Source organism: Macaca nemestrina, chromosome 11 (genome assembly GCF_043159975.1).
Source record: "Macaca nemestrina isolate mMacNem1 chromosome 11, mMacNem.hap1, whole genome shotgun sequence".
Lineage (NCBI taxonomy): Eukaryota > Metazoa > Chordata > Mammalia > Primates > Cercopithecidae > Macaca > Macaca nemestrina.
In genome coordinates this window covers 2,095,889-2,240,067 of record NC_092135.1, presented here as the reverse complement: position 1 = coordinate 2,240,067, position 144,179 = coordinate 2,095,889, and the positions used below count along the sequence as shown (strand labels likewise).

The following is a 144,179-nucleotide window of genomic DNA, read 5'->3' as shown; positions in this document are numbered from 1 at the left end:
TTTCACGTTCTCATTTGATTATTTCCTGTAATTTTCATATCTCTCTTGAAGCTCTCCCTCAGATCATGCATACCATCTAACTTTTCCACTTGAGATTTTAACATGTTAATTATATTTATTTGAAATATTTCATGTAATAGCTTCAACATTTGTGTCATATCAAAATCTGGTCTTGTTGATACTGTTTTTTCCTCTGTGTTTCTTTGTGTGTCTTACATTTTTGTATAAGAGCCAGATATCTTTAACAGAACAACAGAGACTTATGTAACTAGTGTTAATGCTTGGAAATGGATATTCCTCTGTTTTGTTTTTGGCTAAGACTTTAGTGTAATAATTTGAGTAAATCTGGTCATAAGTTAAGCTGTGGTTAGGTTTTGTTATTGTTGTGTTCATGCTTAGTGCAATATGAGTTTCAAACTCTTCTCTGTTATCTTGTTTTTAGGGTAGGGTTCTCACATTAGTGAACACTCAATCTTTAGAAATTCATTAAAATTTGTAAATAACCTCTTCTTTTACAGTGTCCATTGTCTGTGGCTGCTCCTTTCCTTGGAGGTGCCTATTTTCCTTAGATTTTGGATTATTTTTCCTGCAGTCTCAGCTCTCTGATTTATTCAAGAAAGATTGTGATTTTTGCAAATTATCCAAATTTTTTTGGTTGTAAGATGAGAGCAATGCTCCTTCCAGTTTTTTAATATCTGAATCAGAAGATTTAATTTCCATAAAGCCCATTGTAAGTCTTTGGTCATTTATGGCCTGGCCAATCTCATCCAAATTATGTAGCCTCTATGAGACAGTTTTCTGATCTATTAAAGGTAAACAGAAATACTTATCTCAAAAGGTTGTTAGTTAAGATTAAATTAAGGATAAAAAAATATGCATAGCCATAGTGCCTGCCATGAAAGAGCACATTTTAATGCTCCTCTGCTTTCTGTCACCTGAGGAAGTGGATTAAGGATGTTTTACCAATGAGATTTCTTTTAAATGATTTGTGTCAACCAGTCATTATAAACCATGTGACCTCATTTGTCTGTCATTATCAGAGAATGGACATCATCCTCATAGAGTCAGAGATAATTTTTCAGAAAACTGAAGTCTGTTACTAGAGTTGAAAGTCTGCATCTGATGACCTCTGCAGTGTCTCCTTAGCTGTTTGTCCTTAGCTGGAGAGTGTACTGTCTACTGAGTTTGTCCTTAGCTGGAGAGTGTACTGTCTACTGAGACGGCCCTTTCGCACAGCTCTAGGGGGTACTGGGATTTCTGTCTTTGGGCTGAAGGCTGTCTTCTCTGGCTCCTGCTGTGTGGTCCCAATGTTAGTTCTTGTAACAGGACTTGCTCATCTGAATCCTCATGGCCACGGCTTCCTTTATTTATGTGAGGATAGCTCTTACCTACCCTCTGCGTAAGAGGGCGTCTTGTTGTCTGCAGGTGAAATCCATTTGTGGACTTTTCTTCATGCGGCAGGATATCCTGGCCCACAGTCACATCCCACTAGGTCTCCTCTGCTCAAGCCGCTCTAAGGATGCAAGTCCATGGACTGAGTCCAGCGCTCCAGGTAAGGACAATCAGTGTTGTGTCTGCCAAGACTGCACCTCCACTGCGCCAGATGCTGACCTTCCAGAAGCCAGTCCAAGTTTGTGCTAACCTTTTGGGAGTCAGCATTTCTGCTGACTCTTCGAATAAAACCCCTAAGCGTCAAACGTGTTGCTGCTAAACTGTACGTTCTTAATGCAGTCGGGTTTTAGCCCCAAGGACCACAGATGATGCTCGTTTTTATTGAGTGTGATCCTAGCTGGATTTGGCCTTTTTCTCTAGCGTGACAGAGTCATTTTGTGGTGCTGATTCTTCCCTCCGCCATATGCTTCCTACACCGTCTTTACATCCGTGGAGCTGATGAGCTTTGCTGACTCATCTATCCTGTAGCAAAGGTCAGATTTGGAGGAGCCTGGAGGGGGCAGCTCAGGTTCTTTAGGTTGCTTACTCGCCCACCTTGAGGGTTCCCTGTCTGACGGAGGCTGCCCCTGTCCCCAGCTTCTTGCTGGCCTCCCAGGCTCATGGACACAACCGGCATTTTTGGTTTACATTCCTGCCATTTTATTCGCCTGAGGTTTTCCTATCAATATTAGCTTTCCTGGTGTTTCCCCGGTTTGCCTCCACTTCCAAAATGGTGGAGGGACTGTCAAAAAGGAGCTGCCACTAAAATCCTTCTGAGTTGTCTTCATGGACCTCCAGTGACTTTTAGTCCTTTGAGTTCACCCATCCCCCAGACTGCCAGCTTTGAGTGTTAGAACTCCCCTCTCCTTATGCACAGCTGCCACCCTCTTCCCTTAGACCTTACGGAACACGAAGTCTAGCCCCAAATCACGTCCAACTTCATCTCCACGTATTTCTTGAAAGCAGGCTCTGCATGACTTTGTACAACTTGTTGATGTGTCAAAAGCCAATAGGATGAGGTAAAGGGTCAAAGACAGCGCCTGGTGGAGCTCACCGGAAACCCCCAAGGCCAACTTCATGAGGCGTCCATTTCAGCCTGGCTGCTCAGAGCACATCACAGCGCTCCAAGGTCTCCAGACTGGCTTTAGGCTTCCTTTCCACTCCTTCACTCCTGCAAACCATTTTCCTTGAATGATGAAAGTAAAATAGAAATTGGGGAATTCATTTTCTTCATTGCACCCATCAGTGTTATCAGTGTTATGTCATTAGCCCCAGATTTCAGCTCTGACTTCCTGAATGCATGCTGTGAATGTCACTCCCCCAATACCCGCCCATGAGGTTTAGACATTTGAACTTGTTTTGTGCTTTCCCGGCTTGGAATTCTCTTTTTCCCTCTTTCTGGTCTCAGGATTTTTCCTCATTTCTGAGTAAGAGAGAACAAAACTGGAAGTAGTATAAATTAATGTAAGAATTTTCTAGAGACAGTGAGAGGATGGAGATCAGTTTTTTATAGGAAAGGCTAAAGCGTATTAATTTATTTTACAACCAGGGAAGGAAGTCGGGGTTCTGAGGTAAGCTGGGGGCTAGAGAGGGTAGGGAAGAGAGGGTGGAAGAAGAAAGCCTCTTGGGTGGGACTCCTCGTCTGCCGTCCACACTCCTGATTGAAGTTGCTTCTTCCTGGCTCCCACTTGGCTCCTTTCTTTAAATTGTGCATGTGTCTGCAAAGAGCACCATATTTAGGAGATCCACGCCAGTGGGCTCTGCAATAGTAGCTTTAAAGCAATTCAGAAAGTATTCATTGAGCGCCAACTGTGTGCTAGGCCCTTGCAAATTTCTTCAGGTTGAGGAGATAGTAACGCAGCCCCTGTTTCAAGCAGCTCAGAGTCTTGTGTGGGAAAACAGTTCAATAAACACCTGGCAATCATTCTCTGTGTAAGCGCCTTGCTGGGTGTGTGGGCACTGTGCAGTGGGAGCAGGAGGGGTCAGCTGGGGAGCGGGCAGTGAGGCCGCCGTGCACTACGGGCAAGTCTGGGATCCATCATCTCAGCAAGTGCAGAGAGGAAGGTCCCAATTGGCTCCTCGCATTGACTGGTAGAGAGTTCTGTATATGGGGGCATATGTCTGCCGGGGAGTCCTTCTCTGGCTGCCATCTCCCCATCCCCTACCCCAGCATGCACTTCTAGATCCTCTGTATTTAATTTCTCTCTCAACAGAAACCTTTCTGTGGGTGATTGTACAGTCCCACATCTCCCCATTGGAAATCTAGCAATACCCGGAAGGGGCAAGGGCAGAGGAATTTGCCTGCAGTGCTGCAAGAGTGTACGCTGGTATGATGTCTGGTGAGTCTCCATAAAGGCAAAGGTGCTCATGGCCCAATCAGCTCACCTGCAGCCTCTGCCCTGGAGAAAGCCAGCGCACAGGCATGGGGTGGCCGACCCAGGAGTGTTGTTTGCACCACGACTGCACGAGCAGAACGCTGCCCATCAGCAGTAGATCAGGACTGGATGGAGAGGATACCAGTGACATAGAGTGCTCTAGAGATTCCCATTTATCCGCCTTGACAGAGCTTGTAAAGTGTAATGTGAAGAAAAGGAGCACGTCCTGGGACAATATGAACGGTATCACATCATTTACAGAAAGGTTAAAAACCAATAAAATGAGGCCTTAAAACGTTTCTGGACAAATCAATACGCAGTAAAAATACAAAACATGCGCGACAGTGACAGTGAGTTCCTGAGAGCAGTTACCTTTGGGGAGAGAGGAAGGGGAGTGGGATGGAGGAGAGGCAGGCCGGAGACTTCGATGATCTCTGTAATGTCTGATTCCTGCAATGAGAAGAAAACCTGTCCTCCACTATGGACACATCACTGGCTACTGACCCTCTCTCTCCTATTTTATAGTCAAATTTCTCCAAACCACAGTCTAGACATCTAGTCTCCATGTTCTCAAATCTCAGGCGTTCCTCAGCCTGCTCTCCTCTGGCGTCTGGTCCCCTCAAGACATGGAAACAGCTGTCACCAAGACCCTGATGATCTCCAGGTCACTGAATCCCACAGGCAGCACAAATGTGGTGCAGTGGTGTGCATGCGTGAACACTCACATTGTTTCCAGCATAGAAAATGCGAGTGGATGTGTCACCCAGTTTTAGCAAGTCTTAGCATTGTTCGTTACTTGCTTTGGATTTCCTTTGCAATGCCCCACTCCCTCCCTCGGTCCGTCTAAACCATTTCCCTCTGAGAGCTTCTCTGGTCTGCCGCTTCTCTCTCCCACACTGCCAGCGCGGCCTGGTCACACTGAGGTGTGGTTCATTCCAGGCCCCAGCATGTACCAGCCCTATGACCTGGACAGGTCCCTGGCCGCCTGTGCCTCAGTTTCCTTACTGCAAGATTTTTGGGAATTGAATGACCTACCACCTATAAAACTCTCAGGACAGAGCAGACTGCAGAGGTGAGTGTCCACCCACTCTGTCTTGGGCTCCTGTGATGGACACTGGGGGGTTCACCATGCATATGCCCTCCTCCAGCATTTCCTACACTGAAGACAAAAGGGCTTTGGAAACGGAAACTGTAGGTTTCTCTCTACAGTCTCCAGAACAAAGAATCAGCTGGCCAGGTCCCCAAGGCCTGTGTGGCCTGGCCCTGCTCACCTCATCAAAACCACCCTCTACTCATGCACTGCTCTTCCCTCTTCACAGGGTCTTGGGATGTGCTGCTCCGTCCTCCTGGCCTGGTAGCCTTTCTTGCTATCTTGTCAGCGTTCACCTGTCACTCAGACTGGATCCCTTTCAGACTCACCAGGTGTGGATCTGCTTGTGTAACGAGCTCTCATTGTGTGATGTGTCTTTCTTCAGAGTGCATGTAATGATATAGTTGTTTATTTACTCAACAGTGGTTTCTTGGGCACCTACTATGTGCTGGAAATTGTACTTGATGCTGGGATGTATCAGGGAACACACAGACGTTGTTCCCAGGCTAAGGAGCCTCCAAGCCCTCAGGAAGCTCCATTAAGCAGCAGTTCCGAGCACAGTGAGGCCACAGAGGAGTGAGACAGGTGCATTCCAGGTGGCATGCAGACGGGGTCTGACCTAACAGGCAGCCTCTGGCAGGCTTCTCCAAAAATACCCGAGGCAAAAAAGGGGAAGGGAAGTCCAGGCAGCACATTGGAAGGTTCTAAAAGAGGAATGCTCATGGCACTTTTGAAAAATCAGTCATGTAAAGAGCAAATCAGGGAGAGGAGAGACTGGGGGAGAATGAGGAGGCAGTCAGGATGCTGGGAGGAAAGAGCGTCATGGAGGAAAGGGGCCCTGAGGCTCTCCAGCGAGGCAGCGAGGCCAGAGAAGCATGCTAGCAACGCCCGTGTCAGACTCCACATTTCGGGAAAGCCCGAAGAGTGGTTGGCCTGGCGACGGTCTTACCCGTCTCAGACATTAAGAAATCTGATGGCAGGCAATCCTCGGCTGGGTGGGATGCTCAACTATGCGAGAGGGGGCAGGTGCTCCCCTCGCTTTGCTGTTTGCCCTCTGCACGTGGCCTCTGATCTCAGGCATGCTGTCTCATGGTCACCAGATGGCTGCTGCTGCTCCAGCTTGTACCTCTTAGTTTCAGCAAGGAAGAGCAGGCAGGCAGAAGGGGTAAAGGGCTTCTCCTCGGAAGGTTTTGCTCTTGTTGCACTGTTGCTGTTTCATTGAGGAAGTCTTCTGCCTGCTTCTTACTGGCTGACCTGATACGGCACCATCCCGAGAGGCTGTGTTAGTAGTTTTGGTCAGGCACGCTGATATCTTTAAAAAGAAATGTGCTTGTTTTAGAAAAAGTGCCTGCCCCAGAAGATGGGAGCTGAGAATAGGTGTGGGCCCCACAGTTAAAGTTCCAGGTGGCCTTTGAGAGAAGGGCTTCAGCGCCAGTCCTCAGAATGAGAGTCTCTGAGCTGGGCCTGTTGAAAAAGCAGGTTTCGTCACCTGTCATGAGGACTCCAACTAGCAGGAAAACCCATGACATCTCCTATCCTCCCTCGCTTTGCTGCCCAGGAGTTTTGGGGCCAGTCATATACTTGAGGGGTTCAAGTTAAAGCTTTTTTATTTAAAAAAACAACTTTTAAATTTAATTTTATTTTAAACATCAAACCAACTCGACCAAATTATGTTGGGCAAAAAGTGGATCACTGCTGGGGGCAGGTGGGCCATTCATCTCCAACAAGGAGCACCTGGTGAGGGGAGGGCCACCCCCTCCTCTCCCCTCCCTTCCCTTCCCCTCTCCTCCTCTCCCCTCCTCTCCCTTCCCATTCCCTCCCTTCCCCTTTCCTCGTCTCCCCTCCTCTCCCTTCCCATTCCCTCCCTTCCCCTCTCCTCCTCTCCCCTCCTCTCCCCTCCTCTCTCCTCCCATCTTGTCCCTCCTTTTGCCTTCTGCACATGACCTCTGATCTCAGGCATGCTGTCTCATGGTCACGAGACAGCTGCTGCTGCTCTAGGCTGAAGCCACTTGCTCTTTAGAAGGGCAGGGCTGGGGAAAGCTTCCTGCAAGGTTGCAAGGTCCCAGCTCTTGTTGACTGGGGCCGGCCCAGGGCCTGGCATCTGGGGTAGCAGTGGGAGGAGGGAGAAACACCTTCCCCTCCCCAGACCAAGGAGTGCACACAGGCGGGCAGTGAGGAGGCTGGGCTGCTGTTCCCCAAGGTCCTCTCCTCTGTTCCCACTCACCCACAGGAGGGAAGTAACGGGAGAGCTTGCAGGGAACACAGCCAGACTTCAACTAAAGAATGCAGTACAGGCAAGGCGGTGCCCTGGACTGCCCTCTCTGCCCCCCAACCCATCCCCAACCACTGTGCCATACTTCCTCATCACAGCTAAAGTGCCGCCTCTGTCAGGAAGCCCTCTTGGCCTGCTCTCGTCCACACCATTCTCTTTTTCTCCAGCCATGTCCTGGACCTCTCAGGTCCTTCCTTTCTTACTGCTTTTTCCCTCAGGACGATGTCTTTACTTTAACAGAACTGACAAGAAACAGTGAACAACCCTCATTCTTCCTTCTCTCAGGCGGAACCACTGGGAGGGCACCGGCCGGCTGGGCGAAGGCTGCCTCTACTTGGGATGCCAGAAGAGAGGCCTTGGGCAGGCCATCTGGGAGGACCCTCTTCCTTTCTCCTGTAGGACGTTTACAAAAGGTGGTCCTGGGGATGCTGACGGGGGGGCTTGGTCCCTAACAAGTCACTTACCTCTCTAATGGACAGTCGGGGCAGTGGAGGCTGCAAGCCTGTTGGAGAGGGGGAGTGTGTCCAGAGGCGGTGCTGGGGAGGAGGGAGACCAACTGGCTCCTGTGAGCCTGAGCCCTGCCCTTTCTCCCCTAGCCTGTCCCTGCCCTTCCTGGGTCAGGGTCTGGATCTGTTGCTGGCAATCAGGATCCCTGGGAGCCTGGCAGAGACACTGGCAGATGTGCAGGCCCTACCGCAGAGCTTCAGGTGCAGCTGGTCGGGTGGAGCCTGACATTGATATTTTTAATTAATTAATTAATTAATTAATTAACTAATTTTTGAAATGGAGTCTTACTCTGTTGCCAGGCCAGATTGCAGTGGTGTGATCTGGGCTCACTGCAACCTCCACCTCCTGGGTTCAAGCGATTCTCCTGCCTCAGCCTCCTGAGTAGCTGAGACCACAGGCACGTGCCACCACACCTGGCTAATTTTTGTGTTTTTAGTAGAGGTGGGGTTTCACCATGTCGGCCAGGATAGTTCTCGATCTGTTGACCTTGTTATCCACCCGCCTTGGCCTCCCAAAGTGCTGGGATTACAGGCGTGAGCTACCGTGCCTGGCCTTATTTTTATTTTTATTGACACATAGTATTAATAATTGTACAGATTTATGGGATACAGTGTGATGTCTTGAATCATGTATATATTATGCAAATCAGGATAATTAGCAAATCTATCATCTCAAATGTGTATTATCTCCTTGGTAGTTTTTACAGGCACTCCAGGAGGGTCCAGCCTTCAGCCAGCCTTGACAACCATCTCCTAAAGGCCTGTCCTGTTGTCACCCAGAGTGCGGCTCTTTGCAGCATCCATGTCTGGTTTAGATGGCTGCTGGATGACAATGGCGATGGTCGTTCTTCCTCCTCCTCCTCTTTCTCCTCTTCCTCCTTGTCTTCCCCCTTCTCCTCCTGCACTTCTTACTCCTCTTTTTCTCTTCCTCCATCCTCTTCCATCTATTTATTGTGCAAATTATGAAGGACCTTCTGTGTGGCAGATGCCGACAAAGACCCTAGGGATGGCGTTGGGAATAGAACAGATGCGGTTCCTGACCCCATGGAGATTCTGCTGGTGGAGCAAGATGCTGGTGGAGTCAGACTGGCACACACAGATAAATGTGAAATATGGCAGGTGAGGATGGAGGTCATAAAAAGTGACGCAGATACTCGGGAGGCTGAGGCAGGAGAATCGCTTAAACCAGGGAGGCGGAGGTTGCAGTGAGCCGAGATCGTGCCATTGCACTCCAGCCTGGGCAACAAGAGCAAAACTCTGTCTCAATTAAAAAAAAAAAAAAAAGTGAAGCAGAGAAGGTTATGCAGCAAGGAGGATGGTGCTGTTTTGAATTGGTTGAGGCACTGAGTAGAGGCCTGGGGAAGCAGAGGAGGAATTCACATGGCTGGGGAGTTGGGGAGCACTCTGGCACATGCCGAGGGAACAGCGTGTGTGAAAGTCCTGAGGCTGGAGCGTGCCCGGCATGGGCGATTGTTACTCCTTTTGAACTCTGCTTCTTTTTCCATGGTTTCTCCTTCACTTGCATCTTCTTTAACTTTTCCCTCCCTTTCATCTTCTGCTGCCATCACCCTCCTCACCATTGTCTTCATGGAAACTCTTTTCTGAGCCCACAGAGTCCCCCCAGATCTCTGTATGAGGCGAGTGTGTGTCTTAGTGAGCTTCCTCCTGGCGGAGGTCAGTGAATGTCCACCCGGCATTGCTTCATGCCTCTGTGCTTTGTTCTGGATCTTCCCTATGTCCTGGAGGGTCTTCCTACCCCTGGTCCATCCAGAAAACTCCTCTTCACTCTTCAAAACCTTGCCTCCACATCTCATCTGTGGCTAGACTGTGCATCAGAGGCAGGGCCAGAGGCTGCCCCCTATTAATAGCCAAAGTGTGCACTTACTGTGTACCATGATGCTGGGCTTCCTGTACTTATCTGTACCTCTGTTATTTCATTTACTTCTCATAAGATCCCCACGAGATGGGCTCTGTTGGTAGCCGCGGTTTACAGTGAGGCCATGGAACTTGCCCAGGGCCATGCGGCATCTGAACCTGGGCAGATGGCTCTGTTGCCGGGACACTCGGTGTTGCCTGTGGTGGGTTCCACATTGCCGTGCCAAGGCTGGACTTTCTCCGAGGGCCCGTGGAACTGCTGACCTGTTCCAAGCAGGGCATGAGCAAGGACGGGTGTTAGTCTTGCTGGGTCACCCTGCTGCAGTGTGGGGAATGGATTCTGGGGGCAGTAAAGGGATCCCGGGAGAGACAGCCGGGGTGCGGCTGGTGGGCAGTGGAGAGATGCTGATTTGGAGATGTGCTTTCATGAGGCAGAGAAGACAGGTGACTCTGGGTTTGTGAGGAGGCTTGCTGAGGGGTTCCTGGCAGCATGCACAGAGATCAGGACTCATGTGGTGTAGAATGCCCAGATGGAGCAGCCAGGGAGGTGAACGGAGGTTCGAGACTGGAGACCAGAGGGGTCTGTGCTGGAGGAGCCGACGAAGGAGGCTAGGAGTCACTCTGAAAATGACTGAGGCCATGGGGCACGATGTGGGTGTGATTGCTTGGACTGAATACAGTGGGCAAGCTCAGGGAGAGACCCGCCTCATGTCGTAAGGAATGTTTTTTAATAAAACCTTTTAGTTAGTTCATTAATGAATGAATTCATCCATCCATCCACCCCCAGTTTCTTTAAGTTAAGCATTCAAAATTGCTTGTGTATCTCGAGGAATACACACAGATATTAAATGTGTGTGTGTGTATTTTTTTCTTTCTTTCTTTCTATTTTTTTTTTTTTTTTTTTTTGAGACAGAGTCTTGCTCTGTCACCCAGGCTGGAGTGCAATGGTACAATCTCGGCTCATTGCAACCTCTACCTCTTGGGGTCAAGCAGTTCTCCTGCTTCAGCCTCCCCGAGCAGCTGAGGTTACAGGCGCCCACCACCATGCCAGGCTAATTTTTGTATTTTTAGCAGAGATAGGGTTTCACCGTACTGGCCAGGCTGATCTTGAACTCCTGGCCTCATGATCTGCCCACCTCAGCCTCCCAAAGTGCTGGGACGACAGGTGTGAGCTACCACGCCCGGCCGTATTTTTTTCTTAATCCTAATTTTTAAATCTAAACGTACCAGTTTAGATCATGAATTTATATGAGTGGTCTTTCAAGCTGTGTAATAAAACTTGTACGCTATGGAAAGTTTTGCAGTAATAAAGTTGTACATTTTAGAGAATCTCCATTTGGAATGGTCAGGACTTGGAGTAGATATTAAGCATCATGTGAAATTTTAGGAAGAAAACTGTAGGGTTTAATGATGAATTCGGAGAGAGAGATGCAGGGAAGAAAACAAGGGAAAGTGTTCATGGATGTAATAGGTGAGACCGGATGAGAAGGTTGGGGGATTTCACAGTGTTGTTGGGACAAACTTCACATAGGCATGAATATATTACTTCTAGCAGTTCTCACAGTTATAATTAAAGTAATAATGACAACATTTACAATATTGTAAATGTGCCTTAGATTTATATAGTCTCGTTAACAAAGTGGTTTCTTATTTTCTCAGTTACTTCTGTCCACTCAGAGTGTATGTATCTCTTCCTTACAATAATCACCTCTGAAGGGGTTAGGGGAGTTCTGTTGATACATGGGATTGGGAAGCAGCATTGATGGGATTATCAGGTTCCAAACCACATAATTTTTGCCAAATTACTCACCCTCTCTTCCCTCTGTGTTTGGTGGACAGAACATGCTGTGGCAGTGTGAGGTTTTTGGACTCAGTGGAGGCAGGATGTGGCTTGTTAATTCATTCAGCAGCTGTTTCCTGGGCACCTGCGCCGTGCTGTGGCACTGCACGGGGCTCTGGGGTGCTCACTAGCACGCAGTGAATCCCATCTCACCTGTGGCATGCAATCTTGTCCTTCACACTCAGGCGACCTCTGAGATCTGGGTCTCTTGAGTCACCTGGGGAATGCCGGTTAAAAAGCAAAGATATGGCCGGGCGTGGTGGCTCACGCCTGTAATCCCAGCACTTTGGGAGGTCGAGGTGGGCAGATCACGAGGTCAGGAGATCGAGACCATCCTGGCTAACACGGTGAAACCCCGTCTCTACTAAAAATACAAAAAATTAGCCAGGCGTGGTGGCGGGCGCCTGTAGTCCCAGCTACTCGGGAGGCTGAGGCGGGAGAATGGCGTGAACCTGGGAGGTGGAGCCTGCAGTGAACCAAGATCACACCACTGCACTCCAACCTGGGTGACAGAGCGAGACTCTGTCAAAAAAAACAAAACAAAAAAAAAACAAAAAAAAAAACAAAGATAGAGAAGAAGAACCTGTCAGGGTGGGCTAAGGAATTCCCATCAAAAATGAGTTCTCTGAGTATTGAGCTTCTTCACAATCAGCCACTGAACAAAGGTCAGAGCCAAGGACCATTTCCTGCCTGGGACGCCCTCTAATCCGTAAAGAGATGGAGGATAGAGTTTTTATAAAGAAAGATGGTGAACGAAAATGCTGTGACCCAGTTCTGTTAATTCATCCCTGGGCCCTGTAGAAATGAAGATGAAAACGACATTGATCTTGTTCTGAAGGGACCCGCAGTCCATGGGATCGGCTGCAGAGAGGCAGCCGGGGGGCCAGGCCGGATAAGTGGGAGCCGAAGCAGGCAGATCAGGCAGAGGAGCAGCTCAGCTGGGCTTAGGGTGTGTCATCCACAGACGGCATCTTTCAAAATAAAGGCCGTGACATTGCTGGTTCTGGAACAATGAGGCATTTTTCTCCTTATTTCCCTTGCTAAGAACAGCTAAAAATACGCAGCATTATATATAAAGTAAACGTAAGCAGACTCTGAGAGCTTGAGAGAAGGAGGAAAACTGGCAAAGGATCTTGAAGAACAACATGGTAGGGAGTTCTCTGGGTTTTCTTTTGTTTTCATGTTTTGGACTGGGTGCTGGAGAAGCCAGTAACCCAGGAATGCCAATGCGCACAATGAAAAAACAGCTCTAAGAAAAACCTCTTTCCAGCTAAAAGACCAGAAAGGGACATACTAGTGTGAAAAAAAAAAAACTTTTGGACAATAAACTTTTACTCTAGTCAAATACCACAGAAAAAATGTACCTCCTACCTCGCAGCAAAGACCATGAGCTCAGCGACAGTTACAAGATACCTCTTCTGTCCCATCCCTGGGGTGTCAGTGGAGGCAGTGGGGATCTGCACTTCAACCTCCACTGGGTGGTAGTGAGGTAGCATTCCCATTTCACCACAGGCACAGTGTCAGGGAGAACCTGTTAAAACAGAATGTAGAGTCTCACAGAAAATACCAGGCCGGGTGTAGCGGCTCATGCCTCTAATCCCAGCACTTTGGGAGGCCAAGGTGGATGGATCACGATGTCAAGAGATCGAGACCATCTTGGCCAACGTGAAGAAACCTCGTCTCTACTAAAATACAAAAAATTAGCTGGGTTTGGTGGCATGTGCCTGTAATCCCAGCTACTTGGGAGGCTGAGGCAGGGGAATCTCTTGAACCCGAGAGGCAGAGGTTGCCATGAGCTGACGTGACGCCACTGCACTCCAGCCTGGCAACAGAGCAAGACTCCATCTCAAAAAAAAGCAAAAAACAAACAAAAAAAAAACCCCAAATGTCCAGGATACAATACGAAAACCCTCTTCACACTAAGAATCAGAAAAATCTCAATTTGAGTGAGAAAAGGCAGTCAACAGATGCCAATGCTGAAATGGCAAAGATGTTGGAATTATTAGACAACATTTTTTAAAGCAGCCATTGTAAAATGCTTTGACAAGTGATTACAAATGTGATTGAAACAAATGAAAGAAATAGAAAGTCTCAGAAAAAAATGGTAGACTTAAAGACCCAAATGGAAATTTTAGAACTAAAGAGTATAATATCTGAAAATTTTTGAAAAGCTGAGTAGATGGACTGAACAGCAGAAATGTAATATATGGAAGAAAGCATCAGTTAACTTAAAGATAGAACAATAGAAATTACCCAGCCTGAAACGCAGAAAAATAGACTGAAAAGGAAAATGAATAGACAATCAGGGACATGTTGGGTTTTAACAAGTGATATCACATTTGTGTCATTCAGAGTTCCAAAGGAAAGAAGAAAGACAGCAGGCCCGAAAGAGCACTCCAAGAAATAATGGCCGAAAAGTTCCCAAATTTGTCAGAAGACATAGCCTAGAGATTCAAGATGTTAAACCAGTCTCTCAAAGAGGATGATCCCCAAAAATGGATTCCAAGACACATTCTAATCAAACTCCTGAAAACTAGAGACAGAGAAAAGAATCTTTAAAAGAGCAAGGAAAAAATGACACCTTATTTATAGGAGGAAAACAATTAGAATGACAGTGGGTTTCTCATCAGGAACCATAGAGGCTAGAAGGAATCAGCACAACATCTTTTAAGGACTTTCAACAAAAAATTCTGTATCCAGTGAAAATGACTTCAGAAGTGAGGGAAGATCAAGACGTTGTCAGATGAAGGAAAACTAAGAAAATTTGTCACCAGCAAATCTACCCTAACAGGATGACTAAGGGGAGCTATTGAAACAGAAATAAAATGATACAAGAAGGAATCTAGAACATCAGGAAAGAAAGAAGGACAACAGAAAGAGCAAAAATATAGGTAAATACAGTAGACTTTTCATTTTTCAGTTTCTAAATGATGTTTGATGGTTGAAACAAAATTATAACACTATCTGATGGAACTCTCAAAGTGTGTAGAGAAAATATTTAAGATAATTATATTGCGAATGGGAGAAGTTAAAGGGATTTAAATAGAGGTAAAGTTTTTACACTTCCCTCAAACTGGTAACTTATCAACACTAGTAGATGGTGACAGTTATGTATGTATAATTAATACCTCAAGCAACCACTAAAACATCTATTCAGATATACATATTCAAAACACTAGATGGAATTCTAAAAAAAATAAAAAATACAAGGACCCCCACAGGAAAGCAGGATAAAGGAAACAGAAAAATGAAGTAAAAAAGAAAGAAACAGAAAACAAAAATTAAAAATGTCATACTTAAGCCCTGACATAAAACAACCACATTAAATATAAGTGGTTTAAATATATTGGTTAAGAGACAGAAATTGGCAGGCAGATTTTAAAAGCATCCAATATATTGCTATCTACAAGAAACTCACTTTAAGTATAATATTACAGGTAGGTTGAAAATAAAAGAACAGAAAAAGATATAATATGCAAACATTAATTAAAAGAAAGCATGAATACCTATATTAACATCAAAGTCAACCTAAGAGCAAAGAGTCACCAGAGGCAGAAAAGAACATTGCATAATGATAAAGGGTCAATCCATCAAGAAGACATAGCAATTCTAAGTGTGTGGGCATTAAACAACAAAGCTAAAATATGTGAAGAAATAATGCTTGAACTGAGAGATAAATAGGCAAATTCTCAATTATAATAGAAAACTTCAACATCTATGTCTCAACAATTGATAGAATATTTAGACAGAAAATCAGTAAGAAGATTTTAGCAACGAACAGGATCTAATTGATATTTATAGAACATTTCATTCAATAGCAGCAGAATACACATTCTCTTCAAGTTTTCATGGAACATGTACAAGACAGACCATATCCTAGGACATAAAGCAAACCTTAATACATTTCGAAATATTGCAATCTTATAGAGTATATTATCAGACCACATGGGAGTCAATCTAGAAATAGATAATAAAAAGATAATGGAAAAAATCTCTAAACATTTGGAAACTAAATAAACATCAGACTTCTAAGCAAACCGTGGATCAAAGGAAAATAAAAACAACAAACACTGAATTAAATGAAAAAAATACAACATATACAAATTCATGGGACAAAGCTAAAACAGTGTTAAGGGAAACATATAGCATTAAATATTTACATTAGAAAAGAGAAAATATATTAATATTCTACATTTCCACCTTAAGAAACTAGAAAAACAAGAGCAAACTAAACCCAAATCAAGCATAAAAAAGAGAATAATAAAGACATGAGAAAAAAATAAAATTGAAAGCAAAAAAAAAAATAAGGCAAATCAAAGGAACACAGAGCTAGTTCTTTGGAAATTCCATAAAATTGACAAACATCTAGCAAGATTAACAAAGAAAAAAAAGAGAATACACAAATTATCCATATCATGAATGAAATGGGGTATCTCTAATAATCATGGATGTATCAAAATCATAAGGAAATACTACAAACAGCTCTACAGACATAAGTTTGTCAACTTAGAAGACGTGGACTAAATCCTCAAAGCACAAATTCTGGCAGCTCATCCCATGTAAAGTGAATAATTTACCTAGCTCTACAGCTATTCAATAAGTACATTTTATTTTATTTTATGTATTATTTATTAATTTATGTATTATTTATTATTTTTTTGAGAGAGCCTCTCACTCTGCTGCCCAGGCTGGAGTGCAGTGGAGTGATCTTGGCTCACTGCAACCTCTACCTCCCGAGTTCAAGCTATTCTCCTGCCCCAGCCTCTCCAATAACTGGGACTACAGGCGTGCACCACCATGCCCAACTAATTTTTGCATTTTTAGTAAAGATGGGGTTTCGCCATGTTTTCCAGGCTGGTCTTGACGTCCTAACTTCAGGTGATCTGTCTTCCTCGGCCTCTCAAAGTGTTGGGATTACAGGTATGAGCCACCACATCCGGCCAAAGAAATACAATTAAAAAAAAAAAAATCCCCTCAGAAAACCTCCAGGTCTAGATGATTTCACTGAAGAAGTCTACCAAACATCTCAAGAATCATTAATATGAATTCTACATAATATTTTTCAGAAATTAAAAGAGGAGGAAACACTTCCCAAAGCACTTTTGAGGCTGGTTTATTCTGATGTTAAAACTAGACAAAGACTAAGGCCAAATATCCCTTGCAGGTAAATGCAAACATTTTAATCATGTGTTAACAAATACAATTTGGCAATATATACAAAGAATTATAGATCGTAACTAAATCTGCTCTATTCCAGGGATGCAAAGCCAGTTCAATAGTTAGAATGTAATCCATCATATTAGCAGACTACAGAAAAATCATAGGGTCATATCAATTGATGCGCAAAAGACAGTTGACAAGATTCAAGTCCCATTAATCATAAAAACTCTCATGAAACTAGGAATAGAGGCCAGGTGCGGCGGCTCATGTCTGTAATCCCAGCACTTTGGGGGGCCAAGGCGGGTAGATCACCTGAGGTCAGAAGTTTGAGACCAGCCTGGCCAAGATGGTGAAACCTGTCTCTACTAAAAATTAGCATGGTGGCGATTGCCTGTAATCCCAGCTACTCAGGAGGCTGAGGCAGGAGAATCACTTGAACCCAGGAGACAGATGTTGCAGTGAGCTGAGATGGTGCCACTGCACTCCAGCCTCGGTGACAGTGAGACTCCTCAAAAAAACCAAACCAAAATGAAAAACCACAGAACTAGGAATAGAGATTTCTTAAATTTGATAAAGACCATCTACAAATAACCTACAGCTAACATTATGGTTAATAGTAAAAGATTAGATGCTTTTCTCCTAAGATTGGGATCAAGGCAAGGATGTTCACTCTCATCCCTCTTCTTCAACAAAATATTGAATTTTTTTGCCAGTGCAATATGGCAAGAAGGTAAATAAAAAGCATGCAGATCAGAAAGGAAGAAATTAAATTATTTCTATATGTAGATGACATGACAGTCTATGTAGAAAGTCCCCTAGACCTAATAAGTGCATGTGGCAAGGTTCCAGGATATGAATCCGACATACAAAAATGAATATATTTCTGGCTGGGCACAGTGGTTCACGACTGTAATCCCAGCACTTTGGGAGGCCAAGGCAGGCGGATCACAGGTCAGAAGTTCAAGACCAGCCTGGCTAACATACTGAAACCCTGTCTCTACTAAAAATACAAAAATCAGCTGGGTATGGTGGCACACGCCTGTGATCCCAGCTACTAAGGAGGCTGAGGCGGGAGAATCGCTTGAACCCGGGAGGCGGAGGTTGCAATGGGCTGAGACCACACCATTGCACTCCAACCTGGGTGACAGAGTAAGACAATGTATCTCACACACACACACAAAGAACATATTTCCACAAGCTCGAAATGTATATGCAGAAATTAAAATAAAAATATAATACTATTTTACAACTGCTCAAGAAAAATGAAATACTTGGGTATAACCAAACATGCATGGGTTTTGTATGCTGAAAACTATAAAACTGAAGAAAGAAATCAAGAAGATATAAATAAACAGAGAGATATATCATTTTCAAGGATTTAAAAATTCAACATTGTTAAGATGTCAATTCCATGCAAAATGATAGATAGGTTTAACACTATACATATTGAAATTCTAGGGAGTTTTTTGTAAATATAGAAAAGATTATTCTAAAATTTATATAGAAAAGTAAAGGATTTAGAATAGGTAACTACTGGCAAAAAGAAGAATAAAATGGGAGGATTCCCTCTGATTTTAGGACTTAGTATGCTGTGGTAATCAAGAGAATGTGGCTTTGGTGGAGGGATAAACACATCAATGAAACAAAACAGAGAACCCCTACATTTCTCCACACAAGTACAGCCAATTGATCTTTTCTGGGGAGGTGGTATCAGCTTTATTTAGGTATAATTTATGTGCAACAAAAATATACCATTTTAAGTGTTTAATTTGATGAGTTTTATATTATGTATATAGTTGTATAACCATCATGAAAATAAAAATATTGAACATTTAATCACCCCTTAAAATTTCCTCATGCCCCTTTGCAGTCATTCCCCTCTCCTACTCCTGGCTCTGGTAACCAGTGGTCTGCTTTCTATTGCCATAATTCTGCTGTTTGTGGAATTTCATAGCATGGAAATACAGTGTTACAATCTTTACGTCTACTTTTTGTTGTTGTTTGAGACGGAGTCTCGCTCTGTCACCAGGCTGGAGTGCAGTGGCATGATCTCGGCTCACTGCAACCTCCGCTTCCTGGGTTCAAGCGATTCTCCTGCCTCAGCCTCCCGAGTAGCTGGGTCTACAGGGCCCGCCACCACGCCCGGCTAATTTTTTGTATTTTTAGTAGAGACAGGGTTTCACTGTGTTAGCCAGGATGGTCGCGATCTCCTGACCTCATGATCTGCCCTCCTCGGCCTCCCAAAGTGCTGGGATTACAGGCGTGAGCCACCGTGCCCGGCCATGTCTACTTTCTTTTCAGTTTGCATAATGCTTTGAAATCCACTCATGTTGTTTCTATTACGCTATTCAGTGAAGCAAGGATAGGTGCTGGAGAAATTGGGCATCTACAGGGGAAAAAACGACCATTAATCAAAATTAGCTCAAAATGGACCATGGAATTAAAAGTAAAATGTAAAACTCTAAAACGTGCAGAAGAAGATAACAGAGGAGAAAATCTTTGGGACCTTGGAGTTGGTGAAGAGTTGTTAGACATGACACCTAAAGTGTTTTCATGAAATAAAAAGATTGATCCTTGGACTGCATAAAAATTAAAAACGTTTGCTCTGTTGCAAGTCTTGTTAAGGAGGATGAAAAGACAAGTTACAGTCTGAGAAAAGATGTTTGCACGTCACATACCTGACAAAGGACTCATCTCTAGGATACCTGAAGAATTTTCAAACCCAACATCAAAAAAGCACAATTCAACTACAATATAGGCAAAAAATATGACAAAACATCTTACCAAAGAGGATGCATAGATGGCCAATAAGTGCATGAAAAGATGTTCAGCATTATTAGCTACTAGGAAATGCAATTTAAGATCATGATGAGATCTTATTTTTCATCTGTTTAATTTCTTATTTACATTTTGCTATTGGAACAGCTAAATTAAAAACATAATGACAATACCAAGTGGTGATGGGGAAGCAAAGACATTGGGTCTCTTACAATTGCTGGTTGGAATGGAAAATGGCACAGTCATTCTGGAAAATAGTTTGGCGGTTTCTTAAAAAAAAAAAAACTACATAGAATTTACCCAGCAATAATTTTGGACATCTATTCCAGATAAATTAAAAAATTATGCTCACACAAAAATCTGTACAGAATGTTCAAACCAGCTTTACTTGTGATGGCCAAAAACTGGAAACAACCAACAGGTCCCTCAACAGGTGAAGAGTTAAGCAAACTGTGGTACATCCACGCCACGCAATATGATTCGGCAACGCTAAGGGACTGACTGCTGAGACACTCCACAACTCTGATGGATCTTAAGGATATTGGGCTCAGTGAATCGAGCCAGTCTCAAAAGGTTACATACTGTGTGACTCCATGTATTAAAATATTCCCAAAATTATAAAGTTATAGAGTTTTTCTTTTTTTGGGACGGAGTTACGCTCTTGTTGCCCAGGCTGGAGTGCAGTGGTATGATCTCGGCTCACTTCAATCTCCACCTCCTGGGTTCGAGGGGTTCTCCTGCCTCAGCCTCCCGAGTAGCCGGGATTACAGGCATGCATCACCACACCTGGCTCGTTTTTGTGTTTTTTGTGGAGATGGGGGTTTACCATGTTGGCCAGGCTGGTCTTGAACTCCTGACCTCAGGAGATCTGCCAGCCTTGGCCTCCCAAAGTGCTGGGATTACAGGCGTGAGCCACCGCGCCCAGCCCAAGTTATAGAGATTGAAATGAAATTCTCACTCCCAGGGTTTTTAGGGATATTGGGGCGGGAGTGAGTGTGACTGTTTCACAAGGGAGATCTTTGTGGGGACGGAGCGGTTCTGTGTCTCGAGTGTGGTGGTTGATGCCTAAACACATACATGTGATAAAAGGGCACAGAGCTATACACACTCTTTATAGTAACATCAGTTTCCTGGTTTTGATATTGCACTATCCTATGAAAAATGTTACTTTTATAGGAAACTGAGTGAAGGGTACAGGGGACCTCTTTGTACTATTTTTGACACTTCCTGTGAATTTGTAATTTTTTTGAACATAAAAAGTTTAATAATGGAAAAAGAAAACAAAGGCTCTGAGTAAAACAGCTGGCGTCTCTCCCAATACAGTGCTAACTGAGACAGGAGAAAGCCAGAGGAAGAGAAAGCTCACAATGTCCAACGGTTTTCTCTTCCCTGCCTTCCCTTCCCTCCCTCCCGTCCCTCTCCTCCCTCTCCTCCCTCCCTCCCTCCTGCCCTCTCTCCCCATCTCGCTCCCTCTCTCCTCCCTCCCCTCTCTCCCTCTCTCCCTCTCTCCCCCTCTCTCTCTTTCTCTCTCTCTCTCTCCTCCCTCCCCTCTCTCCCTCTCTCCCTCTCTCCCCCTCTCTCTCTTTCTCTCTCTCTCTCTCTCTCTCTTTCTCTCTTTCTTTCTGACGGAGTCTTGCTCTGTCACCCAGGCTGGAGTGCATTGGCACAATCTCAGCTCACTGCAAACTCCGCCTCCCAGGCTCAAACAATTCTCCTCTCTCAGCCTCCTGAGTAGCTGGGATTACCGGTGCCCGCCACTGCACCCAGCTAATTTTTGTATTTTTAGTAGAGACGGGGTTTCACCTTGTTAGCCAGGCTGGTCTCGAACTCCTGACCTTGTGATCCACCTGCCTCGGCCTCCCAAAGTGCAGGGATGACAGGCGGGAGCCACCGAGCCCAGCTGGGGTTTTCTTTTAATTGGAAGCGTTGTGAAAATCGACAAAGGATGATTGTAAAAAGTAGAATTAAGCCCTTGATTTAGCAGTTCTCTGCCTGGGGATATAGCCTGAGGAAAGGATTAGGGATGAAGACGCAGACGTACATTAAAAATATAGGACTCTGCAGCCTACTTGTGGAAAAGGTTGTGTCAGTTAGAATTCTTGCACTGGGACAAGGCTCAGTGGCTCATGCCTGTAATCCCAGCACTTTGGGAGGCCGAGGCGGGCAGATCACTTGAGGTCAGGAGTTTGAGACCAGCCTGGCCAACATGGTGAAACCCTGTCTCTACCAAAAACACAAAAATTAGCCGGGCATGGTGGCACGTGCCTGTAACCCCAGCTACTCAGGAGGCTGAGACAGGAGAATCACGTGTACCTGGGAGGCGGAGGTTGCAGTGAGCTAAGATTGTGCCACTGCACTCCAGCCTGGGTGACAGAGTGAAACTCCATCTCAATTAAAAGAAAAGAAAATTCATGCATTTGGTGGAAAGCCTAACCTAATTCGTTTAAGCAAAAAAACTCACCTGCCTGTGCCTCCTGGGGTAGGTGGGACTCCTACGAAGTTACCAGGCTCTGTTGTTAGGTTTACACTTCTCAGGGCCCCTTTCTATCTGTTGATTCTGATGTTAGGCAAGATTTCTTCTCATGGGGGAGAGCAGTCCTAGGGTTCATGAAGAGTGAGAACCTCTGTCCCAGCATCCTAAGAAACGGGCCCAGGGCCCCTTCTGATGGGACAGACCGAGTCACTTCACCCCCTGGACCAAGCCCCAGGCCAGAAGTGCTCTACGCTGGCTCAGGCCAGGCCTGGGGGACCCCCACCAGGGAGGGGTACAACTCTTAATGAAACTGGGCTGTTGGAGAAAGGGACAATGAATTATACGGGTCAAATTAAACTGTAAAAAGACAGGGAGAAAACACACTTCGGTGTTTGCAATAGAAAGCTCTTACGTGAGGTTGATTGACCTTTATTTTCCACTTTATATTTTTTGTGTAATCAGAAAATTTTCCTTTAAAAATCTTGCACAGTCAGGGAAGGCGGTGGCATGGTGGACATGGTGGTTGCCCCTGTATCTTACCTGTCTCCACTGGGCCGAAGGGCAGAGACTGGTTCAGGCCACCTGTGTCCCTCTCTCCTAGGCCTGAGCCAATTCCCGCATGGCGCTCCCTTGTCCACAGGGCGTGACCAGGCAGCATCAAGATCAGGAGTTGAGTTTGGTGGCTAAGCGAGGGGCTCCCCTGTGGCCCTGTGTGCTGGTGGCCCTCTTGCGACTGGGAAGGAAGCCGGTCTGAGGAAACAGCCAGCACTGGGACGGGTGTAGTGGGGAAGATAGAAATCTGATTTAATGATGCTGAACCCATGCTTCCCACAGACCTTTCCAGTATGAGAGACAAGAGATCTTTTATTACTTGAGCCAGCTTGAATTGCACTTCCTGTTAATTGAAACTGATGTAAATACCCATTAAGTTTGGGTCTACAATCACCGCTAATGAATTTGAGAATAAGATTGGCCTGAGATGTGAAGAGAGAGAAAGGAGTCTTCTGCTGGCCTGCTGACTTGTCTGAGGATGTGAAGCGGGAGGAAGGGCTGACCTCTCCAGGAGGGCCTTCCTCTCTCAACCAGGGGCCCTTGGGAAGAGGCAGCCCCACCCGAGACAGAAGGGAGCCATGACTGCCGTCAAACACGACACTGGCTAGTTCTGGGACCTGCAGCAAGGATCTCACCCTCTCCTTGCCTGAGTGTCCTAATTTCTAAAATGAAGAGATTGAAAAAAGAATTTGAGCTGGATATAATGTGAAATATAACAAAGTTATCTTTGGTAAAAACCAAAGCAAAATAGCCCGGTAGGGTTTGAAAGCAAGCCTCGGTGGACCTGCCTCTGTGCCGTGGACAGGCCTAGCTGGGCTTTCTCTGACTTCATTTCCAAAGGCCAACCCCGCCTTGCGGCAGGGTCACGTTTGGTCCTGAAAGACTGAGTTAGGAAGAACGTTGAAGGCTTGTCTCGCAAAGTACTCTCTAAGAAGAGAGCTACCCCCGAAGTAGCAGCTGCAGAGAAGAGTGACCGTGCACATGTGGGCAGTGCTGAGATGGGCCAGCCCCTGATGGCCTAAGGCTCTGTGGACCTTCCCACCAGCTGCAGCCCCCAAACATACTTTTATACTTGCTGGCTCGCTTTGCTGTCGCCTGGATCAGACTAGACCCATGGAGGGCGTATTCACCACTGTAACCCCAGACCTTGCAGGGTGCCTGGGCCAGAAAGTCTGCTAAATGACAGGCAGAACTGAGTTGAGCTGTGCCAACCCCATCCTGGGGCTCCTTCCCCTGCCGTGAGGAGGGACAGGCAGGTGGGTGCCCAGGTAGGACACAGACTTGTCACTGCAGCCTGGGTGCTATGACGCCCTCATTGATGGGGCCCCTCTGAGCCAAACCCTCCCTGAATCCAGAGAGTGCTCCTGGGTGGACTGGGTTTAAATTTCAACCTGACCATAAAACCACACATTAGGAAAGGTATCCAATCAATTAGTTCTAATTAATCACAAACAAAATGTGTCTCTAGCTGTGGGATGTGGTTTCTTTCCCATTGGCTATAATTAGAAAAGTTTGGTGACTGTACAGAAATAAAATGTCTGTGGGAAAGGGAGGGGGGAAGACAGAAGAAACACAAGTGGTTAGAAGTCATGTTAAATGGTAACTAGAAAGCCGTAACCACTTCCCCTAGACGTGGGGAAGCTTCCTTGAAGCTGAGTGCAACTGTGCTGGGCAAGCAGAGATGTTTCTGCCCCCACCCGCATGTCCTGACCCATTAATTTCTTTCTTTCTTTTCCTTTTTTTTTTTTGAGATGGAGTCTCGCTTCGTTGCCCAGGCTGTAGTGCAGTGATGCGATCTCGGCTCACTGCAACCTCCGCCTCCTGGGTTCAAGCGATTCTCCTGTCTCAGTCTCCCGAGTAGCTGAGATTACAGGTGCACACCACCATGCCCCGCTAATTTTTTTGTATTTTCACTAGAGACGGGGTTTCACAATGTTGGCCAGGCTGGTCTTCAACTTCTGACCTTCAGTGATCCACCCGCCTCGGCCTCCCAAAGTGCTGTTATTGTGGGCATGAGCCATCACACCCGGCTTCCCATCCATTCGTTTCTACCGGGATTTCTCTGTGGGCCTCACAGGCAAAGCTAGCCAGCAACAATCCTCCCCATCCAGGGTGGGACTGAGTGGTTATAACAGGACCTTGTGCCTGGACAGCTCTGGCCACAGGGCTGCTGCCCTGTGGAGTACAGAGCTCAAGTGCTGGATTAGAGCCCTGCCCAGGACAGGGAGGCTGATCCCAGCCAGGGGAGGCTTGGGAGGGTCTCCGAGGGTGTCATGCATCAAGGCAATTGGTTGGCGCCTCCATGGCCTCCTTGACGGTGTGTTGTAGAAAAGTAACGTCTTCACTGCTAGGCTTTGCCACAGATAAATTAAACCTGACCCACCCCCGTCTAGCGTCTGTGAGGCTTAGGGCACTGTGCTGGGATAAGTGTCCAGCATGGGGCACCAGAGGCCACTGGGGAAAATGCCAGTCAAGGCTAGCAGATGTGAAGCGTGTGGGTGGTATGAAGTGGGCCAGGGCAGGGGAAACTGAGTCAGAGCTGATATTCCCTACTTTCCAGCCGTGTGAGCTCGACCCTCCACACTCACACTGCACATCTGTTCAGGGAAGCTGTGGGTCCTGATGTTGCAGGGAGGGTGGATGCTGTCAGGGCACGGCTCTCCAGCGGCTCCACGAGCAGGTGCTGATAGCATGACTGTGATTCTACAGCATGTGTGCCAAGGGATCTCCCTTTATACCCTCAGCAGGGAATTGGATCTCAGCCTGGACAGTTTCTTGATGTTTTTTCTTCATGAAAAGAGTGTCGGGAACCATGCTGCCTGGGCCACCGTGTTGCTGGGTGCAGCAGGCGGCTGCCTTGCTCTGTGGGGTGGGATGGTGCAGCCTGCTCAGCAAGGGAGCCAGTGAAAGCTCCATGAGTGGAGGGACGCTTGAGCAGTTGCGCAGCAGACTGAAGGCTCTGCACAAGGACCTCAAGGGCCAGCTCAGCCTTAGCAATAAAAACAGCAAAACCCTGACTGGTGAACAATATTGAGCCAACCATGGATACCCAGAAGAAATCTCGGTGAGTTGTGGATATGATTCCTTTTATACGGTGTTGGATTTGTTTTGCTAATATTTTCTCAGATATATTTGTGCTTCTGCTCAAATAAATCAGATACGTTGGTTTGCAGTTATCTTTTTTTTTTTTTTTTTGAGGTGAGTTTCGCTCTTGTCACCCAGGCTAGAGTGCAGTGGCGCGATCTCAGCTCACTGCAACCCTCTGCCTTCTGGGTTCAAGCGATTCTCCTGCCTCAGCCTTCTGAGTAGCTGGGATTACAGGCATGCACCATCACACCTGGCTAATTTTTGTATTTTTAGTAGAGACTAGGTTTCACCTTGTCGGTCAGGCTGGTCTCGAACTCTTGATCTCAGGTTATCCACCTACCTCAGCCTCCCCAAGTGCTGGGATTACAGGCGTGAGCCACTATGCCCGGCCCTGCAGTTACCTTTTTTTGTAATGTCACATCTCATTTTGTTATTAGGGCAATGCCGGCCTCATAGATGACTTGGAAAGTGCTCCCTCTGCTTCTATTATCTGGAAGAGATTGTGATTAATGATAATCAAAAATTTTTTTACATAAATGTTGGTAGAATTTACCGGTAAGGGCACGTGGCCTTGGTACTATTTTAGGAGGTTATTAATAATTGACTCAAATTATTTACTAGATATGGGGTTATTCAGGTCATGACATTCTCCTTGGGCGAGTTGGTCTTTGAAGGAGTTGGTATACAGTTTGCCTTTTTCTCCTCTGCACCCTACACATTTCACTGGCTGCGATATTTCCAATCGACATCCCAGAAGCTATGGCTCTCATGGACCAATGTTTTCTCCCTTTCCGGTGATCCAGGAAGCCTAGGGGAGATTGACGGGGAGGAATTCCCATCCCCGACATAGATAAGGTCGTGGCAAAGTCCTTTCTCCTGAAGAGCAGATCTTTATTATGGGGGAGGCCCTGGGCGGATGTCACAATAATTGCTCTTCCCATCCCCCTGTCAGGGCCAGGAGGGGAATCCTTCTAGAATCTTCACCATGAGAACATTGGCCTTTATATCTGTATAAAGGCCACACATTTTAGGGACTCTTAACTCGGTGGCCCCAATAGTTTCTCCTCTTGTGCTAGTCCACACTCAGCCTCCAGCAATTTGTCAAAACTACCATTGAAGTGTTCCTCCCTGTTAATGACCTCGCAGCTTCTGTTCCAGATAAGCAGGTCTCAGCTCTGACTCTGGAGGCACCTGTCTCTTTGGATTTTGAGGTATCTAATTTGTTTTGCAACCTCATTTTTATGGTGGATCCTAGGAAAGTTGCTGATTTTCAGTTTTCCAGTTTTCTGTTGCTATAAGGACAAGAGTGATGACTGCCAAGCTCTTCACATGGTGGAACTGAAACCAGAAGTCCCTAGTCCTTTTGCTTTGAAATGAACCTCTGGGGTCTTGCAGAAGGGCTTGGTGGGCCCATGTTGGAGGCTGCACTGGGAATCCAGGGGACTGGAACTCTGAGCCTGCAGACCCGCTCTGCTCACCTCAATGTGCCAGGCCATGAGCTGCCTTTGAACACCTAACTCTCAGGCTTTAATTTCTGATGCATTTATCACATGACTGGAGATATCTGGGCCCTCTCGTCCTCAAAATTAATGTGTAAATCAGCTCAGGAATTACAAAAGAGATTCAGAGTATGGCAGACACACCTGACAGCAGTAACGGAAACATACTCCAAGAATGATTCTGTGGTCTAAGAAGAATATGTATTCAGAGTTCCTAGCCAAGGAATCAAGAGTGGCCAACCCAAGGATTCACTCCTTTTCCACAAAGCATATCTGCACCCCTGGCCCTTTCCTTGAAACACAGAACATGCAAGAAATAGAGGCCCTTTGCTTTGGGTTAAATGGAGGTTGCTAGGTGGAGGGTGCTGAGTGGAAATGCTACATAAACTGCATGCTTCTTACAATTGCTAGTGGTTGTCCTGCCCAGCCCACCACCACTGGATTGCCCCTGTATGTAAGTCCTCAATAAAACTTATGTCTCCTCCACTGGGAGAGAAGTGAGGAGGTCAGAGGGGTCAGCCCAGCCCTGGCACCTGGGCCCGTTAGCCTCGCCAGTGACTTAGAGGCTTTCTTCTAAAGTGAAACCAAGGCTTCTGAAGAGGCAGAGTGAAGGAGTGGTGTGCTCAGATGTATGTTTTGGAAGGGGCACGGCAGTGTGGGGAGTGCAAGGTACGAGCCTGGGAGGCCAGCTAGGCTCCAGATGTGGTCCAGGCTGGTGGTGAGGTGAAGATTACTTATCTGCACCTGGAGCTGGGGGCAAGAGAGGGCTGGATGCATGGAGCACTCCCCTCCTACTTCCGGTGGCTCACCGATGCCAGAGAGCCTCTGCCTGGCTTTCCGCCCCCTCAGTGCGACCACACTGCGTGCTGTCACGGGCTTTGGGTAGAGTCACAGCACTAACCACCCCTTGACACTGTATTCCCTCAGTCATCTCACATCACAGCATGTTTTCAGCAGCTCTGATTTGCTCAGGGGACCCCATGTGCCAGGTTATGACCAGGGAAGAGCCCTGGATGTCACAGAGTGAATGGAACCGCACCCCGTTCCCCACCTGTCCATGGGCCGGCCAGGCAGTGCGCGTGCCTATGGCCTCTCCCTTGCTCTGACTCCTCCTCGCCCATCCCCTTCTTGCTCCTTCGTGGCTGGGGCCCGGGAGAGGGATCAGAAGGTGACAGGCGCTTCTTGCTGGGCTGGCTCTCTGGGCAATTTCTGTCTTGTCAAAGCTCTTGGTCATGGAAAGTGTCCCAGCTCCTCTATGGGACTCAGGGATGGAAACTCCTGGGAGGCGCTTCTGCATGACCCCGGGCCCTAGAATAGAACCCCCACCTCAGGGTCTTCTCACCTGAGGATGCAGCCCTCTTGGGAAGTGGGGCGTTGACGTGATGGAGCCCAGACCATTCAGGGCTCCACAAACCTTATCATGAACCACCCTGCCAGGAAAACACCCGAATTCTTGCCCCACCAGACTCCAGCAGTGCCAGCTCCTCCCTCATTCTGCTACATTGTTCCTGCCTTGCCCTCCCCCACATCCAGGGGACAGTTGTCCTACCCTCTCAAGGACTGTTGGGGGCTCTTCTCCTAAGACAGCACGGGGTCCAGAAGTCTCAAAACAGCCCTAACCCAACCGAGATGCAGTGGCCCTGAGAGCAGACAATCCAAACTCTTCACTACGATTCTCTGGGGGCCTCTCATTTGGCCAGGCTTGAGGTTCTGAGGAGGCCACAAAACTCTTTCTGTAATCGCTAAAGAAATTATTGCTTGTAAGGAACCGCTAGGCTTGTCTCACGTGGGTTGGAGGTGGGATGCAACTGTCTACAGCTGTGCAAGATGGAAATACTTGGCACCCGTTGGCCTCGGTATGAAATGCTTGCCAACATTCTGAGAAAGAGCGATGCAGGCCATTGCAAATCAATTTAATTTTTAAATTTCCCACTAGAATTATTAGTCTAGTAAGGGCAGGGGATTGACTTGTTCACCTCTATGTTTCTTGTGACTAGAACAGTGTCCAGCACACCAAAGGTAGTTGTATTTTTAAAGGACTAAATGCATATGTCTCAACTTGGTAACTCTGAATAGAGGGAGAGCAAAAATGATTGGCATGCTGCTCACACTGATTTCTGGCTCCTGCTGCTCACCACATTGTTTGGTAAACATCCATTTAGGAAGTGGCTTAGCTCTAGGGCATAGATGAGCAGCGGGCTGATGTCAGGCATGTAGTTAAAGGGCCAATTTAGTTCTAGGTGTGAGTGAGCAGAGGACTCAGGCTTTGAGCAACAGTGAAGGGGAGATGTGAATCTAAGATAAGTTGGGGATTCAGACTCAGGTCTGGGTGTGGGTGAACAGCAGACTCAATTCCTGTGTGTCAGGAAAGAGCAGACTCAGACTTGCTTGGCTATTGCACATAGCTAAGCAGTGCACCGTCGTATGAACTGAGAAGGGAGCCTCACTCAGGTCTGCAATTCCTGTGTGTCAGGAAAGAGCAGACTCAGACTTGCTTAGCTGTTGCACGTAGCTAAGCAGTGCACTGTCATATGAACTGAGAAGGGAGCCTCACTCAGATCTGCAATTCCTGTGTGTCAGGGAAGAGCAGACTCAGACTTGCTTAGCTGTTGCACGTAGCTAAGCAGTGCACTGTCGTATGAACTGAGAGGGGAGCCTCACTCAGGTCTGCAATTCCAGTGGGAAGCTGCAGATCTCCCTCCAATCTGGGGCTCAGCAGAGGCTACTTTTAACCTAGTGGGCAGTGTTTTAATTGCTTTTGTTTGTGTTATGCAGGTACAACCTTATTGGGCTAATGGATCTGCACTGGTCCTTACGTCCCACAATTAATTAACCAGAAGCAGAGCCTCGTGATGTCCCCACAAATCCAGTTGCTCGCTGTGGTCTTTGTGCCTTCCCTGCTTCTGACAGAGCAGTGCCAGGGCTTGGCTTTTGCCATTTGCCTGTTGGTACCTCCATTTAAATTGGGGACCTCATTCTCCCTACAGCTCCCCCCACCTGCACCCTGTCCTCCAGAAAACAGCTTCTACTGTGCTTCTGACAGATTCCAATATTCTTCCTCCCATTTGCCTTGGTGTTAGGAACATCTTCTGGCCTCTTTACAAAGATGGAGTTAGGATATAATTGAGAGGTCAATGTCAAGACTGGTGAGGTCTGAGTCCGAGATTTCATTCGACTCAAATATTGCTAACAAGTTAGTGTCATGAATGCTGTCAGAGAAAAACCACCTCCTGGACTGAAGATGAAAGATTATATTTCTCATAGGAAGAGTAGCAGCCGGAGCATCCGCATAGTTTTTTGGATTCCTTGTCTCCAAGTCCCATGGAGGCGGTGCAATGGGCCCACATGTATGTCATGCAGGCAGTGGGTTTGTGCTGCAGCCGAGGAACCCAGGCCAAGAGCCATCACTTTTGCTTTGCTTTTTTGAGACGGGGTCTTGCTCTGCCATCCAGGCTAGAGTGCAGTGGCGTGATCTCGGCTCACTACAACCTCTGCATTCCAGGTTCAAGCAATTATTTTGTCTCAGCTTCCCGAGTAGCTGGGACTACAGCTACTACAGCCTGCCACCATGCGTGGCGGAATGTTTGTATTTTTAGTAGAGACGGGGTTTCAGCATATTGGTCAGGCTGGTCTTGAACTCCTGACCTCAGGTGATCCACTCACCTTGGCTTCCCAAAGTGCTGGGATTACAGGCATGAGCCACTGTGCCTGACCTGGGCCGTCACTTTTTGATTAAGTAGCAAACTTAGCAGCAGGCAGTGGTCATGTGGTAGCTGGTGGTCATGCTGTGGTCGCCCTGACCTACTTAGATGCCATGGAGACTGCTCGGCCTCTGGAGACTGCTCGGCCTCTGGAGACGGATTGGCCGTGCAGTCCGGCACACCAGCAAGACTGTGGGGGAACATCAGACCCATGGCAGACTGGCATTCCCAAGGGGCTCAAATTATCAATCCGCTCCACCATTCCTGGCTTCAAAAATCTCCTAAGGACACTGCTGGCTTCTCAGCCTCATTTCACGTCCAGCACTGCGCTGAATTCCAGCGGCCGTCCTCTCTCACAGGTATAGGCGCTTCCTACTGCCGGCTGGCGCTGGTGCAGTCTGCGGGTGCGGGCCCCTGGGAAGAACCTGCCCAGCTAAGGCAGGTCTTTCCCCCGGTGATCCTGCACCCCTTCCACGCCAGTCCATATTCCCTCCATTTCCATGCCTGGAAGTTAGTGGCCTGCGATGGTTTTGCTGTGTTGGCTTCCCAGTTTTGCCCTTTTAAGGAAACCTAGGAGATTCTGGACTCTCTTCCAGGAGTTGCTAGGCTGGGGCATGAGAAGAATGGGGTTCTCTGTCAGAGTAACTCCCTGGCAAGGTTGTTAAAGAACAGCCCGGAAAGGCAGGAACAGGTGGGAAGATGCTCCGCGGGTCCAAAAATTCCTAGTGAGTGAAGGGGCTGCAGAGGCTCGACCCTGGGGCTCACTGGAGCCTATTTCCTGGCAGAGCCAGCATGACCCTAGAAAAGCAGGCTGCAGGCCGTCTACGCCCACCCCTTGTGTCCCCTCACAGTCGGAGGAAGATGCCAGGCCTGGCCTGTGACGCACGAGGCTCACCACGATGCGGCCAGCCCAGCTCTGGCTTCTTTCTCTGCCTCGCTTGCTCTACTCTGGCCACTTGAAACTTCCTTGGGCTTCTGACCTGGCAGGCTGACCCCTGGAGTGCCTCTCTCTGCCAGCGTCCCCTTCTGAGAGAGGATGTCCTGCCGCCCGGCTCACACGCCTGCCTGCAAGGAGTTTTCCAGCAGCTAACTCTGTTTTTCCTCACGGCACCAAGTGCACGTGAAATGTCCTTGTGGATTCCTTGTTCATTGTCGCTTCCCCCTAGAATGTCAGGCTGTGCGAGCAGAGGCCTGTGCCCTGGGATCCCCGTTGGATGAAGCTGACCTTTGTGTGTGGACAGGCTGAGTGGGTCATGCTATTTACTTCCTTTTTTTTTTTTTTTTTTTTCTGAGACGGAGTTTTGCTTTGTTACCCAGGCTGGAGTGCAATGGTGCAATCTCGGCTCCCTGCAACATCCACCTCCTGGATTCAAGAGATTCTCCTGCCTCAGCCTCCAGAGTATAGGTGGGATTACAGGCACCTGCTACCATGCCCGGCTAATTTTTGTATTTTTAGTAGAGACAGGGTTTTGCCATGTTGGCCAGGCTGGTCTCGAACTCCTGACCTCAGGTGATCCACCTGCTTCAGCCTCCCAAAGTGCTGGGATTACAGGCATGAGCCACCGTATCCAGCGCTGTTTACTTTTCAAGGGTAGTCGAGGCTCCTCCTGACCCGGTGTGTGTTGGCCTCGGGCCTTCCCTGGGGTGATGCTGCCCCGCAGTGTTGCTGTCCGGTCTCTGGTGAGCACTTTAGCCCTGACACTGCGGTGCTGTGACATGCAGCATTCAGTGGCTGTCGGGCAGCGGGTGGGTCTCGCAGGGGTTGCCTCGTTCATGCATTCAGAAGTGACTGTCCTGCACGTGGCATGCTGGAGTGAAGGAGACAGACGGCCCTGCCCTCCCAGAGCTTCAGCTGTGGAGAGTGGAAAGTACTATAGAGTTAACTTGACAAGTCATTCTTTATGTCTCCTTTTTTTCTTCCGCTTGGACCTCTCCCCAGGCATCTAGAAAGTTCCTCGCACGTTCCTTCTGTGGGGCTGCCTGCTCTCAGTAGAACTCCATGCCACAGGCTTTTAGCTTTCACACCTGCTGACCACCGACGCGGCCCAAACCCAGTGCCCCATGCACAGAGCATAGGGCCTGAAAGCTGACCTGACTCCTGGATATGTTCTGAGATGCTACGGGCTGGTCAGGGCTTGATTACTTACTCCTCCTAAATAACATCTGTGTCCTATGCATGTGGAAAGGACGTTGAAATAGAAGTTGGCAAATCAAAATCCAACTCCTAAATCTACTCTCTACCAACTGTGTATCTGTGCGTAAGTCTCTCTGAGCCTCACCTTTCTTGCCTGAAAAATGGAGCCACTAACATCTCCTCCAAATCCCTTTCCTAGGAACTCTAAGTAGAGAATAAGAGTGTGCATATAAAGTCACTTTTTCGAAAAGCAAATGGTGGCGATTCCTAATCCTTTGGCAGATGGATAGCCGTGCTTCGGGGTTTACCAGTCTCGCCACCTGTTATGAGTGTAGATTGACAGAAACTCTTGGTTAGAATCCTGGCTTGTTCATAAGGTGAGATACTTAATCTTGTCAAGTCCTGGTTTTCTCATTGGCAGAAGAAAGGTAATTCCAGCAGAACAGATTCACAGTGAAGACAGCTCCTGCACTGTCCATGGTACATGGACTCTCTGGCTAAAGGTTAGCTCTGCAAATGCACAGGGCTCTTCCCTTATTGCAGTCTCTTTAGGGTTTCATTAAAGATTCCATGTCTTCTTATCCAGGCTTTTGCTGAGGAGGTATCCTCTGTCCCTTTCCACCTGGAGGTGACTTGAGAGCTGGATGGGGGAGAAGACCCAAGCAAATGGCACAGAGGAGAGGCTGCCTGGCCACCCTTGGCTCTGTGGCACCCACTCGCTTCCCAACATGGCTCCGACCTTGGGGAAGAGTCTGCATGACGAGTGGGGCAAGGAACAGTCACATTGGTAAACAGACGACTGAGCAGTGAAAGATGTTTCCAGCAAAGCATTCTGAATACAGTATTTATGGACTCGAGTTGTTCCTGGGATATTTATAGATGGGATGCAAATGGAAAGCATATGGTGTGCTCTTCCAGAAATACCCTTCCAATTAGGCTGTGCATGGTGCTCAGCCACGCTGCTCTTTCCTCTGAAGATGCTCTTCAGCACATTGGTAGGGAATGTTACTCAAAGTTGCAGAAAACGGGGTGAACGCGTGTCTCTCGGGACGCCGTCTCTGACGAAAGGCTGTTTCCCTCTGATAAACATTTTTCTGCCCCAGCTCCAGGGTCCATTCAGGGGTGCTCTGTGGTGAAGCACGTGGTTGATTTTTTCCTTCTGTGCCTGTTACTTGACATGTGGAGATCATTTTGGAGGCCGTGGCAGGAAACTCCAAGAACAGATTTTAGAATGATCTGGAAGAAGGGCCCTTTTGTCCCTTACCTTCAGTTTGTATGTGCTGTTCTGGGAGGAGCCAATACCAGGATATGCTTGGCATGCTGCCTGAAGCTACCCATGCCACTGGGAAAATGCATTCCTTGTTTAGAGCATAGCACTGGAAGCAGGTGTCCAAAACCAGCCACCGTAGAAGGCACATCACATCCTAGGAGTGACCGTCTCTTCAGAAGCCGTGCAGTGTGGCGTGTGGTCAATGTGAGCAGCAGAAGGGTGGACTCTGCCCTGAGCAGAGACAGGGTGGAAAGAGGCAAACCATCTGCTGGTTACATACAGTGTAACGCAGTGGTGCAGGTCTCTCTTGTAGGTTTCTTTAGACCAGCTAATTTACTTGTCTTTAAGAATATACGTGTATTTTCATTTTAAAAGGGTAATATTCAAAGCACTCAAGATTTGGGGGAAATGGAGGATTTGGGGGAAATGGGGGAATTAATGCAAGCCTTTTGGAAGGTAAGTTGTGTTAAGCATTGAGAAAAATTCATATTTTAGCATCAGCATTTTCATTTCTAGTAATCTTTCTAGAGAAATAAAATAAACATAGACATAGTTCCACGACAAGAGCGTTATTGCCATTGTTGGCATATGTGTATGTGTGTGTGTGTAAGAAAAGACTATAAAATGCTTAGTATTAGAGAAATAATTCGGTAATCTGTTATATAATCATGAAAAGGCAGTTACATAGCAGTTAAAATTAAGCTTATTTGAGATCACATACAAATTGGTGTTATGATCAACTGTTGTTTTTAAAATCAAGATGCAAAATTAAATATATAGGAGCACTACTACAAAGAAGCTTTAAACAAATCTATGACTATATAATTTCAAATAGGAAAAAGACATTTAAATAACTTACTAACAGATACTTGGAAAAAATGTTCTAGCTCAAAAGCATAAAAGTTTTTTTCAAAAGTATTTTTCACCTATTAAGCTGGCATAGGTTTAAAAAACAACAATGAGGCCAGGCGCAGTGGCTCATGCCTGTAATCCCAGCACTTCGGGAGGCCAAGGCGGGCGATCACGAGGTCAGGAGATCGAGACCATCCTGGAGAACATGGTGAAATCCAGTCTCTACTGAAAATACAAAAAAATTAGCCGGGCGTGGTGGCAGCGCCTGTAGTCCCAGCTTCTAGGGAGGCTGAGGCAAGAGAATGGCATGAACCCGGGAGGTGGAGCTTGCAGTGAGCTGAGATCTGGCCACTGCACTCCAGCCTGGGCCACTGAGCGAGACTCCATCTCAAAAATAAATAAATAAATAAATAATTTTAAAAAACCCCAATAATGTAAAAAAGTAGATGGTACTGGTGAGATGTGAGATAAGTGATTATTGTCATTGATGTTTATTTTATTCTATTCTTTTTTTAAAAATAATTTCAGCTTTTATTTTAGATTCAGGAGGTACATATGCAGGTTGTTACATGGGCATATTGCATGATGCTGAGGTTTGAAATATGATTGATCCTATCACCCAGGTACTGAGCATAGTATTGTGTCTGGAATTTATTCCTTCCAGTGGGTTCTTGGTCTCTCTGACTTCAAGAATGAAGCCGTGGACCTTTGTGGTGAGTGTTACAGCTCTTAAAGATGGTGCGTCTGGAGTTTGCTCCTTCCAATGTTCAGATGTGTCCAGAGTTTATTCCTTCTGATGGGTTCATGGTCTCGCTGACTTCAGGAGTGAAGCTGTGGTCCTCGGCAGACCTTCGCTGCGAGTGTTACGGAGTGCTGATTGGTGCGTTCACAATCCTTTAGCTAGACACAGAGCGCTGATTGGTGTGCTTTTACAGAGTGCTGATTGGTGCATTCACAATCCTTTAGCTAGACAGAAAAGTTCTCCAAGTCCGCATTCGACCCAGGAAGTCCAGCTGGCTTCACCTCTCAGTATCCAGTAGGTAGTTTTTCAACCCTTACTCCCTTCCCTCCCTCTCTGCCGTAGTAGTTCTCAGTGGCTGTTGTTGCTATCTTTACTTCCATAAGTACCCAATGTTTAGCTCCCATGTGTAAGCCAGAACATGAGGTATTTGGTTTTCTGTTTATGTGTTAATTTGCTTAGAATAGTAACCTCTAGCTGCATCCATGTTGCTGCAAAGGACGTAAATTCATTTTTTTTCCCCTTTACGATGGAGTCTCGCTCTGTTACCAGGCTTCACTGCAACCTCCACCTCCCAGTTCAAGCAACTCTCCACCTCCACCTCCCAGCTAGCTGGGACTACAGGCACATGCCACCATGCCTGGCTAAGTTTTTGTATTTTTTTTTTAGTAGAGACGGGGTTTCACCATGTTGGCCAGGCTGGTCTCGAACTCCTGAGCTCAAGCAATCTGCCTGCCTGGGCCTCCCAAAGTGCTGGGATTACAGTCGTGAGCCACCGCACCTGGCTGATGAAACAATTTAACTCTGTTACAAATATATGAAATTACCTCTCTGTTTTGCTTTAGATTATCTGTAATATATAAATTTTTCACTTTCAGAGCTTAACCGTTATTTTTATACACATTGTATCTGAATAATTTCAAACATATTAAGACAGATTAGTTCATTGATATACTGTAAACAGAGCAATTTTGCATAATAGTAAAAAATTTGTCCCATATGTGAATGGGCCAAAAATTGAACAGATAGCCTCTGTATGTGTGTCTCATTTAAAAAAGCTTCCAGCATTTTTGAGATATAATTTGCATACTTATATAACGGGATGAAAACTGGAAAATTCATAAATACATGGAAATTAAACAATATACTCCTGAAAAACTAAAGGGTCAAAGAAGAAATCAAAAGGTAAATTGAAAAATACCTTGAGACAAAGTTAGCAGAAAGAAACAAATAATAAAGATTAGAGCAGAAGTAAATTAAAAATAGACTAAAAAGACAATGAAAAAGATCAATAAAATTAAAAGTTGATCATTTGACAGGATAAATAAAATTTACAAATGTGTAGCTAGACTAATAAATAAAAAGAAAGAATAGACTCAAATAAATAAAATTGTAAATGAAAGAAGAGACATTACAACCAATACCACAGAAATCATAGTCTCATGAGAATACTATGAATAATTATGTGCCAACAAATTAGATAGCCTAGAAAAAGTTCCCAGAAACGTACAATCTACCAAGATTGAATCATGAAAATATAAAAATCTGAACAAATAGAAAATCTCCCAGCAAAGAAAATCCCAGGATGAGATAGCTTCATGGTTGAATTCTACACACATTTAAAGAAGAATTCATGCCAATCATTTTCAAAGTCTTGCACAAAGTTGAAGAGCAGACAACACTTACACACTCATTTTATGAGGCCAGCATTATCCTCATACTAAAGCCAGAAAAGGATGCTAAAAGAAAAGAAATTACAGGACAATATCCCTGGTGATCCTAGATACAAAATTCTCAACAAAGTATTAGTAACCCAAATTCAACAGCACATTAAAAAGATCATACACAATGATCAAGTGGGATTTATCTCTAAGTTGTTAGGGTGATTTAACATATGCAAATCAATAAACACCATATGCCACATTAACAGAATGAGGAATAAAAACCATATGATCATTTCAATAGATGCAGAAAAATCATTTGAGAAAATGTAACATTCTTTTATAATAAAAACTCTTGATAAATTGGCTATAGAAGGAATACTCCTTATTGTAATAAAGGCCATATATAACAAGCTTACAGCTAACGTCATATTTAACCATAAAAAGGTGAAAGCTATTTCTCTAAGATCAGGAACAAGACAAGGATGCCCACTTTCACCACTTCCATTCAACACGGTACTGTAAGTCTTAGCCACAACAATCAGGAAAGAAAATGAAACAGGTTACCTCCAAATTGGAAAGGAAGAAGTAAAACTGTTTGTTTGTGGAAAATGTGATCTTATGTACAGAACACCATAAGAATCTACCAAATAAGTGTTTAAAATAATAAATGCATTCAGTGAAGGTGTGAGACGCAAAATCAACATACAAAAATCAGTTGCATTTTCATATACTAATAGCAAATTATCTGAAAAATAAATTAAGAAAACAATCCCATTTACAATTGCATCAAAATAATAAAATACTTTGAAATAAATTTAACCAAGGAGGTGAACAAATCTATACACTAAAATTATAACACATTGATGAAGAAATTGAAGACATAAATGGAAAGATATCCTGTGTTCATACATTGGAAGAAACAGTGTTCTTAAAGTGTTCATACGTTCCAAAGTTATCCACAGATTCAATGCAATCCCTATCAAAATTTCAATGTCATTTCTACAGAAATAGAAAAAACCATCCTAAAATTTGTATGGAGCCTCTAGAAGACCCCAAATAGCCAAAGCAATCTTGAGTAAGAAGAACAAAGTTGAAAGCATCACTTTTTCCAATTTCAAATAATATTACAACGGTGTAGTAATGAAAACAGTACAGTATGATACTGGCATAAAAACAGATATGTAGACATATGAAATGTAATAGACAGCCCAGAAATAAAGCAACACATTATCTAATCTTTGACATCTAATCTTTGATGACTTTTTAAAAGTCATCTAATCTTTGACAAGAGCATCAAAGGTACACAATAGGGAAAGTACGCTGTCTTCAGTGGTGCTGAGAAAACTGGATATCCACATGCAAAAGAGCAAAATCGAACCCTTATCCTACACAATACAGATAAATTAACTCAGAATAGATTAAAGACTCAAAAGTAAGACCTGAAACCATAAAACTACTAGAAGAAAACATAGGGAAAGAGCTGTTTGATGTTGATCTTGGCAATGATTTTAAAAAATGACTGCAAAGCACAGGCAACAAAAACAAAAATAAGTAAGTGGTACTACAGGATAAATAAAATTTACAAATGTGTAGCTAGACTAATAAATAAAAAGAAAGAATAGACTCAAATAAATAAAACGGTAAATGAAAGAAGAGACATTACAACTGATACCACAGAAATCGTAGTCTTATGAGAGCACTATGAACAGCTTCTGTACAGCAAACAGTAAAAACATGTAAAGGCAACCTACAGAATGGGGGAAAATATTTGTAAATCATATGTCTGATGAGGGGTTGATATCCAAAATATATAAAGAACTCATACAAATCAGTAGCAAACACAAAACCTCCCGAAACAGGCAAAGGACTTGAATAGACATTTTTCAAAGACATACAAATGACCAAAAGGCATATGTAAAAGTGTTCATTATTACTATCATCAGGGAAATGCAAATCAAAACCATAATGAGATATTTCCCCACATCTGTTAGGATGGCTATTATAAAAAAATAAGAGATAAGAAGTGTTGATGTGAGTGTGGAGAAAAGAGAACCCTTGTACATTGTTGGTGTGAGTGTAAATTTGGTATTGCCATTATGGAAAACAGTATGCAGGTTCTTGCAAAAATTAAAAATTGAACTACCATAAAATCCAGCTATCCTACTTCTCGGTGTATATCCAAAGGAAATGAAATATACCCAGGAGTGGAATTTCTGGGTAAATATTGTAACTCTATGTTTAACAGTTTTGGGAACTTCCAAGCTGTTTTTCAAAGTGGCTTCACCATTTTAGATTCTCATCGGCATGCATGAAAATTCCAGTTTCTTGATATCCCTGTTGATAATTGTTTTTTTTTTTTAAATTAAAGCCTTTCTAGTGGGAGTGAAGTGTAATTTTGATTTTATTTCTCTGATGGCTAATAATGCTGAGCATGCTTTTATGTGCTTACTCACTATTTGCATGTCTTCTTTGAAGAAATGTCTGTTCAGATCTTTTTCCTAGATTTTTGATTGGGATATTTGTGTTATATTATTGAATAATAGGAGTCCTTTATGTATTCTAGATACAGGTTCCTCATCAGATACATGATTTACAAAAAATTTTTCCTATTATGTAGTTGTCCTTTCACTTCATTCACGGTGTCCTTTGAAGCATGAAAGTTAAATTTTGATGAAGTTCAGTTTGTCTATTTTTTCCTTCGTTACTTGTGCTTCTGGTGTCATATCTAAGAAGGCTTTTCCTAACCAAAGTTTGTGAAGGTTTACTCCTATATTTTTCCCAGACGTTTTTATAATTTTAGCTCTTACTTTTAAGTCTGTGATCCAGTTGACTTAGTTTTACTGTATGCTGTGAAAAATAACACTAAATTCATTCTTTTGCATGTGGATATCCAGCTGACCCAGCACCATTATTTGAAAAGTTTATTCTTTTTTCATTAAGTTATCTTGGCAACATTGTAAAAAATTAATTGATTATAAATGTAAAGGTTTATTTTTGGACTTTGAATTCTATTCCATTTATCTATATTTCTATCCTTATGCCAATATCATACTGTCTTCATTAGCTTTATAGTAAGTTTTGAAATAATAATATGGGAGTCTACAATGTTCTTTTTTCTCCACAGATTGTTCTGAAAATTCTGGCTTTCTTGAATTTCTTTTTGAATTTTAGGATCAGATTGTCAACTCTGTAAAAAACCTAACTTGTTGCTTTGAATTTAGATCAATTTGGGAAGTATTGACATCTTAACAGTATTAGGTCTTCTGATTCATGAATGTGGGAAATCTTTCAATTTATTTAGGTCTTCTTCAACCTCTTTCAACAATGTTTCATAGTTTTGTGTTCACTCATTAAATTTATTCCTTAGTATTTTTGTCACTTTGATGCTATTATAAATGGAATATAATTTTAATTTCATTTCTGAATTGTTCATTGCTAGTACATAGAATTACAAATGATTTTTGTATATTGATCTTGTACTCTGCAACATTTGCCAAAATAATTTTATGGTTCTGTAGATCTGGAGAGAGGGTTCCTTAGGATTGTCTATATTCAAGGATGTGTCATTCAAAACCATAAATAGTTTCACTTCTGCCTTTATAATAGGGATGACTTTTCTTTTTTCTTGTTTCTTTTTTTGGCTAATTGCCTTGCTGGACCTCTAGTACAATCTTGAATAGAAGAGGTGACAGCAGACATTTCTGTCTTGTTTCTGTCTTGTAGGAAAAATATTTAGTCTTTTACCATTAAGCATGATGTTAGCTTTGGAGTTTTAAAATACCCATTATCAGATTGAGGATGTTTTCTTCTATTCCTAGGTGGTAAGTGGTTTTATCATGAAAGCGTATGGGATTTTTGCCAAATTCTTTTTTTTCTTCATCTATGCAAATGATCAGATGATCATGAGTTTTTGTCGTTTAGTCTATTGACATCATGTATTACATTAACTAATTTTCACATGTTAAAACAACCTTACCTTCCTAGGATAAATTCCACTTAGTTATGGTGTATGATATTTTATAAATATGTCTGGATTTAGGTTCCCAGTTTTGGTTAAGGATTCTTGTATCTAAACTCAAAAAAGAAATTGGTCTGTTATTTTCTTTCCTTGTGATGACTTTATATAGTTGGGATACTATGGCAATACTGTCTCATACAATGAGTTGGAAAACATTCTTTTTATTTTTTGGGAAAGATTTTGTAAATAGTTGGTATTAATCTTTCTTTAAATGTTTGGTAGAATTTCCCAATAAAGCCTTGTAGGCTCAGGTTTTCCTTTGTGGAAATTTTTTCAATAACTAATTTTATGTGTTTATGTATATCTACTCAGAACTTCTATTTTTTCTTTTTAGCTTCAGTAGTTTGTGTTTTTCTAGACTCGTTCATTTCACCTAAGTTATATGATTTGTTGGTATACCATTGTTCACAATATTCCCTTACAGTCCTTTTTATTTCTGTAAGGTCAATAGTAATGCTGTCTTTTTTTTTTTTTTTTTTGAGACAGAGTCTCGCTTTGTTGCCCAGGCTGGAGTGCAGTGGTCGGATCTCAGCTCACTGCAAGCTCCGCCTCTGGGTTTACGCCATTCTCCTGCCTCAGCCTCCAAGTAGCTGGGACTACAGGAGCCCACCACCACGCCCGGCTAGTTTTTTTTATTTTTTAGTAGAGACGGGGTTTCACCGTGTTAGCCAGGATGGTCTCGATCTCCTGACCTCGTGATCCGCCTGCCTCAGCCTCCCACAGTGCTGGGATTACAGGCGTGAGCCACTGCGCCCGGCCAATGCTGTCGTTTTATTATTTATTTATTTATTTATTTATTATTTATTTTTTTTTAAATTTATTTATTATTATTATACTTTAAGTTGTAGGGTACATGTGCATAACGTGCAGGTTTGTTACATATGTATACTTGTGCCATGTTGCTGTGCTGCACCCATCAACTCGTCATTTACATCAGGTATAACTCCCAATGCAATCCCTCCCCCCTCCCCCCTCCCCATGATAGGCCCCGGTGTGTGATGTTCCCCTTCCTGAGTCCAAGTGATCTCATTGTTCAGTTCCCACCTATGAGTGAGAACATGCGGTGTTTGGTTTTCTGTTCTTGTGATAGTTTGCTAAGAATGATGGTTTCCAGCTGCATCCATGTCCCTACAAAGGACACAAACTCATCCTTTTTTATGGCTGCATAGTATTCCATGGTGTATATGTGCCACATTTTCTTAATCCAATCTGTCACTGATGGACATTTGGGTTGATTCCAAGTCTTTGCTATTGTGAATAGTGCTGCAGTAAACATACGTGTGCATGTGTCTTTATAGCAGCATAATTTATAATCCTTTGGGTATATACCCAGTAATGGGATGGCTGGGTCATATGGTACATCTAGTTCTAGATCCTTGAGGAATCGCCATACTGTTTTCCATAATGGTTGAACTAGTTTACAATCCCACCAACAGTGTAAAAGCATTCCTATTTCTCCACATCCTCTCCAGCACCTGTTGTTTCCTGACTTTTTAATGCTTGCCATTCTAACTGGTGTGAGATGGTATCTCATTGTGGTTTTGATTTGCATTTCTCTGATGGCCAGTGATGATGAGCATTTTTTCATGTGTCTGTTGGCTGTATGAATGTCTTCTTTTGAGAAATGTCTGTTCATATCCTTTGCCCACTTTTTGATGGGGTTGTTTGTTTTTTTCTTGTAAATTTGTTTGAGTTCTTTGTAGGTTCTGGATATTAGCCCTTTGTCAGATGAGTAGATTGCAAAAATTTTCTCCCATTCTGTAGGTTGCCTGTTCACTCTGATGGTAGTTTCTTTTGCTGTGCAGAAGCTCTTTAGTTTAATGAGATCCCATTTGTCAATTTTGGCTTTTGCTGCTGTTGCTTTTGGTGTTTTAGACATGAAGTCTTTGCCCATGCCTATGTCCTGAATGGTACTACCTAGGTTTTCCTCTAGGATTTTTATGGTATTAGGTCTAACATTTAAGTCTCTAATCCATCTTGAATTAATTTTCGTATAAGGAGTAAGGAAAGGATCCAGTTTCAGCTTTCTACTTATGGCTAGCCAATTTTCCCAGCACCATTTATTAAATAGGGAATCCTTTCCCCATTTCTTGTTTTTGTCAGGTTTGTCAAAGATCAGATGGCTGTAGATGTGTGGTATTATTTCTGAGGACTCTGTTCTGTTCCATTGGTCTATATCTCTGTTTTGGTACCAGTACCATGCTGTTTTGGTTACTGTAGCCTTGTAGTATAGTTTGAAGTCAGGTAGCGTGATGCCTCCAGCTTTGTTCTTTTGACTTAGGATTGTCTTGGAGATGCGGGCTCTTTTTTGGTTCCATATGAACTTTAAAGCAGTTTTTTCCAATTCTGCGAAGAAACTCATTGGTAGCTTGATGGGGATGGCATTGAATCTATAAATTACCTTGGGCAGTATGGCCATTTTCACGATATTGATTCTTCCTATCCATGAGCATGGTATGTTCTTCCATTTGTTTGTGTCCTCTTTTATTTCACTGAGCAGTGGTTTGTAGTTCTCCTTGAAGATGTCCTTTACATCCCTTGTAAGTTGGATTCCTAGGTATTTTATTCTCTTTGAAGCAATTGTGAATGGAAGTTCATTCCTGATTTGGCTCTCTGTTTGTCTGTTACTGGTGTATATGAATGCTTGTGATTTTTGCACATTAATTTTGTATCCTGAGACTTTGCTGAAGTTGCTTATCAGCTTAAGGAGATTTTGGGCTGAGACAATGGGGTTTTCTAAATATACAATCATGTCATCTGCAAACAGGGACAATTTGACTTCTTCTTTTCCTAACTGAATACCCTTGATTTCTTTCTCTTGCCTGATTGCCCTAGCCAGAACTTCCAACACTATGTTGAATAGGAGTGGTGAGAGAGGGCATCCCTGTCTTGTGCCAGTTTTCAAAGGGAATTTTTCCAGTTTTTGCCCATTCAGTATGATATTGGCTGTGGGTTTGTCATAAATAGCTGTTATTATTTTGAGGTACGTTCCATCAATACCGAATTTATTGAGCGTTTTTAGCATGAAGGGCTGTTGAATTTTGTCAAAAGCCTTTTCTGCATCTATTGAGATAATCATGTGGTTCTTGTCTTTGGTTCTGTTTATATGCTGGATTATGTTTATTGATTTGCGAATGTTGAACCAGCCTTGCATCCCAGGGATGAAGCCCACTTGATCATGGTGGATAAGCTTTTTGATGTGTTGCTGAATCCGGTTTGCCAGTATTTTATTGAGGATTTTTGCATCGATGTTCATCAGGGATATTGTTCTAAAATTCTCTTTTTTTGTTGTGTCTCTGCCAGGCTTTGGTATCAGGATGATGTTGGCCTCATAAAATGAGTTAGGGAGGATTCCCTCTTTTTCTATTGATTGGAATAGTTTCAGAAGGAATGGTACCAACTCCTCCTCGTACCTCTGGTAGAATTCAGCTGTGAATCCATCTGGTCCTGGACTTTTTTTGGTTGGTAGGCTATTAATTATTGCCTCAATTTCAGAGCCTGCTATTGGTCTATTCAGGGATTCAACTTCTTCCTGGTTTAGTCTTGGAAGCGTGTAAGTGTCCAGGAAATTATCCATTTCTTCTAGATTTTCCAGTTTATTTGCGTAGAGGTGTTTATAGTATTCTCTGATGGTAGTTTGTATTTCTGTGGGGTTGGTGGTGATATCCCCTTTATCATTTTTAATTGCGTCGATTTGATTCTTCTCTCTTTTCTTCTTTATTAGTCTTGCTAGTGGTCTGTCAATTTTGTTGAGCTTTTCAAAAAACCAACTCCTGGATTCATTGATTTTTTGGAGGGTTTTTTGTGTCTCTATCTCCTTCAGTTCTGCTCTGATCTTAGTTATTTCTTGCCTTCTGCTAGCTTTCGAATGTGTTTGCTCTTGCTTCTCTAGTTCTTTTAATTGTGATGTTAGGGTGTCAATTTTAGATCTTTCCTGCTTTCTCTTGTGGGCATTTAGTGCTATAAATTTCCCTCTACACACTGCTTTAAATGTGTCCCAGAGATTCTGGTATGTTGTATCTTTGTTCTCATTGGTTTCAAAGAACATCTTTATTTCTGCCTTCATTTCGTTATGTACCCAGTAGTCATTCAGGAGCAGGTTGTTCAGTTTCCATGTAGTTGAGCGGTTTTGATTGAGTTTCTTAGTCCTGAGTTCTAGTTTGATTGCACTGTGGTCTGAGAGACAGTTTGTTATAATTTCTGTTCTTGTACATTTGCTGAGGAGTGATTTACTTCCAATTACGTGGTCAATTTTGGAGTAAGTATGATGTGGTGCTGAGAAGAATGTATATTCTGTTGACTTGGGGTGGAGAGTTCTATAGATGTCTATTAGGTCTGCTTGCTGTGGAGATGAGTTCAATTCCTGGATATCCTTGTTAACTTTCTGTCTCGTTGATCTGTCTAATGTTGACAGTGGAGTGTTGAAGTCTCCCATTATTATTGTATGGGAGTCTAAGTCTCTTTGTAAGTCTCTAAGGACTTGCTTGATGAATCTGGGTGCTCCTGTATTGGGTGCATATATATTTAGGATAGTTAGCTCTTCCTGTTGAATTGATCCCTTTACCATTATGTAATGGCCTTCTTTGTCTCTTTTGATCTTTGATGGTTTAAAGTCTGTTTTATCAGAGACTAGTATTGCAACCGCCACTTTTTTTTGTTCTCCATTTGCTTGGTAAATCTTCCTCCATCCCTTTATTTTGAGCCTATGTATGTCTCTGCGTGTGAGATGGGTCTCCTGAATACAGCAGACTGATGGGTCTTGACTCTTTATCCAGTTTGCCAGTCTTGTCTTTTAATTGGAGCATTTAGTCCATTTACATTTAAGGTTAAGATTGTTATGTGTGAACTTGATCCTGCCATTATGATATTAACTGGTTATTTTGCTCGTTAGTTGATGCAGTTTCTTCCTAGCCTCGATGGTCTTTACATTTTGGCATGTTTTTGCAATGGCTGGTACCGGTTGTTCCTTTCCATGTTTAGTGCTTCCTTCAGGGTCTCTTGTAAGGCAGGCCTAGTGGTGACAAAATCTCTAAGCATTTGCTTATCTGTAAAGGATTTTATTTCTCCTTCATTTATGAAACTTAGTTTGGCTGGATATGAAATTCTGGGTTTAAAATTCTTTTCTTTAAGAATGTTGAATATTGGCCCCCACTCTCTTCTGGCTTGGAGAGTTTCTGCCGAGAGATCTGCTGTTAGTCTGATGGGTAACCCGACCTTTCTCTCTGGCTGCCCTTAAGATTTTTTCCTTCATTTCAACTTTGGTGAATCTGGCAATTATGTGTCTTGGAGTTGCTCTTCTCGAGGAGTATCTTTGTGGCGTTCTCTGTATTTCCTGGATTTGAATGTTGGCCTGCCCTACTAGGTTGGGGAAGTTCTCCTGGATGATATCCTGAAGAGTGTTTTCCAACTTGGTTCCATCTTCCCCCTCACTTTCAGGCACCCCAATCAGACGTAGATTTGGTCTTTTTACATAATCCCATACTTCTTGCAGGCTTTGTTCATTTCTTTTTCTTCTTTTTTCTTTTGGTTTCTCTTCTCGCTTCATTTCATTCATTTGATCCTCAATCGCTGATACTCTTTCTTCCAGTTGATCGAGTCGGTTACTGAAGCTTGTGCATTTGTCACGTATTTCTCGTGTCATGGTTTTCATCTCTTTCATTTCGTTTATGACCTTCTCTGCATTAATTACTCTAGCCATCAATTCTTCCACTTTTTTTCAAGATTTTTAGTTTCTTTACGCTGGGTACGTAATTCCTCCTTTAGCTCTGAGAAATTTGATGGACTGAAGCCTTCTTCTCTCATCTCATCAAAGTCATTCTCCGTCCAGCTTTGATCCGTTGCTGGCGATGAGCTGCGCTCCTTTGCCGGGGGAGATGCACTCTTATTTTTTGAATTTCCAGCTTTTCTGCCCTGCCTTTTCCCCATCTTTGTGGTTTTATCTGCCTCTGGTCTTTGATGATGGTGATGTACTGATGGGGTTTTGGTGTAGGTGTCCTTCCTGTTTGATAGTTTTCCTTCTAACAGTCAGGACCCTCAGCTGTAGGTCTGTTGGAGATTACTTGAGGTCCACCCCAGACCCTGTTTGCCTGGGTATCAGCAGCAGAGGCTGCAGAAGATAGAATATTTCTGAACAGCGAGTGTACCTGTCTGATTCTTGCTTTGGAAGCTTCCTCTCAGGGGTGTACTCCACCCTGTGAGGTGTGGGGTGTCAGACTGCCCCTAGTGGGGGATGTCTCCCAGTTAGGCTACTCAGGGGTCAGGGACCCACTTGAGCAGGGAGTCTGTCCCTTCTCAGATCTCAACCTCCGTGTTGGGAGATCCACTGCTCTCTTCAAAGCTGTCAGACAGAGTCGTTTGCGTCTGCGGAGGCTTCTGCTGTGTTTGTTTTTGTTTACTGTGCCCTGTCCCCAGAGGTGGAGTCTACAGAGACAGGCAGGTTTCCTTGAGCTGCTGTGAGCTCCACCCAGTTCGAGCTTCCCAGCAGCTTTGTTTACCTACTTAAGCCTCAGCAATGGCAGGCGCCCCTCCCCCAGCCTCGCTGCTGCCTTGCCGGTAGATCACAGACTGCCGTGCTAGCAATGAGGGAGGCTCCGTGGGCGTGGGACCCTCCCGGCCAGGTGTGGGATGTGATCTCCTGGTGTGCCTGTTTGCTTAAAGCGCAGTATTGGGGTGGGAGTTACCCGATTTTCCAGGTGTTGTGTGTCTCAGTTCCCCTGGCTAGGAAAAGGGATTCCCTTCCCCGTTGCGCTTCCCAGGTGAGGCAATGCCTCGCCCTGCTTCAGCTCTGGCTGGTCGGGCTGCAGCAGCTGACCAGCACTGATCGTCTGGCACTCCCCAGTGAGATGAACCCAGTACCTCAGTTGAAAATGCAGAAATCACCGGTCTTCTGTGTCGCTCACGCTGGGAGTTGGAGACTGGAGCTGTTCCTATTCGGCCATCTTGCTCTGCCCCAATGCTGTCGTTTTAATTCTTGACTTTTGCAATTTGAATCTTCTCTTTCTTCTTTTGATCACTTTAGCTAAATATTTGTCAATTTTGTTAATTTTTTTCAAAGAATAAACTTTTGATTTTGCTGATTTTCCCTGTTGTTTTTTATTCTGTATTTCAATATTTTCTACTATAATCTTTATGCTTCCTTCCTTCTGCTAGGTTTAGGTTTAGACTACCTTTCATTTTCAAATATCTTAAAGGTTAAGGTTTGGTTGTTGATTTGAAGATCTTTATTTTTAATTGGGACATTTACACTTGCAACTTTCCAACTGAGCACTGCTTTAGTGTCATCTCAGACATTTTTGGTAAATTATATCTTCATTTTCCTCTATGTCAAAGCATTTTCTCATTTACTTTATGATTGCTTTTTTGACACACTGGTAATTTAGGAGTATGCTGTTTAATTTCCACATATTTGTAAATTTCCCAAATTTCTTTCTGTTTTTTATTTGAAATTTCATTTCATTGTAGTGAGCAAGAATAATTTATATGATTTCAATTCTTATAAATTGATTGAGGCTTTTATTCTAACCTAGCACTTGGTCTGTCCTGAAGAATGTTTCATTCTGAAAGTAATGTTTATTTATTTTTGGGTGGAGTATTATATAGATATCTGTTAATTGGTTCATAGTGTTGTTCAATTATTTTGTTTCTTAATCTGCCTAGTTGTTCTACTTATTATCAAAAGTTTGGTACTGGATTCTCCAACTACTATTGTAACTTGTCAATATTTTATGTAATTCTGTGAGTGCTTGCTTTGTGTATTTTGGGGTTTTGTTGGTAGGTACACATATGTTTGTAATTATTATGCATGTGTGTATGTGTGTGTGTCTGTGTATTTAGTGTGGTAAAGAACTTGGCTTTGTCTGATAACATATCTAGCCTTTGCCCTAAGCTTCGGGGAGATACTCTACGTAAAACTTGAAAGAACTGTCTTGGGAGATAATTACTCCAAGCCTTATAATAGGGCTGGCCTCATCCATCAGTGTTAGGGTTGTGGCTGTCCAAAACAGAAAGACCAATCATTTGGCTTAGGTTAGGGGCTGACCATGCTAGAAAGACCAACCATGTTATTTAGAGTGAGGGAACATTTGGGTCATTTGGGCTATCTGTTGACCTGGAGACTGAATTTAACCTTACGGGCAAACAATCAACCAATTATATCTACAAAATGAAGCCCCTATAAAAACTCTGAACACTGAAGCTCAGGTAAGATTCCCTGGTTGGCAATACTTTGTGCACTGGTGTCATCAAAATAACATGTTATGACACCACAAGGAGAGGACAGCAGAAAGTTTGCATTTGAAACAGTCCCAGACCCTGCCCTATGTGTCTCTTCTTTTGGCTGATTTTAATCTGTATCTTTTCTATGTAATAAACCATGACTGGAATATAATAGCTTTCAGCGAGTTTTCTGATTCGTTATTGTGAGTTATTGAAGCTGAGGGTGATTTTAGGAACCTTGCAAATTTGTAGTAGGTGTCAAAAGTGAGGGCAATCTTGTGGAGAACTGCTCTGCTTTATTTTGTAGTTTGGTTAACTCTAGGTATATATACCCAGTTTGAAAATCTTTGCCTTTTGATTGAACTGTTTAATTTATTCTCATTCAATATTATTATTAACATAGATTTATATCTATCTTTTTTCTATATGTCTCGTGTGTTTTGGTTTCCATATTTCTCCTTTAGTGTTGTCTTTGATATTAAATGAAAATGTTTGAGTATAGTATTTTCATTTCTTTAATGACTTTTTAATAATGTAGTAGGTTTTAGGGCTAACCACATACATCTTAACTTACCAGAATCCACTTCAGATTTATACTAACATACACAGTTATGATATAAAAATGTTACTTCTATATAAATCTAGCCTCTCTTCTTCCCTTTTGTTATATTATTGTTATATATTACATTAATATATGTTAGGAATCCAAAAATCCTGTTTATAATTTTAAATAATCTTATCTTTTGAAAAAAGCTGAGGAAAGTAGGAGAGAGAACATTTACTTGCAGAGTTTTTTTTTTATTAAACTGCTTAGCTACCATTTGTGGTTCTTTTCATTTATTTCTGTGGATTTGAGTGACATATGGTGTTATTTTTTTACTTCAGTACAGCCCTGCTCACCTCCTTTGTGCTATTATTTTCAAACATAATTACAGTTTTACATGTTATAGGCTCAACAATCTAATTATACACAATTTTTATACAATAGTATTTTGAATTATTTAGGAGAAGAACTATGCATTTCTACTGCATTTTATAATTACAAAATTTAACAGTGCTTTTTTTTGTGGGTGTGCATTTGAATTACCATCTGGGGTCACTTGCTTTCAATCCAAAATATCTGGGAATGTCTTTATTTCAACTTCAATGTTGAGGAAGAGTTTTATCAGACATATGATTCTTGCTTGACAGTTTTTCTTGTTTTCTTTCATTACGCCAGATGTTATTTGACTTTCTTCTGGCCTCTGTTGTTTTTGATGATAAGTCAGTTATTGATATAATTGTGGTTCCCTTGTTAACTGATGAGTAATTTTTCTGTTGCTACTTTGTCTTTCAACATTTTGACTATGGTGTGCCTGGGTGTATTAGGCCATCTTTGCATTGCTATAAAGAAATACCTGAGGCTGGGCAATTTATAAAGACAAGAGGTTTAATCGGCTCCCAGTTCTGCAGGCTGTACAAGAAGCATGGCGCCAACATCTACTCAGCTTCTGGTAAGGGCCTCAGGAAGCTTATAATCATGGCAGAAGACAAAGGGGGAGCAGCCCCCACCCACCACTTTGTCACCACATGGTCACAGCAGGGGTAAGAGAATGAGCAGGGAAGTGTCACATGCTTTTAAACAACCAGGTCTCACAAGAACTCAGTATCATGAGGATAGCACCAAGCTATTCATTAGTGATCTGCCACCATGATCCACTTCCCATCGGGCCCCACCTCCAATATGGAGGGTTACATTTTAACAAGAGATTTGGAGGGGACAAATATCCAAACCATATCAATTTTTCTCTGGCCCCCCAAGTCTCATGCCCTTCTAACACTGCAAAATATAGTAATCTCTTCCCAATAGTCCCCAAAGTTTTAACTGATTTAAGTATCAAGTCCAAAGTCCTAAGTCTCATCTGAGACTCATCTCCTTCTACCTAGGAGCCTGTTACATCAAAATAAATGATTTACTTCCAATATACAATGGGAGTATAGGCTTTGGGTAAACATCTCAGTTCCAAAAGGGAGAAATTGGCCAAAAGAAGGGAGCTATAGGACCCATGTGAGTATGAAACCCAGTAGGAATGTCATTAAATCTTGAAGCTCCAAAATAATCTCCTTTGACCCCATGTCCTGCATCCTGGTGCAATGACTAGGCTCCCAAGGCCTTGGGCAGCACTGCTTCTGTGGCTTCCCTGGGTGCAGCCCATGGAGTTGAGTGACTGTGACTTTTCTACACTGAGGTTGCAAACTGCTGGTAGCTCTACCATTTTTGGGTCTGGAGGGTGATGACCCCCTTACCCCAGCTCCACTAGGCAGTGACCTGGTGAGCACTCTATGTGGAGTCCCCTATCCCACATTTTGCCTCTGTACTTCCCTAGTAGAGGTTCTCTGTGGGGGTTCTGCCCCTGCATCAATCTTCTGCCTGGAGACCCAGGTTTTCTCATACATTTTCTGAAATCTAAGAGGAAGCTGTCAAGCCTTCTTCACTCATGCATTCTGTGTGCCTGTAGGCCACATGGAAGCTGCCAAGGCTTGTGACTTATACCCTCTGAAGTGGTGCCCCAAGGTGTACCTAGAGTTCTTTGTGCCAAGGATGGAGCTGGAGCAGCCTGTTTGCAGTGAGCAGTGTCCCAAGGCTGGGTAGGGCATGGGGCCCTGGACCTTATCCACAAATCTATTCTTTCTTGCTAGACCTCTGGGCTTGTGATGGGAGAGACTGCCTAGAAGATCTCTAAAATGTCTTCAGGACATATCTCTCATTATCTTGGATGTTAGCACTTGGTTTTTTTTAGTTGTGCTAATATCTCTGGTTGCTCCATAGTCTGCTTGGATTCTTCCCCTGAAAATGGGATTTTCTTTCCTACCACATGGATAGGATGCATATTTTCCAAACTTTTACACTCTGTTTCTCTTTTAAATGTAAGTTCCAGCTTTAAGTCATTTCTTTGCTCCTGAATCTGAGCATATGTTGTTAGAAGCACCCAGGCAACATTTGATCACTTTGCTTCTTAGAAATTTCTTAGGAAATTAAGCTCAACCTTCTGTAGATCTCTGGGGCATAAACACAATGCATCCAAGTTCTTTGCTAAGGTATAACAAGGGTGACCTTTGCTCCCATTCCCAATAAATTCGTTATTTTCATTTGAGACCTGTCTGCCTGGACTTTACTGCTCATACCATTATCAACATTTTGATCACAACCATTTAACCAGTCTCTAAGAAGTTCCAGTCTTTCCATCATCTTCCTATCTTCTTTCAACACCTCTAAACTCTTCCAATCTCTGCTAGTTCCAAAGTTGCTTCCACATTTTCAGGTATCTTTTTTAGCAATACCCCACTCCTGATACCAATTTTCTGTATTAGGCTGTTTTTGTATTGCTCTAAAGAAACACATGAGGCTGGGTAAGTTATAAAGAGAAGAAGTTTAACTGGCTCACGTTTCTGTAGGCTGTACAGGAAGCATGGTGTCTCAGCTTCTGGTGAGGGCCTCAAGAAGCTTCCAATATGGTGGAAGGCAATGAGCTGGTACATCACATGGCAAGAGCAGGAGCAAGAGAACAAGGTGGAAGGTGCAACATACTTTTAAACAACCAGGTCTCACAAGAACTTACTCATTATTGCAAGGATAGCACAAAACCATTCATGAGGAATCTGCCCCTGTAACACAAACACCTCTCACCAGGCCCCACCTCCAACACTGGGTTATTTTGCTGACACCAGTGCATAAAGTATTGCCAATCAGGGAATCTTACCTGAGCTTTAGTGTTCAGAGTTTTTATAGGGGCTTCATTATGTAGGTATAATTGATTGATTGTTTGCCCACAAGGTTAAATTCAGTCTCCAGGTCAACTGACAGCCCAAATGACTCAAATGCTCCCTCACTCTAAATAACATGAGATTTGAAGAGGACAAATATTCAAATCGTATCACTGGGTGTATCTTTTTTTTTTTTCTTTTTTTTTGCATTTATCCTACTTGGAGTTCTTTGGATTTCTTTGATGAGTAAATTAATGTTTTCCCTCAAATTTAGGAAATTTTTAATTTCAATTGTTATTCCTTAAATTTTTTTTCTGCTTATTTCTATCTTTCTCCTTTCTCTGTTTCTTCCATAATGTGTATGTATGTTTTGTGTGCTTAATGTTCACCCACATTTCTTCAAGGTTCTGTTTATTTTTCTCCATTTTTTCATGTTTTTGGGATTACATAATTTTAATTGATCTATCTTTAAGTTCACTAATTTTTTATTCTTTCAATTAAACTATAGTGTTGAGTCCCTCTAATGAAATTTTTATCTCTTTTACTGTACTTGATGATGGTGAATTTAGCAAGACTCTGTTTCTCTTATCTCTCTTTTCAGTTGCCTATCTCTGTTGATATTACACCCACCTATTAAACTCTACTACTTGCTTGTTGCCTTATTCTTTTCAACAATAACCTTGCCATAAGTTGCTCCACAAAAATTAACTGTGGTCCCCTCTTTAGGGAGAGTTTCCGAGTCAGTCTGGAAATTTTATTCTGAAGAATAGGAGGGCTATTCTTAGCTGTCTCTTTTCTGGTTCTTTCGAGTAAACTAGCTGATCTATGGGTTAGCTTGTTGCTTTCATGGAGCTATCATACTTCTTTTAGTTGATTATCACCAAAATCTCCATTGTTTTAGAGAGTTCACTTAGCCTTAAGCTTTCTCATACTCTAAATAAAGTCAATTCTATTGAAGGGAATCTTTGGAGCTCTCTTTTCTTATAGCCTGTCTCTCCCCCTGGGCAAAATCTCTATGCCACTATTTTGGCGCTGGGGGTGGGAACAGCAGCTCACTTCTCTTAGAATGACACCTCTGATTTACATTGAGGGTGTTGGGTAGCAGTGGCAGCTTCTGGTTTTCTTGGTTTGCATCTCCTGCAGGGCATGGAACCTCTACCCTACAAGTGAATTGGCATTAGGGCAATCAGGGCCCCACTATTGTTGGCCTACTTCATTGAGATAGAGCCCCTGCAAGTCGGGGCTGGGTAGTGGAAGAGAACCCCTGATCTACATTTGCCTGGGATTTAGGTTCTGCAACACAGAGCTGGGGGGACACAAGTGCTGCTGGCCTGCCCCTTTCAGGGAGATACTGTCATCCTGAATGTATTAGTCCCTTTTCACACTACTGTACAGAACTGCCTGAGACAGGGTAATTTATAAAGAAAAGAGATTTAATTGACTCACAGTTCCACATGGCTGGGGGGGCATCAGGAAACTTACAATCATGGTGGAACAGGTAGCAGGCAGGTCTTACAGCAGCAGGCGAGAGAGCCAATGAAGGAAATGAAGGGGAAAGAGCCCCTTATAAAACCATCACATCTCGTGAGAACTCACTAAGGATCATGAGAATATCATGGGGGAAATCGCCAATCACCTCCCACCAGGTCTCTCCCTCAACACCTGGGGATTACAATTCAAGATGAGATTTGGGTGGAGACACAAAGCTCAACAATATAACTGAAGTAATAGCTAGGGGGAAAAGGAGCCCTGTGTTCTTCACAATGCCTACCCAGGGTGGAGCTTCTGTCATGCTGGGCTGATTGAGAAAGAGGAAGGGGACAGGCTGTGACTCAACTGCCACAGATTCTTGCTGTTCTTACCAAGATTTAGTCAATTTTATTGAATAAATATCTCTCAATTTTCTGTATGTGCTCAGAACAATTACCAGTGACTTAACTTTTTAAAAAAAGATTATATGTGTGTGTGTGTGTTTTGAATGTGGCTTTATAATATTCATCAGAGGCCTCATGTTTTTTGACCCAGTAAGTTATATATCAAGGAACTTATACTAAAGATATTAAAATACAAAGTTTATGAATAATATTATAAGATAATTATATTTAATAGAGAAAAATAAAACAACCTAAAGATAGCAATAGTAGAATGGACAAATAAATTATTACACATTTATAGAAGCTAAGAATCTTACTCCCCAAGCTCTTTGAGACAGAAGAGATGTCATAATTCTTCCCCCCTCCCATTTTCTCATTGTGGTAAATATACATAACATAAAGTTTAGTATCTTAACTTCTTTTTTTTTTTTTAGACAGAGTCTTGCTCTGTCAGCATGCTGGAGCGCAGTGGCACAGTTTTGGCGCACTGCAACCTCTGACTCCCTGGTTCAAGTGATTCTCCTGCCTCAGCCTCCTGAGTAGCCGGGACTACAGGCGCCCGCCACCACGCCTGACTAATTTTTGTATTTTTAGTAGAGACAGGGTTTCACCATGTTGGTCAGGCTGGTCTTGAACTCCTGACCTCAGGTGATCTGTCCACTTTGCCCTCCTAAAGTGCTGAGATGGCAGGTGTGAGCCACTGCACTCAGACGTCATTTTTGAAGCTGAATAATTTTTCATTCTACGGATACACTACCTTTTATTTATCCATTCATGTATCAAAGGACACTTGGGTAACTTCACTTTTTGGCTATTGTGAATGATGTTCTTATAAACATTGTCGTACAAATGTGTTCCAGGCCCCGCTTTCAATTGTTTTAAGTAGATATATGAAAGTAGAATTGCTAGATCATGTGGTAATTCTAATTTCAACATTTTGAGGAACAACCAAACTGTTTTCCACAGTGGCTGCACCATTTTACATTCCAACTCGCAAGAGTTCTAATTTCTCCACCTCACTAACACTTGTTATTTTATTGGTTTTTTTTGTTTTTGTCTGGTTTTGTAAATAATAGGCATCCTAATGGATACGAAATGGAAGTTCGTTGATTGTGGTTTGATTTGCATTTCTCTAATGACTAATGAGGTTTAACATATTTTTGTGTGCTTATTTGTATATCTTTGTTTGGACAAATGTCTATTTAAGTCTTTGCCAATTTTTGAATAATTTTAAATAATTTTTTTCTGAAATTAATTTCAAGACCAGCATGAGGAGAGTCCATTTTTGAATAATTTTGTTTTTTGTTGTGTTTGCTGAGTTTTAAAAGTTTAAAAATATATATATACTTAATATTAATCACTACCAGATATACAACTTGCAAATATTTCCTCTCATTCTGTGGGTTGCCTCTTTACTCTGTTGACAGCATCTTTTGATGCACAAAACTTTTCAATGTTCATGAAGTCCAGTATTTTTTCTTTTGTTGCTGGTACCTTTGGAGACACATTCAAGAACTCCTTGTCAAGTCCAATTTCATGAAGATTCTGCCCTATGTCTTCTCCTAAGAGTTTTATATTTTAGGTCTTACATTTAGGTCTTCAGTCCATTTTGAATAAATTTTTATGTATGGTGTTAGGTAAGGACCCAACTTCATTCTTTTGTGTGTGGGTATCCAGTTTTCCCAGCATGAATTTATTTGTTTTTTCTTTCTTAGTCAATCCAACTAAAAGCTTGTCGATTTTGTTGATCTTTTTAAAAAACCAACTTTTGGTTTTATTGTTTTTTCTCTCTTGTTTTTCTATTGTCTGTTCTATCTATCTCTGCCCTATAGCCGTAACAATTCCTTATTTGTCTTAACTCAAATTCAAGTCTACTCAGTCCTTTTCCTGCCAGGAGGGCAGAAAATTCAATGGTTTTTCTTGCAGTGCCCTGCTCCCGGGGCATGCCGTGCAATCAGGAAAACCCTCCAGCCTCCACCATGTGCTTAGCAGGCTTATGACTTGCTCAGAGTTAAGGGCCCCCTGAATTGTGGTGCCTCTCTGTTTTCCTGCCCTTCAAAGAACAAGAGAATTTTTGTTGAGGGCTGGGGACTCTATTCACAGGGTCCAACCTCTTTAGGACGGTATGTGGTACTCTCCTCAGAGGCCCCATCCTAGCCACAGGTTTGCGTTCCCAGCTCCAGCTCCAACCTGGGGGAATCTCTCTCCCCCAGTCTGTCTCTGTCTTGCTCTTACTCTCTCCTCTCTTCCTGGGGTACACACACACACACACACACACACACACAGACACACACACACACACACACAGACACACACACACACAGACACACACACACACAGACACACACAGACACACACACACAGACACACACACACACACAGACACACACACACACAGACACACACACACAGACACACACACACACAGACACACACAGACACACACACACAGACACACACACACAGTCTCTGGAGATATCTGTGGCAGTACTGGACGTGGGGGACACTGGGCATCCCCCTGCATCTGACAGCTGAGGGTGGCTTCCTGGTCTGTCTGTGCAGGGTGTCAGGAGTCCCAGGATACTTCTCCACCAGCCACATCCCAGCTTAGGATGTGGGGGTGAAGCTACCACCTCTGGCTCCTGGTGTCCTCCATTCCCAGACTCTCTAGCCAAAGATCATTTGCAGATCATTCACATTCGTTCTTTGATTCACTTGTCCAGTTTCCCAAAGCATGCATCCTGGTTCATCCCCTTGTTCCCTGGCCTTGAAGAGTCTGTCCAGAGAGCCAGATGGAGTGACATGGTGAACCACGTGGGAGGCCCAGGAGCTGTAAGTCTCCTGGGTGGGTGACTCCACTGAGACCCAAGAGCCCTGAGTGGGGCAGGAAGTACTGATGAGGGACAGAGTTAGACAATGGCTGTAGCTGGGAGGAAGTTGGCGGGGAGAGCGGGAGGAGAGGAAGCCCAGGGGCTCTGGTGTGAGGAATACAGCCTGAGCTCAGAGGGCTTCTTCCTCCTGTGTGGTCTGTGGGGCTGCGAGGGAAGGAATGAGCCTGGAGTGTAGATCTCTTCTCCATAGCCTCGTGTGACCCGGCTGGGCCTCGGCTCCTTCTCCTCCCCGCCCCGCCTGGTGCACCACGAGCTTGTGCCTATTTAATATCAATAGGCATAAATGATTTCTTATTGAATGTCATTTGCAAATCACTAGTTTGCTGCTCCTAACAGCACTTAATGTCAATTACTTTTTAAAATATCAATTGAAAATCACTAGTTTGCAGTTCCAAGCCTCTCTTAATGCCAATTACTGCTGGGAGTGCCGGCGATGCTGTCTCTGGATGCTGGATTTCTAAGCAGTGACTTGCTCTCATGTTCTCCATCTGGCTCCAGTTTCCTGGGGGGAATTGCCACCGTCTTGCATTAACCTTCATGCCCTCTCTCACACGAGGGGGCCGCATTCTCTCAGCAGAGGGTTCTTTGGGGGCTGAGAGAACCGGGGTTATGTGATCAGCACTGTGACATGCCCGGCAGACCCCAGGTTACCTGGGAAGGGAGGCAGACGTTGGAGTCCTGCATGCCCATCCCCACTGCTGTCTCAGGTCCCGGCTCTCCAGGATCAGTGCCCTCAGCTTGCAGAGGGTGAGGCCGACCAGCACACCTGGTGTCACCTGGCTCCCAGCTCAGTGCTTCGGGCTGGAAGCTGATTGGGCCTCTCACCAACACGTGAATTTGGGCCAAGGATGGGCTCTCACCTGTAAAGTGGAGAGTTTTTGCCTTGCCCTGGGTGGCTTTGAGGACTGTGTATGAAGGACCTAGGGAATTATCTGGCACAAAGGAAGTGGTGCATTGTGCTCTGAGGAGCAGCGGGAACAGGAGGCTAGGCAGTGGCAGGCGTCGCGGTCCTTATAGTGGCTGCGGTTGTTCTTTCCCAGCATGTGAGGCTTCTCCTGGGCTGTTGGGACAGGACCGAAGAGGAGCCCGGGTTCCTGAGAGAGAAGGGGATGCCCCCGCACAACAGGGTACGCAGCCCGGAGCACTCGCCATCAGCTAGGATCTAATCCCCACTCCGTCCTGTGAGTTAATGGAGACGACCCAGAGGGAAAGCCTTTTCCCCAGAGAAAAGCAGTGGCAGGTGGTGGAGAGGAGCAGCTGGAGCAGGAGGTGGAGGATAAACAGGGAGAGAGGAGGATGGGAAGAGAAATTGGGGAAGACAGGGAGAGGGAGGAGGTGCGAATATTCTCCTTTCTCTGATGCCTCGCCATGTCCCATCCAAGGTATGTCTGTCTTATGTTGGCAGGCAGATGAATAATGATGAGTTTCGGGGACAAAGATCTAATTTTCATCCTCAGAGAGAGGTGACACATTGGGGACAATGACCCAATTGGAAATTCTACGTTGTGATTAATATGGAAATGTGTTTTCTATTATTAGCACATGGCAGACCGAGGAGTGTGCAACGAGAGGCTGACAGATAGCCCTGCTGGCTGTGTGCTCTGGGGCTTCCAATGAGCTTTTCTGTCCTGTGAGGTTTGATGCCCAGCTCTCCAGGGCAGATGTTCTGGTTTGCCACCAAGCCTCTTTTCTAGCCAGGAATGATGGCAGGTCTGAGGCTAAGGAGGAAGGACCAGGCACTGGGACAAGAAGGAGAAGGTGGCTGTTCATTGAATCCTACTCAGTGGGCTGTGTTTAGCATCATCTCACTCAACCCTCGTAGAAGCCAGGAAGGCAGAAAAGATGGTTACCAGGAGATACATCTGAAGCTCAGAAAGGTTAACTCAGTGCATCCAAAGCACCCGGAGATCACGTTATGGTATAGATTCTGCATCAGAGTGTCTGTGCAGGACTGAGACTCTGCATCTACCCAGTGTCCCGACAATGTAGGGGTTGCTGGTTTGCCAACACACTTACACTATTGGGGACTTGGAAGATCCACCTGGGCCACACTCCTGCTTGCGGGGCAGAGCTGGGAAGGACCAGTTGTTGGCATAGGGAGGTGGGCAGGGCTGGCTGTGGAGGCCATGCTGTGCTGCTGAGATATTGGACTTTAATTCGTTGGCAGTTTAGCCCCTGGGAGACCGTTAAGCCATGAGCTGACTGCAAAACCCACAAGGAAACCATGACTCCAGGTGCATGGGAAGGAGATACCCGCGAGGCTGTGTGCTGTGAACAGATCGAAGCGAAAGGTTTGAATGAGGGGTGGGAGGATGGAGATGAGAAGTGCTCTAATTCTCAAATGCCCTTTTAAAATTAGTTTTGAATGAAATTCATTGAGGCCCTAAAATGTACCCAAATTAAAGATATACTCAGTACCTTCGGCAAGTGTACACACCACACAGCCAGGAACACAATCGAGACGGAGCATTTCCTAGCAGGGCCCTTTTCCTCCCACCCCTTCTAGTCATCAGACTAATGAACGACCTGCCTGCTTCATTCAGCTGTTTCTCCTTTTTGATTGCTGTGTGGTTTCATTGTTTGGCTATACCACAGCGTGTTGATCATTTTCCTATGGACAGCTATTTGGATCTCTTCTAGTTTTTGCCTATTTTAAATAAGCTTGCTATGAAGATTCACATAAAACTACTTTCATGGACATATATTTTCATTCCTCTTGGTTAAAATTGCTAGAAATGCAATTGCTGTGTGGTGTGGCAAGCAAATGCTCCATTTTCCTCTTTGAATTTCTTCAATTCTAATTTTGCTGTAATTCACTCATTCACTCACTCACTTAGTAAATACACAGGGCAGCTACTATTTGTCAGGCACTGTTAACAAAACAGAAAAAACAAAGCCAACCCGCCTGCCTGCATGAGGCTTACTTAAGGGAAACAGAAAACAGACAAACACAGGCTGGGCATGGTTGTTCATGCCTGTAATCCTAGCACTTTGGGAGGCCAAGGCGGGTGGATTGCCTGAGCTTAGGAGTTCGAGACCAGCCTGGGCAACATGGTGAAACCCGCGTCTCTACTAAAATACAAAAAAAACTAGCCGGGCCTGGTGGTGTACGCCTGTAGTCCCAGCTACTTGGGAGGCTGAGGCAGGAGAATTGCTTGAACCCGGGAGGCAGAGGTTGCAATGAGCCAAGATCGCACAACTGCACTCTAGCCTGGGCTGCAGAGTGAGACTCCGTCTCTAAAAACAAACAAACAAACAACAAACAACAACAACAACAACAACAAAAAACAGACAAACACATTCACAAGAAAGATATCTGAGAGTTTTAAGTTTTGTGTAAGACTGGAAAGGGCATACTGTGCTTGAGTGTGACTGGCTGTGTGGTCAAGGAGGTCCTTCAGAGGAGGCGAAGTCTAAGCTGAGATCTGAGTAATGAAAAAGAGACAGTCACACGCAGGTCTGGGGGAGGGAGAAGCTTTCATGCCAGCGAAGAGCCAGAGCAGGGCCCTGGGACAGAGCTGAGGGACAGAGGAGGTCCCTATGGCTGGGCCGGCAGAAAGGAGATTGCTGCTGGAGGAGGGTGGAGGGCTGGACACGGAGGCCGTCTGCACACTCTTCATCATTCTGGTTGTTGATGATCTCTTTCTGTGTTTATCTGCCTACCCCTCCTCACTCACTGGAATGCAAGCCTGTGAGAATAGAAATTTTCTCTCATTGCCTCATCATAGCCATCCCTTTGCTTAGAACAGACTCAGGCACATTACAGACTCTTATTAAATATTTGTTAAATAATGAATACTTGAATGAGTGAATGAATTCAATAACCTCTGGTTCAGTGCCCTGTCCCTGGCACTAGGATGGTTATTACTGTTACAAAATGAAATAAGACACAGTTGTTCCCCCCAATGAGCTTCCAGGCATTGAGGAAGAGAGACAGGTAATCGTGCCATGGTAAGTTCCATGACAGAAGAAAGCCAAGGTTGGAGGTGGACTACAGAGGAGCCCCCCACCAGGCACTCTGAGAGGAAGGTTCTTCAGGAGTGACCCTGGATGGTGGTGGAGGACTTAGCGAGGTCGAGAAGGCTGGGGAGAGCAATTTCAGAAGCAGCAGCAGTCAGTGCAATTGCGTGGATGCCTAAGAGAGCACCGCAGGCTTGGTAAATTACAAAACGTGGGGGGCTCTGCAGGGACAGCTCATGACAGGGACCAAGGAGAGACTTTGAAATTTATCCTGATAACCAGTGGAGGGTTTTTAGCGAAGCCGAAAGACTTGACCAAACTAGCGCTTTAGGAAAACAAAACCTCGGTTGGCTTTCCATTAAATATGGCAGCATCAACACCCCAACAAAACTCTGCTGCCTTTTCTATCTCCTCTACATGAACAGTGACAGAGTTTTAAAAATAACAAACTAGGCTGTGCGCTGTGGTTCATGCCTGTAATTCCAGCACTTTGGGAGGCCGAGGCAGGCAGATCACCTCAAGTCAGGAGTTCGAGACTAGCCTGGCTAATACGGCGAAACCCCGTCTCTACTAAAAATACAAAAAAAATTAGCTGGGCTTGGTGGCGGGTGCCTGTAATCCCAGCTACTTGGGAGGCTGAGAGAGGAGAATCACTTGAACCCAGGAGGTGGAGCTTGCAGTGATCCTGCCTGGGTTACAGAGCGTCTCCATCTCAAAAATAAATAAATAAATAAATAAATAAATCACAAACCAACATTCCTTAGGAAGTTTACAATGGAAAAGATGTGATTACTCAAAGAGAGCGGCCAGAACTCTCACACAAGCTTGTAGGAGTGTAAATTGACACAAACAATTTAGGAAAGCAATGTGGTGGAACCTGCTGGAGCTGAATATACACATATCCTGTCATGTGACAGTTGCAGTCCTGAGCAGGTACCCCACAGAGATGCACACACATGTTCACCAAAGAGCAGGCACAGGAACAGTTATACCAACGCGATTCACCATAGTCTCCAAATTGGAAACTCCAAGTGTTCACCAAAAATAGATAAAGAAGTTTTGGTATACTCATACAGTGAGAAGATTGCACAGCAATGAGCATGATCTACCACAGCACGCAACATTGAGAACGAATGCCGCATGCAAAATGTTGAGTGAAAGAAGCAGGCACAAGAGAGGCCAAACTGTGTAATTCTGTTTATATAGAGCTCAAAGAAAGGAGAGAAACTGCATCTGTGCTGTTAGAGGTCAGGATAGCGGGCACCATTGTGGGGAGGAGATGAGAATGGCCAGGGGACCCTGGTCCTTCTGGGGTCCTGGTAATGTTCTGTTTTGTTATCTGGGTCCTGCTTACACGATTATGCTCTGTTTTCAACATTGAGATCTATCCTTGTAACGTATGTAATTTTCTGCCTGTATATCATACTTCCATAAGAAACATTCTAAAAAGGCATAAGCCCACAGGGACAAAAATAACAAAATTTGGGGGACTGGAAAGCAGATGGTGAGTGGCAAGTGATGCTGCTCAGCTGAGAAAGCTGAATTTTTCACTGCAGAAGTAAAAGCCAAAAAGTAACTTGGTTTACATAGTAGGATCTCCAAGAGGCCAAGGAAAAGTACAAGGCACCTCTGGAAATTTACAAAAGCAGGAGAGGCTTCTAAAAATTTATAATACTAGGAAATTTATAAAACCAAGAGAAGCTCCTAAAAAGGGGGAAAATCAACCTTACAGATTTCATGCAGAGAATCAATATATAGAATGCATCAGACATAGAAGCCAGAAGACAATAGAACAATAATTTCAAGAGCCAGAGGAAACCAGTTTCCAACCTAGAATTCTGTACCCAGCTAAACCATCAGTCAAGTTCACACTTGAATAAATACATCAAAATATTATATCCATGTGCCTTCTCTCAGGAAGCTACTGGAGGTTGTGTAAAGAACTACACCAAAAAAGATGACAGTAATCCAGGAAGCAGGGATCCCCAGAATAATGGCTAAGGAAGAACCCGACATTACAACTTCACAGCAGGCATAGAGAACAACCAGTTCAGGTTGGAGCAAGTCCCAGCAGACACTGGAAACCTACTAGACCTACCCAGATTCTCAAGCAGATAACATAAGCACACAGAGAAAAGACTTCCTCCAACTGACTTTAAAATACAGTGTGTTGACTCTCTGTTCTAAAGATAAAAAGAACACAGAAATTTTAAAGAGTAATTCAGTATCAATTGTTCATAGTGTATTATTATTTGAAAGCTATTGTATTAGACTGCTTATGCTGCCATAACAGACTACCACCCACTAGGTTAAAATGATAGGAATTTTTTTCTCATAGTTCTGGAGGCTGTAAGTCCAAGATCAAGGTGCTGGTAGTTAGTTTCTCTGGGAGCCTCTCTCCTTGGTTTTCACATGGCTGCCTTTTCATCGTGTTCTCACCTGGCCTTTCCTCTGTGTATGTCCACTCCTGGTGTCTCTCTCTTTTCTTATAAGACTGCCAGTCTGATTGAGTAAGGGCCACTCGATTAACTTATTTAACCTTAATTACTTCCTTAAAGGCCCTATCTCCAAATGCCATCATACTGAAGGTTCTGGCGTATGGATTTTGGGTGGGGTGGGGAGAACACAATTAAATCCCTAACACTATTATAAGTATACTGTATCAAACAGCAAATAGGTAAATATGCCAGTGTAATTAAGACTCAAGATTTTAGTATAAGAGAAATATAAAATCAAAGTAATTGAATAAAATTCTGTAGTATTAAATTAAAATTGGAAATACTAGTTTGGACTCATGATTTCTTTTTCTAAAAAATGTTTTCTTCTCTGTCCACTGCAAAGGTCTAGAAGCAATGACAAATCAGTAGCAGTGAGCATACTTAGTGCTCAGACTGTGGCCTCTGATCACTGTATTCCACTGAAAGAAACCAGAGTTCTAGGAGAAATGTCCGATTCCATGTCTGGGAGAGGAAATTTACAAGACGAGCCCAGGACTTCTTATCGTGTTAGATAAGAAGATTCCAGGCTAGTGGGGTCATGTCAAAGGGGCACAGGAGGCAGCTGGAAGGGTTTCCCTTAACCAAATCTGGAGCAATGAGAATATTGAAAATATAATAATTGCAATATATTAAATCACATCCAATAGATACAATCTATGATTTCATAATCAACCCAGGAAAAAACTCACCTGTGTCTTTGAGAGTTTATTAGGACATCAACTCATTACTCTGAGAGCAGACAATGAGAAAGAAACTGGCATTTATACCACCTTTCTTGTATGAACTGTATTTTAGGATAACAAAACAATTGAAGAGGAGCAGTTCTTTATAGAAAGGTCTCGTGCAAAACGAATGATGACTCTTTAAAAGTTGCTATTTTATCACATCTAATAGAAGAATCTAGGCAATGATCATCAAAAAGATGATGGAGATGATAAGGAAGGATCAGGCTGGCCACTTGAGCTCACCAGGGAACCTGAGCACCACAAAAGGTGGGCACCTTAGCACTGCACGCTTCATGAATGACACATCAGGACAGTGTTCCTAATGTTCCTGGTGAGTTTTTAAAACATAGGCCTTGGAGCCCCACTCTCAGGTATTTGGATTCAATCGGCCTGGCATGGTGTCTGAATCCTGGTGAACAGGAGCTCTGCAGGGGACTCCAACGTATAGCCAGGATATGGAAAATATGCAGAAAGTAGAAAATAGAAAAGAAATAGAAAATATGCAGCCCAACCTATGAAGTCTTTAATGCTTAATAAATGGAATTGAATAAAATCAAACCTCTACAGCAGTGGTTCTCAGATGTTAGTATGCATCAGAATCCCTGGAGGGCTTGTTAAAACAGATTGCTGGGCCCCACCCCTGGGGTTTCTGATTCAGCTGATCTTTACTGGGGCTAGAGGTTTGCAACTCACAAGTGCACAGCTGCTGCAGGTGCTGCTGGTCCTGGACCACATGCTGAGAAGGGCTGCTCAGAGAGGAATGGGTTTTCAATGTGAGTGCCCCTTGGGATCCCCTAGGGCACTTTATAAGACTGATGTTTGGGTCTCATCTGGGGTTTTGATTTAATTGGCCTGGAGTGTGGCCTAGGCACTGGGATTTTAAGAAACTCTCCAAGTGATTCTGATGTGCATCCTGGGCTGAGACTCACGGCTCTGAATCTAACTGCCAGTGCACAAGGCATAGGAAGAAGTAAGAAACAAGCTCGATGAGAGCTGGAGGAAGCAATCAGCCATATGTAGAGCATAAGATACTTTTCAAGCTGACCGACTTGGGTTCTCCAGTGAATCAAGGCTATTGAGAAAAATACTTAAGGGACTGTTACAGAATAAGAGACTTAAAAGACAAGGAGAGTCAATGCTTGGTCTTCATTTGGCTTCTAATTCACACAACCAACAACAAAAGACATATGGAATGCTCATAACATTCAAATTTATATTAGTTATCAAGTGATATTGAGAAATTATAAATTTTACTAGGTTTGATATTAGCATGATGGTTACACTTCTTACACGTACCTAAAAGTTAGAGATACATATTGAAGCATTTACAGATGAAACAATATATCTGGGAAGCTCTTTAAAATATTCCATCAAAAATGTAAGTTTGCTGGGTTTGTTATAATATTTGCTCTAATTTTATGTACATTTAAAATTTTTCATAACAAGTTAAAACAAAAATGAAATAGCAATGAAACTACTAAACAGACAGAAAGCTTTAGTAGAGATTCTTCATGATGATATGCTTGAATACATTGAGAGGAGATTTATAAAACAGGACAAGAATGCAAAGAAAACTACATAAATGAAGTGACAAATTATTAACTTCAGGGACAGCAAAGTATTTTACAGGAAATGAAAGGTAATCATAGTATACTACGTGGCTTAGCAGCACAGAACATTTAGCTAGTCGTAATGATATTAAAGTCAAATACTGATCTAATGAAAACTATAAGGAAACCACATTGGACCAAATCAAGAATGGAAAATCCACATGTATTGGGTGGAGATCGGGAGCAACAAACATCATCTTCCAGTCTGAACAGTCAATTAATAATGACCATATTGAAAAATCAATAATTAGCAATGTGAGCACGGTAATTAGCTATATAGAGTTAAGTACCAAAGGAATTGTAAAATAAAGTAGAACCTAATGGTAAGGTAAGAGTCAGTCATGTAAAATGGGAAGGTCACATTATTGAGAGGTTAGTGAAAAATCCCGTGTTGTTGTGGGAAGTCAGGGACCCCAAATGGAGGGACCCACTGAAGCTGCGGCAGAAGAACATAAATTGTGAAGATTTCATGGACATTTATTAGTTCCCCAAATTAATACTTTTATACTTTCTTACGCCTGTCTTTACTGCAATCTCTGAACATAAATTGTGAAGATTTCATGGACACTTATCACTTCCCTAATCAATACCCTTGTGATTTCCTATGCCTGCCTTTACTTTAATCTCTTAATCCATCATCTTCTTCGTAAGCTGAGGAGGATATATGTCGCCTCAGGACCCTGTGATGATTGTGTCAACTGCACAAATCGCTTGTAGAGCATGTGTGTTTGAACAATATGAAATCTGGACATCTTGAAAAAACAGGATAACAGCAATGTTCAGGGAACACCAGAGATAAGACTTCTGGCCACCGGTGAGCCGGACGGAACAGAGCCATATTTCTCCTCTTTCAAAAACAAATTGGAGAAATATCACTGAATTCTTGTTCTCAGCAAGGAACATCCCTGAGAAAGAGAATGCACCCTGAGGGTAGGCCTATAAACGGCCCCCTTGGAAGCATGCTGTCTTTTATGGTCAAAGCCGAAGGGATGAAATAAGCCCTGGTCTCCTGTAGCACTCCCAGGCTTATTAGGATGAGGAAAATTCCTGCCTAATAAATTTTGGTCAGACAAGTTGTCTGCTCTGAAACCCTGTCTCCTGATAAGACGTTATCGATGACAATGTGGGCCCGAAACTTCATTAGCAATTTTAATTTCGCCCCATCTGGTGGTGCTGTGATCTCGCCCTGCCTCCATTTGCTTTGTGCTATTTTATTACCTTGTCAAGTATGTGATCTCTGTGATCCACACTCTATTCGTGTACTCCCTCCCCTTTTGAAAATTGCTAATAAAAACTTGCTGGTTTTACAGCTTGGAGAGCATCACGGATCCTGCTGACACGTGATGTCTCCCCCGGACACCCAGCTTTAAATTTCTCTCTCTTGTGTTCTTTCCCTTTATTTCTCAAACTAGCCGAGACACCTAGGAAATAGGAAAGAACCCATGTAACCATTGGGAGCAGGTTCTCCCAATACCCATGTGATCCTGTGTGTCAGCTGGCTGGGAGTTTGGAGGTCTGAAAGCCAATGACTGGCCATGTTATATGCAAAGCTACATGATTGTAGGGCCTACCTTTTGGGGTTTTGCCTTAGTTTCTCACCAGAGGAGGAAAATGGAGCAGTGGAGAGGGCTGTTGCACTTGTACTCTTGGACAAACTTATGCTGTGTTCAAGTATTCCTCTTATACTTGCACTCATCCTTATGCATGCATAATTTTGATAAAGATAAAAATTAAATTAAAAAACCCCCACAAAGACTCCTTGGCAGACAGATGGATTAGCGATGAGAGGATAGAGACAGAAAGATTGAGTAAGAGGTCACTATGGTCATCCAGATGAGAGGGTGAAGGCCCACACAGAAGTGGAGATTGAGAGACTGGGTTTCTACGCTGCAGTAGACTTCTAGGACACACAGTGTTGATGGCAGTCCCACGTGTCCTACTCTCAAACTCTTATTTTTTCAACAATGCTGGAAAGGTGTGGTGCATACTCACACACATATATGCAGTCTAGTCAGCCTTCTAGAATGTTTGCATACTTGCTTCGTTGGAAATCAATCTTGAAGCCACCTTCCTGGAGGGTATTAAAGTCAAGTCTGGATGACGTGCAGACAGAGGTGCTGTAAAGGGGGTCTCCTGTATTTGCTGTAGATCCTGTGTTTCTCTATAATACCATGTGGAATTCCTGAATATTTGGAGGTGCTAGTTGGCTTACTGACTTTTCAGTTTTCCATCCATCATCTGCATGTTCGGCACCAGCCTTGAGTACCGTTGGCAGTGATTTTCCAAGGCCAAGGCTTCTTTGTGGCCACGGCGAGAATGCATGCAGGCTGTCCCTGGGCAGGCCCAGCACGGAGCAGAGAGGCTGGGCTGTGCTTTGGAGGCTTGTCAGGGTAATTCCCATGATGGAAATGGCCTAAGCTCTGGGAGCGGTGCGAATTTGTTGCCATAGGATTGCTGGTGAGTTTTCAGTTTGAATATACATGTTTTGTGAGGAAAACTCCCACTCAGGATTCTCTGAGCATGTTAATGAGATTGGTTTTCTAGTCAGTTCTCAACTGACCTTTGTAAGAAGTACTATCCAGGGATCAAACCCAGTCTTCCTTCAAATGGAGACCACTGAGCAGGGAGTGTCTCCTCGTGGCAGCCATGCCTGATGGCCTCAGGGATTTGTAAGTGCAGGCCTTTCCTAACCAGGTCTTGGGTGAACAGCATTGCCTCGGGTATCCACACCACAAACACCACACCCACCATCTGGTTCTCAGTTGCGTTTTTACCTTTATTTCCCATCACCTCCCAAGCCTGTGTGCATTACGCTCTCAGAGGCTCAGGCTCCACGTGACAGCCAGAGTCTCCCCTTCCTATGCAGGTGGGATATTGAAGTCATCTGCCGAATAGAAAAAGTCAGGTCAGCACATGTTTAAGGAAGGCCCCCTACACACAGGCTCTTCTCTAAGCTCTGGAAATACAGCGAGGCCCTGGAAATGTCAAGGTCCCTGTCTCCAGCAGCTCACTTGCTAGTTGGGGACAGAAACCAGTAAATAAATGATTTATGAGGTGGTGACAAGGGCTCTGAAGAAATAAGTAGGCTATGGAGATAGACAGGGCTTGTGATTTTAGCTGTCTCCAAGGTGATTTTTGAGCTGAGATGTAGACGAAATGAGGAAGATTTACTGTAAATGTCCTGGACAGAATACTCCAGTGGAGAGTGTGGCACGTGCAAATGTCCTGAGACTGGGGACAACGATATGTTTGAGGAACAGAAAGCAGACCAGGACTGGAAGAGTTCCATGAGATGAGATGAGGAGGTGGACAGGGAAGGCAGGGAGGGCCAGTCCAAGGTCGCATAGACTATGGGAGGAAACATTTTTGGGTAGAAAACAGGTTGCAGTGCAAAAGTGAAAGCAGGGAGGCTGGTGAGAATGTGATCACATTTGCAAAGTCGAGAGAGAAACTGGAAAGAATATTGGATAGATTACATATATTTTGATATAGATATGTTTTGAAGGTGGAGGTGACAGGATTAGCTGTTGGGTTGAATGTGGAATAAGGAAACGTGGCTACAAGATTGACTCTAGAATCTTTGCCTTCTGTTACTAGTTGAATGTTGACATAATTTATTAAATTGGGGAAAACACAGAGGCCAGGTGCTAGAGGCAGAGAGATTGAGGTGTTTGTTAGAAATCCAAATAGACAGATCAAGTCTTTAGGTGGATTAGCGAAGCTGGTGTTAAAAGAGTGGGAATCCGAGCAGATAAATAGGCTGTGGAACCAGAAGTTACCCAAGTCTTTGTGATATCACAGGCTATAAAACTGGATGCAAACACCAATGGAGACTGCAGAGAGAGAGAAGAAAACAGGTCTGAGGTTTGAGCCCTGGGCACTCTCAGCTCAGGGTCTGGGTGGTGAAGAGGAGCCAAGAAAGACTCAGAAGGAGCCTGGGTAGGAGGAGGCTATTCTGAGACTGATTCATGTGGGCTGAAAGGGAACTGATATAATCCAGGATAAATGCCACAGCACGGCACAAGTCTGGAATAAGATCCTAAGGAAGGCAAAAGATCAGAAGGAGTTCATAAATGAAAAAACAACTGTTAAAAATATTTTTTGAAGGATTTTGTAAGTTGTGTTGACAGAGTCCAACTGCTGATGGCATATGGTGTAATGTTAAAAGGTGACAGAGAGAAAGTACAATGTCTCACTTTCTGTTTTACTGCCACGATTTTTCTAAAAAAACTAAACCTACAAAATGGAAAGGGTGGATGCAACATGGTTAGGAGGCAGGGGACCCAGCCTAAGAGAGAAGGCAAAAGAAAGCATTAGCAGGGCTGAGCGCACGGCAGATCGTGGCCCAGCATGTAAACATCAAAAGGACCATGGAGCCCATTGCTAACATATGATAAAGCTTGGAGCGATGGAGAGTCCAGAAGATGTCAAGAGGTTTCATATTGCACAAATCTTTAAGAAGGTAAAATATATTTTAGAAATTAGAGATCCAAGAGTTGGGTGATTTCTAGTGAAATTAAATAAATGGCTGTGATAACGTAGTAGGAACTGACAGGAGTTTCTTGAGGTTAAGGGGTGCCAGATTAATCTTGTTTCTTTTTCTGAACGACCAGTCTGTGACCACTGACGTGTGGAGCTCAGACTTCTGGTCAAGGTATTAAACCAAATAGAGCTGAATACTCATCATTGCCTGTTGCTCCAAGCAACTGGCTGGTCATTGGTGTTATTTGCTATAACAAGAAAAACTGACAGAACCAGGTTGTGGCTGGGGGAGGAATTGAGATATCTGTTAGACATTTTAGTGGACATGTCGGCTTACTACCTTGACTAGAAGTCTGAGCTCATTTATCCAAGATAGATGCAATGAAGCAATTAAGAAAAAAGCCCAGCTTCAATGCAAGAAAGAGAAATCACTAGAAGCCATCAACAAAGAGGGAATGCAAAGCCATGAGAGAGAGGCAGTGTTGAAGCTGCAGAGCCCTCAGGGGCTGGATTCACTCCTTATGGCAGGGTTTTTGTTCTGTGTAAAGATGGACATCAAGGGCTCCATGTGAAAGCTTGGATGGAGAAGGACTGTGTAAGCCAGCCAGGGCTGGGGCACATGAAGGAGCTTGCCCCTGCAGACTGTGGCAGGGAGAGTTTCCCATGTAAAACTGAAGCCCCAGCCTCTGCCACACAAAGATATGGGGCTCCAAGTTACACTGCCTATGCCATAGTGTCAAAATAAACAAACAGAAAATGATAACTATTGTAGAATTTGGTCTCACAGCACTTGTCCAATTTGAAATAAGAATATATAGAGACAGAACTCCAAGTAAAAGGGATTTATTTGGGAATGAACAGAGAAATAGGATTGAGATCTGGGACATATGCATAGACTGGGATGATCTCTGGCATGTCTGGAGAACAAAGGAAAATTAAGGTTTTACTGGGCAGAGAGAAGGCGATGCAAGTTGTTTTGAAAGTTCTTTGTCAAGTGTCAGTAGCTGCTAGGTGGGACTCAGCATCTTGGAGTTACGGTCAGGCCTTTGCAGTTTTGGATTGACTTTGTGAGAGTTGCGAAACAGGCCAGTGTCCTCTAGAAGTGGCTAGCTGTTCTTGTGCTGCTAGCTGTTCTTGTGTGACTCATGTAGTAAGCTGCAGTTTGGAAAAAAAATTTGAGATGGATCCTATCATCAGATAAATTATGAGTGAGAGCCCTCCCTTTATGGCCTTCCCTGGCTCTATTTTGCTGTGGTTTGAAAAAGCAACTCCACTTTGATTCTGACAACTTTCACACATTCTAGGGCTCTGGCAGATGCAATGTTAAGTCCCCTACAAGGACATACCCACAGCTCAGGGCACATCCTGGATTCTTACAGAAGCTAAGTCTTGTTGAAGATGAGCTCCCAGACAAAACCTCAGAGTAACTGGGAACCTAACACTATGAAAGAGAATCAGCAGATGGAAGAAATGGGAGTATTTACTCCTGAGGAACTAGCAGCCATAGAATAAGTGTGTTTAAATGATAAATGAGACCAAAAAAAAAAAAAAAAAAAAATGGAGAGAAGCTATAGGCACTAGAGAAAGCCGCTATGGAAAAGGACCAAATAATTCGAGAAACTAAATAGTCATTGAAATTAAGGAAAACAATGTCTTCAATGGATAAATAATACAATAGTCCAAATACAACTGACAACTGAAGAGAAAATTAGTGAATAGGAAGAAAGAGCTAATGTAATCTATCAAAATTCTGTACAGAACAAATAAGACAAAGAAAATTTGAGAGGTGTAGAGGCTAAAATTAGAATCTCAAGTATATATCTAATAGAAATTCTTGAAGCAATAATTAGTGAGATTGAGAATGTGACAGTATTTGAAGAAGTTAGACACAAGTCTTGATATTAAAGGAGTATCTCAAACATTACATAGAAAAATTAAAAATAAACTTTTCTAGAAGCATCATGATGAAACTTTAGAACACAAAATAAAAAGTCAAAATTTTAAAAGCTATGATAAAAGAAATACATTAAACACAATGGAAAACTTTCAGAGTGGCACCTACTCTATCAGATACAAAAGTCTCCAGAAGACAACAGAATAAATTGTTTAAGATGCAAAGGAAATAATTGTTAACCATAATGCTATATCCAAGTAAACTATCATCCAGGGAAAGATTTCCATACATACAAAGACTGTGATAATTTGCCACAAATAGATCTTTTCTGAAAGAAGTATTTAAGGATGTGCTTCAGCAAGAAGATCATTGAATGTGGAAAGAAGTATGTAATGCAAGGAGCAATATTCAGTGATCAAAGAAGTATGTATGTAAATCCAAATAAGATTGGTGGGAAACAATGATTTCTTTTCATGGCTTTAAGTATAACACATAAATACTAAACAAGACTAATTGGGGAATGAAAGGGGTTATGTTTAAAAGACAGTGAAAGCATACTGATTCCCTTTTCAGGAGAGAGAAAGCAAATTAGAATTACTATAGCATTTGTAAGAAAAATATAAATTAGGCATGCATGTTAAAATTTTAAGTTAAAATTAATGATGGAAAAATACGTCAGTAAAGCAACAGAAAATATAGCAATAGAAAAGCCGATATAGCAATAAGCAACATTTATAACAGAAAAAATAAAATGCAAGCTTAGAAGCATTATTATGGTGCAATATATAAAGAGGTGCAATGATAAAAAGACCAATGCTCCAAGGAGCCAAAACACACATGAACTTTATGTAACTAATGAAATATATAACTATATAAGGTCCTATTTCACAGATGTGCAAGGAAAAATATCAAATATTGACTAAAAATGTAAGATGCAACACATATTTTTGAGTAAATAACTGTTATTGATCATTTGTATCAGGCACTGTGCTCACAGCCCTATTTTACATTTGAGAAAATAGAGCCTTGAAAATGTCAAATAGTGTGCCAAGTCATGGGGCTGGTTGGGCCTGCAGTGAGACTTGAAGCCATGGAGTGTTATTCTGAAGTCATGCTTAAAACCAGTACGCAGCGCCTCCCTGAATGTTAACACTGGGGCCAGAAGACATGCTAAGTTGTATTCCTCTATTCTCTTCTGGAAGGCAGGGATATTAAGGGTTTAACAAATATTTCTTGAGGGTTTTCTTTGTGCCAAATGATGTGCTAGGCACTAGGGATTCAGCAGTGGAGGAAACAATAAAATGGAATTCCTGCAACATGTTGCTGAGATTCTAGCATGTGTGTAGGAGAGGGAGAGGAACAACAACAAGCGTGAAGACATATTATATTTCTTCACGTTTGTTGTTGTTCCTCTCCCTCTCCTACTGGGTGCAGTGGCTCAAGCCTGTAATCCCAGCACTTCGGGAGGCCGAGACGGGCGGATCACGAGGTCAGGAGATCAAGACCATCCTGGCTAACCCGGTGAAACCCCGTCTCTACTAAAAAATACAAAAACTAGCCAGGCGAGGTGGTGGGCGCCTGTAGTCCCAGCTACTTGGGAGGCCGAGGCAGGAGAATGGCACGAACCCGGGAGGCGGAGCTTGCAGTGAGCCGAGATCACGCCACTGCACTCCAGCCTGGGCGACAGAGTGAGACTCTCTCAAAAAAAAAAAAAAAAAAAAAGAAATATAATACGTCAAGTGATGTTCACTGCAATAAAGAAGAAAGCACAGTAAGGGTCAAGAAGTAGCAGAAGGTGGGGTGGGATTTTATGGAGGGGTCCCTCTATGATCAGAGATGGGAGGCAGGAAGTGAGGGAGTCAGGAATGTATATTTCCAGGTAGAGTGAGAAGCCCTTGTCAAGTCCCAACAGGGAACTGGCTGGCTGTGCCGAGGACAGTAAGGAGGCTGCTGTGGCTGAATTTCCAGGAGCCAGAGCGGACATGCAAGAAGGGGTCAAGAGGCAGCAGTGTAACACATTTTTGAATTATCTGTATAAACAATGGAGAGGGTTTGATGGGGCAATGTTTGTCCCACTGGAATGGAATGTCCCAGCATTTCATTGACAGAATGTGGAAGCTCCTGGGCTTCCACATTCCTCGAGGGGTCTCTCGGGGATTTCTTTTCTAAGAGAACAAATCCCATTCACAAGGGCTCCACATTCTTGACTTAATCCCTACAAAGGCCCACCTCTAAATAGCCTCACATGGGGATTAGCACTTCAACATATGAAATTGGGGGCGACATAAACTCTCAGTCTATAGCAAGGTAGCAAGGTCCAGTCCTCCAGGGCACCCTTTTCCTCCCACACAAGGAAGGACAAATGCAGAGACAAGCTGCAGTTGAAGACACTCAGACACATGGGGTCTCCTGCAACTTCTTCTCCTTCTAGAGAAAGAGGTGACTTCAGGAGCCCATGATATGGTAGGGGCCCTGGATGGATATCTGTTAGGGTGTGGTCAGGATTCTCACCATAGAGGACCTGCGGCTGTCCATCAGAGGAGATGCTGCAGTGTGGATGTGCTGAGGGTCAGCAAACAAATCAGAGGATCGGGTCCCAGGAGGACCTGGAGGATACTGGGGATCCCCCAACGCCATGTGCCTGGTAAGATATTAGGATGCATTTAGTGAAGAAGGTGATGCTGTCAGGTGGTCCGCCTTTCAGCAGAGCCCTCAGTGGGCCTCAGGCAGGCCTTGGAGCTTAGTTGTCAAGGGCAGATCCAAACACATTCCCAACTAGACTTCCTTCTTCTAAATGGGATGGCACTGTTTTTTTTTTTTTTTTTTTTTTTTGAGACTGAGTCTTGCTCTGTTGCCCAGGCTGGAGTGCACTGGCGCAATCTCCACTCACTGAAAGCTCCGCCTCCCAGGTTCATGCCATTCTCCTGCCTCAGCCTCCCAAGTAGCTGGGACTACAGGCGCCCACCATCACGCCCATCTAATTTTTTGTATTTTTAGTAGAGACAGGGTTTCACCATGTTAGCCAGTATGGTCTTAGTCTCCTGATCTTGTGATCTGCCAGGCTCGGCCTCCCAAAGTGCTGGGATGGCATTCTTGATGGATATTCCCGAAAATGTGGGCTGTGGTTTTAGATCTTCTTATCTCTTCCTTATTGGTCTTGACAGATTCTGATGTGATTACGGTCTTTGAAGGGAGGAGGCTTGGTTTGGGAGTGTGGATGTAGGGATGGATGTGTGTTTGGCCACTGGAGATACAGAAGGACAGGAGGTAACAACTCTGACGTGGATCCTGTGTGGGAGAGGGCCCTGGAAGTCCCCTGGGAGGGTGCAGAGGGGCCAGTGCCAGCTCTCCATATGCTGTCACAGGGCCGCGCAGCCTCCCAGCATACCCCATACCCTACAGATCAAGTAGGCTGTGTGGGTACCTGGCAACACCCTATTCTGACACAAGCACCTGAAGAAGAAAGGGCTAGGCTTGGAAAGGAGGTCAGAGGGATGGCAAATGGTCCTCAAAACCTGGCCTTTGGGATCAGCCACTCAGAAACCATTTGAGACAGATGGAATCTGCCATGTTTCTGGGGCTTCTAGTTTCAACACAGAAAATGCCCAGGGCGATGCTACAACTCCATCAGCCTACCCGAGGCTTCCACTACACACTTGACGTCGGCATCCAGCAGACCCAGCTGCGCCTGAATCACACACCCCTTCTCTCTCTCCCAATCTGTCCCGGTGGTGAGCACAAATGAGCCTCCATGGAAGACAGGGGAGGACCTTGCTCCATTCAGAGATCAGACCTCAGGGCTCCTAAGCAAACCCTATCCACACCTTCTCCAGTCACTGACATTTTCATTTCTGGATATTGTCATTTCTGATCAATGTCCCAGGAATAGCGGCTGCTCACCCTTCACCTTCTTTTTCATCTTCACAGACATATGAACAAACGCTTAAGTTCTGGTGAACTTAAGGTAGCATTTCCCAAAGTGGGTTTCCTAGAACACTAGTTCTTTAGGCTTGTTATTGAGGTTGTGCTAACAAAAAGATCTGTGGTCAAGTTGATTTGGCATAGGTTTGGTTAGAAAATGTTGAGCAGGCTCACCTTCTGCCCCTGCCGCTCCGTGTGAGTCTCCAGCACAGGTCCTGTCTCCAGAGTAACCACTGCTAACTGCCCTCCCATGAGCAGGTTTCTTACAGCAGGATGTCTCAGGGCCTTTAATAGGCACTATGATTCTGCAAGAGGGAGATCATACCTGGTATCCTCAAGCTCATGATGCCACAGGCCCTTATTTTCCTCCAGGGCTCTCTGTGGGACATGCTGCACTACGGGCGGCTCTGCTTATGAACTGCTTCTGTTGGGTCCCTTCCACACACTGTTGGCCAGTGGGGACTGGCTGAGAAAACTCCCTCCGCCTACCACCCTATTAGGAAATATCTCATGTAAGTGTCTCAGTGTCTGGAATTGGACCATTAGATGTCCATTTCTCTGTGTAAGCCTTGTCTTATTGCAAAATGCAAAAGCCCCCGGGAAGTAACACACGCAATAAGGACTAATCATTCACAATTTTGTGCTGAGTAAAGAACACGGCTGTGACCGACAGCTGGACTTGGGTCAGAATCCTGATTTCACCCTTCCTTTGCTGCATTACCTTGCTTGATGGGAGGGCTGCTGGTCACATACAGTGAGATACATTTGCCGCTACCTCCCACAGTTCTTGTGAGAATTAAAATGATGAACAAACGAATGTAAAGACGGTCAGCAGGGGAGTGTCTCCCAAAGGGGTGCCTTGCTAAGGATTTTAGAGAATCTAGTGTGCTGCCTTGATGCTGGTGCCCAGGGGCTCGTTACCCACTGCAGTGGTGTGGTTCCTGCCCCGCATCTGCCCTGATGGTAGAGCCTGGCCCTGCCACCCTCAGTGGATGTCTGTTGCAGACCCCACGGACCCAGAAGTATGCCTGGATGATACAGTGGGCTGGTGTGTGACAAAAAGCATTTGCCAGGCACAATTAAGCTGGCTGAAAACTGTGGAAGGGGCAACTAACCTAATTAACAAAGCAGCATTAGTCTGAGAGCTTTACGGAAATTAATTGTTGTTATACAAATGCTGAGCTAATTGAGAATAGGTCTGATTAATTTATCACAGCAGGTCCTGGTGGACCCGCCTTAGAAACACTCTCTTGCAGGCAGCTCCAGCCACTGCGATGTTTACATCACCAGCACTGGTTTCCCCTTCCAAAGCTTAATATAGTAGCTGCCTTTCCAGGCTTGCCTTATTTCCACCTTGCCTGTTAGTCTGATGCAGGTCTCTTGGGCTCTTGGCTGTGACAGGAAGAAGGTTCTGGAAGCAGCACTGCAACTCTGAGTTGGCTAGATCTCAGAGTCAAAACCAGAAGACACTGATGGTGTCTTTTTCACTTCGCCACAGTGGTCTTCCTTAGATCTAAAAGCCACACAAATCAGAACTAGTTTATGATGGAATCAACTCATCCAGTTGGAAAAATTATAATTTAATGTTACATGGAATTTAAAGTCTCTATCACACATAGCGGATGCACAATGAAACCCGGTTCATTATTGCCCCCTCCGCCCCCATGCCAGCTCCCCCTCCTGAGTGATGGGGCAGACAGCACACTGGGTTCTTCCGTTCTGAATGTTGGGAGTGTGTCTGGAAGCCCTGTTTTGTTTGCAGCAGTCGTGGCCTCGCGGGTTATTTCTGGTGCACGAATGGCCTAGTGCGCCCAGGGGCAGGGATCCGCCCTGGGGCGCTCCTGTGACCATGCCGACGGGAGTGGTGGGGTGCGGGGCACTGCCAGCTGTGTTCTGTCCCGGGGACTGGTTTCTTCTGAGTGTCTCAATTCTGCAAGCCATCGTAGCAGTGGGTCCTGACGGTGTCTCTGAACGGTCTGGCAGGCGGGCAGTGTGCCACTCCCTTCCCTGGGTGGTAAGAGTGGTGGGGAGGACGCGGCCTGTGGATCCTCCCCAGACGTGTGAGCAGCAAGCCTCGGACTGAATCCGTCTGCACCGCTAATCACCGATTTGCTGTCTCTTCCTCCACAGCCCATCACTCCCTTTCCTCTGGAGGAAAATAGCCTCATGATCTAAATCTGAAGGCGTCTTTCATAATGAAGTGTTTCCTGTGCTGATTCATGCCTCCCCTTTGCCCTTGAGGGTCCCCTTTGACCTCCTCAGCACACAGAGCGTGACAGGAAACGCGTGTCCTCTGGTTAAGCCTCGCCGACTTGCCTGAGGGTTTGGTGCCACAGTTAGCACTTTTCGGATGAGGAAGATGATACTGAGAAGGGTGCCCAAATTGACCTCCCGGCTGCAGGAGTGTGCGGCCAGCAGGGAAGCCCGGGGCACCGCGCAGGCTTTGGGAACCACGCAGGCCGGGTCCAGATGCAGCTGCCCTGCCAAGTAGCACATGCTCCTGGGAGAAAGGTTGCCCTGGGGAAGACTCCCAGCCCAGCTGTCGTGTGAAGGGACCAGGCCACCAGGCCAGTGGGGCTGAGGGCGAGGAGCTCCGCAGAGGAGAAACCCTGGGATCGGATCTGCATTTTGGGACTTCGTGGTGGGGAGGGGCACGGGTGAAGACCCACGGGGTGAGGTGGTTGCTGAATGACGGTCCTGGAAGTTGACACAGAGAGGCAGGGATGGGAGCAGGGGCTGGAACTGACAGACTGGGTTTGCTCAAGGAGAATGAGGATGAGGGTGACTCATTTGAGGGTGTCCTCGGACCCCGCAACATGAAATCCAAGGGCGGGGCTTCCACAGACAGCACGTGGGTGTTTCATGCAGCGAGATTTTCAGGTCGGAGCCCAGGTGTGGGTGCAGTGGGACAGCAAGGCCCTGGGGACCCGGCCCTCCCTATCCTCACACGCTGTGGTCCCCAGAAGCCTTTTGCTTCACGCCAGCTGCACCAGGGTGCAGGATGGCCCCTGCCTTCTAAGGTCTTAGGTTTGGGAGGACACAGAACGGAAGGGGAAGGAGAGGCTCCTTCTGGGGGGACTCTTCCTTTTATTCTAGAAGCAGCACCCTCCTCAGGGGCATTGGCTTAAATGTCACTGGCTAGGCTATTTCACGGCCCCCTCACTCGGCCAAGCACTAAGCAAACGGGAATCTTTACCTGGCCATATTGTGACCCCGAAGCAGCTTGGAGTTCTGTCATTAAAGAAACACAAGAAAAGGAATTCTGTATAACTGGCCATGTGGGCACCTGGGGGGGGGGTGTTCAAGATGGTGTGGTGCAGTGAGTCAGGGACCCTGACTGGGACCACCAATAAATTCAGTGGGGTGTGTGGTCTTCAGGGCACACAGATGGAGATGCTGCTACATGGTCACATGTGGGTGTCCACAGTGCAAGAGAGGCCCTGGGCCAGAAACCCAGCCCTAGGCTGTGCCTGTCCCCTGGCCATCTCTGGCTCGCCCTCTTGCCTTTTCTCTGTCCCTGGGGATGGTTTGCAGGCTCAGACCGCATGTCTGGATTGGCAGTCTCATTCTGCAGGCTCTGCAGACCTAGAAGAACAAAATGCTACCAAAGGAAGGATGCAATTTATCCATACAGAGGCTGGTTGGGACATATGGGAGGAAGTCTGTAAGGGAAATTGCTTGTCTCTTTTGGATTCCAAGGGCGAATGGAGCCTGGATGCTGGCAGCTCCTCCTGCCCAGCGCCTTGATTCCCGGGGAATTGTGTCTGGGCTGCTGGTTCAGCCTCCTCTGAAACCAGCAGCCCAGGGTTGCCTTAGAAACATAGCCTGGTGTGGCAAAGCATACCCCGGGGTCTTTCGTGTTTGTGTCCTTTGAAGCCTAATTTAATCTGTTCTAAATTCTAGAACAAGAGTTCTCTCGGGGTAGCTGTAGACGTGCTCCACCCTCGTCCCCCCCACCAGGAGCCCAGGAGAACCGGCGAGCTCCGGAGAGCCGCCTGCAGTTCCCCCCGGTGCCACAAGATGGCGCGAGGCCGAACGTCAGGGCCGTGGGGCCAGGGAATGGGGAGGCCGGCCTCCTGGGGAAACGCGGGATTCTGGAGTCCGCAGCCCTTGGGCGAATCGGCTTCCGGCGCGGCCGCGTTCAAGGCCTCGGCTCCACGCCCTCGGGCAGGCAGCAGCCGTCATCCTGGGGGACGTGAGCAGGCCGAGCGAGCGCTGCCGGTTTTCTGGGTGTGGGCGAACAGCCGCGCAGGCCCATGTTACAGACAGACAGACTGAGGGTGGGGGGCGCTGCCGGCCCGGGGAGCCGACCACGAAGTGCAGAGCCGCGGTCCCCCGAGGTCTCCGCGCGGCTGCCTCCGTCGGGGGCGGTCCCCGGGCGCCTTCAGGCCGGGCCTGCTGCGATGCGGCGCCACCCGCGCGCGGTGCCTGCGGCCTGCAGACCTTCGGGGCCGCTCCTGGAACCGCGCCGAGACCCGGGCCGGGGCCCCGAGAGCCGCGTATCGGCCGCCAGGGGTGTTGCTGAGGCCTCCCCCGGGCGTCAGGCGGGGACGTGCGGATGAGCGCATGTGGATCCCGGGGCTGGCCGGGCAGGGACGGGGAGCACCGGGAGTGCACACAAAGCAGACAGCGTCAGGACAGATCTGGGGAGCCACGTCGCTGTCGCCGTGTGGACAGGACACCGACGTCAGCGTGGCAGTGCTGGGATGCGGTGTCTCCTGGTGAAGGGAGGAGAGTCCGTGGTGGACGGAGCACCCAGCCCAGGGGGGCCTTGGACACCGCTGGGAGGCTCAGCCTGAGGACAGTGTGGAGTGGCCAGAGGCTTTCCGCTGGGAGCAGGGGATACCTGGGCTTCTGTTTCAATACTGTGCTAACCTCAAGCCCTGAATCCTCCGGGGGCCGTCCCTGGAAACCCCGGTCCATGCCCACACCTCCCTTTCTGAGTGTTCATTTGCCTGTGCCAGGCACACAGGATACTAGTCACAATGGTGTGTGTCCCTGCACTTTCTCTGCAGAAATAAGGTAGGCTCCTGGAAGCAGGGAGTCAAATGCGTCCTGTGCCTCTCTTAGGCTTCTGAGAACCCAAGCTGCCACATACAGTAGGTCTTTAGTGTTTACGGAAACAGATGCTAGATGCTGTTTGAATCCACCATGATGGCCCACAGTTTTCCAAAGCTCGTCCCTTATGGCTGCGCTGCCCTGAAATGCAGCAGAGGAGACGCAGAGAGCTTAACTGGCGCAGCTCCCATCTTGAGCACTGCCTTTGTAATTAAATGTCAATTATGATTCATTCAGAGAAAAATCAATTGTGTTACTTTCATAAACTTTTATTTCGTTATTGAAAGTCAGGATTTCTTTAATCAGTTTTTCATTAAGTCAGAGCTTGATTTGCATCTGGAAGCTTCCAAAGCCCTCACGCCCTACGGCTGTCCGCCTTTGGCCTGAAAAATGTGACCGTTTGGGGTGTGACCCTGGGTTCATATTGCATCCGTGGGTTTCCACACAAACCCATGGAGTATCCAGACCCACTGCTGCCTCTTTCAGAGCCAGTGTGGACAAGGTCATCTTCAGAGCACTGAGCCTCAGTTTCCTCATCTGCTAAATGAAGGAAGTCTTTAAATGAGGTGGTGGATATGAAGATAAAAATGCCTGATTCTGGGTCTCACAAATAGATGCACCTAGAACTTTGGTGCAGCAAGGCTGGGAGTCACACACCACTTCCCCAGCCCCAGCTTGTCCCCCACAGAGCAGGCCTGCATCTCTCCATGGACCTCAGAACATTTCCTGGAATCTGCTCCCCAGCTTATTGTGATTTCTGAACACTTCCTTTAATGCTTGGTATGTGTGTGTACACAGGCCTGCAAGTATGTGTGTGTACACGCAGGCACGCCTACTGCATGTTGATGCCCTGCCTCTGGAAAGAGTCTGGGGCACACACCAATGCCCATCAGGCAGGGGAGAATTGCCTGAAGGAGAGATGCCCATTGCACCAGTGCAGGAGGACTTGGTGGCAGCCCTACTTTCTCTACTTGCTGCTGCTACATATGAGTTCACAGTACCTTTTAGCCAGTGCCTGCTTTGCCACCATCGCTTGCTCCCTGTAGCCTGGGAAGTGTTTGTGGCTGATTTCCAGCTGAATGGCAGACTCTGAAGAGGATGACTATGCTACTCAGTAGGAATATAGTCTCAAAAAGAGGCGGAATAGGGCTGCCAGAGTGGGGTGAGGTCTTGCCAGACATAGGAAAGAAATGTGCACAGGAGGAAATCTGTGCAGTGGCTTTCCTTCAGGTGAGCCAGGCTGATCCCCAAGATCTCAGGCTGAGGGAACCAGCACTTTAGAAAACAAACTTGCAAGAGCTTAGTAATGGTTTAATGTTGGCTTGTAAAGTTGGGCATGTATATACCTCCTCTCCTTCCCCACCCAGGACACCCCCAGCCCTGGTCTCCCAGATTGCCTCTCTCCACCCCTCCAGTTTGCAGTCTCCACCACCTCCTACTTGTGTCTGTTCCATTCTTGCAAGAGAAGTTTCTGAAAAGCCAGCTCTATAGCTACTCACTATTCATCACCAAATGTACTTCCCAAGAATAATAACTGCACTTGTTGAGTGTGTTAGGCAATTCTTGCATTGCTATAAAGAAATACTTGGCTGGATAAATTATAAAGAAAAAAGGTTGAATTGGCTCATGGTTCTGCAGACAGTACAAGAAACATGGGACTGGCATCTGCTTCTGGTGAGGGCCTCAGTAAGCTTACAATCATGGTGGAAGGTGAAGGGGAAGCAGGTGTCTCACATGGGAGAGTGGAAGCAAGACAAAGAGATGGGAAGGTGCCACACACTTTTAAGTAATCAGATCTCACGAGAACTCACTTGCTATTGTGAGGACAGCACGAAGCCATTCATGAGGGATCTCTCCCTGTGACCCAAACACCTCCCCCTAGGCGCCATCTCCAACACCGAGGATTCCATTTCACATGAGATTTAGAGGCGACACACATCTAAACCATATCACTGAGACTCTACTTACATTTTTATGTGCCCAAGAATTCTCTCCAGTTACAGAGACTGCATGGCATGTCCGAAAGGACATAGGCTCTGACATCATAGACATGCAGGTACCATCCCATCTGTCATTGCCAGCGGGAGAGATCTTGAAGAAAATACACAACTTCCTCATTGCTTATTTTCTTCTTCTCCAAGCCAAGGATTTAGACCAAGGTGAATAACCATAGGCACCAAGCTCCCCTCCTACATCCAATCCTCGGAAATTATAAAACGTATTTTGCAAAGAGACTAACTACATGACATTGATGGGTAACCAAAGGATGTTGTCAGTGATACAGATGTTTTGATGAATGCCTAGTGTGACAGAAGATAGTTACAGCCAGATTATGGAAGAAAACTATGCATAATAAGGTCCTAGTGTATAATTCTGAGATCTGGAGCAAAGGTAGAGAATGTCTAGGAGCCCTTCAGGAGTTCAAACAACAGATGCAAGAAAGAGGAGAGAGTCTGGGAGTGCCATTGTGGTGAGCAGGCAAGGAAACTGTGAAAGAAGCATTTAGGGGGATGGGAAATAATCTCTTTTCCCACCAGTTCTTGCCAAGTGGTGACAAGTCAGTCATTTGGCTCCCAGCTGGTCCATGAGTGTGGGGGCTCTATCTTAAGAGGCAGGAGTTTTCCTGGAAGGCTGGTGACACTGGCACATCCTACTTGGAGGCATACCCCGTTGCTGCCTTCATCCTCACCCTTCGACACCCTCCATGATACTCTCCAAAGACGAGAAGGGAAAACTTACTAGACTACAAACAAGTAAGACCTCAAGAGAAGTATGATTAATAACACTAGAGAGAGCAGAGAAAATACTGCTTCCATCAAACAAGAACAGATACATACGAAAATAAATGGTAAACTGAAACAAAAGTGAAAAATTTAGTAGATGGGATGAATAGTGGAGTGGACACACCATTGGAATGATCTGGAGACTCAGCATAAGAAGTTTTGGAGACCTTCTCCAAAGTTTTGGAAGCACAAAAGGACAGCAGGATGAAATATAATTTTTTAAAAATTTAAGAGCTGAGGAGAATGGATATAAATTTCCCAATTGTAAAACATGGCTCAAAAAAAGGGCAAATGTTTTATGACCTGTGCTCTGAGTGTGAAAGGGTGTGCAAAAAGGGTAAGCAGGAAGAAAAAAACCCACACTTGGAGACATCAATGCAGAAATTCAAGCATGAAAAGAAAACCTTTAAAAAACATCAGAAAACTTAATCTCTAAAGGAATAAGAAATGAATTGGGGTATCCAACTTGTCCTTGGCAGTATTGGATTCAAGAAGATATTGGAACAGTATCTCTAGAGTTTGAGCTGAGGACACTTATAACACTATCCTTAGCCAAACTCTCATTCAGTTGGAAGGACAAAACCAAAACAGTTTGACATGCAACTATGTGGAAAGTTTACCAGATTAAATTCTCTAGTAAAACTATCAGACTGAAGTTTACAAACAGCATACCTAACACGAAATAACATGGCAAAAGTTGGAAATAATCAATTAGAAAAACTGTAGCAGAGAAATATTAACCAAAAAAAAGGTGATATAACAATATCAGAGGAAAACTAATTCAAATTTCTAAGCATGAAGATCTCTCCACTCCCTCTGTGCTCGGTGGTAGCCAGGGAGAGGACAGGGAACCAGGTCAGCTGCCATGAGGTGACCAGACAGCAGCTCAGAGAAGCCACTGAGACGTAGCCTCATCACCCCCGACCCCAGGGCATCCCAGGTAACAGGTGTAATTTTACAAGAAGAAATAGGTGTCAGCAATCTATGCATTAAAAGCATAGCCTCGAGGTATATTCAGCACAATGAACTAGAAATACAAACTGTAAATCTGTAATTACAAGGCATGACATTAATATATTTCACTCAGAAATGGACAAAAGTATCAAAGACTGTTGAGGATTTATAAGAATACGGTAAGTTTTATCACACTTGTGTTTGTGTATTTGTGTAAACAGGGTGTGTATACATATATATTTTTCCAATAGATAATATACAGTATATCCTAAACCCACAGGCCATTCACAAAATCGAACATGTCATAAGACTGAACACTAAGAAAATCTCAATATTTTCCAAAAATCAAAATCCAATAGGTTATTTTCCTTTACCATAATTTAATAAAATTAAACATTAACTGCAGAAAATGTCTAAAACTATATCTATTCTTGTGTTAAGGAAGACATCAAAATTAAAATTACAAATCAAATTTAGAGTACATCCCATATCAAAATTCCTGGAATGTAACTAAAGAAGAACTTAGAGGAAAAGATATTGCCTTAACTATATTTATTAGAAAATAAGAAATACTGAAAATACAGTGTACACTCAACCAAAAAAAACTTGAAAAGTGAATAACAAATGAAACCAATTATAGTAGAAAAAATAAAATAATATAAAACAGAAATTAATAACATGGAAACAAAAATTCTAATGTTAATTAAAAACACAAAAGTAAAGCTGGTATGCTATTTTATTTTTTGTTGTTTGTTTTAATTTTTAAGTTTGGGGGTACACGTGCAGGATATGCAAGTTTGTAACAAAGGTAAGTGTGTGTCATGGGGGTTGCTTGTATAGATTATTATTAAGTCTAGTATCCACTAGTTATTTTTCCTGATCGTCTCTCTCCTCCCAACCTCTACCCTCCAATAGGCCCCAGTGTGTGTTGTTCCCCTCTATGTGTTCATGTGTTCTCACCATTCAGCTCCCACTTATAAGTAAGAACACATGATATTTGGTCTTCTGTCCCAGCATTAGTTTGCTAAGGATAATGGCCTCCAGGTCCATCCATGTCCCTGCAAAGGACATGTTCTCATTCTGTTTTATGACTGCATAGAATTCCATGGTGTATATGTACCACATTTACTTTATCCAGTCTATCATTGATGGGCATTTGGATTGATTCCATGTCTGTACTCTTATGAATAGTGCTGCAATAAACATACACATGCACGTGTCTTTATGACAGAATGATTTATATTCCTTTTGGTATGTACCCAGTAAATAGGATTACAGGTTTCAATGGCATTTCTGTCTTTAGGTCTTTGAGGAATCACTACACTACCTTCCACAATGGCTGAACTAATTTACACTCCCATTGACAGTGTATAAGCATTCCTTTTTCTCCACAACCTTGTCAGCATCTGTTATTTTTTGACTTTTTAATAAGTTTTTGACATTTTAATAATAAGCCATTCTGACTGGCATGAGATGGTATCTCTTTGTGGTTTTGATTTGCATTTCTCTAATGACCAGTGATGTTGAGCTTTTTTTCATATGCTTGTTGGCCTCTTGTATGTCTTCTTTTGAAAAGTGTCTGTTCATATCCTTTGCCTGCTTTTTAATGGGTTTTTTTTTTTTTCTTGTAAATTTGTTTAAGTTCCTTATAGATGCTGGATATTAGACCTTTGTCAGAGGTATAGTTAGTAAAAATTTTCTCCCATTCTGTAGGTTGTCTGTTTACTCTGTTGATATTTTATTTTGCTGTGCAAATGCTCTTTAGTTTAATTAGATCCTATTTGTTAAGTTTTGTTTTTGTTGCAATTGCTTTTGGTACCTTTGTCAAGAAATCTTTGCCTGTGCAGATATCCTGAATGATATTGCCTAGGTTGTCTTCCAGGGTTTTTAAGTCTTTAATCCATCTTGAGTTAATTTTTGTATATGGTGTAAGGAAGGGGTCCAGTTTCAATCTTCTGTATATGGCTAGCTAGTCATCCCAGCATCATTTATTGAATAGGGCATCCTTTCTCCATTGCTTGTTTTTGTCAGGTTTGTTGAAGATCAGATAGTTGTAGGTGTGTGGTCTTATTTCTGGGTTTTCTATTCTGTTCCATTGGTTCATGTATCTGTTCTTGTGCCAGTACCATGCTGTTTTGTTTACTGTAGCCCTGTAGTATATTTTGAAGTTAGGAAGTGTGATGCCTCTAGCTTTGTTCTTTTTGCTTAGAATTGTCTTGGCTATTCAGGCTCTTTTTTTTGTTCATGTGAATTTTAAAATAATTTTTTCTAGTTCTGTGAAGAGTGTCAATGGTATTTTATTGGGAATAGCATTGAATCTATAAACTGCTTTGGGAAGTGTGGCCATTTTCACAATATTGTTTCTTATTCATAAGCATGGAATGTTTTTCCATTTGTTTGTGTCATCTCTGATTTCTTTGAGCAGTGGTTTGCAGTTCTTTTTGTAGAGATCTTTTACTTCCCTTGTTAGCTGTATTCCTAGGTATTTTATTCTTTGTGTGGCAATTGTGAATGGGAATTTTTTCATGATTTGGCTCTCAGCTTGCATGTTGTTGGTGTGTAGGAATGCTAGTGAATTTTGCACATTGATCTTGTATCCTGAGATTTTGCTGAAGTTGCTTATCAGCTTAAGAAGCATTTGGGCTGAAAGGATGGGGTTTTCTAGATATAGGATCATGTCATCTGCAAACAGGGATAGTTTGACTTCCTGTCTTCCTTTTTGAATGTGCTTTATTTCTTTCTCTTGCTTGATTGTTCGGGCCAGAACTTCCAATACTATGTTGAATAGGAGTGGTGAGAGAGGGCATCCTTGTCTTGTGCTGGTTTTCAAGGGAATGCTTCCAAAAGCTGGTATTTTAACAAGAATAGTTCAACTGCTTGGTTCTGATGAAAACAAAAAGAAACTCTAAGGACGAATAATCCTCTTTATAAATGAGATAGGTGGCAGACTATAGACACAGGGGAGATTTAAAAACTTTCAGACATGTAAATCTCTATAGATTTACTTGAAAATAATGTAATAGGGCCGGGCGCGGTGGCTCACGCCTGTAATCCCAGCACTTTGGGAGGCCGAGGCGGGCGGATCACAAGGTCAGGAGATCGAGACCACAGTGAAACCCCGTCTCTACTAAAAATACAAAAAAAAATTAGCCGGGCGCGGTTGTGGGCGCCTGTAGTCCCAGCTACTCGGGAGGCTGAGGCAGGAGAATGGCGGGAACCCGGGAGGCGGAGCTTGCAGTGAGCCGAGATCGCGCCACTGCACTCCAGCCTGGGCGACACAGCAAGACTCCGTCTCAAAAAAAAAAAAAAAAAAAAAAAAAAGAAAATAATGTAATAGATAAAATAAACAGTTTTCCAGGAATATGAAATGACCAAAATTGAATTTAGCAACAATAGAAAACCCATCGATGAAATTTTCAAAGCAGTAAAAAATGTATCCTTAAAAAAGCCAACATGTCTAGACAGTTTTATAGGGTATTTAAAAAAACTAAACCTATAAAAAGACAAACTGCATATTAATAAAAAGTCCCAGAGCATACAGCATAGAAAATGATTGAGAAGCTGCTCAATTTATTCCATGAGGCTGGAAAAACTCCTCCAATGAGGACAGGAAAAAAAAAAAAAAACAACTCACCACTTTAGAACATAGAGGCAAAGGTCTCCAGTAACATATTAACAAGTTAGATCTGGCGCAGTGCATCCAGAGTGTATGTCACGACCAGGAAATAAATACCATGATATGTGATATGTGGTGTTTATGAAAGTCACTCGCTGAAAGTAATCAAGTCAGGTATTAGCATTCTAATTCTGAATAGATGGTTTTATATTGACGATAATTTTTAGATAATTCACCGCATTAACTATTAATGGAGAAACAAGATATATGATCACCTACATATTTGGCTGAAATATTGGGATTCCAAAGAAAGAAGCACTAAACATCAGTCCAAAGCATTTATTAGGGGAGCTTACAGAGAGCTTCAGCGTCCCTGGGATGGATAGTTAGAAAAGAAAAGTTCATCCTGGGTATGTCCGTAGTGAGGGTGAGGTTGTGGAGTCTATATGAGGGCTTAAGGCATTTGGCTCAGGGCCAGGGCTGGTTTCTACATGTATAACAGCAACAAGGTTAGCCTCAGTGTTTTTGAGCACGGACCTAAACAGTGTTATCAATGTCTGGGAATGTTCAAGGTCCCGGCTTGGGTGAAGGCTGCAGGGAAAGCATGCAGCTGGCTGGGTCACAGAGCGGTCAAGGCACTCTGTGTTTCTCAGTTAGGACAGAGAAAAAGTAGGGAAACTGGGGGAGCCTACAGCTACCTTCAGTGCTACGACAGTATTACTAAGGACAGGAGGTGGGCAAGAATTCCCACCATCAACATTATACTGGATGTAGCTAAAGAACAAATCAAGAGTTAAAAAGACGAATTACAGTGTTGGAAAGGGAAAACCACATTTGCAACATGTATGTACTGAGAAGATCCAAGGAAATAAACCTAAAAATGTGGTAATCAGCGAAATATAAATGAACACACAAGAATCGAATGCTTTCCTGTAAATCAGGATTGCCCAATTAGAAAATGGGAACGACAAATGTGACATGCATTCAGCAACCCAAAACATAAAAAAATTGAAGTATAAACTTTGTAAGAAATATGCAAGATGTGTAACAAGAAAATTAGAAATTAGAAAACATAAATGAATGTCATTAACAGAGATCTAAATAAACAAACATCACGTGTCTGAATGGAAAATCCAGTATTTAAAGACATGAACTCTCTTCCTATGAACTTGCAGAATATCTCCACAAAGTCTCTGCTGGATTTTTAATGGAAATCCAAATGGAAGAGAAAATGCGCAAGAATAACCAGAGAACATTTGACATAAAAGATCAACAAATAATATAAGGTAAACCATTAAGCCAATGAATTATTGAAAACTTATGATACATGCACAGGGCTCAAACAAAAGATTAACTCAACAGAATAGTAAATTTTACAGTAAACTTAAGGATTTGTGGTAATTTATACCTGTATCTGTGTTTCTCAAATCCATGGGGAAATATGGCATTCTCATAAGCAGTGTTGGAAAAATTGACCACACATTTGGAAAAATGAAATGAGATATCTAATTCTTGCTCTGCAATAAATAAATCAGCTGTATTAAAGAGCCACATTTTAAAAAACATAAGCATTAGGAGAAAATTTAAGACAATATATAAAACTTATTTTGGGGGGAGCACATACAATCCAGACACTTTTAATAAAACATTTATAGGTAATTTGACCAAAAACTAAAAATAACTTGTAGAAGAGAAAAATACCACTAATAAATTAAATGACAAATAATCAACTTTTGGAAAACAATATTCAAAAAGTTAGGGGCTACTTACTGTCCATCTTTCTATATAAAGAGCTTCTAAACGTCAGTAAAGAAAATGAAAATAATTTAAAAGAAAAATGGGCAAAGGATGCCAACGGAGAATTCACAGATTCAGAATCTGCATGTGAAAAGATGCTCAACTCCAAAGGAAATGTAATTTTAGCCATAATACTGTGTTTTGTTTTGTCTCTCTGGTTTGCAAAAATGAAAAAGACTGATAATACCCACTGCTGGCAAGCACGTGGAGAAACAGGTCTTGTTGTCTGCAGTGTGAGAGAGGGCAGCTTGGTGAACATCAAGCTTCTTGAATGCAAGTTGCCAATCTGTTCAATTGTAAAATACACATACTCTGGACGAAGAAATTTTATCTCTAGGGCTTTAGCCTTAAAAAAAAAAAAAAAGCTTGTTATATACACATTAGGATGTCTACATAAGATGCTAAGGATGCTCATTCTAGACTTTTTTATAAAGAGAAAATTTGAAGCAGTATCCATGTACATCTACTCTGGAGTGTGATGCAGCCATTACGCAGAATGAGGAAGACCTATGCGGCTGACAAGAAAAGAGTATTTCCAAAATGTTGGTGCATAAAGCAAAGAAAAGTATATGTAGTATGGTTCTGATGTTTAAACCTGTAAAGGCAACATTTACAATGATGCATGTTTATACAAGTAAGGGTGTGTGTGTGTGTGTGTGTGTGTTTGCACAGAAAAGGGCCTGGGAGTGGCATCCTCCCAGCTGACAGTGGTGAGCCCAGATGCGGGAGCCACCCCTGATGGGCGAGTTGTCTGAAGCCCTTCAGCGAGAATACATCTGCTCAGGCTGCTGTGAGCTTGCCGAAGTGAACTTTCCAGAGCTCCAGTCCCAGAGCCATGGTCATTGCAGAAGTTACTTTTGCGGTTGGAGTTCCAAATGCTTACATTATTAAGCCACCATCCTCAGTCCATTGGCCTTGGTCTCTAACCCATCATCTTGGAAACCCCTCAGCCTAGCAGCTGGGAGTTCAGCTCTGGGAATGGAGGGGACAGGGCACTGAGGGGAATCCCCCATCAGAATAAGGTGGCGCTCTGGGGCGTCATAATGGTAACTCACTGACGTTGGACCGTCATTTTCACTGGGAAAGACCCCAGAGCGGGGGGAATTCAGATGCTGCAGGTCTCCCAGCCCTGTCTCTTTTTGTAGGGCAAGTCATTAATATGTGTAATCTGTTCAACCATGTTGTAGTAATTATGTCTCCAGCCAGTACCCAATGTGACAAGATTAGCAGAGAGCATGGTTATTCATCAGTGAGTTGTCACAGCCTAATTGTCCCTTAAATGCATCAGAATACAGCAGAGGTTGAAGAATGCGGGGAGAGATCCCCGTAGCTTCCCTGAGAACCAGTGCAGGTCGACAATGACAAAATGAAATAGTTTCTGAGCAAACAGTGGATCCCAAATGAGGGCGTATCAGCACACATTGCCCTTCCCGCTTTTGCTGTGTTCTTCCTCGCACCCCTGACATCTACTTAATAGTCACAGGAGCTGTCATCAGTGAGGGCTACCCCTATACCAGACAGCTTAGGAACAGCATCTTTGAGATGTGCGGTAACTCTGTGAAGTGGCTACTGTGTGATGCACATTTTACAGATGAGGAAATTGAGGGTCACAGGAGTTACGTGAACGTTCAAGATTCTGTGGCAAATAAACAGCAAAACTGAGAATGAAACTCGATCTAAAACTCTCTGTGTGTGTGTGTCTCTCTTTCTGTGCTGTGTGTGTGCTGGAGAAGTTGCTGGACATCCCCCCATGTCGGGAATTCTCCAGCTTATGTGTGTTTGTTGTCAGAACTCTTGAGAGATGCTCCTCTTGACTATTGCAGCCCAAAGGAATTACCTCTACTGCCTTAATTCTCCCAGTTGATTAGAATTCGCTCCCGCACCCAGCCTCCCATTGGTTTGCTGACACATGGGTTTAATGAGGCCTTCAATCTAGTGGGGACAGGAGGCACAGTGCTGTCCCTTGAAATGGCAGTCCCAGCTGGAGCCCTGCGCCCACTCCCCTCCAAGCTGTCTGATGCACGCTGCCTTCACAACCAGCCTTTGAGAGAGCTTCATCTGCATGATGGTTGTCCTGGCTTCTTTTATTTGAAGCCAAAATCTTCCTGGAATCTTTTGATCCTTTACCTAAGCCTGGGGTCACTGCTTGTGGAAACGAATCTCAAGTTTACTTTTCTGAACTAGAGAAACTGGTTACTTCTTACTAAACTTTCTCAAATAAAAGCTTGTGCACTTTCCCTCCTTGAGTAAATGGATTAGGGAGTTGTTGGGGTCCCCTCTCAATATTAAAGGAGCTCGGCTGGGCGTGGTGGCTCACACCTGTAATCCCAGCGCTTTGGGAGGCCGAGGCAGGCCGATCACCTGAGGTCAGGAGTTCGAGGCGAGCCTGGCCAACGTGGTGAAACCCCGTCTCTACTAAAAATGCAAAATCAGCCAGGTGTGGTGGTGGGCGCCTGTAATCCCAGCTACTCGGGAGGCTGAGGCAGGAGAAACGCTTGAACTCAGGAGGCAGAGGTTGCAGTGAGCTGAGATCGCCATTGCACTCCAGCCTGGGCAACAAGAGTGAGACTCCATCTCAAAAAAGAAAAAGAAATATTAAGGGGGCTTCCTGAAAGGAAGGTTTATGAGCTAAAAGTGACTGACTTTGTGATGTCAATGACACGAGTACGCAGAATCAACCAACTCCCCAGCCCTCCTGGTCGTGTGGTTTTCACCACGTGACTTTTGCAGCTCCCCGCACTGAGCAGGCAGAGGCGGTTCTCCCACGTGGCTCTGAATTGAACCCTCTTGGCCTCTTCGGTCAGTGGACACAGTAGAGGCCTGAGAAAGCCTGAGCTGGTCAGGTTCCTTGTCGCACTGCTGCCACCTCTGCCTGGGCACATGCCTGGGAGGGTACACGGCAGGCTAGGGGCAGTGATTACTACAGCCAGGCCACCTGTGCCGGGGCCCATGCCCCGCCTGACTACTCCACACACCCCAGGAAGAAATGCCTGCTGAGGGCTTGGTAATTGTTAGGCAGTATGATTCTGGAAATCACTGATTCGTCAGCTTTCAAGGGTGTTTGCTTGGAGGTCAAGACTCAAACTTGAGCTCCAGCTTGTTTTTTTTGGCTGCTGACCTCCGGTCATGCCACGCGGCCTCAGGACTCTGAGTTCCTTCCTCTGGGAGGCATACCAGGGTGGACCTCGAGGAGTTCATCAACAGCTCTCAAGAGCAGGCTTCGTCGCTTGTGAGAAGGGAATCACAACCGTGAGAGTGGACCCGAGAGGGGAAGGTTCCCTTGCTCACCAGAACCCAAACCACAATGTTCAAAAACATTATCTGACTTTTAAGTCTTTATTTCTTTATTCATTTTTCTCAAATTGCATTGATTGGGTAAAAATGAAGCCTGTTCATGACAAGGAATGGAAATCATGCAGAAAGAAAGAGAGAAAGAAAAAAAATATATGTTTTGAACTACCCTGGATTCAACTGCTCTCCAATAACCACCCCAGCCCCAGTGGCCCTCACTTCAGCCGTGTAGACTACAAAAGGGTGCAGGCAGGGCTGAACAAAGAAATTCCCTTCAATAAAAAGGGGATTTGTGATACCTCCTATTTTCAATATAAAAGTATTTTATTAAATTTTACTTCAATTTGAGAGAAGAAAATGAAGTGGTATTTAAATGAAGAGCATTGCTGATCTTCAAATAAATGTTGCTTTGCCACAAAAGATATTATTTTGTAAAAGAGCCTTGCAAGACTAACAAGATATGAAAAACACGAAGAAATTGGAGCCTTTATGTTTTTAACTCATGTCTCAATTTCAGAAGGTCTTAATTATACTCCATTATAAAAGATGAGGAAATCAGCATTCTTAAAATTTCTCTTACTACTTCTCTTGATTTTTTGTTAGTGATATGTATAATACTGACTTTTCCAAGGTTAGAAGCATTTGCATTCTATTTTGTAACAATTATTCCCACTGGTTTTACCTTTTTTTCTATATTTAAGTGGATTTGATATTCACAAGTCTTTTTTATATAACAGCTTTTACTCTCCTGGCAGGGTTTGTATTTTGCTTTGTTTGTTTACTTGGCTGCATTTCCTCCCCAAGTCATTCTACCTCTCCCCTCTCCCCGCTAAAGATCTCGTAGACGTTGTATTCCCGAATTCCCGCCAGTCGTGACAGTCTGCCACCTATACAATCAAGGGGAAACTTGGCTAGCTAAACAGTGTTTTTTTCTTTTTCTTAGAACTTTTAAATCCACACTCCACTGTCCTTTTTATTTCCTGCATTTTAAAAATGATTTTCTTTATTGTGGTAAGATATGCATAACACACAATGTACGGTTTTAACCATTTGTTCCCTGGTTTAAGTGTTGCCCCGGGCCTACCCCTTCCCAATTTTTTTCTAAATGTCTCCTGGGTGCAGCCTACTTTTTGGTATGTTTATCTGTGACTTTTTTTTTTTTTTTTTTTTTTGAGATGGTGTCTCTATCTGTCACCCAGGCTGGAGTGCAGTGGCCTCCCGGGTTCAAGTGATTCTTCTGCCTCAGCCTCCCAAGTAGCTGGGACTACAGGCGTGTGGCATCACGCCTGGCTAAGTTTTGTAATTTTAGTAGAGACGGGGTTTCACCATGTTGGCCAGGCTGGTCTCAAACTCCTGACCTCGTGATCCACCTGCCTCGGCCTCCCAAAGTGCTGGGATTACAGGGTGAGCCACTGTGCCTGGTCTTATGTGTGACTCTTATTTCCGAACCCAGCTGGCTAGGTTCTCGAGTAAGACTTTCTTGCCCTCTGAATTTTCCCTCAATGTCATTGCTATCGTCCTCCATCACTGTTCCAGAGTAGAGGGAGACGAAAGGACTGAGCCCGGGTGATCCACCCCTGCCCAGTCATCTCTTGGCCTGGTTGGCTAGCTGAATGCTTGAAGCAGTCTTTTCTTATCCTTCCTGTTCATTACTTTAACCAGGAAACTTCCCATGGCTATGGTTCTGTAGTAACCTTTTTCTGAACAGGGCACTCCTTTTGGATTGGTTTCAGTTCTTCCGTTTTTGTTCATGAAAATAATCGTATATTTGCAAAGATATCCTGTCGCCTTCTGTGGGGTTTCCACGTCAGGGACACGTGTGTGTCAGGTCGCGGCTCCCCGGGTCTGCTCTGCCTTCCTGTCTTCCTTTCCCTGACTGCTGTCCTCTCGGGGTCCTTTCTCGGGCGTTCACCGCCGCCGTCGCCATCTCAAGCCTGTCTGCCTCTGTGTTGGGAACTCACTGGCCATTTTGTCCCCTGCTGTTTTTGTTAATCTGCTAGTTCTGTTAGGAGTGTTGCTTTAGCACTCCATGTTTCTAAAGGTTCTCTTTTAAAGCTGTTCTCTCAATTTTAGTCTCATTCACGTTTCTATCCAGACTTCCTCTGGAGTGAGGGACTCACAGGGTCACACTCTTCTCCAGGCCTTTGGGTGCCCTGCACCCTCCTCCTTTGCGTATTTTCCCTGGAATATGCGTGTCTCATCGCTACGCAGTTACCGTATCTCTCTCTCACCCTTAACTTCCTTTGCTCAAATATCACTGGGTGAATTTTCCTTGACGGCCTCTCTGCCCCGTTTGACATGATTGCCTTCCTCTGGGGCTCAGTTCCAGGCCTGCATATTGTGCTTTACACACCTGTGTGCTCCTCCTGTCTTGGAAGGAGCGGGAAGGAGAACATCCTCGGGATATCCAGTGGGAGGCCCTCAACCTGCCGGAGCCCAGATTTCTTCCTGCCTCTCCGAGAGCCAGAGGAAGCCAGCTGGGCTTCCTTCCCCTCTCTCAGGTTGATCTTTCTATTTTCCAGGGTGGCCCATTTACTTTGTAGTCATCACATGTGGGGGCATTGAGAGAATGCTTAGAACTTTTTTTTTTTTTTTTTACCTCCTTTGCCAGTTTGACCTCTGGTTGGTGGAGAAGAGTAAGTGCCGTGCTGAGCTAGAATACTCTGATTTTTTTTGAACTCGGGCTCCTTGTCTGCAGCTGTAGGATGCAGTCCCTTTTCCCTTGCTTGGAGGCAGTTTGGAAGGTTTTTGCTGACTTTTGTCCTTATCTGTTGGAGAGAAGATTTGTGATCCATCGTCACTCTCCTCCTGTCATTATCCCGTTTCATTTAACATCAAAGCCCTCACTAGTCAGAACTGGGCCGCACGCGTGTATATTTAGAAGCGCCTGACATCCTTCCAGGACTGCATTCTCCCGCATTATCATATCAATTGCAGCCCTGCTCCGGCACAGGTGAGGGGGTTATCTTTTGAGATCAGAGACATAACATCTTTATTTTTGTGCTATATATAAAATCTCAGTTAGGAAATTAAATTCTGCACGGGGGAAAGATGTCGAGGTCGCTTTGATCGCATGGAAAAGCAGCAGAGGCGCAGCAAGAGAGAGATAACCAAAGGAGGAAGCTGGCGGGCGCCTCCTCCCAGGCCGGCTACAGGATGTGGGCAGGAGAGTCTGGGCTCTCAGTCCCGGTGGAGACAGGCTCTGTGTGCAGTGAGTGCTGCGGGAGACGGTCTGCTTACAAGCTTGTGCTTCCTGTCGTCAGTGCAAGCTGCTAAGTTTAAGAAAAAATGACAGGCAGTGAAGCAGAAACTCACTAAAAGTATTAATAGCCAGTGGTTGTCACCACTTGCCTGCTGTGCTTTACACCAACACTCCACCAGCCCTCTCCCTAACGCCCAGGCTCTTTTACTCCCCTGTACCGGACCCCACAGGATGCTGTGGTGGGCCCCGCTTCTCCTCTGGTCTGAACTGTACCTGCACACAAGGCAAGTCCCAAGAGAACCAGAAGCCACCTGGAACAGGAAGCAAATAATAGCAACGTCATCACCACCATGATAGCTGACACCAATTACTGATTGTCTACTAGGAGTCAAGAACTGTGTTATGTGTGTTACAGACATTATTTCCTGTAAGTTGATCTCATAGTACAGATAAAGAAATGGAAGAAAAAAGATGTTAGCTTTGTATGCACATCATACGGCTAGAAAATGCCAGAGAATTTTTTCCTAAGTTTGTTTCTGAAATGCAGCATATATTAACTTTTTCCATCTCTTCACCTGACCCCCAAAGATACAAAGACCTAGAAATCAATCCCACAGTCAGTCTGGGTGTAGACCGTTTCCCTGTGACGGGAAAGCTTACTGAAGGGACAGGTACAGCTGAGGTCCTGCAATTCAACCTACATCCCTGACCCTTGGTCCTGGAGGCTCTGGGAGGCAGGCAGTGAGCTGTGCACCCCAAAGAGACAGAGCTCCTCTGCTTCCACCAGACCTCACTTTTTCTCTCCAAAAATACACATGCGTGCCTTTGTTCCCACTTTGACGACTGACTTAGTCATTTATTCATTCACTCAATATTAACCCAGAGTCCAAAAGCCCCAGCCAGCCAAGACCCTGCCCTCATGGAGCACGCCCTCTAGTGGGCAGAGACGGAAAACAACAAAGATAAATATGAAGGAGTATTGTAGGGTTTGTTATCATGGTAAGTCTCAAGCAGAAAAATCAAGCAGGAAAATGGAAAAAGAGCCTTCACATTGGCCTCTTGTCTGTCCTCACCCCGCAGCTTTCCAAGTGTCGAGGACCCCTCTGAAGACTTTTTTTTCAGAACTGGCTGTTTAGGGTTTCATATGTACCCTGCTAGTGCTAGAAGATTTTAAACATCTCTGGGGCTGTGTCTTGTGTGGATTATGCATGACCACGGATAATCCAACAGCTCTGTGCCCCGGTGGGAGCTCCCTGGGAGCGTGCTGGCTGATGGGTGACAGGAATTGTGACTCTGCATAAAAGTTGCAGAGGCTGCTTGCCTACAGAGGACGCATGGATGCCCCATCCTGTGGGCTGTGGGGAGAGAAGAGCAGGGACAGTAGAACTAGCAGGTCCCACAGGGCCACCTGCCAGGCAGTGACTGTGGACATGTTTTCTGAGACAAGCCTCACTCTCGTGGTTAAATAGGGGTTATCTACATTTTGAGAAACTCAGAGACGTGAGGAGGGGCACCTGCTCGAGGTTCTAAAACTAGTGAGCTGAAGACCTGAGATCCGAAGTCCAGGCTGTCTGATGTCATTCTCTGAGGCTAGAAAAACAAAGTTAGTCATCTCTGAAATCAAATTACCTACATGAATTTGAGCAAATCTTTTATATTAAAACTTGTGACAACCACTGCATGATTTATTATAGGGACTAGTAAATGAGCAACAGCAACACCGAAATAGAGATGAAAGAAGGGGCAAAAGAGTCATGCAGAAGTTGGTTGCATACATTGAGATCTGGCATTGAGCTCCGATTATGCTGAACTGAGAGCTGGGAGGTGTCCAGGCTCTCAGATATGTTCTCTTGCACTCTCTAGGGTACAGCTGGGGCCCATGTGTGATGCTTAGCGGGAGGCCCTTTTTCCAGTGCCTTCACAGTGATAGAGTGACTCTGTCAGGAGGGCTGGGCAACTCCTAGCACTGGATGGAGAGAGAAATGAGGAGAACCTTCCGGTTTATGGTGTGTGGGTGTGGTGTGGATGGGGCAGGTGCAGACCAATCTTTCTGAAAAACACTTGGTGATATATACGAAGAGCTTTAAGAAACTACCTTTTGGCCAGGTGTGGTGTCTCATGCTTGTAGTCCCAGCACTAGGAAGGCTGAGGCTAGCGGATCACCTGAGGACAGGAGTTCAAGACCACGCTGGCCAACATCGCGAACCCCCGTCTCTACTAAAAAAATACAAAAATTAGCTGGGCATGTCGGCACACACCTGTAGTCCCACCTACTCGGGAGGCTGAGGCAGGGAGAATTGCTCCAACCTGGGAGGCAGAGGTTGCAGTGAGCTGAGATCGCGCCACTGCACTCCAGCCTGGGCAACAGAGTGAGACTCCATCTCAAAACAAAAACAAAAACAGCTATCTTTTGACTGAGTAATTACTTTGATAGGAATTTATCCTTAAGCTGTAATGAGGAATATGGATATCACATAAAGGAGTTTCTTGAAGCAGTATGTAGAATAGAAAAAGAATGGAAGCAAACGGCCTGCCCATTATTCAGGGATGGTGAGACACAACCACAAGCAGTGGATGATGCAGACGTAAAAACGATGTGCACAATGAATTTTTAATTTTGGGAAAACGCTTATAATATGCTGCGAAGTGAAAAAAAGAGGAGGACATGCAATTGAGTCACCTTCTAAGGAAACCTTTCCCCCATCTCCCAGGCAAGGACATAGTCCCCTGCTCTTCTCTCTTAGTGCATATCACAATTGCAATTAATTCTACTGAATTAATTATGTGCACAAGTATCCGTCTCACATCTGTCTTGCATTAGAATGAACGCCTCAGGAGGATAGCCATCAAGTCTGCTGTGTTTAGCAATTAATCCTCTGGGCCAAGAACAGCACCTGGCACACGGAAGCCACTCAATAAACATGAGGCAATAATAAGGACCCAGGCAATATGTGGCTCTTTGTGCCTGGCTTTTTGCATTTAGCGTAATGCTTTCATGGTTCACCCATGTCACGTATTGGTACCTCCCTTCTCACTGCTAGATAATATTCCATTGCACGGAGATACCACATTTTGTAAAATCCTTTCACTTATTCACAGGCATGTGGGTTGCTTCTGCTTTTTGGCTGGGATGAATAACGCTGCTATGAATATTTGTGTGTAAGTTTTTTGAGTGGACGTATGTTTCCATTTCTCTTGAACATATACCTAGGAGTGGAATTGTTGGGTCATGTCATAACTCTCTGTTTAACTGAAGACTTGGCAAACTGTTTTGAAAAGTGGCGTCCCCATGTTGCATTTTCACCAGCGGTGAATGAGGGTTCAGATTTATCCACATCCTCACCAGCACTTGTTCGTCTTTTTGACTTTACCCATCCTAGTGAGTGCAAAGCGGTATCTCGCTGTGCTTTTGCTTTGCGTTTCCATGATGAGTAATGATATAGGACCTCTTTTCATGTGATTGGTGACCATTTGCATATCTTTTTTTTCTTTTTCTTTTTTTGATACAGAGTCTTGCTCTGTCGCCCAGGCTGGAGTGCAGTGGCAGGATCTTGGCTCACCACAACCTTCACCTCCCGGGTTCAAGGGATTGCCGTGCCTCAGCCTCCCCAGTAGCTGGGACTACAGGCACATACCACCACTCCTGGCTAATCTGTTCTTTTTTTTTGAGATAGAGTTTTGCTCTTTTTGCCCAGGCTGGAGTGCAATTGGCGTGATTTTGGCTCACTGCAACCTCTGCCTCCCGGGTTCAAGTGATTCTCCTGCTTCAGCCTCCTGAGTAGCTGGGATTACAGGCATGTGCCTATAGCCACGCCTAACTAATTTGTATTTTTAGTAGAGACGGGTTTTCTCCACTGTTGGTCAGGGTGGTCTCCAACTCCCGACCTCTCAGGTGATCTGTCCACCTCGGCCTCCCAAAGTGCTGGGATTACAGGCATAAGCCACCGTGCCCGGCCAATTTTTTGTATTTTTAGTACAGACTGAGTTTTACCATGTTGGTCAGGCTGGTCTCGAACTCCTGAGTTCAGGCAATCCGCCCGCCTCAGCCTCCCAAAGCGCTGGGATTACAGGCTTGAGCCACTGTGCCCGGCCTCATTTGCCTATCTCCTTTAGAGAAATATTTACTGGAATATAGTTCCCTTTTTTAATGGGGTTATTTGTATTTTTATTGTAGAGTTGTAAGAATTCTTTATATAGCCTGCATATAAGTTAAGTTCCTTATCAGATATATGGTTTGCAAATATTTTCTCCCATTCTGTAGGCTGTCTTTTGTCTTCTTAATGATGTCCTTTGAAGCTCAAAAACATTTAATTTTGATAAAGTTCAATTTACGTATTTATTTTTTTTGCTTGTGCTATTGGTGTTTTATCTAGTAACCAATGCTCAATACAAGGTAAGCAATATTTACTCCTGTGCTTTCTCCTAGAGTCTGTTAGCTTCTGCTCTTACATTTAGGCCTATGATCCATTTTAAGTTAATTTTTATATACGATGTGAGGAAATCCAGTTGTCTCAACACTATTTGCTGAGGAGACTATTCTTTCCCGTTGAATGATCGTGGCACTCTTGGCAAAAATCAATGGACTTTAAAGGTGTGGGTTTATTTCTGGACTTGTGATTCTATTCCATTACTCTACCTGTTCATCTTCATGCCAGTACCTTGCCCTGATTAGTGTAGCTCTGCAGTACAATATGACTCATCCAGCTTTGTTCTAGTTCAAAATGGTTTTGGTTATTATGGGTCCCTTGCATGTTCATATAAATTTTAGGACCAGCTTGTTTATTTCTGCAAATAGTGAACTGGGAATTTGACAGGGACTGTGTTGAATCTGCAAATCAGTTTGGAGAAAATTGCTATCTTAATAATATTGAATCTTCCAATTCATGAACATGGGATGTCTTTCCATTTATTTAGATTTTCTTTAGTTTCTATTACAATATTTTGTAGTTTTGATGTACACATCTTATATTTCTGTTAACTGAGTGCTTAAGTATTTTATTTTTTAATACTATTATAATGTGATTATTTTATTTTCGTATTGTTCAATACTAGTGTATAGAAATATGACTGATTCTTTTAAGTTTATTTTGTAGCTTGCCCTATGGCTAAATTCATTTATTAGTTTTAATAGCTTTTTTTGTGTGTGTGTGTGTGGTTACCTTAGGCTTCCCATGTAAAAGATCACGTCATCTGCAAATAGAAGTCCTTTTACTTTCTTTCCAATCTGTATTACTTTCTTTTTTTTCTTGTCTTGGCTAGAAGCTCCAGTACAATGCTGAGTAGAATTAGTAAAAGATGTCTTTGTCTTGTTTCTAATATTAGGGGTAAAATATCCAGTATTTCACCATTATGTGTAATATTAGCTGTAGGTTTTTCTTTTTCTTCTTTTTTTTTTTCTTTCTTTTTTTAACCATCGTAGCATTTATTTGCTTTCTTCAACTTTTAGTTTGAGTTCAGGGGTACATGTGTGGGAGGTGCAGGTTTGTTACGTAGGTAAATTTCTGCCATGGTGGTTTGCTGCACAGATCATCCTATCATCTAGCTGTTCTTCCTGATGCTCTCCCTCCCCCCACCCCACTCCACCGCACCATCTGACAGGCCCCAGTGTGTGTTGTTCCTCTCAATGTGTCCAAGTGTTCTCATTATTCAGCTCCCACTTATAAGTGAGAACATGTGGTGTTTGCTTTTCTGTTCCTGCATGACTTTTCTGAGGATAATGGCTTCCAACTCCATCCATGTCCCTGCAAAGGACATGATCTCGTTCCTTTGTATGGCTGTATAGTATTCCACGGTGTATATGTGCCCCCATTTGCTTTATCCAATCTATCATTGATGGGCATTTACGTTGATTCCATGTCTTTTCCCTTGTGAGTAGGGCTGCAATCAACATCTGCGTGCATGTATCTTCATAACAGAATGATTAGTAGTCCTTTGGGTAGATACCCAGTAATGGAATTGCTGGGTCAGTTGGTATTGATGTCTCTAGGTCTTTGAGGAATTACCACACTGTCTTCCACAATGGTTGAACTAATTTACACTCCCATTAACAGTGTGAAAGCATTCCTTTTTTTCTGCAACCTTGTCGGCATCTGTTATTTTTCTGACTTTTTGGTAATAGCCATTCTGACTGATGCAAGAGGGTATCTCACTGTGGTTTTGATTTGCATTTCTCTAAGGATCAGTGATGTTGAGCTATTCTTCATATGTTTGTTGGCCACTTGTATGTCTTCTTTTGAGAAGTGTCTGCTCATGTCCTCTGCTCACTTTTTAATGAAGTTTTTTTTTTTTATTCTTTTATTTAAGAATACAAGTTCCTTGTAGACTCTGGATATTAGAACTTTGTCAGATGGATAGATTGCAAAAATTTTCTCCCATTCTGTAGGTTGTTCACCCTGATGATACTTTCTTTTGCTGTACAGAAGCTCTTTAGTTTAATAGATCCCATTTGTCAATTTTTGCTTCTGTTGCAACTGCTTTTGGTGTTTTCATTATGAAATTTTTGCTGTGCCTATGTCCTGAATGGTATTGCCTAGGTTTTCTTCTAGGGTTTTTATGGTTTTGGGTTTTACATTTAAGTCTTTAATCCATCTTGAGTTCATTTTTGTATAAGGTGTAAGGAAAGGATCCAGTTTCTGTTTTATGCATATGGTTAGCCAGTTTTTCCAGCACCATTTACTGAATAGGAGATCCTTTCACCATTGTTTGTTTTCTGTCAGGTTTGACTGACAGATGCCCAAGATGGTGGTAGATGTGTGGTGTTATTTCTGAGGTCTCTGTTCTGCTCCATTGTTCTATATGTCTGTTTTGGTACCAGTACCATGCTGCTTTGGTTACTGTTGCCTTGTAGTGTAGTTTGAAATCATGTAGCATGATGCCTCCAGCTTTGTTATTTTTGCTTAGGATTATCTTGGCTATATGGAGTCTTCTTTGATCCCATATGAAATTTAAAATAGTTTTTCTAATTCTGTGAAGAATGTCAGTGGTAGTTTGATGGGAATAGCATTGAATCTATACATTACTTTGGGCAGTATAGCCATTTTCGTTCTTCCTATCTGTGAGGATGGAATATTTTTCCATTTGTTTGTGTCCTCTCTTATTTCCTTGAGCAGTGATTTGTCATTCTCCTTGAAGAGGTCCTTGTTAGGTGTATTCCTAGGTATTTTATTCTCTTTGCAGCATTTGTGAATGGGAGTTCATTCATGATTTGGCTCTCTGTTTGCCTATTGTTGGTGTAAAGGAATGCTTGTGATTTTTGCACATTGAATTTGTGTCCTGAGACTTAGCTGAAGTTGCTTATCAGTTCAAGACATTTTTGGGCTGAGATGATGGGGTTTTCTAAATATAAAATTGTGTCATCTGCAAACAGAGACAACTTGACTACCTCTCTTCCCATTCAAATACCCTTTATTTCTTTCTCATGGCCAGAACTTCCAATACTATGTTGAATAGGAGTGGTGAGAGAGGGCATCCTTGTCTTGTACTGGTTTTCAAAGGGAATGCTTCCAGCTTTTGCCCATTCAGTATAATATTGGCTGTGGGTTTACCATAAATAGCTCTTATTATTTTGAGATATGTTGCATCAATACCTAGTTTACTGAGAGGTTTTAGATGTTGAATTTTATTGAAGGCCTTTTCTGCATCTATCAAGCTAATTGTGTGGTTTTTGCCTTTGGTTCTGTTTATGTGATGGATTACATTTACTGATTATGTTTATGGATTACCTTTATTGATTATGTATGTTGAACCAGCCTTACATTCCAGAGATGAAGCCGACTTGATCGTGGTGGATGAGTTTTTTGATGTAGTGCTGGATTCAGTTTGCCAGTATTTTATTGAGGATTTTCACATCGATGTTCATCAGGGAATATTGGCCTGAAGTTTTCTTTTTTTGTTGTTGTGTCTCTTCCCAGTTTTGATATCAGGATGATGCTGGCTTCATAAAATGAGTTAGGGAGGAGTCCCTCCTTTTCGATTGTTTGGAATAATTTCTGAAGGAATGGCACCAGCTCCTCTGGTCTGGGCTTTGTTTTGTTTGGTAGGCTATTAATTACTGCCTCAATTTCAGAGCTTATTATTGGTCCATTCAGGGGTTCAACATCTTCGTGGTTTAGTATTGATAGAATGTATGTGTCCAGGAATTTATCCATTTCTTCTAGGCTTTCTAGTTTATTTGCATAGAGGTGTTTATAGTATTCTCTGATGGTCATTTGTATTTCTATGGGGTCAGTGGTGCTATCCCCTTTATCATTTGGGGATCTTCTCATAGAGTTGATCTTCTCATAGAGTATCTTAATGGTATTCTCTGTATTTCCTGAATTTGCATGTCAGCCTGTCTTGCTAGGTGGGGGAAGTTTTCTTGGACAATATCCTGAAATGTGTTTTCCAGCTTGTTTCCATTCTCCCCATCTCCTTCTGCTTCTGGTACTACAATGAATTTTCAGTTCAGTCTTTTTATGAAGTCCCATATTTCTTGGACCTAGACAGCGGGCAGCAGCAGCCGGTGCTCGTCGCCCTTCCTCTCAGGAGTTCAGTAGGCTTAAGCAGATTCCAGATGAGAGGCTGTAAGAATCTGTGGATTCCAGAGTTGGCACACTTGGCCCGGGTGGCATGGGTTTGAGGGTGGGAACTTCCGATCCATGGGTTGCACAGTTCTGTGGCAAGAGCATAGTTTCCTTGGCTGGGTAGCGTGATCATTACTGCCTCTCAGTCAATTTTGATGAGAGAACCTGGATACCTTGGTTGCCAGTGAAGACTTCACATGCTTATTATGGTTTTTTTCGAGCCTCTGACTGCCACTGCTTTTAGTCAGCCATCTTGAACCTGCCCCCTAAGTTTTAAAATTACTAATCTGATCTCCTTACTTGTTATAGTAGACTACCTGTTTCTTTTTGTGTGTTTCTTGAAAGTTGTCCATTTCATCTAGGTTATATAATTTGTTGCCTTGTGGTTGTTTACAGTGTTCCCTTAAATTCTTTTTTTTTTATTTCTATAAAGTCTTAATTTTAGTTATTTGAATCTTCTCTCTCTTTTTCTTGATCACTCCAGCTAAAGGTTTGTCCGTAATGTTGAGAACCAGCTTTTGATTTTATTGATTTTCTGTTGTTTGCCTCTTTTATCTACATTCTGAGCTTTATGTGCTTCCATTTGCCTTGCATGTGGTTTGCTCTTCTTTGTCTAGTTTCTTAAAGTGAAAACAAAGATTGTGGATTTGCTATCTTTCTTTTCTTAGAAAATAGGTTTACATACTAAAAATGTAGCTATAAATTTCCTTCTGAGCACTGCTTTAGTTGTATTCCATAAGTTTTGGTGTGTTGTGTTTCTGTTATTATTCATCTCAGATTATTTTCTAATTGCCTTTTTGATTTTTTTCTTTGATCCAATGATTATTGGGAATATTTTTCTTTAGTTTGCTCATACTTATGAGTTTCAAGACTTTCCTTTTATTATTGATTTATAACTCAATTCCATTATGGTAGGGGGACACACTTTTTACAATTTCAATTCCTTTATGTTTATGGATATTTGTTCTACAGTTTCACATGCGGCCTATTCTGGAGAATGCTCCGTGTGCACCTAAAGAGAATGTACGTTTGGTGTTATTGGGTGTAATGTTTTCTAAATGTCTGTTAGGCCTGGCTGGCTCACAGTGTTGCTAAAGTCTTCTATTCCTTGCTGATCTTTGCCTATTTGTTCCATCCACTGTTAAAGGTGGGGCACTGAAGTTTCCAATTATTATTTTTGAGTTGTCTATGCTTGTCTATTCCTCCCCTCATTCTTTAGTTTTTTTATGTATTTGGGGCTCTGTGTGGGTATTGAGGCATACCTTCATCGTGATAATTTGCAACTCTGTCTTGGAGTGCGAGTCCTCAAGTTCTGCCAGAGGTGAGAAATTAGGACCTTTTCAGGGCACTTCTGAGAATGCACACTTCCCCGTGTATGTACACGTCCTTCTAGACCCTTAGGAATATGTTAAAGCTTTTCAAAGTCATCATGGACATCTTTTCCCCAGGTCTTCCTTTTAAGTTTTTGGCCAGATTCTTGTTTGCCCCAACTGTCATCACTACTTCCGTGACAATGTTAAACAACTACCACTGATTATTTTTGACAGATGCCCTGGGGACAGGGTTCCTTGCACAGAGTGAGCTCCAGAGTCAGGTCAGAAAATGATAGGCCCTCCAGATGGGACTTTCTGAAGCCCTTCAAACTCTGGCTCACCCCTTTGGTTGCTGCTGTGATGATGGTTTTTGCAACTACTGATATTGCAAGACTGCTGATTTTCAAGGCTCCTGGGGAGCTGGGGAGAGGAGGCAGGGAATAGAGCAAGTTAAAACCACAATGCTCACTATTCTTACTGAGATGCCACCAGTTTTCCTGGATCGATACTTCTTACATTGTTGTTAGCTTTTGGTTAGTTTTAAGAGTCTTGAAAAAGTTTATTTTGTCAGATTCTCATTGATTTTATGAAGGAGTAGATTTTGGAGGCCCTTTGCTACCATTCTGTAAGTTCCTTATATCACTTTTATAAAAATATTGCTAAATATCAAGGTATGTTGCATTCTTGAGCAGGAATGCACGCTTAACTCCGGAGGCCTGGAAGATTATCCTAGGCTATAGATTTGAGAATATAGGAAAACATTCCAGGCCTCTGGAGTTAAGCGTGCATTCCTGCTGAAGAAAGATCTGGCTTTCATCTCTTTTTGATCCAAGCATCAGCAGATTGGCTGCCTGCCTCAGGGTTTATGGAGGTTTGCTCTACTGTTTGACATATGTTCCTATGAGGAGCTGAACACCCAGATCCCTTAGTGGAATATGAGTATTGGTTTAATGTGGACACTTTGCAGCCTTGGTTGGACCTCTGGAGTTTCATATTTACTGTTCAAGGCACTCTAGTAAGGTCAGAACGAGCAGGGTTGGGTTTGCAAAGAAGGAGAACAAGTAGGAGGAAGAGGAGGGGAAGGGGGAATGGAGAAGGAGGAGCAAGAGATAAAAACCACACAGCTGTCTTTGATTCTGGAAATTATTTATGGAAGGATTAGATGTGATAAAGTGCAAAACGAAATCTTGAAACCATTGTGTCCTATATAAGTAATACAACTTACTACATTAATCCTAGTCTTAATGGGAAGTCTGGGGCTCCAGAGGTAAGAATGTGTGGGGTCCCTGGAGAAGGCAGCCATCCCGAACAAGCCATCTAATAGTTATTCTTCCTCTAGGGAGACTTTTAGGAGAAATCAACCAGGTACAATGATCAAAGCAGGAGAAAGAATACAGAGCCATGTGATGGAAAGAAAGCCAGCAGCATCTTAAGGCCTCCTGTTGGTTTTTTTCTTTCATTGGCTGAGCAGGAGCCAGACACTGTGTCAGATGAGGACTCAGAGTGGGCAGCAAGCAGCCTGAAGGAGTCTTGATGAGGATGTGGTCATCAAAGCCACTGTGGCCAGGCATGGAGCAGGGGCTCCTGGGGCAGTGCAGGGCAGGCGCTGGGTCTGTGGCAGGAGAGCTTTGTGTTAAGACCTGAAGGCCAAGGAGGAGATACTGAGATGGAGCTAGGTGGGTGGGGAGAAGCAGCAGGGAGCACATGGAGATAGGGAGCCAGCATGTGCTTGGACTCTTTGAGGAATGCAGGTGTCCCAGGGTGACTAGGCACAGGGTTTGACAAGGCTCCTGGAAGCTGCAAAGACATAGGCCACCATGTTGGGGAGTTCAGACTATGGTGAGTGACTGGAGATCATGAGTAGGGGAGTGATGTGGCCAACACACACTTACGGATTACCCTGTCCTGGAGCCAGCATGAAGGAGAGGTGGAAATCAGGGACAGTGAGTGCAAGGGCGCCCTGAGAGTGTGCCACCACGGGGGCTTACAAGAGTGAGACACAGCCCGGGCCCAAAGGGCTGTGGGACAGTGAGAGTGGGCAGAGGGACTGGTGTGGAGGAAGAGACCATGGGGCACTGGCTGCTGGATGTAAGGGGAAGCAAAGGGAAAAATGTAGGCTCACATCTAGAACTCCAGCATGGACAGCTGGGTGGGTGAGGTGCCAAGCTTCAAGACCAGGAATCAGAGGGAAATGCAGGGTTGGCGGGAACATCAGGAAATACAAACACTCTGTGCCATTTCAGTAGCTGGCACGTGCAGCCCATGCTGGGCCCTGAAAATGCGGTGGCACCCCCAGGACCCAATGGGATCCTGCACAGGGGAGACAAGCACACAGTGTCGGGGTGCCCGGTCGGGAGAGCCCTGGTGGTGTGCCCAGGCTCGGAGAAGAGACTCTGCTCAACTCTCCAATTTGGCTGGGGGGAAGAGTGAGTACAGCCTGTGGGACTGTGGGCCAGGCCAGAGCTGTGGCAAGGCCAGCAGGAAGAGCATGGCACTTGGGCAGACCAGGCCAGAGTGCTGGGCTTGGTCCCGAGGGTGTGCAGTGTGGGCGTGGCTGGAGCCCCACAGCTGTAGCGTTCAGGTGGAAATGCTCTGCAAGCCTTAGAAGATACAGAGGACAACTTGGGGAAGACCCCTCAGTGGAAGATTGAGATCTGGGAGTTATCCATCCAGAGGTGCTTGCAGCCACGGCAGGGGTGAGACGAGGGGAATGTGGCGTGAAGAGGGTGCCCCAGGGAGGCTGTGCCAGGTGCAGGTTTGAGTCAGCCCAGGTGCGCACAGCCTGCAGGAAGGCAGGAGGTGCAGCGGTGAGGGCTGTACTTGTGCTCTGCTCTCTGCCTCCACCATCATCCCCCCGCACCCCTTTCCCACTGCCTGAGACCTCGGCACCCCCAGCATCCTCTAACGCCCAGCCCTGGTGACTTGCCCTGATCCTCAGTTCCCAGCTGGATTCAGGGGCTCCTGCTCAGGGGTTCCCACAGCCCTCTGAACACACGTCACTCTCAGGCCATAGCTGTTCGTCCACACAGGCCATCTTGCAGGGCTGTGACCTTCTCGCCAGCAGGGCCTGTGTCCAGGCTGAGTGCTGAGGAAACCAAAATATTTCGCCTCAAAATACGCTTCTTTGATATATTTCAAGACGGCTATTCAGAAGGGCTGAGAATGCGAGAATAGAAAAGCTGTCTGTTGAGGGGAGATTGGCGTCTGTACAGACTCTGCATCGATGCAGCCAGGCTTTTCTCGGAGGCCTCCGTTATCCTGTCTAGGAGAGATTAACCAGGACTCTGACATCCACAAAGGTCCGAAAGAAACATTCACCATCTATCCTGTCTGAGGGCTGCTACCAGTGAGCCTTCACCCACACAACAAGACCACCTTTGTCAGCTAGATACCCCCTCGTCCCCCTCCAGTAACATGATTTACCACCATAACCCATTTGTGGCCATGCTTGAAGCCCCCATTTTCTTCCTGTTAAATTAAGTTTAGCCCACAGCTGCCTCCTTACTATTTTAATTTTGGCCTAAAGGTTTCTCTGTACGTGTGAACTGTACCCTAACTGGATGTGTGAACAGACATAACCTAGTCTTGTACTAATCACTGAGTTTCAGCCAATCACAGGTGGCCAACTATTCAAACTGCATTTAAATAAGGCAAAGCCAAGATGGGACCCATCTGGCTGTTTCTGAACCTCACTTCTGTTTTCCGCACATCCTTTTCCTTTTTCTGTCCATGAATCTCTGACCACATGGCAGGGCTGGAGTCTCTCTGAATCTATTCTTGTTTGGAGGTGAGGGGCTGCCCAATTTGCAAATAGTCTTTGCTCAATTAAAGTCTGTTAAATTTAATTTGCCTAATGTTTTTCTTTTAACATTCTGTAACCTCAAGATGGTAAAAAAGCATTAACCATCTTGTCTTTCTTTGAGATGTTTGTATGACTGCCAGGCACACGAATAAATGTGTGTATGCCATTTCTCTTGTTAATCTACCTTTTGTCAGTTGGTTTTCAGTAAACCTGCCAAGGGTAAAAGGAATGTTCTTCCTTGGCCCCTACAGCGTGGTGTCCATGAGCAATAGGTGACTGAGGAGTGTCTGAGTTGGATATTTGCCACCTGCACCGTTAGGCAAGAAACATATAAGCTGTCCAACAAACACACCTTTTCCTTTCTCTTAGGTCTGTTGCAGAAATGTATTTTTTAAGGATGGGTACAAATTATATCTTAAATATACCAAGGTAAGGGAGCAGGAAGGGACATTTGTTGGTATCTACCATGATGCAAACATTATTTTAGGTACTTGTCTTAAGGGCTGAATGTAGGCTTGGCTGTAAAATTTGCAGGGCCCAGTGCAATGTGACAAACAGAGCTCTTCAGGAATTACTACAGATTTCAAAACAGGAATAGTAGAGCATTAAACCACATTGGGCCCTTCTGAGCACTAGGCCCTGGGGCAGCACAGGCTGCAGGCCCATAGAGCTGGCTCTGGCTCACCTACAAGGACATAGTTATCTTTTTTTATGAACTCAGAGAAGGTAAGTTGACCATCATTGCCCAGCAAATGAACCATGTAGCCAGGATTCAAACTTAGAAATTCAAACTCCAGAGTCCTTGTTTTTCTCTCAAATTCTGTGTGATGAATATTTTTCATAACCAGCATTAGTTGTAACTGTATGAAATTTCCATTTCTGAAGATAAAAATGGTAGATTATTGGAAATTTCATATGGTTCCATTTAACACATTCCCTTTGACCACACTCCTCTCTGTGGGTGGGTCAGTTCAGCTTACTTAGAGGGAAGCTGACGAGGCTGCCGGCTGCATCATTCCGCCTGTGCTGGCGTGCGGCTGACCACAGCCTCTCAGCCATGTGCTGGGACTATGTGCAATGTTGGGGGTCTCTACCCCTGTCATGTCCACAGTGGCCTGTGCCGACTTGTCCCCTTGGGGCTCAGTGGAAGGCTGGGCAGGGACCAACACTGCTGCTTTTGGGTAGGACATGGCTGTCTGTGGCTAAGGGTCTAGTGTATAGAAAGTGCTCAGAAAATGTTGTTGGATGTTTCTAATCAGTGACTTAAAGGCTCAAGAACAGAATATGCACTGCTGAAATACATGGAAATCTAGAGATTATAGAAAGCAATCTGGCCATACGTACCGCAGGCCTTAAAGTCTTACTGAGCTTCTGTCTAGTCATCACCACCCTGAGAAGTTAATCTGAAATGAGGACAAAGTTTTAAGAATATCTGTGTGTCTTCAGTTCTTATTGATAATAGTGAGAATGGAGGACAAACTCGATGTCCATCAATAAGTGAACCACCAAGGAAATTAGGGCATCCATTTGATGGAACATCTTGGAACTTACATTGGATGATGACCACCGGTTATTTTATAAGATGGAAAAACACTTACGTGATGTTGTCAGGAAAAAGCAGAATGGGGTAAATTTGTGAAAAATTAAGTAGCATTATTATTATGTAATAACTCAGTCTTGGAAGACAACTTATCAAAGATCAACATTAATATTGACTTGGCCTTGGGACTATGAGCAATTTTCTTCCTTTACTTTTAGATTTTCTGATGCTCTAAAACATACAATGAGGCTGAATGGCTCATGTCATTTGCACAGGGAAAGAAGGGAACTTCGTGGGCCCCTCGCTCCCTGAACCGGCTCTGTCCCTGCACTGCTGTCCTGGGACCTGGGGCCTCCTCATCTGTCTTGGTGGATCCTCTGTGTGCCCCATGTGTACCCGCTGCTCATCTGACCGCTGAGTCCCTGAGGCCTGGATCATGGGCGGTGGTCTCTCTTCCTGGGCCCTGGAACTTGACCCCATCTGCCCAGGTTGACCATGTGGCCAAGCATCCCCAAGCCACAGTGTCAGTGACTCTGGACTCTGGCGATCCTTTCCAGGATTTTCCTTGGATCTAGCCAACTTTTGATTATGACCATGCAGCAAGCCTTCACACCACAGTCTGGCCCCATCAAATGTCATCCAATCCAACCCAGCTGCTCCCTTCTGCACGGATCGGGAGGGATGTAGCAGGAGTGCCCTGGCAGAGAGCAGGCTGTGGGAGAAAACTGCTGACTTAAGGAGAAGATGGATGAGCTCGGATGGGAAACGTTGAGCTTGGTATGGTTTTGAAACAGAAAGAAAAGCTGCATCATCGGATTTTAATGACATCAATAGGAGGCTGCAGGGACTGGGGAGGACGTTGGGCTCTCCAGCTGCGTGGACTCGGAGAGCTAATGAGCTGCTCCTATACCCAGGCATTGCATCTTTAAGAGCCGGCCACAGTTCTTAATTTGCAGAGCTTTTGTAATGAATAGAAACAGCATTGGTGAGAGATGAGCTAGTGGTCTTCCGGATGAACTGGTAGTTATCCCATGGCTGGCTCCCAGGGCCTTTGCAGGCACCTGTGCTGATACACTAGCCCTTGAGGCCATGAACACTTAGGAATGGTGCATTTCTTACTCATTGGGTCTGTAGTTCTGTAATTCCTGTTGCAAAGTACACAGCCTTTCAAATCAGTTAGGCAATCCCTGCGCCTCCCAACTCCTTGATGAATAAAACACATGTCCCAGCTTACCTGTCTCAATGCACACCTACTGCCCCAGCAGATGTATTAATAGCACCTCGTAGTTATTGTTAGTGCTCCAGTTTGGATAATAAGTTATATGAGTGACATGGCCACCCTACATATAAACGCATGAGGCCATGGAGAGCAAGGACCCCCTTCTGGAGCCCAACCAAGATGGAACACACCCATCCCTGCAACAAGCAAAGCTCACTTTGGGATGGAGGGAGGCTGGGCTGTGTGCACCCGGCCAGCCTGGGCCTCTGTGTTCCTACTGGATGGTTCTCTGAGGGCTATCCGCATCTCACCTTGCCCCTTGCTAACAGTTGGCCCCATGAGCAGAATATGGTGGGACCCTGGAGGTGGGAGAGACCCCTCCAGGTGTTCTGGTTGAGTGGAGGGGTTGAGATGCAGTGGTCAGTGGGGGGCTGGAGGGGAGGCTATATTCTCAGTTGGCTGCAGCCCTAGAGGGTCTACTGTGAAAGGAAACGTGGATGCGTCAGGCTGCCCATGCCCTGTGTCGTCCCCCAGCTCTGGCCTGGTGGCCTGTGCAATGTGGGACAGGCTCACTGGTCCTGCAAGGCTGGCCTGTGTCCTTTCAGGGGAGGGAGATGCTGTGCAGGCTCAAGTCTCTATTCCAGACAGAAAGAAGCGGGAGCAAAGAAGGGTACCTGCCATCTGATGGGGCTCCCTCAGGCAGAACCATTTATAGTTCTTAGAAAAGGGGACGGAGGAGATGGAAAGGCTGCCAAATTTTCCACCATGGGAGAGACACAGGGAAGGGGCTGGCCGGATCTGAGAGCCAATAAAGAAATGACAGGCAGAGCAACTGTGGGAGGTGAAAGCGGGGAGTGGCGGTGAGGCCTGGGGAGAGGCTTGTGCGGTGGGCTTTGGCTCTGGTCCCTGTGTGCACCTCATAAAAAGAGCCAGGGGACAGGGTCAAAAAAGTGTGCCCATGGCAGCATGGACTCTGGGCAAGGACGCTGTCAGTCCTTCAGCACGTTTTGCAAGGGCTTCTGTGCCCTGAGGTAAGACCCTTTGAAATAAAGAAGACGGGAGCGAGGCTTGGTCCCTGTCCTGCCCATCCACGCCAGGGCCATCGCTGTCCCTGTGCTCCGGTGCCTATGTGCTGGAAAGACGGAGGTCTGTGGCTCACATGCACTAGCTGACAGTGGCAGCTGAATGACATCTCTTTCATGCTTCTAGACTATTAGACAGCCTGAAACCTTCCTTTTGTTTGTGCCCCTGACAGGACACCTGTGATCGATGAGATGGAGTGAGGCTGTGCCAACAGCCAGCTCCCCTGGCCACTGCCGGGGCAGGAGGTTTCTCAGTGAGGCAGGAGGCCTGGTTGCAGGGGTGCAGAGCGCACTCCCTGCCAGGCTTTCCAGGGGGAGTCTCTGCTTTAAGCCCATGTTGTCTGAGTCGTCGTCACTCCTTGGGCAACAAATGTGCTCACCGCTGGTGGGTGCACAGAAAGAGCATGGCCATGGTTCTAGCTCCTGGAGGGATGAGTCATAGATAAATGAGAAAATAGAGGTGAGTGGGCAGGGTACTGTGGCACAGCGGGGGGGCCTCTGGATGGCTGAACATAGTGCAGTGTGCACAGGTGATTTTGTCTGCTGTCCACTGTGTGTGTCCTGGTTCCCCCAGCAGAGTCCCCCAGAGGTCCCTCTCAGAGCGGGGCCCCTGGAACATGCCTTCTAAACATCATTTCCTTCTCCTCGCAAGAAGCGCCGTCGTAATCACGCTCTTGCTCAGAAGAATGTCTTTCCAGCTCAGGTCGAGCCTGTGAGACCTGACTGCCTCACAGGGGAAGCCCCAGGGGGCTTCCTGGGAACAGCAGGGGGTTTGCAAACATGCAGTGTCTACCGAGGGGTCTTGGCATCACTCTACCCATCTGAAGAGCCCATCCCGACAACATTCCATCCCTTCAGACCTGGGATTTGCAGGTCCATTTGGGGCACTGGCGTCCTCCAGGCATCGGTGCCATTAACTCAGACCAGCCTCTCTCCACAGGCCACCTGTGTAACCACTTACCTTCTTCCTGAAACACCTCCCATCCATTCCCACCCCAGTCAGTGATGCCAGCACCACTGGCTTCTAGGGGCACTTCTGTTACCATCCACTCTTCACGTGGCTTCTATAGGATGGACATGTGACTTTGTCGATGCCTACTTAAGACTCTCCCTGGCTCACCTGGCTTGCAGCTACCAGCTCCTGCGAGTTCCCTGTCCCATACCTCCAGTTTCTAGCCCTGTGTCAGGGGCCTGTGCCAGGAGGGCTCCGTAAATGCTTTCTGTGTGCGCTAGCCATCGAGCGGGGTCTGCGGGCACTGTAAATGTGTGTCTGTTGATGTGAACACTCACTGCCTTCCTGTGGCCTCCATGCCGACATTTACGCTATTTAGATGAATGGAGACTGTGCCTCCGTGCCTGCGAGCGCCTCTCCCCTACAGAGCCAGCTCCTGTGGAGCAAAAAAGGGCTTTGTTCTTTGCAGATGACAAGCAAGAGGACACTCTGCTAATAGGCTCTGGAAGAAAACATGGCCAGGTCTCTGGGCATGAGATGGATGAGGCTTGGCTGTCCTGGAGCGCCTTCGGAATGGCCTTGTTGCCAGCTGAGTTGGTGTCACGTCAGCAGCTGCTCTTCAGGCCCAGCAGACAGAAGGTGGAGGCACAGGATGGGGGTGCAGGGAATGGGGGTGCAGGGATGGTCCTCAGGGGTCCACAGACTTGCTCCAGGCTCCTGTGCTTGGGCCTCTCCTCCATGCTCCATGTACTTCCTGCATCAGGGCCTCCTCCACCAGCTCCTCTCCTCTGTCTTTTTCATAAATCCAGCTCAGGCCTCTGTCCTCTTGGATGCCCTGGCCTTTTCACACGAGGGGTTGCTCCCTCCTGTGAGTGCCCATAGCCCATAATCTGTGCTTGGTTTTGGCAGGAGCAGAGAATTTACTCTTCCTCTCTTCCTCCCCTTCCTCCCTCCCTCCAGCAAGCTGAGCACCTACTCTGTGTTAGACACTGACAGTACAGAAGTGAAGATGTGCACCTGCCTCCACTAACCAAGAACTGTGAGAACACAGAGGTGGGGTGCCCACCTACGCCTGCAGCACGGGAATGCCAGGGAGGTGCCTGGAGGATGAGAAGTCTGAACTGCGTATCTTACATGAACAAAGGGCAATGAGGCACCAAGGCACTGTGGTCCATGAGCAGCACATGCTCTGAGATGCAAACACACCTGGCTCCGTGTGGCAGGGCCAAGCTGAGGGAAAATCTGCAGAGTCCCGAGCATCTGGACTGGGCCCCGGAGTCCCTGAACACCCTGATGAGCATCGCGTCTCACACTTAAACATCTCTCACAGCACCATGCACATTGCGGATGTGCCATAAATACTCTGGAGGGACAGGAAGTCACGTTCTGGCTCGGGAGGGCGGAGTCCACATTCTCGAGGGGGAATTGTGTAGTTATGAGGCACGTTTCACACTGTTTAAAATAACTTGTATCTTAAACAAGTCATACTTTGTATCGCAGGAGTCAGACAGTAAGAGAATATAAAAACCAACTATAATTCTACAACTTCCCAATCATTGACTAAAAAATATGCGAGAATTGGAGGTAAAGAGTAGCAATCCATTGTTTCGTTAACCAGGATTCCCTTGACTATTAGGGAGTTGAAGACTTCTCATTGTTTTCTGTGACACACAGAAATTTCTTCTTTGATAAGCTAAGCATTTGCTTCTTGTCTTTTTCTTATTGATTTGCAGAAAGTCTGTACTTTGGGCAATATTAACAATTTTATGAACATAGCAAATATTTCCCTAAATGATGTTTGTCTTTTAACTTTATAATTTTGCATTTTTGCTACTCAAATATATTTACTCTCAGTGCAGTTGAATCTGTCATGCTGTATGGCTTTGTCTTCGGTATCAGGTTTAAAAATATATCCCAGCGCTGTAGAGTCGCCTATGTACCTGTTAAGTCATTCTGTGGCTCTGTTTTTACATTTAATTATTTAGTGCCTCTGTAATTTGTTTAATGCATGCCCAAAGGGTGAAATCTAATCTAATTTATTTGCTAAGTCAATTGTTTGGATAAGACAGTACCTTTTCCCCCTCAATATTGTACTCTTTCTTACTTTTTTTTTCTCTTTCTTTGTTTACAGGTGAAATTTAGAATTATTTTGTTGAATTCTGAAACTCCTCATTGCTCGTTGCCTATCTAATTTCCTTTCTCTTTTTCTAGGGTCCCTCATGGCATAGAAGGACATGTGGACTCAGTTCTTAGCAATGAGATGAAGTGAAAATTTTCCTGCTAGGCTACCAGAAAAAAACTTTGTTTTCTGATAAAAAGGGACATATTTATCTGGTGTACACCTTCTCCCCTTCCATCCTGCCTGGAATGTGGCTGAGATGTCTGGAGCAGCAGCAGCTACCTTGTGCATGTGGAACAGCTGATGTAACAGGATACAGAAAGACAGCAAAAATACAAGAGAACAAACTATTCCCTTTGGCATCATATGTTGTTTGTACCAGTCCTTGATTGTCTAACTTCGAACTTCCCACTAAAAGAAAAAATAAATGCTTTTATGTTAAGTTACTGCTATAGTTAGATTTCTCTTATGTTCAGCCAGACTCAATCCTAGTAGCTCAAATTCTTTTTGCACTTTTAATTGGATTTGTTTTACATTAATGGGTGAATTGGAAGAGGTGTGGGTCCATTCCAGTATCACAGCTTTCCATCCAGCCTCCACATGCATGTTACCGAATTCCATTTCAGTCACCTTGCTGCTGCCATCAGACCACTCCCATGGGGAACACCATTCCTGTCCTCGCTGCCAATCTGGGTCCTGGCTACCTGCCTCTTCTAGAGCCTTTCAGAAATATTCCCACTAGGGCGTCCCCTTTCCTCCTGTGGGTGGCTCCCCTTGATCTGGTGCTCCCCTGTGACTGGGGGCAGGAGAGGGACTGGCTTTAAGAAAAAACAGACACCACCAGCTCACCGGGGTAACAATCTCACTATTTGAAAGCCATGCCTTAAACACAGGGAAAGGGAGCTGGTGCTGTTTTGAGTATCTGGAATGTTCCAGGCTGCACTAGAGCCAAGCTCTTGGTTTCCTTAGGGCTCTTCCCAAAGATTGGCTTCTCTCTCTTTTCCAGAACTACACCTCCCCACCCCGCTGACCCAGGGCACAGCTGAGAGTTTGCTGTGGTCAGGAGGAGAGTGTGAGTTGGAGACCATGCTCCCTGCTCTGGGGCACTCTTTTTCCATCTGCCTCTGCAGCCACATTCCTAGGGTGACAGCCACTCTGCCTGCCTGGGGCCTAGGAGGAGGGCACCTGCTGCAGGGTCCCCAGTGGACTGCAGAGGATGTGAGAGCGTGAATGAGTGAGTGGCTGGCTATGCCTCCCGCAGCTTATCTTGCCTGATGCGGGTGCCTCATCTCATTTCGCTCTCAGAAGAGCCCCTGACATGGATTTAACAATTTCCAGTTCATCAGCAAGAACATCAAAACCAAGTGGAAAGCTTAAGCACTGGCATCCAGGAAGTAACCCCAGACCAGTGCTTTAAACAGAAGGTTTAAAGCCTGACTAGAGGGCCGGGCTTGTTCCCTTGAAGCTATCTGCTCTTAGTTCACCCCTTGGTCTTCTCTCTAAAATGTCAGGTGCTCCCATGACATTTCCAAATGAGATATAGATCTCCTGCTTCCTTTCCGTTGTTCCCAGTGCCACTACACAGGGACCACAACAGGACTTAGAGAATGCTGGTGGTGGTTCCCAGGAGGCCAGCTCTGCCTAGTTCAGCAAGTCTATATTGAATGCCACTCTGTGCTGGTACACTAGCTCTGGGCACACGGAGATGGGGACAAGGTCCTCGGCCTGAGCTCTCCCGCAATAGCTGAACCCAAAGCCTGGACACTCAGACCAGGCTGCCAGGGCTCTGTGGCCCTTTTGGTGCCATGGCAGCTGGGGTAGAAAGGGATTTTGCATGTGGGTCCCAGCTGTGCTGTCAGGAAGGGTTGTCTGCAGCAGACACAAGGCTGTATCTCCTTGCTCTAGGCACATGGCCTCTGGCTGCTTGTGCGGCCATGCAGGTTCACCTGACTCCTTCTCCATCACAGAGCCTCACCCGATTCCAGGGCCCCTGCTTGACTGTGGTGATGAGTCTGGATGTCTGGGCCTTAGTTGGGAGATGGATGTGGGCCAAGGTACTAGCAGCATCATTTGAGAAAACATCAGTCTCAGGTGTGTGAGGAAGGACGTGGCCCTGGTGAATGGGCCAGCATGAAACCATGGTGGATCAGTGCCAGTCCTCCTCAAGGTTGGGAACCACTCAGTGTCTGGGGACCCTGACACTCTTGAAAAACCCTTTGTGAACACACAGTAAAACTGATGAGACCATTTCCAGGTCTGGCTGTTATCAACGCGTCTAAGAGTCCTCCCTGGGTGGCATCTCTTGGGACTTTGGTGGGTAAGTGACCACTGGGGTCAAAGGTACAGAGGTGTGAGTGTGTGTGGACAGGTGGGTGTGTGCACACATATCCCCTTAATCTGTGTGAGACTGTTTCTGAGTGTGCACACTGTGTTACATCCAGGAAGTAACCCGAGACCAGTGCTTTAAACAGAAGGTGCCTGACTAGAGGGCCGGGCTTGTTCCCTTGAAGCTATCTGCTCTTAGTTCACCCCTTGGTCTTCTCTCTAAAATGTCAGGTGCTCCCATGACATTTCCAAATGAGATATAGATCTCCTGCTTTCTTTCCATTGTTCCCAGTGCCACTACACAGGGACCACAGCAGGACTTAGAGAACGCTGGTGGCAGGTCCTCTCATCTGTGTCTCTGCTCTATTCATGTAGATGTCATAGTCGTGTCTCCCATGCAGGCCACTGTGACACAGGTGTGTGGCAAGGCTTCCTAGACACCCTGGGCGGGTGCATGGAAGATAGCCCTGGGCGTGTGCCCTGGTGGATGTGTGGAAGGTCGTGGCTTCAGGCCACTGACTCTCAAGGGCCCCTTCCAAGGTGCTGCAGAGGCCGTAGCAACGTGTTCCCACGGCCCAAGTGCTTACCGACAGGTTCTAAAGCAGGATATTTCTGCTGTGCTCCCCAAAGACCTCTGTCTTAGAGGAAAACGCAGCTGAAGGTGTGTTTGTCCTCCTTTACATAAGGACTTGCCTGGATGCCTTCCGATTCCTCTGTTCAGCCAGCACAAGTGAAGAAGAGCGGAGACACTGAGGCAGAGAGAAGCTGTCCTTGGGGTTTTCTGTTGGGGGGAGACCAAGCATGGAGGGGACCCATACGTCTCCATTCCCAGTCAAGCGCTCCAGACCTCCAGGGCCTCGATGAGGCTGTCAAGGAAACACATTGAATACTACACTTCTCAAGCCGCCTGGGGTGATTAAAGCCCGAGCTGTGATTAAAGGAGGCTGGATGTGAATTTCATAGCTCTCACCATTTTCCCTGCCATCTTCCTCGCTCATCTTTGGCACTTTCCAATCACGCTGCATCTGTTCTGCTGTGGAGTTAGAATCTGCCTTCTTTGAGAGAGCCCTGCTGATCGCTCTCTGTGGTGGGGCTGGGCCTTGGACTCTGGGGGAGCAGAGGAGAGGAAAGGACAGGGTGACCCCAGGCTCACCCGGGAAGGCGCCGCTGCCTTGGGAAGGCACAGGCTGCGGCTCTCTGAGGCAGAGGAGCTGGGGCTTTGGAGGACTGTGAGCCTGAGAGGAGGCTGGCGCTGGTGAGGCTGTGAGTCCCTTTGCAGACGTACACACTCCCTGCCTCTGAGAGGCACCAAGGGCAGAGAGCCTGGGCCTGATTGCCAGTACCCAGACATGCCCTCACCAGAGCCAAAGAGTGTGATGGGGTGATCAGTACTGTTAAGAAAAAGGAAAAGTGAGACGGGGTAGAGGGGACACAGAGGAGTGTGTGTGTGCACGTTGGTATTTTATACCAGGGATAGAGCCTCCAATAAGGTAAAATTTATCAGCATCTAGAAGGAAGTGACGGAGGAGGCAGCCATGGAGGGCTTAGGACATGGGCAGCAGAGGGAACAGACAGGGCAACGGCGCCCTGGGTCATGGGGGCAGGTTCAGCATATTCCGGGCAGCAGGGCCTGAGCAGGACATGCAGTGGGAGGGTGACGGGCGGGGTTGGAAGCGAATCAGGCCTGAGAAAGCTGGGCCTGTGGGGTGCGTGGCCTCTGGCTGCCCAAGGAACCCTTGCCAGTGGCCAGGGGCCTGGCTGTGCTGTGTATTCCCTGTACTCCTTAAGGAGCAGGCAGGTCACACGAATCACCTGCTATGTGTTCCCTGTGAGTCTCAGAGGTCACTACTGAAACTATCAATTTCTAGATAAAGAAAGGGAGATTCAGCAAGTTCAAATGGGTCGTTCCAGCACACACAAGAAGGAGTGGAGACCTGAGTTACACCTGTCCCCTCTCCACGCTGCCCACCAGGACTCTCTTTGCAGTCCTGAGCCACACCTGTCCCCTCTCCATGCTGCCCACCAGGACTCTCTTTGCAGTCCTGAGCCACACCTGTCCCCTCTCCATGCTGCCCACCAGGACTCTCTTTGCAGTCCTGAGTCACACCTGTCCCCTCTCCACACTGCCTATCATGGCCCTTCATTTTGTGTGGCCAAAGGCCTGCTCCTTGCTGAGCCGCTGCTGTCAGTAGAGGGTGACTTGCTGCTCTTGGTGCTCTGTGGAATCTCCACGCCATCTTTCCCAGGGAACCTGCCACCCAACATCTTTTCTGAGGCTAGGAAGATGGGTCCAGCCCATTAGTCACAGGACCTCCAGCCTCAGGAATTTGGGGGAAAGTCAGAAAGTTCTTTCTGCCGCCATGGGAAATCAGGACTGAGATTTCCCTGAAATCTCCTGAGAGGCAGGGTGGGGAGTTGTGGGTCTTGGAGAGAGCACGGCATGTTTATTTGATCCTCTTCCGAGCGAGTGCCTGGTCCAGCAGGCCCACCCACCTCCGGGGCAGTGTACGCCTCCCAGGAGTGCTCACTTCCCACGTCTCTCTCCTGTCCTCTCGTCCACACGGAAACGGGCACACGTGGTTTCCCCTTGGAGGAGAAGTCCACGGTCCCAGATCCCTCGTCCGGTCAATCACACCCTCTTCGGAGTGTTCTGGAAGAGGACAGTCTGCCCTCTGTGTTCAACCCCTCAGAGCACACACAGTGCTGTTGAGACCCCAGCCCCCCTCCTCAAGGGCTGTTTCTGGGCACCTGTTCCTGAACCTCTTTCTCAGAATCACCTGCCTGAACAGTATGCTGGAGACTTTCTTGCTTAGAGTGTCGAGTCACCAGTGCCACAAAGCACACGCCACGTAAAATGAAATATGCTGCTCACCCTCAGTAATAGATGTTTATGAGCTTTTTTGTGTTTCCCTAGAGAGTGAACCGACGCTGAACGGACCACCGCCTTTCCTAAGTCAATGCCCGTGTCTTCCCGGCCGCGGTGGTTTTTCTATTTTGTGCTGAAAGCTACTGCTGAGTCCTGTTCAGGGTGGAGGCTCAGTCCTGGCCCGTGGCCTGGGCATTAGTTGAGGTTGTTTAACCCCTCAGACGCCCTTGAAGAAGTTTTGGTTTCTGGAAGTCCTTTTCTGGTTCATGCGAGCCTCCCTGTCTGGGGCTGGGCTCCAGCGTGTGGCCTCCTTTTCCTTGGGGAAACACACGCTGTCTCTCAGGCACCATGGTGGCGTGTGGAGGCGGGTGAAACTCAGCATCCTGTCTGAGGCACAGCACGGGGCCCGTGGATAAGGGATAGGTCTAGGCCTGGCATGGTGGCTCACGCCTGTAATCCCAGCACTTTAGGAGGCCGAGGCGGGCGGATCACGAGGTCAGGAGATCCAGACCATCCTGGTTAACACGGTGAAACCCCATCTGTACTAAAAAATAATATATATATATACAAAAAATTAGCTGGGCGTGGTGGTGGCGCCTGTAGCCCCAGCTACTCGTGAGGCTGAGGCAGGAGAATGGCGTGAACCCGGAAGGCGGAGCTTGCAGTGAGCGGAGATCACGCCACTGCACTCCAGCCTGGGCGACAGAGCGAGACTGTTTTTTTTTTTTAAAAAAGAAAGCGGGAGGGGGGGATAGGTCAAATAGTCTCCGGGTATCTGCTATCTCCGAGGGTTCCACAGGCACTGGGCACAGAGAGACGAGGCAGTGAGCTCCTTGCCCCCACAGAGCCCTCAGGCTGAGCTGGGACACCACCGAGTAAACACACATGTGCTTACTGGAGGGCCACTCAGGGCCAGGGCTGAGGGGTGTGAGGGGTTTGTGGAGACACAGAAGAGGGTGCCCAGCCCAGGCTTGGGCATTCCAGGGGAAGCAGCTATAACTGAGTGAGTTTGGAGGCTGTGTAGGGGCAGCCAAGGTAGTGGCAGGCCGGGGAGAGCTGGGAGAACAGGACGTGCAGAGGCCGGACCACACGGCCGTGCCGCTTAGGAAAGGCGGGGGCTTGGCACAGCCAGACTCACGCCGGGGAGGCAACGGTGTCCCGAGCTGCTGCTGAACGGAGCGGGATAAGGCACCTCAGTTCTCTTTTTCCTGTTGGCTTAGCCCGTGGGTTCGTGGAGGGGCGTCGGCAATGGCTCTTGGACTGGCTCACGAGGACCCAGAGCCTCATCCCGTGCAGACTGCACGGCCACAGCGGCTCTCTGGGTGGCATCCCTTCACTCAGGACGCCGACCTTGCTGTCTCCACTGCGACCAGACTCTTACCTCCTCTCTAAGGCTGTGCAGTCACTCACGTTCCAAGTCCAAACTGGGTTCTTATTCCCTTCCGTGAGGGAGAGTCATGGTTAATGGGAGTCCTCGTGTACACGGGCTTATGTTGTCAGGAGGATTGGGTGCCTTCTGCTGGGCTTAGGAGATTATTAACCAGTGTGACAAACGGCTTCCTGCTGAGGCGTATTCCTGGAATCAGGTGGGCTTCATGATAGAGACGCTCTGCAACGTCTGAGGACACCACTGAGATCCGGGTGGCACTGCATCCTCTCCAGCACAGCGTCCTCTCCGGGTGTGAGGCTGACACTGCTGAGCGTGGCTGTCACACACAAGCCTCGAGATGTCCCATCAGATGGTCGCAAGCGTTCCTGCTGTACTTGTGGCTAAAACGACTCCACTGGCAGTATTACTATTATTTTTCAGTGGAAAGTAATTGAAGGAAGGGTCCATTTACAAGGAAAGATTAAAAGAGTTACTAAGAACTGGCAAGGCATACAGGAAGTAGCAACGTGGGACGCCACTCCCATCCCCGGGCCTCAAGAGGAGACTGCGTTCCCAGGGGGCCCTGAACAGCTACAGTGCAAGGTCCTGGGCACCACAGCTGCAGAGGAGTGCTGTCACGGGGAGTGATAGTGTTATTTGCTATATTTTAAAAAAACTGTGGTAAAGCACATACAACATAAAATGCATCATCTTAGGCCAGGCGTGGTGGCTCACACCTGTAATCCCAGCACTTTGGGAGGCTGAGGTGGGTGGATCACCTGAGGTTGGGAGTTTGAGACCAGCCTGGCTAAGATGATGAAACCCCATCTCTGCTAAAAATACAAAAATTAGCCAGGCATGATGGTGCATGTCTGTAATCCCAGCTACTTGGGAGGCTGAGGGAGGAGAATTGCTTGAACCAGGGAGGTGGAGGTTGCAGTGAGCTGAGATTGCACCACTGCACTCCAGCCTGGGTGGGAGAGCGAGATTCCACCAAAAAAAAAATCATCTTGATGTTGAAATGCACAGTTCAGCAGCATTAAAACACTCACATTGTTGTGCGGCCATCACCACCCCCTGTCTCCAGGGCTCTCTCACTGTCCCCACACCGAAGCTCTGTCACCGTTAAGCATGAACTTCTCATCCCTTGCCCCCAGCCCCTGGTCCCCACAATCCTACTTTCTGTCTCTCTGGATTTGACTACTTTAGGGACCTCATGTACATGGAATCACACAGCATCTGTCCTTTAGTGACTGGTGGATTTCACCTTGCATAACGCCCTCAAGATTCACCCACGTTGTGGCATGCGTCAGGATCGCCTTCCATTTTAAGGCTGAATAATGTACCGTTGTATGCATGTACCGCATTTTGCTTAGCCATTCATTATTTGATGAAAACGAGTTGTTTGCCCCCCATGTCTCCTGTGAATAATGCCGCTATGAACATGGGGCATAAGTATCTGAGACCCGGCTTTCAATTCTTCTGGGGATAGACCCAGAGGTGGAATTGCTCAATCATATGATAGTTGTGTTTTTACGTTCTTGAGGAGCCAACTGGCAGTATTATTTGAATGGCTGAGGGATTAGCTCACTCTGTCTGGGCCTCATTGTTTCTTTCCCTGTGTAAATAACCGGACGGGATAGGGCAATGCTTCTCAGGGCTGTCTGACCGGCTGCTCTAGCAGAACTTCAAAGCGCCTTAAGAATCTTAGTGATTGTCGGTTCCTTCTTGCCTCCCTCCCGCTCTCCCAGGGAGGTTTGCCTGGGCTCTCAGAGCTGTCCTGGCCAGGCACCTGCCTCCTGCTGTTGGCTGGGGGACTGGGCACCAGGTCGGGCTGCTCCCTGCTTTCCTGTGAGGAGGCTTTAGAAGAGCAGGGCACCTCCATTCCACGGACTGCCTGGTATTGATGGTGGCACTGCCAAGGAGCGGTGTCTCTGCAAGCCTCAATTTCCTGGCTCAATCCTGCTGAGTGAACGGGCCCTGCTGTGTCAGTGTCTTGACACAGTGTCCCCACTGGGCAGATGAGGTACTGAGGCTCAGGGAGCACAGGGCGGAGGAGTCCCTGACTGTCCTCAGTACGTCCTTGCTGCGACGGCCCTGCGCCTCCTGTGCCAGCCAGTGCTCCCCTGGCTCCACCCCTACCCTGCAGTTCACCCACTCTGGCACCCCTTCAGCCTCTCCCCACTTCCCATCCATAACCAGGCCTGCCTCCTTAAAGCCACCCTCTTTCCCACCGCCATCACTGTGTCACGACTTTACCCAGAACTGGCTCTTTCTAGATCTCCCCAGTGCCAAATCTGGCTAAACACTTCTGCAGTGGTCTCCCTCAGGAGCCTGGGGGATCCTCCCAAACTGCGAATCTGTCAGAATTAGTGCCTTCTGGACACCCTCAGTGCCTTCTAGACACCTGCCTCAGGAGGTTAGCACTCCGTGGCAGCCCCCAACACACACTCCAGCCTAACTCTCCCACCCTCCCTCACCGACCAGCCATCCCCCACCATAGCGAACCTTTGGCACCCCTAAACCTACCTGCTGTTTCACACTTTCAGCCTGGAGCACGGCTGACCCTTCTCCCGCTGGGCCGAGCCAGTGGGTCAGGAGGATGGAACCCCAGCACAGGAGGGGCTTTGCGTGTGGCTTCCCTACACGCCACCCCGTTAGCTGGAATAAGCTCATGCGGTCCGGACGTTCAGAATATATCAGTGATGGCGCGGCCCCACAGGCTGGTCCACCTTCCCCCACCCCTTCTGTCCCCAGTCTCCTAACAGTAGTCCCCTGTAAAGCAGGGAGCAGATCCCAGTGGGAACGGTGGAGAGATCTCGACCGGCACCGTGGAGAACGGCAGCAGGGGCACCTGCACGGTCGCGAGCCTCACACTGTTGTCGGCATCCACACTGCTCACACAATTTGAAATTCATACTTTGCCTTTATATTTTCCTTTTGAAAATATGTGTGCCATATACCTGCTTATAAAAATACAAGCAACACGAATATATGCACAAAAATAAGAAAGCTGTTCCTTTTCCTTTTCCTCTCCCTCAATATCCCAGCTGGTTACAAAAACTTCCAGACCTTTATTTGCATAAGAAAACACTTGCTTATATAGATACATCTATGTGTGTGCGTGTGTGTGTATGTGTGTGTGTGCATGTGTGTCTGATGTGTGTGTGGGTGTGTGCGGGTGTGTGCATGTGTGAACGTGTGCGTGTGCGTGCATATGTGTCTGATGTGTGTACAGGTGTGTGTGCTTGTCTGCCTATGTGTATCTGATGTGTGCAGGTGTGTGCGTGTGTGTCTGCATGTTGTGTGCCTGTGTCTGTGTGTGCGGGTGTGTGCCTGCATGTGTGTGTCTGCAAGTGTGTGTGCGTGTGTGTCTGATGTGTGTGTAGGTGTGTGCATGTGTCTGCATGTATGTGTCTGCATGTGTGCACATGTGTGAATGTGTGTGTGCATGTGTGTGCATTTGTGTCTGATATGTGGGTGTGCATGTGTGTGTGTGCATGCCAGCGTGGGGTCATGTTCTCCCTATGACACATCCACTTGCTGTCTCCTTCCATGCCTGGGCACAGAGCTCTAGCTTTTTCTTTATAAAGATTCTCATGCACTTTTCTTCATCCACACAGAGCTCCTTGACATCCCCAGATCCACCTGTGGCCTTGGCTCATGCCACTTTCCTCCCTGCAGGGTGCAGGGCTCAGCAGCCTGCCCATGGACCAAACCCATTAATCCGTGTGAGGTGGAAGAACCCAGAGCCCAGGGGGACAAGCCTCCTGGACTTGAGCAAGCAGCAGCATCTCCGGGGAACCCAGCTCCATGTGAGTCCAAAGGGAAGGAGACTCCTGTGTGTTCTCCATTTGGTAAGTGTGGAATAGGACAGATGAAAAAATGCTGGGAGCAATGTAAAATCCAGTCAACTGCAAGTATGGGGGTTACAGCCTCTCCATTCAGCACCCACCTCCCCCTTCCAAACCCCTTCATAATCTGTTATTTGGGTTAAAGATACAGGACCAAAGAGCTCGGACCTATGTGTGGAAAGCTAGGTGTGTAGTTTGAAAAATGTTAGCCCGTGTTACTGATGGGCCAGAGAAGAGTTGCGAGGGAAGAGGACTTGGAACCTCCCCCCACGACTCACTGATGCTCTGAGGGTGGGTCTGCTGATGCGTGACAGGTCGGAGGCCCAGATGCCTTGGTCCTGGAGGAATCAGACTGGACCTCAGCCCCACCTCCAGGAACCGCGACGCGATGGCCTTGCACTCAGCCCCTGGGAGACCGGTGCCTTCGTGGGGAGAGCAGGCAGGGCGTGGTGGAAAGAGGCACCACCTGAGGCTCGGGGCAGCTCAGATGAACACAGGAATCCGGTGAGCGTGTGGCTGACCTGGGTGAGCTGTTCAGTCGCCGGCACACGTGCACAGTAGGTGCTCCTCACAGCCATGCCTCTCCACGGGGAAGGATGGCTTCGGTGGCTTTCACTCACGAGCACACCGCCTTCTGCTTGGCGATGTAGTGGGTCTCTGGAGCTGTTTCAGATCTTGAAAATCTCTCTGTCAGGAGCCCCTCCAAGTTCCGAGTCCAGGCCTTCAGATAAATATTTAAGATAAATATTTGTGGCACCAAACCTACAGTCTCGGAGCCAGTGGTTGTGGCAAACCAGTGGGATTGATGAGGCGCAGTTGCACGTTTACGGACAGCATCCTGTGTGTCTCTCCACCAGCGCCCCTGAGCCCTGCGCGTCCAGGTGGAGCCTTGCTCCTTCTCGTGAGCCGTTCTCCAGCGGAAACAGCCTGGCACAGACACCACCTCCCCCATGTGCAGGCTGTGCTCTGCAGGGAATGGAGCCAGCTGACCCAGCCAGGCCTCTCTCTCAGGACAAACAGCAGCTAGGAAAGCGTGCATATCTCCCCCAGCCTCACTGGAGGGCTGGGCTGGGCAGTTTTCTTGTGCTTTCTGAGCAAAGCAGGGGACAATGCACCTGCGTCATGGCTGAAGCCCAGAGGCCACAGCCCATGGAAACTTTGCAGAGTAACCCTGGATTAAAGTGAACTAAATACGGCCTTAGAGGGATTCCCTACTTCTCTATTTGAGGCCTTGTGGATGAGCCGCAACCTAGCCTAATAGGCGAACAAGGTGGGAAACCTAACTTAGGAGCATGCGCCTGTAACCATGGCTGAGTCTTGGCCAACCCCAGCAGACGTCCTTCAACCACTCATACACTGCGGAGTGTTCAAACTGTGTTCAAATAAGGCAACCGCCAACGTGTCACCAATCCGGCTGTTTCGGGACCTCGCTTCCGATTTCTGTACATCACTTTCCTTTTTCTGTCTGTAAATCTGTCTGACCACTGGCGTCTCTCTGAATCTGCTGTGATTCTGGGGGCTGCCTGACTCGCGAATCGTTCATTGCTTAATGAAACTCCTTTCCATTTAATTAGGCTGAAGTTTTTCTTTTAACTCCTGGAAAGGGCTTCCTTGGGCTGGCCGGCCCTTCAGGCCACTCCTGCTCTCAGCCAGGCAGCAGCTCCAATAATGTACAAGGCCAGCTCTGCCAGGACCCGAGACCCACACCTTGGGGAGTGCTGCTCCCAGCTCCCACTATGCCCTGCTCTCTGCCCTGTGCCTCTGCCTCCTGGCAGGGCTCCCCCGACACATGGAAAGAACGCTTCTCGAGCATACTCTGTTTTCATGGCAGCCACAGCCGCCTTTCCAGAATGCAAGTCTGATTACATCAGCGACTCTCCTCACTGGGCTTTTGTCAGGTGGCCTTGCCAGTCCACCTCTTGTCGTGACCTGCCTTGCAGTGCCCTGAGCCAAATATGCTGTGCCTTCTCCTCTTGCCAGGATATTCCTGCTGCTGTCTGGAGATCCTCTTCACCCTTCACCTGGTGGAGAAGGTTTCTCAGCCCCACCAGCTGTCTCCATCCCAGCCAAGGACTCAGAGTGTGGGGCCTGCAGGAGGGGCTCTCAGCAAAGCCTTCCTGGATGAAGGGGCTCATCCCCTGCACAGCATGATGAGAGAAAGGCCTAGAAAGCCAGAAAGGTGAGCAAGAGATGCCAAACCCCATCACCCACGTACCAGTCCCACCCGAACGGGGTGCCGTCCACTCTCTCACCCCTGTGACGACATCTGAGGCCCCGTGTTGAGTTGGTCGCCTTCCTCAGATTCCTTTCTCCCCCTGCCAGCCCCAGACCCTGCGGGTACAGAGGGGGAGCCCAGGAAGCAAACCTCAGCAGTCCTGTGTGGGGATGGGGAGGGCACTCTGCAGAGGACCGCCGAGCTGTCTCCATTGTGGTTTAGGAACTGCCCAGGTTAGGAGCCCTGGTGGATGCTGAGCAGGCGTTCCGGGCAGGGGAGCGGCGTGTACCAAGGCCACAGGAGGATCTGGAACTGGAGACGCTCCCTGTGGAGGAAGCAAAAGTGAACAGATCAGAATAAAGAAGCAAGAGCTCCTCCCAGTCATGCAAGGAGACCGCAGATCACATCCCAGGAGATAGCACGGGGTGCATAGCAGGGAGAACGTGACCCCGTGCGTGCACTCACATCCACACAGTGTCTCACTCACATCCACACAGTGTCACACACACACACCACACACACACATCCACACAGTGTCTCACTCACATCCACACAGTGTCTCACCCACATCTACACAGTGTCTCACACCCACACACAGTGTCACACACACACCTCTCACACACGCACACATCCAGTGTCTCTCACACACATCCACACACAGTGTCACACACACATACCTCTCAGACACACACATCCATACACAGTGTTACACACACATCCACACAGTGTCTCACTCACACACCCACACAGTGTCTCAAACACACACCTCTCACGCACACATCCAGTGTCTCACACACACATCCACACACAGTGTCACACACCCACACAGTGTCACACACACATCCACACACAGTGTCTCACACACAACACCTCACACACACACACATCCACACAGTGTCTCACACACACATCCACACACAGTGTCACACACACACAACACCTCACACACATCCACACAGTGTCTCACACATCCACACGCAGTGTCACATGCACACACCTCTCACACACACACATCCACACACAGTGTCTCACACACACCCACACAGTGTCACACACAAACACCTCTCACACACATCCACACACAGTGTCACACACCCACACAGTGTCACACACACATCCACACACAGTGTCTCACACACACCTCACACACATCCACACAGTGTCTCACACACCCACACAGTGTCTCTCACACACACCTCTCACGCACACATCCAGTGTCTCACACACACATCCACACACAGTGTCACACACCCACACAGTGTCATACACACATCCACACACAGTGTCTCACACACAACACCTCACACACACACACATCCACAGTGTCTCACACACACATCCACACACAGTGTCTCACACACAACACCTCACACACACACACATCCACAGTGTCTCACACACACATCCACACACAGTGTCACACACACAACACCTCACACACATCCACACAGTGTCTCACTCACACATCCACACGCAGTGTCACATGCACACACCTCTCACACACACACATCCACACAGAGTGTCTCACACACACCCACACAGTGTCACACACAAACACCTCTCACACACATTCACACAGTGTCACACACACACCCACAGTGTCACACACACAACACCTCTCACACACACATCCACACACAGTGTCACACACACACATCCACACAGTGTCTCACACCCACACACAGTGTCACACACACACATCCACACAGTGTCTCACACCCACACACAGTGTCACACACACACAATACCTCTCACACACCCACATCCACACACATTGTCACACACACATATCCACACACAGTGTCACACAACACCTCACACACACACACCCACAGTGTCTCACACACACATCCACACACAGTGTCTCACACACATAACACCACATACATCCACACACACATCCACACACAGTCTCACACACACGCACACACACCTCACATACATGCACACACACATAGTGTCTCACATACACACATGCACGCACGTGTGCTTCAGCCCCTCTGGCCCAGTAGCGTCCCAGGGAAAGAGCATGCATTTGGAAGCATGGGTCTGAATCTGAGTCCTGGCTGGCCACTAACAAGCAGACTGTCCTTGAGAGAAGGACACCACTTCTTAGACCCTTGGTCTCATCTTCTAATTGTGCAGATAATAATGCATTTGTCACAAGGCTGCTGGAATGAAAGGACTGTATGTCAGTTGGGGCCAGGCCCCCACAGATGTTCCGTATATATTTGTCTCCTTTCCACTCATGCACACCACCCGCCTCCAACCCAAACATGACTTTGGGATATGAATGCGACACAAACTCCTGCTCAAAACATTTAGTTTCTCTCCCAGTTCCAGGTGACAAATCAAATTAGATATGGCATTGCTGCCAGCATGTGAAAGGCCCCCCACAACCACTTCCCCAGTCCTCATCACTCAGCTTCACTGTGTCCAACCTTGCCTTGCCTGGAGACACGGCAATCCTTCTCCACTTGTTTGCTCTGAGGTTGGCCAGAGTGCTGGACTCCCTCTCCTGAGTGTTAGTGGCAGGAGGCCTGGCCCTCAGTTCATGTGTGCACTCGGGCTGAACACAGATTTCTCCCCTCCCCCAGCATCCTGGAGACCACTGATTCCTGCGTATGCTCCTCTTTCCACCTCTGAGTGGAAAAAACACAAGTCAGTCCAGTGCTGGACACATCCCCAGGGAGGAGGATGGGGTGCCAGCCCAGGGCTTACCATTTATCTGCTTATGTTGGCCTGGAGACAGCAATGTGGACCGATTGGTTTTATCTGCCCAGATCTGTGCCCTGAAAGGAAAAGAAACATCCAGAAACTAAGGGCTTCCTTAGAGCGTGCCGGCTTTTCTCCTCTCTGCAGCCACCGTCTGTAGGCCCCTCAGGAAACAGCAGCAGCAGAACTGCCAGTTTACTGCCCTGATGGGGGCAAAGGCCCTTGTTGGCCTCTCCTCGATCTCCTGAGTCGTTATATAAATCAGAGCTCACACAGTCCCTATTCAAGTCAACAAAGCATGCAGATTTATTTTAATGTGATACATATGGTGGCGACATCTATTAATCGTTCACCCACTTATCCCACAAATCTTTACTGTCAGCACACTCCACGCCAGACCCTGTCCTGGGAGACACTGGGGTGTATGATGAAGAAAACCGCGTAGGTGCTGACCTCAGAGAGCTCGTGGTCCAGGGTGGGGGCGCAGACGAGCGTTGATGACGCATCGAGACAGGGCAAACTGGACAGCAAACATCGACAGAGTCTGTGTGGGTGACACTCGGAGCTCATAGCAGGGGCCTGCCCTGGGAACAGGACATTTGAGCTGAAAGCCAGAGCATTTGTAGGCCTCCACTAAGCAAATACGAGTGATTCTAACAGAGCCAGCCTTACACTATCCTGAACATGTCCAGGCACTGTTCTCAGGGATTCATGACATTAACTCATCAAGCACCGAAACAGCTCTGGGCTGGAGTCCTGCTCACCGTTTCCAGCTCCCAGGCTAAGGGGTGGAAAGGAATGGGAGGGTGTGGACTCGAACCCAGCAGGAAGATTGGCTCAAACCCAGGTACCTGGACATTAAGGTCCAGGCTCTGCAGTGCTGAGTGAAGTGGTGGTGGAGGAGGAGGGAGCAGTCCCACAGATAGAGGGAAGAAACCCTTTACACATATGAGCAACCTAAACATTTGCAACGAACAAATCTAGATTCACAAAGCTAGCCTTGAGCTTGTTTGAACCAAACTACACACCTGTGCACTGATGGTTACTCCTCTGGGAGACCGAGGGCCTGCACCCTTACAGTGGGCGTGTGAAACAGAAAAAGAGGCTACTGATTGGAGGAAGGGGGTCAAAGAGGAAGGGACACTGTTGGCCTCTTGCTACTGCTTCCTACCTTCCCACTCGTGTTGCAGGAGTGGTTGCTCTGTAACCTGGGCATCACCCTGCCCTCGGACGGAAGTGGATGGGGTTGAGGCCTCCCCAGTGGTGCCCCTGACTGCACACTGGCTCCTGTGTTCACAGAGAGGCTGAGGTCATCCAATCAGGATGGGTGCAATGATCAAGATACAGCCTCTTGCAATTCATTCACATGTTAGGAGAGGCAACAACTTCACAGATGGAGGAGAGAGAAATACAAGAGGCTGGAAAGAACCCAGCCCCTGCAGGTGGGAGGAGGTCCTCCCCAACTGACAAAGACATCCTAATTCATCAGTACTGAGATGCACTTTCACCCCCTCTCTTTTAGCATGTCTGCAATCAGATGGGATGCATCTCACAATTGATAATGTAGCATGATGTCCAGGAGATGACAGTTGTAACAAAATTGTCACTGCTTGCACACAAACAAAATTGGTCATAACTCCAGTATTCCCATGTCCCATTTTGCTGGGGGCAGTCCTGGCTTATGCGAATTTCCCTGTAATAATTATTAGCAGTACCCCTTTTATATCCTCAGTAGTGCTATAGTGGGATGATATGTTGCGCAGTCTCCCTGTCCACGGCTAGTGTCTCTTCAGTTACACATGTGCATTGTTGGTACTATATCTAGTGAGTTTAATTACCATTAAAAGTGTCTTCCCAAAGGTAATAGCATGATAAGGCATTGAAACAAAGAACCAGTTGTGTGCTTATAAAGGAGAGGAAGCAGCAAAGGAGGGTAACTTCCATATTAGTGATGCATGGGTTTGGCATTGAAGGGATGGCGACAATTCCAGGCTTTCTTGCAAAACAACCATCAAGTTACCTTGTGTGATCCAGAAAAGAAGAATCCCATGGGAGAGGTAAGCCGGCTTCTTTTGACTGTGGCTGTGTGAAGAACACAGCAAGCAATGCAATTAAAAGCAGGAGAAGTTGCCAGGATATGTGTTTGGTAACAAGGTTGATGCAGATGCACTGTTACGCTGAGAAACAGCACATCACAGGGAAGGTGTGGCCGTGTTTGTGGTGGCGCGGGTGGGTGCCTTCTTACAGGGGCAAGCCTACTGGCGAGCTGAATGGCCTCAGCAAGAACCAGGATGGGAGAGGACCGCTGTTCAGCTCTCCTACTGGAAGACTGGTCTCCTACGTGATTGGTCTTGCAATCATGGCTATTTAAGACGTTTCTCTGACTTTGGAGCGGAGGGGCGGTGGGTGAGAACTCGGCCTTTCCCTGTGTCCACACTGCAGGCTTTGGCTCTGGAGGCAGTCTGCCCATGCATCTGTCAGGGGACGAGTTTCTTATTCTCTTTCATCTGGAATCATTTCTTCTGAAAAAGAGGCGTAAGAAGGCACCTGCCTCATGGGGTCTTATAAGCAATAAACAAGATGCTGCTGTAAACTGCTCAGAACCATTTCCAGCCCATGGAAGACACACCACAAATGTTTGCTACTGTTGTTGCTGTTACCTTTTCACTTCTCCACCTTCACAGCAAAAACTGTGGCAATGACACTGCATGACAGCTGCTGTCTGGAGGGACTGTAGGGGCCCTGCCTGTAGGTGACCTCCTTGAAAGCATCTGCATCAATTGGGATTCTCGAGAGAAACAGAATCAAAAGAGACAGACAGACACACAGACACACACACACACACAGAGTGACTTTAAAGTGTTGGCTCCTGTCAGTGTGGGGGTGGCAGGTGTGAAGTCTGTAGGACCGGCCAACATACTGCACACTCAGATAAGGGGAGCTGTTGCGGTCATGAATCTGAATTCCACAGGGCAGCGGCTGGAAGCTCAGGCACGGTTTCTGTGTTGCAGTCAGGAGGCAGAATTCCTTCTTCTTTGGGAAATCTCAGTCTTTGCTCTTACGGCCTTCACCTGATTGGACAAGGCCCACTCACATTTTAGAGGGTGATCTGCTTTGTTCAAAGTCTATTGATTAATATGTTGAGCGCATCACAACATTGATAAATCAGTGTTGATCACATTGATTTATATGTTGAATCCTGACAAATACCTTCATGGCAATATCTAGACGGGTGTTTGAGCAAACGACTGGGCCGCATAGCCTAGCTGAGGTGACACATAACATTAGCCATCACAGCACCGCAGCCTTGTATCCACGTATACCTCCCATAGCACATCGTGGGTCTGATGAATGACCAAGTAGCATACGGGACATTCCCTGGATTCTTGTAGTTTATTTAGTTCTCATGCAAAGCACCTAGTGATAGAGACGGTAGGGACAAATACATTTGCAGGCATGATTGCTGCTGTGGGAGGAATTCACATAGAAGGTGACGAGGAAGTCAGCTAGAGAGGAGTGGAGGTGCAGGAGTGGAATTGGCTGGTTGAGGGGACCCTGTAGAGAGATGATGCTGGACTCACACAGGCATGTGCTGCCTCCTGTCCCCCTCCCCGTGGTCCTGGGTAGGGTGATGGCTTTGGCTAAATACATGTGAGTTTCCAGGAAAGGTAGCCTAAGACTCATAGAAACAGTGCAAGACCCTAGGAGAGGCCAGGGGACTCTCAGCTGGGACTCTCCAGCTGTCAGGCCCTGCTCAACATAGGCCGGTTTGTCTTTCAAGGTGGATGTTCTTTCCAGCTGTTGGCAAGCAGAGGCTTCTCTGGGTAGCTGGGCGAGCACCCAGCTTGCATGCACGCACACACCAGCACCCCACACCACGCTTGAAGGCAGTTTCTGTTTCTCCCGGGCCCCTGCTTTTGGCCACATCATGTCTTTTGGCTATCAAGAACTTCCCTACGGGCCCGAATATTTCTACTCAGCTTTCTCTTCCGTCTGTTTGAGAATCAGGGGACCTGGGTTCTTATCCAGCTTCTGACACCAGCTGACCTGGAGAACTTAGACACATGACCGACCTTTCTAACCTCAGCTCACATTTGATAAAACGAAGCTACTCTTGTTAACATCCTTACAAGGCATGTTTCCGCTGGTTATTGAAAAGACAGAGAATAAATGGCTTCTATGAGACCGTATAGAAAATCAAAATTCAGATCAGAATTCATGCACTTTGCTGCCCTAAGGCGTTTGTTGGGATTCCCCAGGCTCCCTTATTCTAAGACCCATGTCATGAGCATATTTGGGTTTCTGAGCAGAGCCATGGAAAGTCTGATACGGCACTTGGTGGAGTGAGGAGAGCCAGGATGGAGGAGGTCAGATGGGGAGGGAATCTGAGGAATGGTGCTGGCGGGCTTGTTGCTCCTCGTCACAGGTGGAGTGCAGAAGGGTGGGCTGAGAGGCAATGGGGTACGAAATACTGGAATGGGGGCTGAGCTCCTGAGCAGAGTCTGGGTTCTAGTGTCCAGTCTGAAAGGGCAGGAAACCTTCCAGGTCTGCCCTGTTGGCATGAAACTGACAGGGTCCTGAAAACCAAGGGAGGAGAGGGGCCCTAGGGAATCCTCACTAATCCCGAAGAGCCTGGTCCCTGTTGGGAATACCCGGGAGAACATGACACCTTTGGGGGCTGGTGGGGCAACGGGGTACGAAATACTGGAACGGGGGCTGAGCTCTGCGTCACTGGCTGCCATCTCCTTCAGCAGCTTCCCTGTCCACCCTCCTGCCCCCTAATTGTGCTCCAGAGGCCATTTCTGGAGATGGGTGCAAACGTACTCTGATTTCTATTTCTGGGAACTGAGAAATCTGCTGACTGTCTCTGGCTTAGAATAAACCTTACATGTGACACCAGAATAAGATGTGGCAGGGCCTTCTCTGAGACAGGCTGGCCAACCATTCCAAGGTCAAGGTCATCGTACGATAGGCCACAGAATGTACACACAGCAAGCGCACGCCGTTTCAGCAGTTATGCCTCAAGATTTGTATTTGGAGTTTTGTTTTGGGATCAGGTAGGACACTGAAGCCTGGGTCTAGGACAGACATAGAGCTGGAGTGAGCCGTGTCCTTGATTCTGGCTGCCATCTGCGTCTCCTTTCGCAGGTTCCTGGAGTGCAGCTGACCCACTAGGTTATGGCTGTGCTGAGCAGAAAGAAGTCTCAGGAAATCCTGGGCATCAGTGCAAGGGCTGATTGGCAGGAGGTGTCCATGAGTAGGGAGGGTTACGTTTCTATTTCTGCACCCTGCCATACCAGCCTCTAAAGGTGTCGTATTCTCCCAGGTATTCCCAACAGGGACCAGGCTCTTCAGGAGTAGTGAGGATTCCCCAGGACCCCTCTCCTCCCCTGGTTCTCAGGACCCTGTCAGCTTCATGCCAGCTGGGCAGACTGGATGATTTCCTGCCCTTTCAGACTGGACGCTAGAACCCAGATTCTGTTCAGGAGGCAGAGAACAGACCAAGGAGATGCCATCCCGCAGACCACTCCCAGCCTCCAAGATGAAAACTTCTAAGCTCAGGACTGTGTGCATGGGCAGAGTCTGGTGAGGGCAACTGTGAGAACACAGGAATTCACAGGCTGAAGATCCAGTCTACACTACATACAGTGAAAGTGACTTGCAAAACTTTTAAGCACAACCTATAGAAATATGTTTTACACTGGGATCCAGCTGTGGTCTAGTGCTGAATATGACACACTGTTACATGTGTACATGCAAGTGTATAACAACAATATTTGTGTGTGCTAGATATACATTTGCACAAACCTGGTTTGTCCTAGTCCAGGTTTCCTGGAGTGCATAGCCTGAAGCAAGGTTTGGGACTCGTGCTTTATTTCAGGTGAGGTGGGAACAGGGAAGGCAGGAGGAATGCAAACCTGGGGAGCCGTGTTCCCAGCTGCCTATGCCGCTTCTGCAAGCACAGTGGGTTTTTGGCCACGCAGGATGACCCTGGAGAATCTCTATGGAGCACCGCATCTCAGAAAAGTCTGCTGCAAGGAGAGGAAAAGGGCTTTGTCTGTTACGTCTTTCCGTCTCCTGTCTCTCATTAGTCAACGTTTCCTGCTCAGCAGATAACACCTGTATTTTCAGGCAGAGCCTCCATGGGTCTGGTTGGGTCAAACACGAGAGTGGCAGCTGCCATGCTGTCCGCACCACAGGTGTGATGAAGGTCAAGTTGAAAGCACGGCCTTCACTCCTGTGGGCATCTGGGAAAGCCAGTGTCATTAGGAGAGGAGGCAACAGCAGAAGCAGCCAGGGCTCTCCATCGAGCAGGAGGCAGAGAGCTGGAGGTACAGGTGGGACTGAGTAGCTAAGAGTGCACCCCAGAATCTGTGTCTATATGTACTGGGAAAGAATGTCATCTTTCCACGTACACACTGTATAGTCGTTCTAACATTGCCATAAAGGAATACCTGAAGCTTGGTAGTTTATAAAGAAGGTTTAGTTGACTCATGGTTCTGCAGGCTGTACAGGAAGCATGGTGCTGGCATCTGAACCTGGTGAGGGCCTTAGGAAGCTTCTTGTCAGGGTGGAAGGCAAAGGGGAGCAGGAGCATCACATGCATAGACTGGGAGCAAGAGACAGTGGCAGGAAGCACCACACACTCTTTTCTTTTCCTTCCTTCCTTCCTTCCTTCCTTCCTTCCTTCCTTCCTTCCTTCCTTCCTTCCTTCCTTCCTTCCTTCCTTCCTTCCTTTCCTTCCTGCCTGCCTTCCTTCCCTTCCTTCCTTCCTTCCTTCCTTCCTTCCTTCCTTCCTTCCTTCCTTCCTTCTTTCTTTCTTTCTTTTTCTTTCTTTCTTTCTTTCCTTCTCCCTCCCTCCCTCCCTCCCTCCCTCCCTCCCTCCCTCCCTCCCTCCCTTCCTTCCTTCCTTCCTTCCTTCCTTCCTTCCTTCCTTCCTTCCTTCCTTCCTTCCTTCCTTCCTTCCTTCCTTCCTTCCTTCCTTCCTTCCTTCTTTCCTTCCTTCCTTCTGATGCAGTTTTGCTCTTGTTGCCCAGGCTGGAGTGCAATGGTACAATCTTGGCTCACTGCAACCTCCACCTCCCAGGTTCAAGAAATTCTCCTGTCTCAGCCTCCTGAGTAGCTGGGATTACAGGCACGTGCCACCACGCCTGGCTAATTTTTGTATTTTTGGTAGAAACGGAGTTTCATCATATTGGTCAGGCTGGTCTCGAACTCCTGACCTCAGGTGATCCACTTGCCTCTGCCTTCCAAAGTGCTGGGATTACAGGCGTGAGCCACTGCACCCAGCCTCACCATACACAACAACCAGATGTCCTGTGAACTCACAGCACCCACACTCCTCACCAAGGCCGTGGTGCTAAACCATTCATGAGGGACCTGCCCATGATCCAGTCACCTCCCATCAGGCCCCATCTCCAACTCTGGGAATCACATTTCAACATGAGATTTGGAGGGGACAAACACCCAAACCATATCTCACACACACACACACAGACACACACACACACACACACACATCACAAAACAATCTTTATCCTCGCTACTTTGGAATATAATGTGATACTTTCTACTCTTTAAAGAAAAAGTCAGTCCTGGTTGTTACCCATTGAACTACTACGCCACCTCTTTCAACAAAATCTAGATGCTTCTCTAGCTCATGTTAGTAGCAGGGAAATTTGCCAGAAACAAAGAGACTAGGAGTCCACCATGCTTATTTTGTTTTGTTTTTAAATTGAAATTCTTGAGATAAATGTAGATTCATGTGAAGTTGCAAGAAATAACAGAGACAGAGCCCTTGTACCCTTTGCCCGTCTCCCCAGTGGGAACGTTTTGTAAAACGATAGTATACCGTCAGAACCAGCCACCAATCTTACTCAAATTTCCCCAGCTTTAGTTCCAGTCATTTATGTGTATGCATGTGTACTAAGCTCTACACGACTGCTTCAGCTGTGTGGGTTCATGAATACACCACCACATTCAAGATGCAGAGCACTTCCAATCCAGAAGATCCCTGGGCTGCTTTTCTATAACCACATTGGCACACCTTCCCCAGGCCCTGGCAGCTGCTCATCTGCCCTCCAGTTCTAAAATCTCTTCATGTGTTTATTTGCCATATGCATATCCTTTTAACATCTGTTCATGTCTTTTGAATTGAATTGTTTTTGTTTCCAGTTCAAATTTGAAGGTTCATTATATTCTAGATGCGAGTCCTGTGCTGGATATATGATCTGCAATTTTTTCTCCTGTTCCATAGTTTGCCTTTTCCTTCTCTTAACAGAGTCTTCATAGAGCAAAATTTTTCCATTTTGGTGATGTACAGTTTATCATATTTTCCTTTTATAGATCCTGTGCTTGATGTCAAGTATAAGAATTCTTTGCCTAGCCCTAAATTCCAAAGAATTTTTCCTACTTTCCCCCCAAATTTTATAGTTTTGCATTTTTTATTTGCAGATGTGATCTGCTATGAATTACTTTTTGTATAAAGTATGAGGTTTAGATCAACAATAACTTTTTTCTTTTCTTTCCTCCCTCCCTCTCTTCCTCTCTTTCTCTCTTTCTCCCTCTCTTTCTCTCTCTTTCATTTTTTCTTTTTTCCTCCCTTTCTCCCTCCCTCCTCCCCGACCTTCTTTCCTGCCTCGCTGCCTTCCTTCCTTTCTTTCCTCTTTCCTTCCCTCTCCCTTCCCCTTTCCTTTCCTACCCTTTGTTCTCCTTTCCTTTCCTTTCTTTTACATCCAATAAATCAATTATTTATTGAAAAGGCTATTCTTCCTCCACTGAATTGGTTTTGTACCTCTGTCAAAAATCAGAGGAGCATATTTATAAGTGTCTATTTCTGGGTCCTCTAATGTGGTCCATTTATCTATGCAGGAATCAGTTGACTTTGATTTCTGTAGCTGTATATTAAGACTTACTACCTGGTAGAGTAATTCCTCCTACTTCATTTTTCTCTTTCAAGATTGTTTTAGCTACTCGACATTTATTTCCACACAAATTTTAGAATAAATTATTCTGTTTCTACAAAAAAAAAATCTTTGATGAATTTTCATAGTGTGAACCCAAAAGTATCTGAGACAGGTCTCAATCAATTTAGAAAGTTTATTTTGCCAGGGTTAAGGACATGCCTGTGACACAGCCTCAGGAGGTCCTGATGATATGTTCCCAAGGTGGTCAGTGTACAGCTCGCTTTTATACATTTTAGGGAAACATAAGGCATTCATCAACACATGTAAGACTTACATTGGTTGAATCTGGAAGGGTGGGACAACTTGAAGCGGGGGGCTTCCAGGTCATAGGCAGATTTAAACATCTTCTGACTGGCAATTAGTTGAAAGAATTATTATCAGTAGAAAGGAATGCATGGGTTACAAGAAGGGGTTGTGGAGATCGAGGTTTGATCATGAAGATGAAGCCTCCAGGAGGCTTCAGAGACAATAGATTGTACATGTTTGTTATCAGATGCAATGTCTGTGTTGATGTGAATGCTGGAGGGTGTAATGAGGCATGTCCAACCCCTTCTTCTATCATGGCCTGAACTAGATTTTCGGGTTAACTCTGGCATGCCTTTGGCCAAGAGGAAGGGTTCATTCGGATGGTGAGAGGTGACCTTTGAATTTTATTTTTGGTTTATATTCACCTCCTCTGGCCAAGATTTGCCAGGGGCAACAGCAATGGCCAGCCACCACATTTTTATTTAGTCCCGTAGTGTTGCCAGGGTGGCATGGCAGCCTGCCCGAGGTCCATCCTGTTCCTGGATGGACTCCCTACAGCTGAGGGACTTAGAGTCAAAAGACTTATAGCCAATTAAATGTTCTAGACCAGATACGAATGGATGTGGACAAGCATTCATTACCACTTAAAAAAACACTTTTTTTTTAAAGTAAGAGGCCAATAAACAAAAAGCCAAAGGTGAGGTTACAAAACTGACTTATCTTTAACTTCTATGCATTGAGCTACGGTAATCTTGTTTTTTTTTTTTTTTTTTAAATTATACTTTAAGTTCTAGGGTACATGTGCACAACGTGCAGGTTTGTTACATATGTATACATGTGCCATGTTGGTGTGCTGCACCCATTAACTCGTCGTTTACATTAGGTATATCTCCTAATGCTATTCCTCCCCTCTCCCCCCTCCCCACAATAGGACCTGCTGTGCGATGTTCCCCTTCCTGTGTCCAAGTGATCTCATTGTTCAATTCCCACCTATGAGTGAGAACATGGGGTATTTGGTTTTCTGTTCTTGTGATAGTTTGCTGAGAATGATGGTTTCCAGCTGCATCCATGTCCCTACAAAGGACACGAACTCATCCTTTTTTATGGCTGCATAGTATTCCATGGTGTATATGTGCCACCTTTTCTTAATCCAGTCTGTCACTGATGGACATTTGGGTTGATTCCAAGTCTTTGCTATTGTGAAT

The 144,179-nt window shown here is 45.6% G+C and overlaps 3 long non-coding RNA genes across 3 annotated transcripts in view; 2 read left to right on the top strand and 1 right to left on the bottom strand.

Annotated features, from left to right (window-relative positions):
* The window catches only part of LOC105492406 (uncharacterized), a 10,038-nt gene extending 5,168 nt beyond the window's left edge, over window positions 1–4,870 (top strand). The window contains exons 3-4 of the long non-coding RNA XR_011609489.1: window positions 1,426–1,552; window positions 3,645–4,870. This is a non-coding gene — a long non-coding RNA (uncharacterized lncRNA). The remainder of the gene's footprint in view (window positions 1–1,425; window positions 1,553–3,644) is intronic.
* A 19,559-nt stretch (window positions 4,871–24,429) lies between these two features.
* LOC105492405 (uncharacterized) lies at window positions 24,430–118,864 on the top strand. The gene is made up of 2 exons (XR_011609488.1): window positions 24,430–25,416; window positions 118,511–118,864. It is a non-coding gene; the product is annotated as an uncharacterized lncRNA (long non-coding RNA).
* Window positions 118,865–130,264: 11,400 nt separating this feature from the next.
* LOC139356947 (uncharacterized) lies at window positions 130,265–133,819 on the bottom strand. Its single transcript, XR_011609487.1, has 3 exons — window positions 133,769–133,819; window positions 131,198–131,372; window positions 130,265–130,995 (listed from the first exon to the last, which is right to left on the bottom strand). It is a non-coding gene; the product is annotated as an uncharacterized lncRNA (long non-coding RNA).
* Window positions 133,820–144,179: the final 10,360 nt, after the last annotated feature.